We start from the raw sequence: 144,179 nt of genomic DNA, 5'->3' as shown, positions 1-144,179 counted from the left end.
ACCCAACATAGCCAAAGATAAATAAATAAATAAAATAATAAATCTCTAAAAAAAAAAGATATACACACATGAACACACACACACACACACACACATGCTGTTAGTTCTGTTTCTTTGGAAAACCTTGACTAATACGAAAGGAGGGGTTAGAAAGATGACAGAATACACTAAAGGAAGGCTTTCATGAACAAGCTAAAGAGTTTGGACTTTATCTGATTGGGACTACAGAAGTTTTCAGATAAAGCAGGTGAGTCTTCAGAGTACAGGTTTGCCTTTGGCACTCATCTTGAAACACAAACATCAGTATAGAATATGGATTAATCCCTTTTCTCTTTAAACTGACACCACAGGGAGAGGAGCCGCTATTCAGAAACACGTAATTTGTTAGAGCGGGATTAAGAAGTTTGCTACAGTCAATTTCCTTCCTTGTTATGTTACCGAATCACCAATACATCACAGGGATAATGTGGAAGAAGAAGTGAAACAGGGTAATGAAAAATGAGGCTTTGGGTTTCAAATCCTTGATGCAAATAACAAGCCCACGTTCTGCTGTCACTTGCTGAGATGTTCAATCTATACTCTTTTGATGTAGTCACCATGAAAACTATCCCAGAGTTTTAAGAACTAAAACAAATCAAGTTAGACTTCAAAGGATGAATAATGAAGAACACTAGGAATTTTACAACCTACCATTCTAACTTGGTTTTCAAAGACTTCTCACACACATCTGTGTCTCTAATGCCATTGGAAGGATGGGAAAAGATGCTGCATGTATTTGTTTAGAAAATGTTGAAATCATCTGTGCTTATCACACCATTGTTTGTAGTTAAATTTTCTTAGCTCTAGAACAGTCTGGATGTTCTTCTTAATTTGTCTAAAATCTGTCAGTTCTCTTGCCAGTATTTTATTAGTAATCTGTGCTGAGATATGCCACTTCATTCCTTCACAGACTCCTTCATTCCATTCAGCATTTATGAAATAAATATGTATTAAGTACCTACCCTAAGCTCCACACTGTGATAGGTATTGGGAATACAGTACAGTCTTCAACAAGACAAAAGGTATCATCTTGTTCTCATTATAATCTCTTGATAGGTTATAAAATTATGACTTAAAATGCAAGAAATAGGAGGAGTGTTATAGAAGATACTGACCCAGACACCTGGTGGGATCCCATTCGCTTAGCACATGTGTTCGGGGGGTTTCATTGCATGTGCCGGATGTCTAGAAAGTTCATGGAGCAGAACTTTTGTGGGTGGAGATTCCAGTAGGCATAAACTACTACTCCAGGAAACAGGCTCTTCTCCTCCCCTCCTCCCTCACTCCCCTCCCTTTCTTTTATTTAGCAAGTATGTTTGAATCCATACTATGGACAAAATTGAGTGAGGATACAATGAGTAGAAACAGTCTTTGCACACCTAGAGCTTACAGTGCAGTAGGGATTAAACAGAAAATGTTTCAAAAGTCACACAGATCAACGTAGCCTCTAGCAGCAAGAGCAGTGAGTGAAAGGCACACAGAGAAACGACAGGAGAGCTCAGTCTGAAGAATCAGAGTCAGCACCAAGCCTAAGTACCTGTGTTCTTATTTACAGAAAATTCTATCAGATTCTAGACAAGCAGTTGCTCAGGTCAACTGAGTCTCAATCGATGTTAGGAATAACCATGATTTCTTTCCTTGAAAGTGCTCCGTAAAATATCTGCTATTAAATGTCCTCCTAAGAGGTTACATTTTTATTTGTGTAGCCACACAACTCTCTTATCTGATTGTGAGGGAAAATATCTCCCTTTTGAGTAAGTAAATAGTGTCTGAGTTGAAAATGGATCCCCCATTGCGCAAACATTGAGACACTAAGACTCTCTGCTATAATAAATATCCCCTTCTGGGTGCAGAAGTCCAAGCTGTTGCTGTTTCCCCATTCTACATCTTTACCGTATGGGCTGTGGTAGTAATTTTCATTAGAATCACCTGAGGAGCTCAGAGACTGCTATCTGAATCCCATCCTCAGAGAGTCATATTGATCTGATATAATTGGGTTTTCTAAAGTCTCCAATTTAAAGGGAATCCTCCTACACTGTCGGTGGGAATGTAAATTGGTACAGCCACTATGGAGAACAGTATGGAGGTTCCTTAAAAAATAAAAATAGAGTCACCATATGATTCAGCAATCCCACTCCTGGACATATATCTGGAAAAGATTAAAAACTCTAATTTGGAAAGATACTTGCACCCCAATGTTCATAGCAGCACTATTTACAATATAGCCAAGACATGGACTCAACCTAAGTGTTCATCAACACTTCTCGTTGGATAAAGAAAATAAGTGGATGAAGAACAGATAAAGAAGATGTGGTATTTTTATACAGTGGAATAATAAACAGCAGCTACATGGATAGACCTAGAGATTAACATACTGAGTGAATAAAGTCAGACATGGAAAGACAAATGATATGACTTATATGTGGAATCTAAAATATGATACAAATGAACTTATTTACAAAACAGAAATGGACTCACAGACATTGCAGACAAACTTATGGTTCTCAAAAGGCAAATGGGTAGGGAGGGATAAATTAGGAGTTTGAAATTAACAGATAGAAACTACTATACATAAAATAGATAAACAACAAGAACCTATTGCATGACACAGGGAACTAATTGAATATCTTGTGATAACCTATAATGAAAAAGAATCTGGAAAAGAATATATTATATATTTATATATGTATATTTATAATTGAATCATTTTGCTGTACACCTGAAACTAATACAACATTGTAAATTGGCTATACTTCAATTAAAAAAAAGAACTCTCTAATTGATGCTAATGTGAAGCTATGATTAAGAACCACCAAGCAACTGCGATCTCTATTCACAGATCACTGTTATTCCCAAAATGACCTACATTCTCTGATCTCTGGAATGGTCTTGCCTGTGTTCTCAAATTTTTCCATTCTACAAGTATTTGACTCAAGTAAGAAAGGTTCTTCCAGCATTTTTAGAAGTCAATCAAGTCTTATTGATCATGGTTGCTTAATACACTTCAGAGACTAAAAACTTATTTTCTTAAAGGTCTTGAGGCAGAGACTATTTGGGGTACCTGTGAAATACTGTGTTTGGATTTGAAATTTATCTGGACACAAAGTCTAGTGGGGATGTATATTGAAGCTTATTTTGCTCAACAGACACTCAGAGCAAAACAAAAATTTGCAACTATGGTGACTATAATTTTAAACTTAAATGCTGAGACCTTAAATAAGCAATTCAAATTGTACAAGCCATGGAAATTGATCTGAGAAAGACATAAAGGCAATGATCGGGAAAGCTTCCTGGAGGTGGAGGTCAGGTAAGCCTTAACAGGTAAGCAAAATGTTTTCAAGTAGAGAGGAGAGGGAGCAGGAAGTGTGGGAAATATTACATGAAGAGGGAAGAGCATGGAGAAATGGTGCAGAGTTGGAAACAAGCAGCAGGTAATCAGGAAACGGTGAGGAAACTGTCCAACCTGCTGAAATGTGATGCTATGGAATCCTGGGAAAGAAGCCTGCTTAATACAATGGGACCAGACTGGGGAGTCCTTTCAATTACAGGTGCAAACATTTATGCTTTAATTTCTAACAAAGGGGACACCCTGAAGCGCCTCAGCAGGGCACTGATAAGATGGCATTTAATGAACTACTTGTCCATAGTTGCAGAATGGAAGGGAAGGATTAGAGAAAGAAAGCTAGGTGGGAGGTCTTAGCAATAACTCATCTGTAAAGTCTGGGTCATCCTGTTGACTGCGAAGAAAAACAATGAGATGTATGAAAGAGGCATTTTAAAATAAGACTCAACAAGAATTGGTCATTGTCTATACATAGGTGGTAAAGAAAAAGAAAAAAAAGAAGAGTCAAAATTATTCACAGATGTTAAGGCTGAGTGATTTTGAAAACCTGGAAACTTGGGAAACTTCATGGAGCTACTGGGATCTTTGGGCCGATGTTATAACATGAACAAATCGTCAATTGCAGCCATTGTCTGGGGAGGGACAAACACACAGTGTACTTCACCCATCTTACAGTGAGGTTTTTTACACTTTCTTAGAACTAAAACTGCAATTTTTTTTTCAGGCAAAATAACTCAAGAAAAGAGTAAAGTGATGTTCCCATCCTTAGTCAATTTCGGGTTCCATAAGAAAATATCACAGAGTGAGCAGCTTAAACAACAGAAATTTATTTTCTTGAAGTTCTGGAAGCTGGAAGTCCAAGTGATCTTGGGTGGCCTTGGCCAGCAGCAGCTTGAAGCAGAATCTCAGTTCCCCAACCAGAGACTGAAGCCAGGCCACGGCAGTGAGAACACTGAATCCCAGCCACTAGACCGCGAGGTCCAGTGGTCAGTAACAAGGCCCTGACTTGTCTGCTTTATAGAAATAAATTTCAACAGGGATGGAAAGTAGTGAAAGGAGGTAAAAAAGGAGTACATGTGAATAGACACACACAGGCAGTCCCACCTTCATGGTAGTTTATTCACTTATATGGGGCATTTCTTCTGGGTTTCCTCTGCCAATTATCTTGCTTTGCCTGGCTCTGAGTCCATATTTGGTATAACTCAGGGTCCTCTCCTGTGAGCACACGCATCTCTTAGTCAAGACGAATTCCAGCTCAGAAGCCTGTGGGAAGGTTGACACCACCTATTATGGGGTGGTACCCCCTCCCTTTAAGGCCCTTGAGGAGCCTTTCTGGGCATGTGTAATTGGGAAGGTCTCGACCTCAAGAATGAGAGATACATGGTCTGTTTGTTTATCCTTTATCTGGGCAGGACTCAGCTCCTCTCTCCCCCTGCCATTATCTTTATCTTGGTGTCTCTGTGCACAGGGGACAGACTTCAGCCACTCAGCCTGGGGCCCATCTATCTCTTGCCTCACAAGATCAAGGTGTCATCAGGGTTGGTTTCTCCTAAGAGCTCTCTCCTTGGCTTGCAGGTGGTGATGTTCTTGCTCTGTATTCATGTGGCCTCTTCTCTGTGTGTAAGCAGCCTTGGTGTCTCTCCCTCTTCTTATAAGGACATCAGTCCTATATGATCAAGACCCACCCATATGACCTCCTTTAACTTTAATTACCTCTTTAAAGGCCCTGTCTCCAAATACAGCCACATTCTGAGGTTACCGATGGTGGGGACTTCAACATATAAATGTTGGAGGCGGGGGGCAGGGGGAGGCTCATAATTCAATCTACAATAGTCAGCATGTTCTCTAAGTAATTATTCTTTTGGAGATACCCAATATTCAGGGATCAGAATGTTAAGCTGAAATATTTCTGAGAGGTGTGGTCAAAATTAAGGCAATGTCTCTCCTCTTCCAGAAAGGGGAGGAAATTAATCTATCATTTAAGTCCTAGGAATTATATAAAATTAAAATGCATTATGCAACAAAAGTATTCTTTTTTTTTTTTCCTGTGATTATTCTAAATATTTTGGATAAAAGAGGGGAGGAAAAAAAACATTTCCCATCTCAACAAATCATTTCTACGTCCATGACATTTTCTACTTGCCTATCTCCTTATGGTCTCAGCTAGTGTGTGGTGGCTGCCCCTCCAAAAGTTCATTTTATTCACTTATATATGTATTTATTCATTTATTCATGTAGCAAATATTTTTGAGTGTCTACTCTGGGCCTTTCCTGTGCCAGGTCCTAGGGTACAATAGGGAACAAGACAATCAAGGGTCCTGGGATCCAGCTTGTATAACGGTATGGAGCACAGATGGGCAGACAAGCACTACTGGTAGGATTCAAGAAAGGCTTCCCTGAAAAAAATGACATGTAAGCAGTACCCAAAGAATGAATGGGAATAGCAAGAACAAAAGAGAGCAGGAAGACAGATTCCGGGCAGAGAGAAGAAAAATTACAGATGCTCTGGTGTGAGGAAGAGAGCAGTGTCCCTTAAGGCAGTTGGAAGAAGTTCAGAGCATAAGACCAGGTCCTGCCAAGGTGGGGGGTATTGCAACACTGAACCAGAAAGGAAGCAAGGTCACAAGGAATAGTTCTAAGGAGATTAGGTGATGTCCTCGGGCAATTGGAAGCTGTTGAAGAGACAAACTGAGGAGTGATTTGATAAGATTAGGAGTTTAATAAATTCACTCAGGCTACCGTGTAGAGAGGAATTGGAGACTAGATGAAAGGATACATGCTAGAAAGTTGTGGAAAGAATTAAGAGTGGATTATGCTTGGAACCAGTGTAATAACAGTGAGGTAAAGAGAAGTGTGATTTGTGAAAATTTTAAGGAGAATTGTGCAAACCGAGCTCCAGCTAAGCACCACAGAGGACAGTGATTTTCCTTTTTGTCTGTTTGGTTCACTGCTGTTTCCCAAATGCCAAACTCTTACGGAGGACAGCAAAGAGGATGGTAAAGGGGTGTTGGATTTCCTACATACTACTGGCTGCATTATCTCACTGGATATTACAACAATGGAATCCATTTCTGAAGGCCTACTCTGTACAAAACTGTGTACTAGATGCCTTGCATATACAATCTTATGTCAACCCTCACAAAAAACATAAAGTAGAGAAACCAAGAATCAGAGATTGGAGTTTTCCCGTTACTTAATGGTAGAGTCAGGATTTGAACTCAAAGCCCAGGCTCTTCCCATGACCACATGCTGACATCACTGAAATCCAACCCTATGCCCATCTCTCAGTAATAAGATGGAACGTCATTTTTTCCAGGGGGCCACTTTCTCCTCGTTCAGGGACTGATAGAGTAATGAACTTTCCCTGCCTCCTTCCCCATCCACCATCTTCAGGCACTAAGCCCAGCCAACTCCCTGGGGCAGAGGGGAAGAACCAGTCTGGAACCACGATCTCAGATAAAGTGGTCCTGGCCCACAGCCTCAACTCTCCGCAGAGTTTGAGGTGAAGTGAGCTCAGGGCAAACACTTTTATATTTTTCTTTCTATGAATTTTCTTGGATGACAATTTCCACTCTCAAAATATTTTTAAAAAAAAGGAATGAGGAAAACTTATACTTCAGGCTCAATTCTGACTGAGGGAAAATTGTGGGCTAAAGAGGGAGTCACATGTTCCTTGGGAAATGACAGCCACATGGTCTTAATTTTTAAAATAGCCAGAGAATATAACTGTGCTTTAGTTAGGTTGTTTGCTATTCTGTGTCAGATATTGTTCTAGACCCTGGCTGCACAGGACAAGTCAAAGTTCCAACCCCTCAGAAAGCTGACATTCTAACGCGTGGGGAATGAGACAGCAAAAAAAAAAATTTGGACAATTATCCCAGAGTTTGGAAAACCTAATTTTAATAATTTGGGGAAGCAATTTTTAAAATGCATACTCCAATTGCCAAACAAATGGTTCCAGCTTTTCTTTTCCTTTTTGTTTTCTTAAGTTAACAATAAAATACTTGAAAATGGAAACCTGGTTTTAATGAAATTTTATTCACTGACTGATAAAACTTCCATGGGAATGATGGAAAGAATATAGTGGTGTAGGCTAGTCCTCTATCTTTTAAGGATTTTTTAAAGTCTTTACTATGTTTAGGGGATTTATCAAATTTCAGTTTTTATTTCTATAAATATTCTTTTTTTTTTTTTAAAGTGATGTGTTACTTCAAGGTGGAAACCAAGGACGAGTACATGACTTGACCCATTCCCTTCCCACTTCCACAGGAATCATGAATGCATGTATTGAAATGAAGCCTGAGTTTCTTTTTTTTTACTTTTTTAATAAATTTATTTATTTATTTTTTATTGGCTGCGTTGGGTCTTCGTTGCTGCACACGGGCTTTCTCTAGTTGTGGCAAGCGGGACCGCTCTCCATTGTGATGCATGGGCTCTTCATTTCAGTGGCTTCTCTTGCTGTGGAGCACGGGCTCTAGGTGCACGGACTTCAGTAGTTGTGGCACACAAGCTTAATGATTGTGGCTCACGGGCTCTAGAGCACAGGCTCAGTAGTTGTGGCGCACAGGCTTAGTTGCTCCATGGCATGTGGGAATCTTCCTGGAGCAGGGATCGAAACTGTGTCCCCTGCATTGGCAGGCGGATTCTCAACCACTGAGCCACCTAGGAAGTCCCTATAAATATTCTTTATTAGTATCAATTCAACTAAAGCAACATCCTATACTGTAGTTAAAATATACTTATTCTGGTAAATTCCAGCTTGGAATACATTTTAAAGTATATTCTTAATAGAAATTTTTAATAAGAAAGAGGACATGGGGGACTTCACTGGTGGTGCAGTGGTTAAGAACCTGCCTACCAATGCAGGGGACATGGGTTCGATCCCTGGTCTGGGAAGATCCCACATGCTGTGGAGCAATTGAGCACATGAGCCACAAGTATTGAGCCTGCATGCCACAGCTACTGAAGCCTGAGTGCTTAGAGCGCATGCTCCTCAACAATAGAAGCCGCCACACTGAGAAGCCCACATAGTGCAATGAAAAGTAGCCCCTGCTCTTCACAACTAGAGAAAGCCTGCACACAGCAATGAAGACCCAACACAGCTAATAAATAAATAAATAAATAAATTTATTAGAAAGAAAAAAAAGACATGGAACAAAATCAAAAGTATTCAGGACAATAATTTCACCCCTAGAGACACTAGAGGAGAAAGTGAGATTGAGTGACCAAAGATTTTAGGTGTTCTAATTAAAAAAGAAAAAAATAAGTAAATTTGGATTGTGGAAAATTGCTGAAATAAATTCTTGAATATAGTTTGTGAGCATGTAGGAAATGAAATAGTGATCTCTAGGAGATCATGGTATCTTAATAACTAATTGTAGTTTTTAATCAGCAGAACAAAACATGCTAAAATACAGTGTCTTGATATTTTAAGTCATTTCTCAAAATCTTTCTCAATATCTGTGTTAATGGGATTTTTTTAATTGGGTACATAATACTACAGTTAGCAAGTTTCATTCCTGCTTACACAATAGCATGGGTTAGTGGTTTGATGAAAGCTAGTAGGAACACTTCGTATCTACTCCTGTTCTGAATGAAGATATGGAAGGCATGTTATCACATGTACTGATGTGCAAAGTTTAGGGTCAAAGCTAATGTGTTTGAAAGGAAAGATTAGGTTAAAAACATCTTGATTGACTGGAACAATTGTAAAAAGGCAGACTTGTTGGGCTACTGTGATAGAAAACTCGTAACTGTTGCTACCTTTCCCTTGGATTTGCTAGGACCAGGATCCAGAACTAAGCTCCTATTTTTACACTATATGCAGCACTGAGGAAAAATGATAAGACAGTAATCATTATCCAGAAAAGACTAATTCTAAGGGTAAATGATAAATGGGATTTTGTTATCACTGTTGTTTTTCTTCAAATGAATAAAAGTATAAAATTTTAGGCTAGGAAAAAAATCCCATAGCAATAACATAATTTAACTTTCCTTTTCAAATACAAAAACTTCCTATAACATTCTACGTTGTGGCCATCAGCCTTTTCTTGAATTTCTTCCTGGCTGTATCTTGGTACTTAAAACGAGGTCTGGAACATAGTTACTCAAAAAATACTTGTTGATTGAATGATTTTAAGGAAGGAAACTCACTCCTTTCTTAGGCACTGCATTTCATTTCTAGAGGATACCAATTGCTGGAATGGTCTTCCTTACCCTGAGTCAAACTTATTTTTCTATAACTCCCTGTTTATTAGATATAATCATGTTTTCCTGATATGAAAAAAAAAATTTTGGTTTTCTTCGAAATATTTTAAGACAGCTAACTTTTCCCCTTGAAGTCCTTGTTATTTTTTTTTAGGAAGAGGACAACTATTTCCTGAACCTTCTTTAACATGGTTTCCTATCCCAGACCATTTTCATCACCTCTTCTGAACATGCCTCAAATTTTCAAAGATTTTCTTAAAATGTGGTGCCTCAAATTAAACATATGTCCAGATGGAAGTTGATCTGAACACCATACCACAGTATTGTGAGATTAGGTTATCTGTCTGAAAGAAAGTTATATAAGTAGCAATTATTTCAGTTCAGTCTGAAATCAGTTAAAACCTTTAACTGTTTTCTCAAACTACAAGGAGGTCCTAAGCAGACATCTGGGTTAAACATGCTAATTTAAAAAAAATAATAATAAGATTATATTTTCCACTTTGTTTTCTACAGCAAGTCTTTAATCAATCAAAGGATAAAATAAGACATTTGTTATAAGAAAAATCGTTGGGGAATTCCCTGGAAGTCCAGTGGTTAGGACTTGGCGCTATCACTGCTGTGGCACCGAGTTCAATCCCTGGTCAAGGAAAGTCCTGTAAGCTGTGTGATGTGGCCAATAGATAAATAAATAAATAAATAAATAAATAAATAAATAAATAAATAAATAAATACCTTCTTTCCATATGTATAACTGATTCACTTTGCTGTACACCTGAAACTACACACATTGTAAATCAACTATACACCAATAAAATTTTTTTAAAAAATAAAAACAAGTTTAAGACAATTGGAAAAAAACAAACAAACCAACCCTCTCCCCTAGTCTTAAAAAAAAAAATGAAAGGAAAATGATTGATTCTAAAATCATTTACATTTGGGTTTAAAATCTCATACAGAGCTAATCAGATCAACATTCCTTGTTTTCTGCTTGCAGCCCTGTAGGCTGAAAGCGATGCCCTGGTACCCAAGCATAGGATCTGTATGGGCAGGAGGCCTGTGGAAGAGTCAGATCAGCACGGGACACTCAGCCAGGGGCATCTGAGAAGCCAGGTGGGTGAGAGGCCACCGGAGCACACAGCACACGGTTGCCCAAGCTCCCCTCTGGGCCAAATGGGCATGGGCGTTGCATAAACACCACTATTGGCAAATCGAGAACTGGTTTCTGTGGCATGCCCCTGCTACTCTGGCCCGTGCTCTGAAAGGAGGGAGCATGCCAGAATCCTTCCCCAGAAAGAAAGAAGAGAGAGAAGAAACAGCCATAAGGACATGTGAGGACACATCCCTTCCAGCCCTCCTCACACAGTGGGAATGGAGGGAATACGTGTGAGGGGGAGGCTCTCCTGCAAATACCGAGAGGGTACCTGGAGACTAGATAAGAGTTCTGCCCATTCATCCTTCAGTGAATTGAGTTTTGAGCTGCTTGCTACTCAAGGACGGGTAACAGTGGAAGTTGGGAAGACTGGGTCCCCATTTCCCAGAGGTCCCCTCCTTCACTCTCTCTGCAGCACAGGGGGCCCGGGCCTGCTGCCCACACAGCCTTCCAGCCTGCACTATGCTCCCAACCAAGGCAACCATGGCCACGGCCGACCAAGACTTGGCCCGCTGCCCTCGGGGATCACATGGCCGACGTCCTCTTGGCCCTTATGTGGATAGAGGCTGAGTGAGTTCTTCCAGGGGAAGGCAGAGGAATAGGACCTTTGGTGACAAGGGGAGCCTCCCTTATGTCTTTACAATTTTGCTCTGGCTCCAAACTTGTGTGCTCTACTCGGCAATACACAGACTTGGCTGAAGCCGACGCTTTCTCCTTAGAAGGCAGGTTGGCAATCATGTATTGCTCCTGGAGCATTTTCCCTGGGAGTCTCACCTCCATCCACTCCCCCCACCCCCTCCCACCCCCCCAATTCCAAGCAGCTTATCAAAGTATTCCTCTCAACACTTAATTCTCTCCCTGGAAGGAATTCCATTGATGAAATTTTCTCCATCCTATAACATTCCCAGTGATGCTTTATGCCCCCTGTAGAGTGGTGTCTTGGGAATTCTACTGATTCAACTATGGGATCAGTCAAGAGCACACCTCATGTTCTCTTCTTTTCATTTATGAGTGTAGGACCCACTTCCTTTTCCTCGGCCAGGACGATAAGAGGTCTAGCTCAAATGTGATCAACAACCATGTGGTGAAAAGGCATCTTTCCTCACCTGTCTTGCCAGGTAGCTTCTCTCTCTTATCATCTGGCTTGCTTTCTACAACTATAATAAAGGTGCTATAAGGTATCCTTGACCTGAGACCACCCAAAAGATAAATCTTGCCTGGTAATATAGATTATACTCTTTGTAGAAAATTCAGCATCTGATGCTTTGTTCCTGAGAGCTGAAGAAAGGCTGGGTGAGTATTTCAACACTACTGCTACCTACCCTGGGGAGAGGTTCATGCCACTGGCTACTCTAAAGGGTTATAATTTGTCTGCAGCATGAGGTGATAAACCTCTACAGTCTGGTCCAGGAGGAAGCAATTTAATTTCTGAACTACTGAATCATAATTCATGAGCCGAAAGGACTCCTCTGTAGTTCAAACAATTCTTTGTAGGAATGGAACCTTCAAACATCACTATAAGGAGAGATGATACCCTCTGTTTATATATTTGCTCTTTCCTTCCCTCCACCCTTATTCATAGCCAAGTCACAATCTTTTATCCTTGAATCATTTTGAGAAAAAAAATCATAAAAATATTTTCCTAACAAAATATTTTCTCACGACACCCTCAGCTGTATTTATCTATAGCTGTAGTAGTTGTCTCCTGGTACAACAACACAAAGACTTACAATCAAGAATACCAACTGAAAGAAAGGAAGAAATAACTAATTTGGCATAATTATCCCACTGTCTTCTCCTGCTCTTTATCTCTCTCATACTTTACTTGTGCTGACATGACAGGATTTGGAGAGATCCATCATCCCTCCACACTTATGAGAAGATGCTGCAATAAAGTCCCACACAAACTGAAAAAAAAAAGGAAGTAAAGGCACACTACCTTTCAATCAGAGTCAAGGAATTCCTGGCTTTATTTTATTTGCCTAAGAAAAGTTGTTTTACAATACATCCTAGATACTAGGTGGGCCATCCTTCCATCAGCCAAATAAAGCACATCTGAGACTTATATTCAGATAAAGGGACACAACTTCACAAACCCAGACCATCAGCTATACCTACATGATGCTGCAGATTTCTTCCATCCCATCTTCCGTTTCCTCCGTGTTCTTCAAGGACTCTATGGCAGGACTTTTCTGGTGGCACAGTGGTTATGAATCTGCCTGCCAATGCAGGGGACTTGAGTTCAATCCTTGGTCTGGAAAGATCTCACATGCCACGGAGCAATTGAGCCCGTGCGCCACAGCTACTGAAGCCTGTGAGCCTAGAGCCCGTGCTCTGCAACAAGAGAACCCACCGCAATGAGAAGCCCATGCACTGCAACAAAGTGTAGCCCCCACTTGGCACAACTAGAGAAAGCCCGCGTGCAGCAACAAAGACCCAATGCAGCCAAAAAATAAATAAAATTGAAAAAAAAATGTTATTAAAAAAAAAAAAACTCTATAGCAGACCCTGGGTCAGGTTTTATTAAGGTCATTCTCTCTTAATCTTCTCAGCATTTTTCAGAAACACAGGCTTTGAGAGACTAGGTGACTTCCCTCAGAGCATACAAGCTAGCAGGTGGCAGAGCTAGGACAAGAGCCCGGTGATATGAGTCCATTCTCTTAATCTTATGCTGTGCCGCTTCCCCTCAACAAGTGAGAAAAGCTATGGTAACCCTCCTTGATGAACTGACCCTCGGCTGCTATGTCTTCAGGGGGTTACTGTGACCTGGAAAAGCCAAGTTGCTGCGGAGGCGGCAGGGGGCGGGGGGAGGGGGGGGGCCTGGCCACGCTTCCCAGCACACAAGTCCTCTCATCTCACTTCGTGAATGGATCATATGTCTTTTTAAAGAACCTTTCATTATCATTTCCTAGCCGCTTGAAGACGCAATGATGTTTGATAGAAATTTGGCAGAACTTTTTTTTCTTTTTAGTCTCAGTCTACCATAGCGGCTGTGAGATCTTAAGCAATTCATAATTGTTCTCAGTTTCAAATCTCTAAAATGGAGCAATCATCTCCCACGCTTCCTGAAAGAATCAAACGATGATAGTGTATCTGAAAGTACTTCACAAGTTGGAAAATATTATGTGTGACATACCAGTCCAAGCGTAAGTTCCAAAAGGTGGGTTGATGTGTTAGTTACCCACTGGCAAAAATAAATAAATAAAATGAAATTGCATTAACTCATTTTTTTCCTCTGCCAGTATTGTAGCTAAGATTCTAAAATGTCCTGGTATTTAAAATGCTGATTTAACAAAAGAGGCTTTTGGTCGAAACCAAGGTGGTGGTCAGACAGGTTTTAGCCCTTGTGTGGTTTGTTGTGTGGCTCTGGAAACAGGTTAAACATTATGATATCAAATGGAGATGCACAACATTAAGCCCTGGGGCCCCAAGAGCTGATATCTAGAATAAGAAACAGTTTGATTCTGCAGTGTTCTGAAGGAAGCAGGTGACAACAATTCTGCCATTGCTTCTTCTTTGGTTGGACTCAGCACTAAAAGGGAGCAAATTTCTGCCTTCCTTAATCTATGTCTCCATCAGAGTAAGGAGAATACAGGGATGTGCTAACTTCAAGACTGAGTCAGAAGTGCCAATCTATGGTAGCTCACTCAGAAGGCCCAACTTAACTCCAAGGAGTTTGAGAATGAAATATATTTCTTTAAGTCATGATTTAAAAAAAAAAAAAGACATCCCTAGTCATTGAAAAATTCCTTCTGGGTGATAACTAGCATTTTCTTAACTGTCACAAAATGCTTTCAAATATTCTCTTACATGAGGAAAGATGTTTCTTTTTTATAGATGAACAAAACTAAATTTCAGAGAGACTAAGTTACATAGGTAGTAACTGGCGGAGGCTAAACTTGAAACCTAAACCTTTTTTTTACAAATCATCATAAGTATTTTTGCACACTCCAGTCTTTTTAAAATTCATCAGCAAAATGCTGGGGGTCATTTAAAGCCACGGCTTTGCATTCAGTGGAACAACTAATAAACACGAGGCAACATGGTTAATTTTCAGAAGCCATTTATTCCAGGTTTTACGGGATGAAGCCAATTTGAAAGTTTACTTGCCAATGTCCACCAACAATTATTGAACCTTCATAACACACTTCCAAAAATCTCTTCACTGTTACTGCTTTGTAAAAAATTCCGTATGACTCTAACATTGCCTTTAAATGCCAAAACTTACCTGTGTATGTGCTGTCTCTTGACCCAGAACATAAGATTTTTAAGGACAGGGCCATTTTTGGTGGGGCTGGGTGGGGGTTAGGGTGGGGAGTGGGAGGGCTGGGAGGTGGAGGATATTGGGTTGAAGTCTGGTCTGGTTTGCTCAGGCGTCCAGGAGAGGGCACTGGAATCCATATAGGAAGTTCATAATCCCAGATGTACCTAAATTTTTTTGCTAATAATTCAAATTGTACCATGTTTTAAACTTGAATATGCTTAAGATGATATTTGTGGAATCTTAAAAAAAGGCACAAACGAACTTATTTACAAAACAGAAGTAGAGTCACAGATGTAGAAAACAAACTTATGGTTAACAGGGGGGAAAGGGGGAAAGGATAAATGGGGAGATAACGATTGACATATACACACTACTATATATAAAATAGGTAGCTAATGAGGACCTACTGTATAGCACAGGGAACTCTACTCAATACTCTGTAATGACTTATATGGGAAAAGAATTTTTTAAAAAGTGGATATATGTGTATCTATAACTGATTCACTTTACTGTACACCTGAAATTAACACAATATTGTAAATCAACTATACTCCATAAAAACTTTTTTAAAAGAAGATGATATTTGTAAAACATTAGGTGACTCTACATCTTAGAATTATCTACACTAGGTAACCTGTGTCTGAGAAGAGGCTATATTCCAAAATTCCCATGTCAAACAAATAGGAAAAAGAGCAGGGAATGTCTGACGAGAAATGATAGACAAACTGGCCAGTTGTGCCTTGACCCACAAATCTGCACATAACCCGAAAGAAGCTGAATCAACCGGAAACTGTTTGATATTAATGAGGAGACAAGAACTCTAACTTCCTGCCAAGTCAGGCAGGTGGGGCCCTTGCAATTACTGTCTCCTGATCACACACAAGTTGGGACCTGACCTTGCTCTTCCAGGGGCTCCCTGGGGGCAACTACAGTCCTGGTTATCTGACCTGATTCAAACCCAGGATCTACCTGAGAAAATCTTTCAACATCCTGTTGTTTTCTTTATCTAAGACACCTGAATAGTCCTAGGTATAAGACATTCAGCCCTCAGAGCAAGAGACGGCTGAAAACCAGTACAGCCACACTCTGCTTTCTAAATGAATAATCCCCACCGCACCCCCACCATAAATTAGTAGGTGTCTGCCTGTTGGCTAAGACTTGGGTGCTAGATTTGATTAGTGCCAAATGGGTTCACGTTAACTTTATTTTTAAATAATATCTTAATTTCACTCTCCAGAATGTACAGAGGGAGAGTAAAAGAGGCAAATGCCAACAACATCAAAAAACATAGTTTAAAAGAGTCAAGAAAATCACACATCCAGAATAAGAAAACAAGCAACTCAATTATAAAACAGACAAAAAACATAATTTCACCAAGAAGGATGAATAAGCACATGAAAAGACGTTCAGCCATTAGGGAAATGCAAACTAAAACACAGTGAGATACCACTGCACACCTGTTATAATGACTAAAATTTAAAAGACTGACCAAGGAATTCCTTGGTGGGCCAGTGGTTAGACCTCCGAGCTTTCACTGCCTGGGCCCGGATGCGACTTCTGGGTTGGAGAACTAAGATCCCGCGTGCCATGAGGTGTGGCCAAACTGAAAAAAAAAAAAAGACTGACCATTCTGAGTATAGGCAGGGATGTAAAATGATTGAACCTCTTAAGCATGCTGATAGGAATGTAAAATGGTACAGCCACTCCAGAAAACAGTTTGGCTGCTTCTTAAAGAAAAGCCAAATATATGCATATAAAAACCAAATACACACACACATACACATATATACAGTATACAGATATATATTATCTTCCATGTAATCCAGCCATTCCATTCCCAAACATTTTCAAGAGAAATGAAAGACATGTCCTTACAAAATCTTGTATATGAATATCTAGTATTTGTAAATTGAAAACAACCCTAATGGACATCAGTTCAGTGAATGAACAACTTGTGATACATCCATACAATGAACTACAACTCAGCAATAAAAGGAAAAGGAGTGAATTATTAATACACTTTATGACACAGATGAATCAGAGTGTAATTAAGCTTAGCGAGATAAGGCAGATGAAAGAGTATATATACCGTGGTTACATTGATATAAAATTCTAGGAAACAAAAACTAATATGTTATGACATGAAATAGATCAGAGGCTGCCTGGGTGGGACGGGAGGAAGAAAGGAGGGATGGAGGGAAACTTTGGGGAGTGATGTGAATGTTCGTTCTCTTGACTGTAGTGATGGGTCCATGAGGATATACATAAGTCAACTTCTCAAATTGCATACTTTAAATATTTGCACTTTTTTGAACGTCAATTAAACCTCAATAAGGCTGTTAAAATGCAATGAACACTGAAATGTTTGTTTTTTTCTTTATTAATTTTATATCATAAGCATACATACGTATGTATTAATTTTGTAAAACATAAATACATGTAGAAAAAAATAATACAGAGGGCCTTCTGGGGAAAAATAACAAATCTTTTCAGATAAATATCTCTTCAATCCCACTTCCTCATGTAAACTGTTTCTAATGTCTCTAATTTGTTTTACTGTTATGATTTTTTATTATGATTTTTAAGAATGTTCTGATGTATTCCTTATATGGGACACCTATACCTGGTAGTACGTATGTTCTTTTTTGTATTGAAGTACATTTGATTTACCATGTTATATTAGTTTCAAGTGTACACCTTAGTGATTCAATATTTTTATAGTGTGACCATCTCACATTTTCATTCCTTTAACCTCCATTCCTCCTGTATCCTCAAATGATGGCACAAAAGGTCAGCTTTCTGGCCATAGAGAGGATTCTCTTGGCACCTGCTGGCTTCATCCTTGTTGGAGTTGCCATAGACACACAATTGCTCAGGGCCAGCAACTGCTGTCTTAAAGTCACGGAAATATTCTTCTCTGGACAACACCAAGGGTTGTCTACAGCAGAACTATTGACATTGGGACTGGATAATTCTTTGTTTGGGGGGAGCTGTCCTGTGCAGCCTTGAGAAAGGAAATCCTGTCATTTGTGACAACACGGGCTGGTGCCCAGTGTGCATTATGCTAAGTGAGATAAATCAGAAAGAGAAAAAAACAAATATTGTATGATCCCACTTATACATGGAATCTCAAAAAGGCAAACTCCTAGAAACAGAGAGTAGAATTGTGGTTGCCAGGAGCTGGGGCATAGGGGAATGGGGGGGATGTTGGTCAAATGGTACAAGTTTCCGGTTATAAGTTCTGGAGATCTAATGTACTATAATGATTATAGTCAACAATACTGTATTATACACCTCAGAGTTGCTAAGGGACTAGATCTCAAATGTTCTCACCACAAAAAGAGAAATAATAATTACGCGATGTGATAGAGGCATTAGCTAACATTAAAATGGTAATCATTTTGCAATATACATGTGTATCAAAACAACACATAAAAAAATTTTAAAAATACAATGAAAAACAACACGTTGCACATCTTTAACACAATATGTCATGTCAAAATTTTTTAAGGAAAAAAAAGAAAAAATAAGAAATTTTTCCATACCTTAAATAAACAATGCTTTAAAAAGAAACATACCTGAACCTAGCTTTACTGACCCAAATTCCCAGTGGTGCTCAAGTCAGGTCTTAATTCTCAGAATTAATACATTTGTAAATTTTCAGGTACTAACTACAAATATGCTTAAGTTTTTAAAGAAACAATTCAAGAACCTGAATTTGGTACTACTGTATTAGTTCAATTTATTAATACTTGAAATTGAAACTAATACAATTATATATCCTTACATAATCTCTAGTTTACCTTTTTTAATGCATAGTAATTCCTGAGCATTAACTAATATGGCTGAATTTTGACTCTAAAACTTAAAATCTTTGCTCTGAAGATGTTATCAACAAAATGAGTCCATTAAATAAACCTGTTCATTTGATTCAAAAGGGCGGTGGTCTACTCAGGACTGCTTTGTTATTTTCTATACAGAGTAGACACACATGTAATATTGGCTAAAATGTGAGCTTATCACAACACAGATAAGAAGGACCAGAATCCAGTCTTCCTTGGTTGATTTTTAGGATACTTTTCATGGAAGAAGCACATGCTTCCCCAGTGAGAATCAAGATACTTGTCCCACTCTAGTCCCTTGGAGGTTTCCATTGCCCCAGAAAAAGCAAGGTTCTGTCAACTCCTTTCAGCCACACACTGGGCATGAGTCCAGCTGATAACCTACCTTGCCCATTTGGCTACTTGCAACAGGCCTTTCTGCCTACATTTCTGAGTTTGGCTTGAAAGAGAAGCCGAAGTGCGGCAAAGGCTTTAAGTCAGATACATAACAAAATAGTTTATAGAGATATCAAACCCTATCATTCTTTCTATTGTGCATGACTCAGGACAAAATGAGAAATTTTTTCTCTCTTCCTTAACTTTTTATCCAAGCATCTTCATCTTGGAAGCTTCTGCTGTTGGGAAGAAATAAGAGGTCTTTTTTTTTTAATGACTTATAGTTAACTTATAATATTGTATTAGTTGCAGGTGTACAGCATAGTGAAACCCAGCAAAGGAAACCATCAACAAAACAAAAAGGCAACCTACTGAATGGGAGAATATATTTGCAAGAAGACTTTGTCTTAACAGCCTGGCCTGGAATATGCCCTAGAGCAAACCTCTAAAACCAGGGCAAGAGGAGGTTGATGGGTGGAGACAGATTGAGAAGGGTTGGTTTTCAAGACTAGTAGAAGCCCAGGGTGTCCTGCTAAGTAGAAACACTGAGCTCTAATGGGGGTGCCCATAAGGCAAAGGCTGGGTAGCAGGCTCGGAGAAGAGTGGGCTCTGAAAGGCTCTTCCACCTCCACTCAGCCTTGAGGGGCTGCAGCTGCACACCTGCAGGACTTGGACAAGGAGGACTTCAACTATGGTCCAAAATGTCTATTCCCAGACTGCCCTGGTGGTGCAGTGGTTGAGAATTTGCCTGCCAATGAAGGGGACATGGGTTCAATCCCTGGTCCAGGAAAATCCCACATACTGAGGAGCAACTAAGCCCGTGCGCCACAACTACTAAGCCCACAGACTGCAATTACTGAAGCTGGCACTCTCCAGGACCGGTGCTCTGCAACAAGAGAAGCCACTGCACTGAGAAGCCTGAGCACCGCAACGAAGAGTAGCCCCTGCTCGCTGCAACCAGAGAAAGCCTACGCATAGCAACGAAGACCCAATGCAGCCAAAAATAAATAAAAAAGTTCTTTAAATGTCTATTCCCTACTGTCCTTAACTGTGGAAACACCCCCTTCTTAACCCTCAGGCAATGGAAGGAATTCCCCCAAACCTGACTGAGATTGGGGAGATAAAGCTCACAACCAGATTTGATTTGATTTTGAACAAATAAGCAAATGTGACATTTTTTAGACACAAGGGTTATGTAGCAAATCCATTGTCACTACACATGCCCTGCGTCACCTGCTCCAGCTGCTCAGAGATTTCAGCTCAGATGCCTCCAGAGGAGAACCTTAAAAAAATATATATCTTTTAGCAAAGGTTACTGCTTGAAATGGATGGTTGTGTGGGCTTTCGGATGAAACAGTATTATACATCTATTACTTGTTTATAGGATAAGTAGAATGGGACTCATGAGATTTCAACTTTGCAAATCCCTCTTGACATTAGATAGAAACTGGGTCCTGGGGACTTCCCTGGTGGCACAGTGGTTAAGAATCTGCCTGCCAATGCAGGCGACATGGGTTCAATCCCTGGTCCGGGAAGATCCCACATGCCACGGAGCAACTAAGCTCATGCACCACAACGACTAAGCCTGTGCTCTAGAGCCCTCAAGCCACAACTATTGAGCCCATGTGCCACAACTACTGAAGCTCGAGCACCTAGAGCCCGTGTTTCACAACAAGAGAAGCCGCCAAAATGAGAAGCCCACGCACCGCAACAAAGAGTAGCCCCCACTCACTGCAACTAGAGAAAGCCCACGTGCAGCAATGAAGACCCAACTCAGCCAATAAATAAATATATAAATAAAAAAGAAACTGGGTCCTAAGAGATTTGAAAGCTGTTTAGCTGTAAGAACCAAAGTGGAGGGCTGGTTTGGAACATGCCATACATCCCACAGGAAGACGGGATCTGGTGTAAGTCTCAAGGGGAGAATCAGCTCTGACATCATCAGTGGTACAGGGCAGGGCCGGTAAGCAAGCTCACTGACATGTCTGGAGACCCAAACGCAAACAACAGGTAAGAAGCCTGATTTAAGGTTGAGCCTGTAGACAGTAGGAGAGAGGAATTATTCAAGTGTGGTCTTTAAGGGGGCAGTTTTCCTTTTAGAACTGGTTTCTGCACTGTACCAGATTTCTGAATGATAATTTGAAACATCATAGGATTATGTGCCTAGATTTTCCAAATGCCTGAGATAATTCAATTCTACAAATATTTATTAGGTATCCACTATGTGTAATGCCCTGTGCTAGGCACCAGGGAGACATGTAAAAGTGAAGAGGATAGTCCCATGTCTTCTTCAGGTGCTCACAATTTAATGGGAGAGATGGACACAACCATAAATCACTCTAATACAAGAAACAATATATCGTATAATAAAAGAAAGTAATGCTACCGGCTTATGTTTATTGAGAGCTTACTATGAACCCAGCACTAATCTACTACAACATTTTAAGGCATGTACTATTATCATCCCCACTTTACAGGTGAAGAAATCAAAGTCCAGAGAGGTTAAGAAACTTGCCCAAGATCACATGACTAAGAGTAGGTCCAGAATCTGAATCCAGAGACACGGACCCTAGAACTCAAGCTCCTAAACTCTAGGATGAAATACAAATACCCTGTGACAGTAGAAGGGGGAGAAAGAGGTTAAGTTATTCATAAAAGGGAGAAGAGATCAGGAACCAATAAAGACATCTAGAGGCTTTCACTTAGGAGAATAGGGAAAGTAGACAAGCTATGTATAAATAGATTTTCAAAAACAAGCAAATTCCTTTTACTTATTTATACTCTATGTCAAAAGTTTAGCTTTTCAAAGAAGAGAGAAAAAACTGTTCTTTAATTATTATGGGAACCATAATTTTTTCCATGTATTTTTCTCTCATGTGTTTTCCTTACCTTTGCAGTAAAAATGTAATGCTTTTATTGTTTTTTTAGAATATGTAATACGATTCCATTAATCAATCTTTATGCTTACAACTCATAGGATGTCTATGTAGAATAATAATAATGTCTTGCATTCCTTTTACTCTTTTCTCTCAAATAATTCTAAGCCCTTCATACAGCAATGATCCTTTCCATTTTAAGACCTTCGTCATTTATTTATACTATAGGGGGAACTAAACAAAAAAGTGTTCCTGGCATTTCGGGGGTTAGAGATTACTGTCTAAAGTAGATTGGACTAGGCTTCCCTGGTGGCGCGGTGATTCATAATCCGCCTGCAAATGCAGGGGACACGGGTCCGATCCCTGGGCTCGGAGGACCCCACGTGCTGCGGAGTGGCTGGGACCGTTCACAACAACTACTGAGCCTGTGCTCTAGAGCCCGTGAGACACAACTATGGAGCCTGTGTGCCACAACTGTTGAAGGCCATGCACATAGAGCCTGTGCTCTGCAGCAGGAGAAGCTACTGCAATGAGAGGCCTGTGCACCACAGCGATGAGTAGCCCCTGTAGAACTTGTAACTTCACTTCCACCCAAGGCTCAAGCTCCCACACCACACTAAGTAGCAAAGTAAATGAGGTTGGGTTGGGCTAATGGAATACACTAGAAACTATGTAAACAAGCCAACAAAACATCGGTGTTCTGGCCCTAAATCCCCCCTCAGAAATATGTCATGAGAAGATTATTCATATCCCAAACTGCCACTTTGTAGTTTTTCTCATGATAAAATGTGTATCTCTTGATCTTCATCATGACCGCATATACATCATACTGTCATGCAGACAATGAGAGAGAGACTTGGCTAGAATGTGAGCAAACAAGGAAAGGGAGCGAAGGAATGAAGACCTTCAGCAGCAGAGTCTGGGAATTCGACATCAAAGTGTCTGCCTTAGTTGGATGGGCTCTCATTCTGGAGCTTCAGAAGCTGGGCATGTCCAGGCTCACCAGGGAAAGCTGGGTTAGTGCGGGCCCTGCCCTTTTCCTCCTCCAGGCCTGGCATGTTCATGATTGAACTCACTCCACAATTGCCTTCCATGAGGGCTGAGACTGCAGTCACGGTAATCATCCCAAGGCCAAGCTAAAGATTCTTAGCCATTGATTTTGCCGTCTTAAACAGTTCCGTAATCTTCCCGGGGCCTGGCAGGGGAGCGCTTGTGTTCCTGATTGAGGTCAGTGGACAAACTGCCTGATAGGCAGTCATCCCCATGTCTGAGATAAGGATGCTTGTTCACCAGGGGAGCACATCAGCTTCTGAGACAGAGCATCCTCAGGTCTGCAGACTTTCTGGCACCAGAGAACCTCAGCGGTCAAGGGTCCAGCACCCAGAGAAAGTACTCAGGCTCTTAAGGGACCCTTGGGGCTGGGCTCTGTGCTACTGTGTACTTTGGTGCTTGCATAACTGAGAATTAGAGAAGTTTGGTTGCTGATTTGAGAGTAAGCAGTGAGCTGTGACTTCAAGGTCACCGCACAAGGGATGGCACCAAAGGGCAGGGCACACAAAGGACAGGACTGAGGTGGCAGACTGAGACACACCGGTGGTTAGCGGTCTTCAACAATCATACGACAGCCGAGGGCCATTCTTCTCCACTTCTGAGAAGGGGGTCTAGGTCCTCAAGAAGACTTGGTCAGCTAGAACACTGACTGAAGAGCAAAAGATATGTATCTACACACACACTCACACATGCTCAGAAGTCATGGAAAAAAGGTCTCTGCCAACATGACTCAGAACCTTGAACTGGGGAGTCTATCCAGATTATCGGAGTGGGTGTGAAATGCCACCATAGGTGTGCTTGTAAGAGAAGAGGCAGAGGGAGAGTTCCACACACACGAAGGAGAGGTGATGTGAAGACAGAGGTGGAGATTAGAGGAATGTGGCACCAAGCCAAGGAATGCCAGCAGAAGCCACCGGAATTACATCAGAAGCTGGCAGACACAAGGAATGGGTTCTCCCCTGAGCCTCCAGAGGGAGCTTATACTTGCTAACATTTTAATTTTGGTCCAGTGACATGGATTTCAGACTTCTGGCCTCCAGAAGTGCGAAAAAACATATTCATAATGTTTTAAATTCCCAATGTTTTAAATTCCCCAATATGTGATAATTTGCTATAGCAGCCACAGGAAACTAATACAGATTATTATCTACTATAAATGCATTCTTACACACACACAAAGCCCCACACACATACTCAGGATTCAGAAAGAAACCGGACCAGTAAACCATACCTGGGAATATTATGACACTGGCCAGGTGGTTGGGTGCGCTCCCTAAGAGTGGCACCTGGAAACCCACACTCCTCCTTGTCTGGAGTAAAGATGAACATGGTAAAGGAGTGAGGGCAAGTGAGTTGTATCATGTGCATTCTAGTAGAGCCCTCCAAGTATGCATGAAGGCGTTTTTGCTTGCCATCAACATGTTAATCTTGTTTTCATCCCAAGAAAGTATTCTTGGTTGTTTGCTATTAATAGCTTTTAAACACTTAATCCTTCTCCCTAGTACAGCACTTTAGTTTGTATGTGCATTGTACATTTTTAATTATTTCTTCTCATCACGTGTACTGTATTTAAGATTACCATGAGTTTTAGCAGATGGAAGGAAACTAGAAAGTTTTGCAAGCTGAGGGTATCGGTTTTATGTCCTCCTTGTCGGACGCATGGACCGAGTTTCCCAGACCTGCCCCTGCCCCTGGCCTCTGACCTCTCCAGTTGCCCTCTGCCTCCAGGGGCAGTTTGAGGACCACATTAGAAGTCTGTAACCCCTACATTGGTATAGCACTGGTTGATTTTATTGTGCTTTGACTGTTTTCAGAAGGAGACCCTCTCTGCTTGCACAGACAGCCTGCTCCAATGCACATTATATCAAACTATGAATGCCCTTCCTGTATCACCCCTCATCTATCAACGTCATTTTGCTACCTAATTCTCAAACTTGTAAACTGTTTCTCTCTCTCCTGAGCCTTCCTGTGTGCTTTCTTTCTTCAGATCCCAAAGGAATCACTTTCAAATATAATTATAAAATCTAGGATTATAAAGCCTTAGCCCACCCACACCCCTATCCCCAGAATTTGCCTCTTTAACTTTACTACAAGCTGTCTCTCATCAAACCAGCTGTCCTGGGACTGGCTCACTTCCCACACCAGATTTCTGCAGGTGCTTCTCAGCTCTGTCTGCCTTCCTCTTTACACTCCCATCTGTTAGCCATGAGTCCATTGAACATATTTTGAGCTATTTTGATTTCCACCTTGGTCCACATCTTGGGATAATGAGTCCTACAACTTTTTTACTTACTATGTAGGGGAGTGAAAAGGCTCATAGAGGTCACCCTTGGTTTTGTCAGTGAGAAAACAAGGAGGTTTCATGATTGGTCCAGAGTATTACAGCAGGTAGCTAAACACAGTGGGCAGAAGATCTGGGTCCAAGTTAGGCCCTCTGACTTTTAGGTTAGAGGAGAGATAATTGAGAAAGCATATTTGTCATACTGGTAGATGGACTATAACTGTGAAGGAAGACTCACTCAGAGCTCCAAGCCTCTGTTACTGCCCGGAACCTAACAAAACACGACCGGCAGGGTAACAACACAAGGCACCACGATTGATGCATAAGAAGCCAGGCTTGCCCTCAACTCCCTACTGCACTGGAGTGAAGGCCATCTCCTTTCATTTTTTTTCCTATAACTTGTTAAAAATGTATGTGGCTGACTTTTTAATCTAAGAAAAAGTTGTTAAGGTTTGAACATGAGGTGATATTGATTTCTTCTAGTAACTGCCTCCAGATGTACTATGTTGGAGCATCCCTTTCTAGAGGGCGTCTCATGAAGGTATTACATCCTTTCATGATTATTTGCCATATTTTAAAACTTTCAATAATTTTTTATTATCACGGAGGTCTTGTTTCACTTTTAGAGACTCATTTTTGTTCATTTTTAAAAATTAAATCACTAACTTTTAAAAACTGTATAAAATTTTTAAAAAATTTTTGAGATACAAAAAAGATTAAATTGAATTACGAGTTTAATTCAACATTTTCCCTCATGACCCCAGCATTGGCAAGGTCCGACTATATAGATCTTATGTTTTCCTTTGGGGGAGGAGCATGGTTTGCTCTTTGTGAGACGTTCCCCTTTCCCTCTTCTAGTTGCTAGTTCTTCCAGTGTCTTGAGGAGAATAAATATCTCCTCAGTTAAGCGGGAGAGGTTGCTGGTGTCTCCCTGGTTGGTCATAGCTGCTAATTTGAATTATTGTCATTAGGGATGGACAATGGTTCCAACCTGCCCTGCTCAAACTGGGCTCAAGCCTTTGAAGATTTCCTGGGCATCATTGGTTCACTCTTAAGGTGGGTCGCCTCTGCTGCTATCCCGCAGCCAGCACATTCACATGGGCTTTCTCTGCCTGCGCCTCTTTGCTTCCCTGTTGTTTCCCTAGAAATTCTCTAGCTGCAAATTTTATCTTCCCTCTGCAGCAATCTCTATGCAAGGACCCAAGGGATCCATTGTCCTCGCCTTCCAGAAACCCCAAATAGCCCTGACTCCCCTCCTTACTTGGCAGCCCCTGGGATGCCAGGTCACTCCCTGCTTAAGGGGCATGGGACTGATCCACAAGTCCCTAAGAAGACATCTAATTAAGAGGAAAAGTGACCGTTCTCTTTTTTCATGCAGCACCAGGCCTTATGAGGATTCTCTTGACCCCTCCATCTTTTTGGGTTTTGGGAAGCAAAACATCCTACTTTCTCTGCAAACTGCACTTTCTAAGTCAGACTGCCTTCTCCCCTCTACACAGTCATCAAATCCCTTAATGAGAAAGCCAGCTCCAAATAATGTCTCTCTAGTAACCTTTCGGGAGGCAGCTGACTTTGAGGCAGGTGCCTCCTTGAATTTGGAATTGGAACCATAGAATGACTTTTGTTCGTAACTTTGAGTTACTGAAAATTTAAACAACGTGAAAACTTCCAGACAACATTCTATTTAGACATATATCATAAAATGCCAAAGGCATTTCTAAAAATTGTTCTTTTATATAAAATCGTGGGCTTCCTAGGTGGCACAGTGGTTAAGAATCCACCTGCCAATGCAGGGGACACGGGTTTGATCCCTGCTTCAGGAAGATCCCACATGCAACTAAACCCATGCGCCACAACTATTGAGCCTGCGCTTTAGAGCCCGTGAGCCACAACTATTGAGCCCATGTGCTGCAACTACTGAAGCCCACGCGCCTAGAGCCTGTGCTCCGCAACAAAAGAAGCCACGGCAATGAGGAGCCCATGCACCACAAGGAAGAGTAGCCCCCACTCAGCGCAACCAAAGAAGGCCCGTGCACAGTAAAAAAAGACCCAACACAGCCAATTAAATAAATAAATAAATAAACAAAAATAAACAACAAAAAAACAAACAACAAAAAACATTATATTTTTAAAAAAATCGTCTTCGTTTAATCAGCAGTGTGTCATACCTGAGAGTTCCAGGAACTCACACAGCAGTCACCTGAGGCAGGACCCTGGGACTTTCACCAGCATGTTGTACAGAGGCAGCTCTCCCCGCCGGGCCCCCCAGGGTCAGAGGATTACTGGGCTCTGTGAGAGGATTACTGCTCTATTTATGCTGCTTGTTTCACCATTTCAACATATGTTCAACACTGATTTCATTGTGACCATCTATGCTTTACAGACTCCATCCATGTGTATGAGAGAGAAAGACGTTTTCATGAAAAGTAAGATATTATGATTCATAAGCTATCTGAATCAAGCATGCAAGAAAATATGCAAAAAAAAAAAAAAGGAACATTGCAAACTTTGGTTTCTAAAACAATCAACTAATTAAATTTGCATAATGATTTTTGGAGCATCATAATTTGGGTGCCTAAAAATTTTAACGTGAGCAGATACACACCCCATTACTATAGATTTTATTCTTTTTTGCAGTTAGTGAAATAAAAATTATTTCCTTTCATTTTTTTTCTTCTGATTTTGATCATTTCTTTTGGCTACCACATGATTTGATCTGAGACCTTTTTTTATAACTATCTAGTTAAATCAAAACATACAGGCTGTAGCATCAGCTCTAATTGTTCCATTAACTTCTTTTAAAGGGCTTCAGATTCAGATGTGCTTGGCAAAGGCTGACTCGTGGGAAGTAATATACTCCCTCTAGTGGGTAAAGGAAAAAGAAAGTATTTGATTTCTTGATTTGAGGATTAGTTGGGATTTCAATTTCTGACCAGTAACTTTGCTTTCGGGCTTAGTTTCTCCCTAAGAAGCTACGCTTTGTTACGCTCAATTTACCAAGGCTCCATCAAGCAGTCTGTGCTCCTTGCTGGAGTTTAATTTTATCTCCACTGTTGTCATTTGTTTCTCATTACGATTCTCTTCATCATTAAAGTCATTCAGTCAACAAATATTTATTAAATGTCAACCATGGGGCTTCCCTGGTGGCACAGTGGTTAAGAATCTGCCTGCCGGACTTCCTAGGTGGCTCAGTGGGTAAGAATCTGCCTGCCAATGCAGGGGACACAGGTTTCATCCCTGCCCCAGGAAGATACCACATGCCGCAGAGCAACTAAGCCCGTGTGTCCCAACTATTGAGTCCCAACTATTGAGCCTGTGCTCTAGAGCCCATGAGCCACAACTAGTGAGCCCATGTGCTGCAACTACTGAAGCCCACGCGCCTAGAGCCCATGCTCTGCAACAAGAGAGGCCACGGCAATGAGAAGCCTGTGCACCACAAGGAAGAGTAGCCCCCACTCGCTGCAACTAAAGAAAGCCCACGCAGCAACGAAGACCCAACACAGCCAATAAATAAATAAATAAATAAATAAATAAATAAAAGTAAGTAAAATCTGCCATGTGTCAAGCACAGTTCTAGGGACTGGAGATACAGCAGTAAATGAACAAAATGATTCAAAATTCTCTCACTGAGGAGCTTACACTATTAGATAATGTTCATTGTGTGTGTGCTTCCTGTGTGCCAGGCTTACATACTTAGTGATTTGCAAATATTATTTAACGGACTGCTCCCCAAAACCCTAAGAGAAAACTGAGAAGCTGAGAAATTCGCCAGCATCACACAGAGAGTGAGAGGTACCCAGTGTCTCAGAGCTTCCCTGGCCAGACCACCTCGGATCTCTGAATCTAGCGGCTGTTTTAATTTTCATCGTGACATTCTTTTATAGTGCCCGTCTTCCCCAGCTAACAGGTACGCTCCCTGCGCAGGCGCTGTGCCTGCTTGCTCCTCCGCCTGACCCCCACCCACAGCCCGCCCCTGGCGGTCCTTCAGGACAACTTGGTTTAATGGCTTAATGATAATGAAATCAATGAACGAAAATTAAACTCAGGAAAAAAAAAAAAAAAAAACCTCAGGGGCTGATCGACTCCGAAACCCTTCTCACCAACCCCTTACTGGTCGGCTCAACTGATTTTTTTAGTTATACGTCCTTTCCATTTTCTTACAAGGTAGGTGAAGGAAACCAAATCTAAAATGAACAAGATCTGATTTTTAACAGAGCTAAAATCTTGAAACAGAGTCTCACTTGCCGCCTCTCCTGAATCTTACAACCAGAGGAGGGAGACAGGAAGAAGCCAAAGCAACATTCACTCTGGGCTAACTGGATTTCCTTAAAGAGCCATTCCTGTTTTGGGGATAGAGAGCAGAGGATGGACACAGGTGAGCCGCCCTGTCTCACATACTGCTGTGAGTGGGACCTGATGCCTATATAACAAGGTCGATTTCCACGGTGTTATTTTGTTATATATTTTATAGTAGTTACGTCCTCCATCACTGTATGCTATATACCAGTGTTTGCCACTCACCAAGTGACTTAAGAGCATCACAGCTATCATCCAAATCTATTAACCTTCGTGTGTGTGAAAGTCATCAGCGGCGTTCTGCACTTAGCTGCCCATGGCAGAATAGTAAATACTGAAAGCATACCCTTGCCATTTGAAGTGCTTCTGGCTTGAATAAATGTTCGCTCAGGTTGTAGCGCTGCCCAAGTAATTACTTGGTAATGAAGCAGGATCCAGGGCTGGGGCAAGTAGGAAAAATTGCTATGTGCAGAACAGCTTGTAGGGTGGATCTCTCCCAGATTTCCCTTTAGGTTTGTATTTTAAAGAGGAATCGCCAGTGTCTGCTCCTATTACACAAGTCATGGTAAAACAAACTGAAAGGAGAAGGCTGAAAAGAGGTGATTTCAGGCTGACCGTTATTCAAACAACAACAAAAACCAACCCAGGGGAATCCTGAATATCACAAATCAAGAGGCCTAGGCTCTCACCCAATCTTTATTAAAATCATGGGGTGGCTCTTTCCTCCTTGTGAAATCTTTTGCGTGTGTGGAGTTCTGTGTGTAACGACCGAGACCCTATGGCCCTTCCCAGGACAGACCCCTTCCCCATATCCTCTGCTTTAGCTCCTCTGAAGTACCCAGATAACAGTATCCGACGCTTATTTCCTGAGCTTTATAGATGCTAAAACCACCACCAAATAGAAGAAATTATCTGCTTGATGGTCACGAGCATGTAGGCCCCAGACCTTCTGGCACCTAAGGATTGGTCCCCATCAATCCATCAGACAATTGTGCAGGAGCTGATTGGGATGCCCCTCCCTCACCTTGCCTTTAAAAATGCTTTGCTGAAAACCCTAGGGAGGGACCTCCCTGGTGGTCCAGTGGCTAAGACTCCAAACTCCCAACGCAGGGGGCCTGGGTTCAATCCCTGCTCAGGGAACTAGATGCCATCTGCCACAACTAAGAGTTTCCATGCCACAACTAAAGATCCCACATGCCTCAGTGAAGATCCTGCACGCTACAATTAAGACCTGGTGCAGCCAAATAAAAAATAAATAAATAAATAAAACCCTCGGGGAGTTTGGGCAGTTTGTTTGGCCTCACTGTGCATGGGGCACAGGGACCTAAGTTCAGTAACATGTAAAGGCAACTTTGCCTGTTGATTCTATACAGCTCTTCTTTTATTGCACCCAGATTTTTTCTCCGTAGTCAGATTGTGTTTATTTTATTTTATTTTTTAAAATTAATTTATTTATTTATTTATTGGCTGCATTGGGTCTTCATTGCTGCACACAGGATTTCTCTAGTTGTGGCAAGTAGGGGCTACTCTTCCTTGCAGTGCACGGGCTTCTCAGAGCAGTGGCTTCTCTTGTTGCAGAGCACAGGCTCTAGGTGCGGCGGCTTTTCAGTAGTCGCAGCACACGGCCTCAATAGTTGTGGCTCACGGGCTTAGGTGCTCTGTGGCATATGGGATCTTTCTGGAGCAGGGATGGAACCCGTGTCCCCTGCATTGGCAGGCAGATTCTTAACCACTGAGCTACCTAGGAAGTCCCCAGACTGTGTTTATAGTTGATAACTGCTAACTTATTTTGGGAGGTCAAGATACCAGTTTCTGGGATTTCACTGGTGGCGCAGTGGTTAAGAATCCGCTTGCCAATTCAGGGGACATGGGTTCGATTCCTCATCTGGGAAGATCCCGAAGATCCCACATGCCGTGGAGCAACTAAGCCCGCAAGCCACAACTATTGAGCCCATGTGCTGCAACTGCTGAAGCCTGAGCTAGAGACCGTGCTCCGCAATGAAGAGTAGCCCCTGCTTGCTGCAGCTAGAGAAAGTCCATGTGCAACAAGACCCAACTCAGCCAATAAATTAATTAATTTTTAAAAAGATATTAGTTTCTAATGGGATTAAATTGCTTTTTGTCACTGTTTTCATTTTACACATATCTACTTTCCTGATAAATCTATCTCCAAATGAATGGACCCACACTCTTTGAAGATCCTCTGATGAGGATCTTTATCTCCCGTCTCTTCCTTATGCCTTTCTGCAATCACCTATTCTCCTATAGTGTTACCTATCACCTCTCTGTCAAAACCTCTCATGTTTTACTAATCCTCTCTTTCCCAACTCTGGGTAGCTATGCCAACTGCCCTCTAAGCATCTCTACCGGAAATTCCTACGTTTACTTGAAGCTCAGCATGTTCCAAACTGAACTTCTCCCTCAATCTGCTCCTAATCTTTCTAATCATTGCCAAAGTTCTGAAGATGGTATCTCTACAATGGGTTTTAGATCTGTTCCCCTCCTGTGAGTTCCTGATGCCCACGCCAAGTCACCCTCATTCTTTCTTGGACTTCTTTGACTCTTTTAACAGTCCTCAATGTTTTCTAAATATCAATTCTGTCTGCAATCTGCTATTCATTTTCTTACATGCAACTGTTGTCAATCTTTCTGCTACCCAACAGCCTTGAGAAGTCCGTTAGCAAATTCAAGAGAAATTCCTCACCCTGTCCAGGCGTCCAGGGCCCTCCACAATGTGGTCCTCCTGATGGCACCCTTGGACTTACCTGAGATGCTCATTAAACAGGACTTCTCACCCTTCTCTAAACTAACCAGGCCTTTCCTGTCTCCAGGTGTTTTCTCAGGCTGATTCTTTCTCATGGTATTCCAGTCTCAACTCCATCTTTCCCAATTCTATCCATTCTTTAAGGGCGTTAACTCAATTCAAAAGTCAATTTTCCAATTCTTCCTAACAGAGCTTTTTTTCCTCCAAATCTTTATAACACAATGTTGGTCTTTCTCGCATCATACTTTCTTTATTTTCTTCTTTTTGGTATTATAGTTAGTGATTTACATATCTTATGAGACACACACACACACATACAGACACACACACTTCACTCTCCATGCTGGAGGTGGCACCATAGTTGGGAAAAAACAGAAGCTTTGCACCCCAGCTCTAAAACCTATCTAAATAGGCTTGGGCAAGTTCCTTATTCGTTTGGAACCTAGTTACCTTATTTGTAAGAAGTGAGTAATGCTCAACTTTTTCAAAGTCAAATTATGTATATTAACTACCAGGTGCTCACTAAATGTTGGCTCTTGTTATCAACTCTACTGATCACTTTCCCATCTCCAGATCCCTGCAATGCCTAGCCCATACCTTTCACAAACTAGGTGCTCAGAATGCTTGTTGAGCTGAAGAATGACCTTGTCTTTAGGTGGATCCCTGTGCTTAATACTTACCTCAAAATTCAGTAGCAGTTTGACAAGTATTGTGTTGGCCTACAGAACCCCGAAAAATATTTCCCAATTAGATTTATCAGACTCTAGGTTTTCCAGCTGAACCAACATGACCCAATTACTGTAAAGCTGATCTTGGTATGGTAAAGCCTAGCTGTTACTTATGTTTCAGAACAGATGGAGCCGTGTGATAAGTAGATATGCAGAAAGTGAAAACCCAGCAAATGCAGTGAAGCCTGAGAGTCCCCAGCTTAGTTTCTAAGGCAGAGAGCTGATGTCAGGCCACACACCACAATGGCTCCCTAAGGTCATTTAACTGATATGTCTCAAACTGTGGTCTCCCCGGAGCTTCCTGCTGGGAATGACTAAGAAGAGTAAAACAAGAGAGGAACATCTGGTTCTTCCAGCTGCAGACACATGACCAGTCATCCAGATGAATAAAGCAGACAGTTACCCATGTGATATAATTGCGAGGCTTAATCCCATCTATAGTGATTCTTGAAGGCATGTAGGTTGTAGTAAAGATAGAAAGATGGAGAGTGCATTTTCCTTTAGTGAAACATGGCAAAACAATCTGTGGGTCCCCTCTACTCCCCTTTACTAATTCTAAGAATCACTTTCTGAAGCTCCTATAAATTAATGCCTTTGTGGGAATTACCTAGCAAGTAATGGAAGACAAGACAGGGCTTAAGGTGGAAGGGTTTGGGGCAAAGCAAGAAAGGGCACAACAGAGGGAAAGGGGCAGTCCCAGAAAAGCATCTATGTCACTGGTTCAGATGTGAGTTTTCTAGCTGGTACATGTTCCATGAGTTTAATGAAGAACAACAAGGAAATATAATTGCTTGTTGATAGAAAAAATGAAAAATCATTCACTGGTTTTTAAACAGATGCACAATAGTTCTCTAATGCACATGCGTGACCTCCTCTCCCATTTCTCTCAGCATGAGTGAGCACACATGAAAGAACATATACACACATGCAGCTTTCTCCAGGTCAGCCAAGGGCACTTAATCCGTGTACCAACTGCAATAATATTTTTTTTCTCAACAGAAGCTGAGTGTAATAATTATTTACATATTTGTGTGGCTATCTACATGTCTGTTCCTTATCATATTCCAAAAAGGATTTAAGATGGCATATGTGAATATGTAATATGACAAGAATTTAAATTAGAAGTGAGGTGAAAGAAGAAATTAAAAACAAACCAAAGATGAAAACACAGGGAGACAGGAAAATAATTAAAAAGCATAATATAATAATCTATACATCTGCTACAAGTGCATCATAAATGTGTCTTTCGGCTTGCCAGTGGCTAAATTTGAAGAGAAATCTAGTCAATTACATAAATCTCATCTCTAAGAGATATTCCCACACTTTGTGTGAGTACCTGGGTTACCTGAAGAGTTTAGAAAACTAAAATCACTCAGGCCCCAGCAACAGAATTTCAAATTCTGTTGATCTGAGGTGAGAGAGAGAGAGAGGGAGAGAGATCATACAGAATTTTCATCCAGGGAATGACAAGGAGAATCTTGAGAAATACAGGGATTTAAGATGAGTTTTAGAATCTCACAGGCTGTTGCTTATAATAACTTTCCAAAGAAACTTTTATATAGTTAAGTGAGAGTAATTACATTGAGATTTGGTAAAGAGGGGGCAAAAAAATAATAACATTCTGCAGGAACTTAACTTCTGCCAGTTTTCCTTAACCCAGGATAGAACTGAAAAGGATTTTATATCTACTCAATCCTATTATCTGTATATGAAGTAAAAAAATCAAGAATCCCTTAGTAAATATGTCAGCAAAGCATGCAAGCCTCAGGGCTATATCAGCATTGAGGTTTATCTACATTTTTCTTCTTTTTTCACAACGAAGGAAATTTATTAAAAAATCAGCTGTGTCAAATGCCTGTGCTAGGCCTTCCGCAGGCATTATGTCATTTAACTTCATAATAACCCTATTAACTAGGTATTATTATTATTCCACTTAAAATTTTTATTTATTTAAAAAATTGTTATTCCATTTTAAAATTATTTTTATACAATTTTTAAAGGTTACTTTCCATTTATAGTTATTACAAAATATTGGCTATATTCCCCATGTTGCACAATACAACCTTTAGCCTATCTCACACCCAACAATTTGTGCCCCCCACTCCCCTACCCATATATTGCCCCTCCCCCTCACCAGTAACCACTGGTTTGTTCTCTATGTCTGCTTCTTTTTTGCTTCTTCTTATCTTCACTAGTTTGTTGTATATTTAGATTCCACATATAAGTGATGTCATATATTATTTGTCTTTCTCTGTCTGACTTATTTCACTGAGCATAATACCCTCCAAGTTGCTGTAAATGGCAAAATTTTATTCTTTTTTCTGGCTGAATAGTATTCCATTGTATATATATACCACAGCTTCTCTATCCATTCAGTTGTTGGTGGACACTTATATTGCTTCCCAATCTTGGCATTTGTAAGTAATACTGCTATGAACACTGAGGTACATGTACCTTCTCAAATTAGTGTTTTGTTTTTTTTGTTTGTTTAGTTTTTTTTTTTGGATATATAGCTAGGAGTGGAATTGCCAGATCAAATGGTAGTTTTATTTTTAGCTTTTTGAAAAACCTCCATGCTGTTTTCCACAGTAGATGCATCAGTTTACATTCCTATCAAGAGTGTAGGAAGGTTCCCTTTTCTCCACATCCTTGTTAACATTTGTGTTCTTTTCGATAACAGCCATTCTGACAGGTGTGAAGTGATATCTCATTGTTTTGATATACATTTCCCTGATACTTAGTGATGTTGAGAATCTTTTCATGAAAGTGTTGGCCATCTACATTTCCTCTTTGGAAAAATGTCTATTCAGTTCTTCTACACATTTTTAAATTAGGTTGTTTGTTTTTTTGATGTTTAGTTGTATGAGCCATTTATATATGTTAAATATATATCCCTTATCAATCATATCATTTACAAATATCTTCTTCCATTCAGTAGGTTGTCTTTTCATTTTGTCCATGGTTTCTTTTGCTTTGCAAAAGCTTTTAAGTTTAATTAGGTCCCATTTGTTTATTTTTGCTTTTATTTTCTTTACTTTAGAAGACAGATCCAAAAAAAATATTCTTTTGATTTATTTCAAAGAGAATTCTGCTTATCTTTTCCTCTAGGAGTTTTGTAGTATCCGGTCTTACATTTAGGTCTTTAACCCACTTTGAGTTTATTTTTGTGTGTGGTATTAGAGAATGTTCTAATCTCATTCTTTTACATGTAGCTGTTTGGTTTTCCCAGCACCACCTATTGAAGAGATTGTCTTTTCTCCACTATATATTCTTGCCTCCTTCGTTTTGAAGGCATGTTACCTAGTTAATCTTATCTTCAGAATTTATTCTTGAGAAATTACATTATCCTTGGGGCTTGAATTGTGATCGAGGGAGGAGGCAGAGGGAGGGGGAATGGAAGGAAGCGAGTTCCTTCTTATTATGGAAATTGCTTTTTCTTGAAGATTAAGTCTGTTTTTCATGGAACCAAATCATTAAAAGTTCTCAACCTGTTGAAATTCCCAATACACATAAACTTTGAATGATCACATAAGCTTTTGTTCCTTCCAATTTTGTGGCAAAAGAAACATACATTTTATTATATTTTACACATCTTACATCTTGTCACCTTGAATCTGAAGTGAATCTGCAAGACTTTGGGGGTACTTCTAGATGTTTTGTTTTATCTTGTTTTTAAATAAATCAAGACCTAGATGGGATAATCTTTTGTTTTTCTAGGAAAGGGACAATTTGAGCTGGTTTTGGGCAATTTATTATTTGCAGGTGTACATAAAAGTTACTACTCTCAAACCTGGGTACAAAATGGCATAAGGGTATTATTAGGTATTGAGACCTCACTCACTTGTTCAGTAAATACGTGCAGATGACTTGGTATTTGTCAAGCACTGAGATAGCTGATGAGAATACAAGGGTAACCAAGACTGTCTCCATGGTGTTTGAGGTCTTTACAGACAACAAAAGAGGTAATTATAACATGGTGTGCTAAGTACATAGTCTGAATGAGAAAATGCAGAACTCTCAAGAGAGGAAACAAAGCCATACTTGAGTGGTCAGGGAAGGCTTCTTGGAGGAAGTTACATGTAAGCTACGACCTAATATGTAAGCAAAAGTTAAACACATGAAGGTGGGTTAACCATAGGTTGAGATGGGTTTCAAAATGGAAAGTGGGAGAGAATGCTATGAAACAAACAAACCCCAGGTTGTTGTGAACATTCATGATACAGAAGAAGATATGTTGCTGAAGATGAAAGAAATCTAGTCTGAGCTCTATATGTTATACCTGGGGCTGGGAGTAAAAAGGTTGAGAGAACAAGAGAGGTGGGCCAGATCTTGAATGGTTTTCTAATTCTCATTGAAGAATTTAAACTGTATTCCAAGAGAATCAGGGGACCATTAGGAAAAATGGGTATGGGATACGGTCTAAGCAACCCCAGCTTTGCAGGGCTGGCTTTCCACAAGCTTCCTAAGAAAGGTAAGCAGGACTTTAGTAAACAGTTTTATTAATGAGTCAATTTTTTGACAGGACATTGAAATCTATTGGTAGAAATGTGTTCTCGAATGTTTCATTTTATATATGTTTATGATTAATGAACCCCTTTTTAAAGCTAAAGCTGAGGAGACTTCCCTGGTGGTGCAGTGGTTAAGACTCTACGCTCCCAATACAGGAGGCCTGAGTTCAACCCTTGGTCAGGGAACTAGGTCCCACATGCATGCTGCAACTAAGAGTTTGCATGCCACAACTAAGAAGCCCATGTGCCACAACTAAGGAGCTCACCAGCTGCAACAAAGACCCAGCGCAACCAAATAAATAAACATTTTTAAAAAATAAGGCTAGGACCTAGAGTCTGTCATACAGAGTGAAGTAATCCAGAAAGAGAAAAACAATTACCCTATGCTAACTCATGTATATGGAATCTAAAAAATGGTATTGACGAACCCAGTGGCAGGGCAAGAATAAAGATGCAGATGCAGAGAATGGACATGGGTGGTGGGGAGGCGGGCACAGAAGAGGAAACTGGGACTAAGTGAGAGAGTAGCATTGACATACATACACTACCCAATGTAAAATAGATAGCTAGTGGGAAGCTTCTGCATAACAGAGGGAGAACAACTTGATGATCGGTGATGACTTAGAGAGGTGAGATAGGGAGGGTGGGAAGGAGTCACAGGAGGGAGGGGATATGGAGATATACATATAAATACAGTTGATTCACTTTGTTGTACAGCAGAAGCTGGCACAACAGTGTAAAGCAATTATACTCCAATAAAGAGCTAAATAAAAAAAATAAATAAGGCTAAAGCTGAAAAAATAACTAAAATTCAGGCCATAGTGTATATATAGGGTATCTATGGCTCTGCTTAAGGGAATATGAGTTGGTCCACAATACAGAGTAATCAATTTATGAAAAAAAACCCTGGTTTTAATACTATATTATTAAACTCACATACTGGCTAATAAGGTTATTTGAAGGAAAAAGCAAATGTTTCAGAGATGGAAATGCCTAGCATAAGATGATTCCCCATGGGTAGTTTGCCATCTAGTGTTAATTTGTGGAAATAAAAAAGGCTGGTACCATAATTTTCAAATCAGGCTCACTTGGTGACAAAAGGATAACTGAAAGCAACATTTCAATTTTAAAACATCAAATTATATCATGAAACCCTCTGAGGTTTGTGGAGCTGGGGCAGTGTGTGGGTGGGTGAGTTGGCTACTTTAAAGAAATTGATTACTTCTGGGAAGCAGTACAGTGTAGCAAATGGTTCCCAATTCTGGCTAGGCTGAGAATCACCTGGGAAATTTTTAAAAAATACAGATGACCATGCTGCTCTCCAGACCTAGTAAATCAAATTCACTCAGTGAGATTCACGTCCCAGGTGATTCTAACGTGCAGCCAGAGAGAGGACCACTCGGTGGTGGGTTAAGATTATGGACTCATCTGTATCTCTATGTGAGTTCCACCACTTAGTTGTATCACCTGAAGCTGGAAACGGGGCGAATTAAATAGCATCTATGTGCCTCAGTAAAATGAGGATAATAGTCTCTCCTGGGGTTATGTGAGAATTAAATATGATCGTGAATGAGGAGTGCTTACCATAATCTGTGGTACATTCTGCTCAACGAATGCTATTAACAACCATCTTTATTATCAAGGAAAATATTTTATGAGTTATTTAAGGGAATAAACAACCTAAGGGATATGAACATATAACAATGGAATATTAGAAATTAGAACATGTGACATATGGCCTACTTCATTCCAATTAAACTGGAAGACTTGTGGGATTTAATGCTGATACCCAGCTTGGCCAGAAGGCCAGCCCCTCCCTGAGACGCATGTGATTTCTTACTCAGTGTTGACCTCCTAACTTTATAAATTATTCCCAGTTGTTCCTAATGTCAGTCCTATTCCTATTCCTAATTGGGTTCAAATTGCCCCATTCCCTAGCAAATTTCACTTGTCCTGCTTGGGTCAAGTGTTGTCTCATGAACTAATCAAGGGGCAGAACCATATCATCTACAGATATGGTAGTGGTAGGGACAGCCCTGTGTTGGGGGCAGTTCTCAGTGAAAGAGGAATCACTGTGATTTAGAGGTGTCTTTACAATCATAAAAAATGATCAGTATTACTGTAATAATACTGGGCAGAAAGAATATTCTCTGAAAATTCTCGAAGTCCAGCGAAGAGCAAATGTTTGGCTGGAGTATTCGATGGGAATGTTGGGGGGGGGGGGGGGTACATATGAAAAACTTGGTTTTGACAAACTGGAATGGAAGAGTAGGGGAAAAGACACATCAAATATAACAGATTCTAATTTGAGAGGATGGAGTATAACAGATTCTAATTTGAGAGGATGGGATAGGGAGGGAATGTATACAGGACAGTAGCATAAACTTCTGAGCAGAAAATTAGTCTGGTTAGAGACATGTTGAGCTGATAAAAGTAGAGGGCATTCAGAAGGGGCCGTCCAGCCTGGAGATGGAGATGAATCACGGTGAGAACTCACAAGGGAAACGTGGGCACTAAGTTAAGATTTGGATCTGGGAGTCAGCAGAATGGATGTGATAGATGAAGCCAGGGACATGAATGAATTTCCTGAGTTACTTGATAGAAGCAGGGACCAGGGATGGCACTCTAGAGTTCAGTATCATCACCAGAGGAGGAAAAGCCAGCCAAGGAGCCTGGCAAGAAGCAGACAGGAAAATTTGACAAATGCGATCTTAAAAACACCGGGAACAGGTGAGGGGAAGAACTACAGAGGTCAAGTAAAATAACGGTGTAAAAGATTTAGCTTCTTTAAATTAGGACATCGCTGGCGACTTCAAAAAGGGCAGAACCTTTGGAGTTATAGAAGCGGCCAGGTGCTTCATATCTGTGGCCAGGTGCTTCATATCCGTATCAATCCTTCGTATCACCAGCGGTTTGTTGGAACTTGATATGTAGGAGTTATTCATATACTCTGGGTATACTTTATCAGGTGTATACATTACAAACTCTGTGGGTTGCTCTCTGACTCTCTGGTATATTCTGATGGTAGAAGCTCCTAATATTAATGTAGCCCAAATAATCAATTTCCTTTATGGATAAAGCTTTTTGTGTCCTATTTACCAGTTCTTTGTCTACCAAGGTCAGGAAGATAATCTCCTCTGCTATCTTCTAGAAGCAAAGGGAAGACCCAGAAGGACTGCTACGCAGCGTATATAGGCAGCAACCAATCAGACTGGAAGGAAAGGAAAAGGGCCCCAAAAGATATATCTTCAGGAGGAAAATAAAATTGTGCTAATAGAAGAGAATACCTGATTATGGTTGAACAAACAGTCGTGTAGAAAATTTGTCAATTTCAGAAAGAAAAGTTGCACAGGAAAGCAAATGTAATACTAACACACTACTAGTTAGTGGTGAATAAAAGCCTAAAGTTAAACACTGAATATAAATTTAACAACAAAAAATAGATGTCACTATACTAGAAGAATGGAAAGGAGGAGGTAAAAGTAACTCATGGAGTTAAGAGTACAAAATTCTCATCTTCCATGATAGCAAGTTAATAGATAAAATTTAATAAAGTTAATTAAGATGTAACAGAATTTTTTTTTTTTAAGATGGAGGTAAATAGCAAAAGAAACTACCTAAAGACTTTGAGGAGATCAACTCAGGGGTGGGGTGGAATGGGATAGGAAAATGTTGCTTTGCCTTCTGAGCTCTCTATATTATTTGAAATTTTGAACTACGTGTATGTATTAATTGGATAACAAAAGTATTTTTCTAAATGAGGCAGGGTAAAGTAAGGGGATTAAGAACTTGAAGCAAATGGAAACAATTGGAAATGATTATTTTTTTCTCTCTTTAAACATTAAATCTTAGGCTGTAGATTACATCTTGAAATGAAGGACAACAACGTCAAAATGATATATATTACCGGCAAACTACTGACCCAGACGTTGTAAACCATTTCTAGGAATAGCTAGTAATTCAAATTGAATCCAAAGAACACTTCACACATAAGTACATGATAGAATGAGCTCATTTTTTTATTTAAAAAAAAGGGCAGGGGGAGGTCAAGTGTGTATATTTTAGACGTGTGTGTGTGTGTGTGTGTGTGTGTGTACACATTTGAGAAGACTATAAACCCTGACTATGACATACATTGTACATGTTAAGTCCAGTAAGTCCTGATACTCAAGAAAAGATTTTCAAATTACTGTTGGATAATTTACTTATCAATCATCCTTTCTCAATGTCTAAAGAAATTTTGGTCACAAAATATCTAATTGCATTTAGAATAAAAAAGATGAAAAAGAGCTACCTATTGGAAAATTGTTTTCAGTCTTTAGAAAAGCTAGGAAAACTACAGGCAAGAACCAAGAGCATATATTCAATCACAATTGCAAGTGTCTAATAGTGATAACAACATAAAATCCCTAAAAGCAGCAGATCAGTTATACTTTTTATTTAAAATTTTATTAATGATAGTATTCTCAATTACAATAAATTTAACTGCAAAACAACCTGTCTTAGAATAATACAGTATGAGATGCATGTGACCAACAGTACAACTATAGTAATTATAATACTCAAATCTTAGGTTCATAGATATTTAATGTATTAGATGTGCATGACAACTAAAAAAAACAACAACCCTGTCTTGAAAACTTTACAGAAGCACTTCTCCTTTCATCAAATATAAGGCTCACATGAGCCTATAACAAAACAATAGCCTGTTCATGTGTCAAATGACAAGGCAAAGCAATAAATTATCCTTTTAAAAATATCTATGAACCAGAACAATTTTCTTTTTGAGTTTGAGAAGCCAAAGACTATTAAGGAATATTTAAAGGCTGAATAGAATCAACAAAGGTAAATAAGGAGTTTGGGAAGAAGAAAGAGTTCAATGTTAACAATACAGTATGTCTGCCAAGTTCCTGTGCTCAGCCAGGTCACTCTGAACATCCTGAAAACATGAATTCTGAGTTCAGTAAAGTGTCATACAGTAGATAGTTACATCGGATACCTGATGAAAGTGCTTTTTTGAAACCGTTTCTTCTCTTTTATATATGAACTTTAAAGAAATCCAAACAAATACTGCAATGCAGTGTTTTGAAAAACATATAAACTGCAAAAATGCCCACAATAATAAATGATATCAGGAGGTACAGTAACTGAAATGTATCCGGAGGTGCAGAATGTGAAATGGCCTGGTAATGCGAAATGTTAAAAGGAATGCTAGTGTGAAATATAAAAAAGATGACTAGATAATTTTTACTTCCAAACCTGAAGTAAAATTACAGAATGATGAGCTCATTACTTTATGTAGCAACTGGGAATTGCTACCTTCAAAATATTTATTCTTTCAATGCTTATTTGAATTGCCTACTATTTGACAGGCACCATGTTTGGTGCTACACTAATGAATAAAACATGGTTCTCTGCAAAGAAAGAAACCTTGGTCTAGCAAGTACTCATTACATACTTCCTACAAATTTAATTAACTATGGCTTTTGGAACTAAAGAAAAAAAATTTTCCCAAAAGTTAACTTTCTGATTAAGAATGTATATGCACATAAAAAGCTGAGTCAAAATTTCAGTGGCTCATAAATACTTAGAAACTCAATTGCTAATTGACTATTTCAGTTGATGTGATACCTATCAACTGCCCGAGTATTTTTCCCAAAGTACATTCTCAACACACAAAAAGTTTTAAAACAATGAAAGAACATTTCAACCATTCTTGCATACCTACTCTTGGTAAAATACAGAACAAGTTGTAATTTTTTAATCTGGACATCAAAGACAAGTTAAACCAATCATACTATTCAAGTGAAACAGATGTCCTGAATTTTGTAACACCATCAGCGCATCAGCAAATCTGGAGAGATGCAAATGTGATTGACTGTGGGAAGCTGTTAGAGTTCATCTTCATCATCTCTTTGAAGAGGTATGATCTGAATTTCTTTGGCTATCCTTTCTCCTAATGTTTTACTGCTTGAAGCAATTATTCTTCGTGACATCAAATCAAATGGTCCACCTAAAATTAAATATGGAACATGGTTATACCCTGTACAAAAAATAATCCCTACAAAACTAGCACAGCAATATGTACTATAGTCAATCATAACATTTTAATACTTTCGATTATCTTTAAAAAGATCTATGCTGTCACATAACCATAATGTTTAAGCTTTGATAATACGAGTTTCTAAGGATCTTCTTTCAGTAAATACCAGTTGTGGAGGGAAGGTGATCTCAATCACACTAGTCTGGAAAATGTCATTTATTTCACCTTTTGTGTGTTCTATTTCTTCTTTTTATTACTCTTATTACCTCTTTAATGTCTGGGAATCTATGAATAGAAAATCTGACTCCAATGCATTTTCACACCACTCTCCTGCCGATTTCCTTAATTCTTTGCTGCCTTTCTCCCAGACCACTGATGAATTACTTTAACCCAGGTTCACGCCTTACTTTTAAAAATCTCACCACCAGTGCAGAGGAAGTATGCAATCTCTCTAGGCCCAAGGCAGAAAGCGATGGTGGAGGAAGCCCACATTCAACCATCACCATGGTCACCATTCAAAGAGCTCCTGGTACAATCCTCAGATTCAGTGACCTTCTGGACTTTCTCGATAGCCTATCAAAAGTTCCTGATACTCACATTTGAAGAGGCTTAGCCATTTATCATTATTAATCCCACACTACTATTAGCTTCTTATCCTTGCCTCTATCTCCCAACGTTTATTATTTCAATTATGCTGAAAGTTACATGGCTTTTTTTGCCTTAAGAGGTGAAGTATAACATGTTCCAAACATTAAAAGAAAAAAGCCATACATGGAGGAAGGGCCAACAGATATGGAAAGAAAAATGCTTTACTGTCCCATAATATTACCTGTTATGTCCAGGAGTTCTCCACCAGCTTCAGTCACAATAATGCCAGCACCGGCTACATCCCAGCAGTGAATTCCCATTTCATAATATGCATCTGCAACTCCAGCTGCCACAAGGCACATATTAAGAGCTGCTGTTCCAACACCTCGGATCCTAACAAATGACATTTTACAAATAAGATAGACGGGATTTCCTAGGTAGCGCAGTGGTTAAGAATCTGCCTGCCAAAGCAGGGGACATGGGTTCGATCCCTGCTCCAGAAAGATCCCACATGCCACGGAGCACCTAAGCCTGTGAGCCACAACTATTGAGCCTGCGCTTTAAAGCCCGTGAGCCACAACTATTGAGCCCATGTGCTGCAACTACTGAAGCCCACGTGCCTAGAGCCCATGCTCTGCAACAAGAGAGGCCACGGCAATCAGGAGCCCGCGCACCACAACAAAGAGTAGCCCCCACTCGCTGCAACTAGACAAAGCCCGTGTGCAGCAACAAAGACCCAACGCAGCCAATAAATAAATTAATTAAAAAAAATTAAAATAAGATAGAAAAAAATAATTATTTCAAATAAGGCATTCCTCCTTAACTTCAGATTCTTTTAAGTGTTGACCGAGATCATCTGAACTAATCTAGAAGATCCTCACAAAGCAATCATTTATAAGATAAACATTAAAACAATGATATTTGGGGAAAAAAACTGAAGAAAATGCTATAATTCTACTATCATGGCATACGTGCATATTCCTTGTGATCTAAACTCAGGGACAATAGTCCCACAATACAAGTAGTTTCTGGGAGGATGAAAATGTGCTCCTGTTCATTCCCAATTGCACGGGCATCAGTACATGTGACCAAAGGGATAACAGCACTGATGGGCTCTGCTTAGATCCAGGCCTGCCTTGGAAGGCCTTCTCATAGTAACCTTTTCCTTGGAAATATACCAGGTTAAGTACAGACACTATTTTATTAGCCATTATAATAATAACTGATTCAGGAAAGAATCAGCAATAAATGCCAAAATGAGTGGATGAATGATATTTACATATCAAAGTATCTCCCTATAAGAGACACAATAATTACAATGGGAAAGAGAGCAAGGTCATCACCAAGTGAGCAAAGTTTGTAGCCAACAGTGGGACAAAAAGGTATCATGTGCCTCCTGATATGATGCACTGAGAAGGAAATAACAGTACTTCTGTCACATGCCTGCCAAAAACGCGTAACCCAAATCTAATCATGAGGAAATCCAACGAATTCAAATCAAAAGGCATACTATAAAATAACTGCTCTACATTTTTCATAAATGTCAAGGTCATAAAAGATAAAGACTAAGCAACTGCTCCAGATTAAAAGAAATTGATGAGAAATGACACCTAAATGCAGTGTGTGATCCTGGACTGGATCTTGAATTAGAATTCTTTCGAAATATGAATTGTCACTATATTAGATAATGTATGAAACAATTTCCTGATTTTTATAATTGTATTATGGTTATATTAGAGAATATCTCTTTTATCAAAAATATACACATTGAAGTGTTTAAGAAAAAGAGGTCATCGTGTCTGTAAGTTACTACTTTCAAATGGTTTTTACTCAAGCTTCTTTTTTAGTTGTTTAAACCTCTGAAAATAAAAGTCAGGATTGTTCACTGAGATCCTTCACTATTTATTTTTAAAGAAACAAGAGGATTCCACATGTGAGTGATATCATATGATATGTGGAATTTAATTTAAAAAAAACGAAAGGAACTTATTTACAAAACAGAAACAGACTTACAGATATCAAAAATGAGCTTATGGTCACCAAAGGGGAAACACAGCAGGGAGGGATAAATCAGGAGCTTTGGATGAATATACACACACTACTATATATTTAAGATAGAGAACCGATAAGGACCTACGGTATAGCACTGGGAACTCTACTCAATATTCTGGGATAACTTATATGAGAAAAGAATTTAAAAAAGAATGAACACATGTATATGTATAACTGAATCTCTTTGCTGTATACCTGAAACTAACACAACACTGTAAATCAACTATACTCCAATAAAATTGAAATCAAAAAAAGAAATAATGGGAAATTGATAACTAATGTGGTATTTGTTTTGTATCTAAAAAATAAATATTTAAAAAGTACTGCACCTGAGTACATCCTTCATGCCAAAGCAATTTTTAATAAAAAGATCAGAATTACATGATGCCCTTGATATCAAATACATTTTATTGCCTATATTCTTACTATGTATCAAAATTTAAGAAAGAACTAGAAACTCCAATAAACTTCCATAGCTATTTGACTGCTTTCAAAATATATAGACCCAAATTAACTTTAGTGGCTTTTTTTAGTTTATAAAGAATGGTGTACTTTCCCCCTTTTCTCATGGGGTATGTGATAGTTCACATCTCATGTCATGGAAAGAAAATACCAAGACCTTGCACAAATAATCTCTCAGTATTCTATTCAGACATAGAACTCTAGGCTGGAAGAACAATGCTATAGGCTATGCTTCCGTCTACTTTTGAGATATATCAGGCAAGGGGTCTTTTGATCAGAAAGCATATTCTTTTATGGACTACTAAAGAGAGTATTTAATTACCAAATAATTGAGGCTGTGGTCTAGATTTTGCATATGTGTTCTGGATCCTATGTTAGTCTGATCCTCCTATACAGCTAGGATGGTATAGAGTAAAAAAGACTATCTTCAGAGCCACAAAGATTTCCATGTGGTCCCCTGCTCAGCTGCTTAAAAACTGTAATTTTGAAAAAGTTTTTTCTTTACGTTTTAGCTTTCTTGTCACCAAAATGGGGATACCAACCTACCTTGCCTATGGCTGGAATGATTAGAAACAACAGATGTAAAGCACCTAGCAGAGGACTTAGCATATAAAAGAGCCTCAAAAGAGTAGCTATGTTTATGATGAAATTATTCCCTAAAGCATGATACCAGAAAACATCATTTAAGTAAACAAATGCAGTGCATTTCATTAAGTGAATCCCCAAAATTTAAACAAAGGAAATTGACCCATAATGATTTACTCTGCCACATAAATGTCATTTATAATTAGTACATAATAATATTCAATTGAAATAAAAAGAGGTGGTATCTCTTGGGACAAAGTGAAGCAAAAGTAAGAGCTAACAGTGAAAAATTAAAGATCCTGAGAAATGAAAGAGAAAGAAGATATGCCAATCCCCACCTCCCACCACCACTTAACAAAGATTCATAACAGAAACCACACAGAAGAGCAGAACTGACAGGATAGGGAGCTCTGAAACCAGGAACCCGGACCACAAAGTGAACGGAAATAGAAAAAAGCAGACACATCCACAGAAAACTACTGTGAAACACATCAGACATTGCTAATAAAAGTGTCTGGGGTTTTTATGGCTGATAACTTCTCCCTGCAAAAAATTAAGGGCAGAAACCAACAAAACAAAGTAAAACAAGGAAAAAATAAAACGAGATGACTGAACTCAGAAAAGAAGTGGGAGAAAAAAGACAAAATTCTATCAGGAATGAAGACTAAATAACAAGGTACCCTAAAAAGAAAAGATGCAAATGAAAACTTAATATTAAGGGCAGTGAGGAAAAACAATAAAAGAAGAAAAAGGATCAGAGAGAAAGTGGCTGAAAGGGAAGACACAAAGGAGGTTGAATGTTCCTGCTGGTGTCTCTGAAGAAGAAAATGAAAACAGCAGAATTGAACTAATATTTAAAACTACAACTCAAGAAAACTTTCCAGAAAAAAAAAAAAAAAAGACACATGAATCTATCTGTTATAGGGAGAAAACCATCCCAGAATGAGCAATTCCAAGATATACCCTTATAAAAGTGTCTGGCATGAAAGATTAAATGAAAAAAATTTTTCTCAGAGCATCCAAGTAAAACATGAAATAATTTAAAAGCCAAGAAAATTAGACTGGCATCAGATTTTTCAAAAGCGACATATAAAGGAAAGGCAACAGTCAAATAGCATTTTTAAGAAATGTACTTCATACTTTCTTTCACTAAGGATGTTCTATTCAGCCAAGCTGTCCTTCAAGTTTCAAGACGATAGGAAAACAGTTTGGAATGTGCCAGATCTCATGGAATATCATGCACATGTACCCTTCCCAAGGAATCCACTGAAGATGAGCTTCATCTAATCTAAAGGTGATTGGGGTTAAAGTCAAAAACAAACAGATACCAGCCTTGAAAATTCCCTGAGCAGACAAAACCAATTTAGCCATGCAAACAAAGCTTAATTTAGCATATTCTGCAAAACTAACTCAACATGGGTCATTTCTTGCTTATGCTTCTGGAAATTACAAGCAAAACTTAAATTGTTTCCCAAGGTTGATATGAGGTAGCCACTAATCAATTCCCTGCCATTTAAGAAAATTCTATTATAGCCAATCACTGTGAAGAATAAATAGTCACTGCTTTCTCACTCTATAAGCTGCTTTATAGCAATGTATGCCCGAGCCTCATTCCATGTTTTAGTCTGGGTGTTTCTGGTTTGCAAACTGTCTTTTTGGTGTGTGCACAATAAACTTTTACTGATTATACTTCAGTGATTCACTGGTTTTAAGTCTGTTATTTCTGAACTTTTGACACCAGGAAAACTTCACAGAAGGACTGTTGAGTGTTTTATAGTCAAAAACTAAGACCACAGGATGGGTCCGTGGGTGAAAGAATATGTAACAATAATGTGTGACAAAGTAGAAAGAATGCAACTTAAAAAACTGGATGAAAAAGGAGAGAAAAAGAAGAAAGTACAGTAAAATCCCTGAATGTTATATAGGAAAAACAAGTGGAAGCCAAAAAGTTCTGGAGCCTTTACAGAGAGAGTAAATGGTCAAGTAAGAAAAGAGAATATTAAGGGCATTATAAAGAGTTTTAATATGAAAGAAACCCATTAGAATAAAATCTAACCTTCCATAAATGTCTATTTCTATTCCTAAAATGAAAAAAAGCAGAGAGGATATACCAGGTAAGTACAATAACTATAACAATATACAAAGTAATTACAATGTAAGATAATACAACAGAATTGAGACCAAACTGTCATATCAATAAATGAATAAGCCTAACTTTTTTATTAAAAGAAAAAAGATTTTCAAATTGATTATAAAGCAAAACTCCACTCTATGCTGTAATCAAGAGATGCACTTAAAATGCAGTGATCAAAAGAACTAAAAGTAAAAGTAGACAAAGATTTACCAGGCAAATGGAAACAATGAGAAAGCGAGGCTTGTAATTCTGATGTCAAAGTAGATTTCAAGTCCAAACATCAAAGTACAACACAGAATGTACTTTTTTTTCAGTGCATATGGAAGTTCCACAAAAACTGATCATGTACTGGGCAAAAAGAAAACATAAAGTTCCATAAAACATATTTATTACAATGTAACAAAACTATAAATTAAAAATGAAATTAAAAAAGCAAAAAAAGTCCCTTCCTTGTGGAAATTTAAGAACACAACTCTTGGGTGAAAAGGGAAGTAACAAATTTTGTGATAAATAACTACAATGATAACACATCAGAATCTATGGGATACACTTAAAGCAGCAATCAGATAAAAATTCACAGCCTAAATACTTACATCAATAAAAATCAAAGCATAAAAATAACTTCTCTGCTTAAAAAGGAAAGAAAAAGGAAACAACAAAATGAACAAAAGGAAAGCACAATGATGAAAATAGTAAAGCAGAGAGGAGAAAAAAGTAGACCAGATTAATATTTAAAATCCTAGTTCTTTGAAAAAAAAATAGACAAACCACCAAGTAATTTAATCAAGATTTTTTTAATTTAATTTTTTTATTGGACTATAATTGCTTTACACTCTTGTACCAGTTTTTGAGGTACACCAAAGTCAATCAGCTGTATTTATACACATATCCCCATATTCCCTCCTTCCCTCGACTCCCCGCCACCCTCCCTGTCCCAGCTCTCTAAGGCATCATCCATCATCGAGTTGATCTCCCTTTGTTATACAGCAACTTCCCACTGGCTATCTATTTTACAGTAGGTAGTATATATATGTTGAAGCCAAGTAATTTAATCAAGATATATGTATACATATATATATGTGTGTGTATATATATCTTGTATATATACATATATACTATATATATATCAAGATATATATATATGTCTAAGCCAAGTAATTTAATCAAGATTTTTGAAAAAGAAGAAAGCACAAATATACAAAATAATAAATGATAAGGGGGAAATAACTATTGACACCGAGAGGCCAGAAATAAACTATAAGAGTCTACCTTATATACTTCTATGCAAATAACTTAAAAACTCAGAGGAAGTGGGTAATTGCTTAGGCTGTGGAAATTTCCCAGACCAAAGGTGCCAAAAGAGAATGGCAACTAAACATAATACTGACTCTAGACTGAATCTTGCAAAGGAGGAAGAAAAATGTTATAAAAGACATTATTAGATCAACTGACAAAACTAAGTATGTATGGATGGTAGGCCAGATAAAGAGCAAATTTATGAAGTCAATAATTCATACTGTGGTTATGGAAGAGAATATCCGTATTCTTAGGAAATAACAAACTGAAGTATTTAGGGGTAAGAGCCATGATCTAAATAATTTACCATGAAACAGTTCAGGGAAAAAAAAGTATACTTACACAAACACACACACGTACATACAGAGAGAGAGGGACAGAGACAGAGACAAGAAGGAATGATAAATGATAAAGTAAATGGGGTACAATGTTAATAATAGGTGAATCTGAATAAATTGTACACTACTGTTTCTTGTAGTTTTTTACTTCTGCAAATTTTGTTAAATCTGAAATTATTTTCAAATAAAAGTTTTAAAAATTACATTATAAAATTAGAATTATGGTATTGATCCCATGTCTATCAATTAAAAATCTGATTTCTAAAGAAAAATTCATTCCTTAGAATGGCAAGTTATCTATAATGTTAACATTATAGAACGTTCAACTTCAGGGAGAAAGTGAAAAGAGCTTACCCATGGATGGGAAGGCAAAGAAGCCTTTCCATATTAGAAAGAATAATTCTCACAGTCTCTGGTGCTCTGGAAGAGCCCAGCTCTGTCACCAAGAGTGATTTGGTAACATCTAAAAGAAAAGGTTTTAAATAATTATTAGAGTTTATTAATAAGAATTCTGGTAAAAAATTCGACACTTGTAACTCAGAACAAATTAGACATTTTTAACCATCTTCCTAGTTGTATTTCTTTCCAAAGCTTTAATATTAAAATACTTATCAATTTATTATTTTAGTTATTTGATCATCATTTTTATAATCATCAAAAATAGTCTAGCTCCTTAGGCCACCCCCACAAAAGTACAGAATATAACCAATTTGCCTGCATGCATGATACATTTTAGTGGGAAACCAGCAAAAGCCTTACATATTTTTTTAAAAGTGTAATTTAGAAATTAAATAATTTATATACAGATTTGAAACAAAACAAAAATGAAAATTAAATTGTAACATTGTTGGTAGGAATGTAAATTGGTGCAGCCACTATGGAAAACAGTATGGAGATTCCTCAAAAAACTAAAAATGGAGTTGTCATATGGTCCAGCAATTCCACTCTTGGACATATATCCAGACAAAACTATGATTTGAAAAGATACATGCACCCCTATGTTCACAGCAGCACTATTTACAATAGCCAAGACACGGAAACAACCTAAATGTCCATCAACAGATGAATCAATAAAGAAGATGTGGTACATATATACAATGGAATATTAGCCATAAAAAAGAATGAAATCATGCCATTTGCAGCAACATGGATGAACTTGGAGAGTATCATACTAAGTGAAGTAAGTCAGAAAGAGAAAGACAAATACCACATGATATCACTTACATGTGGAACCTAAAATTGACACAAATGAACATATCTATGAAACAGAAAATGACTCCGATATAGAGAACAGACTTGTGGTTGTGAAGGGGAAGGGGAGGTTGGTGAAAGAAGGACAGGAGTTTTGGATCAGCAGATGCAAACTATTATATATAGAATGGATAAACAACAAAGTCCTAGTGTATAGCACAGGCAACTATATTCAATACACTGTGGTAAACCATAATGGAAAAGAATATGAAAAAGAATGTATATACATATAACTGAATCACTTTGCTGTGTAGCAGAAATTAACACAACATTGTATATCAACTATTGTAAATCAATTTCAATAAAATTAAAATAACAATCCAATAAAATTAAATGGTAGTTTTCATATCACCTCCATTTACTAACTTGACAGATTATCCTATACTTTGCATTCTCTCTTTGAAATATCGTGACCAAAGCTCATGACACACTCAACACTCTTGGCTAATAGGCTACTCTTAGTATATCTCACACTTCATCTCCTCTCACAGCTAAGGTGTATGCCCACCAGCTTGTTCTAAATCTTGTTTATAACTGTGTACTCTTCTAATGATCACATAACCTGTTTAAGTGAAAAAATAATAGAAAAAGGGAAAGAATTATTTCTATGAAAGCTACCACATTCCTTCAATTCTAAGATGCACATTTTTTCACTTTAACATCTGGAAAATTAGGATGCACCTTCCAATCTCTAGGGTCTTAGAGTTCAATAAAAAGGAAATGAACTCAAAATCTGCTCTCAAGTTAAGTGTTTGAGGTGAAAAATTATAAAAGCATAGAAGGATTCTGAACTTAGATTGTTTTGCAAGTATCTAAGTTTTTGCTGCACTTAATCTGCAAGTGCAAACTATGGAAAATGTTGAACACGGTTTAGGGAAGAAAAGTGCTGCAAAACCACAGTGAGCTGTCCCAGAGAAAGAAAACTTAAAAGGCCAATCAACAAGCTCATTCAAAAATGCATATGCCTCATTTAAAAAAGATTTTCATCAAAGTATAGTTGATTTATAATGTTGTGTTAGTTTCTGCTCTACGGCAGTGATTCAGTTATACATGTATGTGTATACTTTTTCATATTCTTTTCCATTACGGTTTATCACAGGATACTGAATATAGTTCCCTATGCTATACAGTAGAAACTTGTTGTTTATCCATCCTATATATAATAGTTTTATGCCTCATTTTTAATGATTCCCAACTTGAACGGCCTTTTCCCCCCCAATTTACTAATAACTGGTCCCAGTGGCATCAGAGCAGAGGAATTCTACTAAGAATCTGAGATGTGGTGACTAAAGCAATAAAGCCTGAGCAGTGTGAAGGCAGAGAGCCATTCTTGTCCATCTTCCTCCCCAGCCCCTGACAAAACACGAGCCTCCGATGTCCTCTGCTCCACTGCATTTGCTTCCCCTACCACATCCAAAACCACAGTCACAATTAAAAAGTACAGAGAAAACAGACTCAATTTATGAATCAGTTAACACATAGAGAAGCTTAACATTCTATAGGTTAACATTCAAAAGCAATAATATACGAACACATAATATCAATCGCACCAAAAATCAGAGCGTAAACCTACCTTCTTGGCGTGAAACCTGTAGTTTTTGACCATTACAAAAGGCACCTTTTCCTTTCCGGCCAGTGTACATCTTATCCTCCATGCAACTGTACACAATTCCAAATTCCATCTGCAGAAGGAAAAAAAGTTTCCTTTACCAAACCTGAGTACTCTTTTTCACTTAATACTTTTTCTAAGAAAGTTAACAAGAAAATCTGGTATACTAATAATGTTTTCAAATGGCTAAACTGTGGGATATTTAAAATGCTAATTTCCAGCTTAGTCAGAGGAAAGAGTTCATCATACCTACACACTTGATTCCTGCCCCATTCATTTCTAAATGTATGGGCACCCACCTTGACCTCTCTCTTTCCTGCCTCAGATGAAGACATCTTTCCTGCTTTTTAGGATCAATCCTTCCTCTTGTGTTATGCTTCTCTGAAAAACTGCTCCATCAACTGATGATCCCTCCTCTCTTGGACTCTGATTCTGTTACTTTCTCACCAAATTTCTTCCTCCCTCACAAAACCTTCAGAACGTTGTCTTCTCCTTTTGTCTTCACTGCCAAAAAGCGGTCTAGACTTTTGCATCTCCCATTCTCTTACTACATTACAATTTGGCTTCTGCCCTGACTGTGCATCTCCTGAAACTCCCTGCAAAGAGATCACCAATTGCACTCTTTTTTTTAAAATAAATGTATTATTTATTTTATTTATTTATTTTTATTGGTTGTGTTGGATCTTCACTGCTACACACTGGCTTTCTCCAGTTGTGGGCAAGCAGGGGCTACTCTTTGTTGCGGTGCGTGGGCTTCTCACTGTGGTGGCTTCTCTTGTTGCAGAGCACGGGCTCCAGGAACCACATGTGCCACAACTACTGAAGATATGGAGACTGACCATCATTGTCATCTTGAAAACACTTCCTGATTTTTGGCATTTCCTCAGCTATTCTCACCACCTCCAGCTGAGTTCAGAATCACCCACCCCTCTGGTGTGACCTCTACATTGCTGCAATTATCTGTCACTCTGCACTTAAAAACCTCTATTGGTTTCCTACCACCTAAAAACAAAATCTAAATGTTCTGGCATGGACAGGCCATGGTACCTCAGGGCAAGACCACAACTAACTCACCTCGTGGGTTCTTCACCAGCCATTTCCAGAGTTTCACTCACAATGAACACCTCACCATTCCCCTCACACAACATGCTCTTCCCCAAACTGTTCTTTCTGATCAAAATACTTTACTCTTCTTCTTTATCTGGCAAACCCCTAATTTGCTACAACCCAACTCACACGACCAAATTCTAAGACCCCTTACCATTTAGTACGAAGATTTCCCCAAACCACTCTTGGCAGAATTGATTACACCCTCTTCATGTTCTCATAGTATTTTTTTTTTTTTTATCATAGTTCCACCACATATTACCTTTATCTGTTCACACATCTAACTTTTGCACTGAACTGGGAGTTCAACAGCCCAGGGCTGATAAGTGAGAAATGCTCCCTTATCTTCTTGGGAATGTTCTCACTGATTAACACCATCCTGTGCCTAAGATTTCATTTGCACTAGTTTGTATTTTTATTTTCAGAGATTTCTTAAGTCTCTTGTGTACATGCTGATCAAATATGTCACAAGCTCCTTGAAGACATTTATGTAAGATGTTAACAAACATCACTCATTTTTTTGATCAAACACCCAAACAGCATGGAATTACAACAGGTATAGACTGTACTCCACTGGGTTTTAGATATAGCAAGTGTTCAGGTTCTTGAACATACTCTGTATTTTCTAACCATGCGTGGCCCCTGCCACTTCCCGGTCTTTCCCTTCACTGATTCCTTCTAAAGCATTCCTAGTTCAAAGCCCACCTCTTCCATTAACTATTTTAAATCCCACATCAACTCCTGTCACATCTGACTCTATCACACATATAATGGTGATTAAATACTCAATCGTATTTCAGCTACTTGTGTGTATTTTTTCCTTATAAGATCTTCTCAGAAAACATTACATTTTCTTCACTGGAAAAAGTATCATGACAAGTTTAACAGTTCTGTAGCTTATTTCAAAACAATGCAACTATATAAATTGAATAGAGACAAACCTAAATTGATTATGGAGACACATTTACTCCTCAGAAAATGAGAGCAAGGCATTTTTACCAACCATAAATTGAAACAACATACCTTTTTATTTACAACAAAGCCAATTGAAACAGCTACAAAAGGAAACCTTCAAAAAAACACACACACAAATAAACCAAGATAGAACTTATTTTCAGCAAACATGTTTTTTCATAATATAACTGCTTACAAATTTTTTCATATGAACAGTCTCATCCTTCCTCCCCCAGAATTGTGTGTACAGCATGCAACCCTCTGTGTAAATGCTGGGGGTGGAGAGGGTAGAACATACAGATACACACGTACAGGATGCTTCTACAGGCATGAGACATCTCTGGGAGGAGTCACAAGACACTGATAACAATGGTCACCCCGAGAAATGGGTCCTGAGAAGCTGGGGTCAGAAGTGGGAAGGCCACTTGGTGCTGCATGCCATTTCATGCCTTTTGAATGTCGGATTCCATCAATACAGTTTTAATTTTAACAAAAATGGGATCATACTATGCACTGTATTATAACCTTCGCTATGTTACATTATGTTATGAGCACCTTTCCACATTAACATTCGATCACATATAGACTCTACATCTTAGCTTTATGACTTTAACAATTCTATTAGTAAAGATATATACAGCTACGTGGCAACTTCAAATATAACAACTATGTGTCATCCCACCAAGCTAGGCTACTCATTTGAACACTCACTGGCAATTTCATCAGGCTTTCTTCTATATATCCTGAGTTATATACTTACTTTGTATATATGTTCTACATATACTTCTCCGTATATACTAAATTACACAGTTACTTTGTGCCAGGCACTATACTAACTTCTTATATAAATGTACAATTCATTGAGTCCCATCAACAAGCAGTGAGGCCGGTACCATTAATGTGCCCATTTTACAGAATGAAAAAAACCACAAAACTGAGGCTTAGAAAGATTAAGTAACTTGTCCAAGGTCACAAGGTCACACATCCTAAAACCCACACTCTTTTTAACAGTTTTTTTTTTTCCTGGATTGAACCTATTCTATATACACAACACTCCAGTATTGAGTTGGTTCCTTAACTGATCTCAAAACAGCAGTGTTGTTTGCATACATTTTTATGTTTCAACAGTGAGAAAACAAATGGTGAACAGGGCATTTTCCTGCACAAGGCAAGTCTACAACATTAATAGTTCATCACCTCTTCCATAGATGATGAAAATTATGCATGATACATTTACAAAGTACTCTACAAACTATGCAATTCTCTAAAGTATATATATTTGTGAACAACACATCCAACAGTCCATTTAATTAATACACAAACAGTAATTACAATACTAAAATTTTAAAAACATACCCATGTACAAAGTTAGTTGTTCCATCAATAGGGTCAATGATCCATGTAGGGTTGTCGGTTAGGATACTTTTTTCCCCAGCTGCCACAGATTCCTCACCAATGAAACTGAAAACAAAAATGACAAACTCTGAATTTTTACACTGCTTTCAGTAATTTTCAAATCTTAAGCTACCCAGAGTCTACTATAAAACATAATGAGTCTACACAACACACTTTTCTACTGTTTTTCCTTCAGACTGATGAAAGGGAGAAAGTTTTATTTTCCCCAGAACAAAGTCATGTGAAAAATAACAAAATTCGAAATTCTCAAATGTGATACCAGGCTAAGTAAAGGCACACGTGCTGGAAAGGACACCTGTTGCAGACGAGAACGTACTAAGGGAATGTGGAGGTTTTAAAAATAAGTTCACAGAATCTCTCATATTCCTCTCTTCAAGAGGTAGAGCCTAATACCCCTTGCCTTGAGGTGAATTTGGACTTAGCGACTCGTTTCTAACCAACAGAACAAAGTGCAAGTGACAACGTACAGCTTGGAACACTCGTTCACAAAACGGCACTGAGGTTTCCATCTTATTCACTCTATTTCTCCTTCCCTCCCCTTCCCTCTGTCACTCTGGGGGAAGCCAGCCACCATGTTATAACCTGCTCTGTGGCGGGGCCCCCATGGTGAGGAACTGAAGGAAGCTGCCAGCAGACAACCACGAGGAACTGAAGTCACCAACAATCGTAAATGAATGGATCCTTCAGCCCCAACTGAGCCTCGAGGTGACCAACAGGTTGACTATAACTTTATGAGGTCCTGACCAGAACCATGCAGCCCAGCTACTCCCATATCTCTGACCCGAGAAAACTCTAAGATAATAAATGTTTGTTGTCTAGAGCTGCTAAGTTTTTTGGGTAACTTGCTATGCAGCAATAGATAATATAGAGAACATTAAATAAGTCAATGAGAAAGCAAATCACCCACCCAAATTACTGTGTCTACATGCTTTCCTAAAACATGCTACACAGGAAATCTCAGGTGAATTCTGTCAATGGTGTCTGAGTTCACTGGAGTCTTCTTTCTGTTGCTACCTTCTTTTTTATTTCTGTCTTTTATTCAATACTGAATAGTCCTAATAATCATTATCATGATTTTCTTGCATCTCTTTTTCTCTTGGCTGTAGACCCTTTCACTGAGAAGAAATATATTTAGCTTTAAATATTTTTTTTCTCCTCAGTGGCTAAAAACCGGGAATGGCCAATGGCAAGATCAAGAAGTAGAGAATGGCAGTGTTAAAACTTTAAAATGATGACAATATTTCAGTTATATTTCTGTGCCTGTAAGAAAGCCCTGATTTTAGATTTTCTCTCAGACTCCTTAAAGCTACCATGACTTCAGCACCTATAACAGTTTGCAATATAGAGAATAAAACTGAACTTCTAAATCTTGCCTATGACAGACACGTGTCACGTTAACTTTCCAGCATCCAAACACTATAAAGAAATCCAAATACCCCCTGTTTACTGCCCCCTGGAAGTTTGAGCTTAGGCAAACAAGCTGAGTCCAGCAAGCAAATGTTCTCGCTCAGGATTTATAATCTTGAACTAATGGGGTAAAGATATCCAAATTGAGCAGAGTCAGGAGTGAGGCTACCAGTAGCACCTGAAGCAATGGCTCCCAACCCTAACCCTATCCCTAACCCTAACCCTAACCAGCTCTGCCTGCCTCTCTGGTTCCCACCTGAGCCCTGCTCTTGGGGATCCTGGGCTGCCCAACACCCTCCAAATAAATTCCTGTTCAGCATAAATTAAGTATAGTCAATTACTGAGTCTAAAATCAAATTTTTTGTCTGGTATTATTGACTCCAACCTAGATTCCATTTTTATCACAAGAAACTGAAATAAGAAATACCTGTGAGAGGGATACTTTCCCTTTATAGAAGAGATAAGCATTTTTTCAACTTTTTGGTCAGTAGCAGTTACCAAATCAGCTGGAGAACTTTTAATCATAATATCCATTTCATTTTTTAAAGCTTCACGAACCACCTAAAAAGATTTTTTGGTAAGCAATTAGGAAAAGCATAAGTCATTTTAAATAAAACTAAAAGATGAAATATAGAAATAGTTTGAAACATTCAATCTGTCCTAAATGATATTCTTAAATATTTCTTACCACAATGTAAATAACATAAACTCTTAGGCATTATAACCTTCTAGGTAGAAAATCATAGACTCTCACATCCTATTTTAGATTCACAACTGTCATCACAAAAAGTTTAATGACATAAAATTGAGGTATCACTCCATTAAAGTTTAATAAAATGAAAACAAATACAGATCAATCAAAGACCATGTTTTGTTTAACAAGGCAACCACGCGCTGTCCACATCCAACACATCATGGCTAAAAAGATTTCAGTTCGTACCTCTCCAGCTTGTCTTGCTAGCGTTACTGCGTAATCCATGCATTCCTGCCAAGGATCGGCCATCTTCCCAATAGATTTAACACATATAAAGAGAAAGCAGTTACAAATCTCTCAAAGTCTTAACTACAGAATAGTTGGTTCACAAAAACATCTCAATTTGCAAAATGCTCTCATTCAGGATTCACCCTCTACCTGATCCTAGAGTTCAGTTTTTCTCAATACTCACTCTCAGGTCCATTAAGAAACATTTTTTACCTAAATTACTTCACTTTTATTGTAGAAACATTTTCATAACAAAAAGTACACTATAAAAGTGTCTCCCCAAGTGCCCACACCATATCACATTTTAAAAAACAACACTGGCTTAGGGAATGGAGAAGAAAGGACACAAGAAATATCTTAAAAGGTAGGTGCATGTTTGGGTTAAGAATAAAGTGAAAATTAGAGAAAGAACACAGGGAACACAGTCAGCTTTCATTATCTGCAGTTTTGGCATCCATGCATTCAACTAACCACAGACAGAAATTAAAGAAGCTTTGAAGGGAAGGAGCAGAAGGCACGTGTACTAATTGAATGTCAGGTAGTTTGGCACTTTAAACATGTGGATTTATTTTTAATGAGGTTGTAAAGAGAAAGAACTTAAAGCTCAGTGATTATAAATAATCTGCCCAAGGTTTTATAGACAGATGACACCAGTCGGAATTTGAACTCAATTCTGAATTTAAGGTCCACTGGTCTATCATAGCATTCTCAGGAAAGAAAATTAAAAAAATAACAATAAAGTAAAAAAGGAATTTCCCTGTGTTTCAGAGAGGGAAAAAAAAGAACACATTTTTGTCTTCTGAACAGTCCAGCTTTCCACTGACTTCTGAAGAGAAGATTAAAATAACTCACCACTGGCTTGACCACACTTTAAAAAAAACTGTACCCAGGACAGTGAAGCTTTTTAAGCTGTCAGACTCAGAAAAATGTGGATCACTTATAAAGCAACCCTAATTTTGTCATCTTTATATTTCAGAATAACTGACACAGAGTTTCACCTTGAACACTGGTTGGAAATCTCAGTCATGGTGGTCACAGTACAGGAATGGGGACAGGAGGGAGAAGAAGGGAAGGGAGGACAAAGGACAGATACTTTGAGCTGTTTCTGCTGGCTGCTTCTTCTTGATATAAGCATTTAAACAATTTTAAAAGGAAGCCACTTTTTGAGTTATAGCAGTAACTGCTTAGAGCACTTCAAGAATTGTTTCCAAACTCTTTTTTTTTTTTTTTTTTTCATTCTTACGGTATTAACTGACTCAACTGCAGCACTCCTGGTATGTTAAGAGTAACCGAAAGACCTAAGTGTGACAGCTCAGAGATCAAGAGAAACGGGAGGGTTGAGGCTCGGGGGACAGTAGGGATCATCCCAGGTGAGGCCTTAGAGGTAAGATTTTGATTTGAGAGCCATGAGGAATCACTCCATCAGGGCTGCTGAACAGAATGGATTGGAGGGTGGAGGGAAGAGCAGACAGTGGGGATATTTGCTTTGGGAGGTAAAGCTGAGGGCACTTACTATTATAATAGATTGGATATAGAGTATGAGGGCGAGACGGAGGAGTTTAATGATGCCCGATTTCCCACTTTGGCGACTGAATGGATAAAAGTGGCATTTACTGAAACGGAGCCACAGAAAAAGAGTCAAATTTGGAATCTGGGTAGGAGGTGGGGAGATCAAAAGTTTAATTAGTAGAGGATGAGGAGCGTTTGTGAAACCAATCGATGAGATGTGGATTACAGGCAGCTGACTCTAGGAATCCTGGCCTCAGAGGAGAGGTACGGCCTGCAAATAGCAACACGTAAATCATCTGAGTCGGCAAAAACTGAGTCCTGAGTCTGAATGACATTCCTTAGCAGCGAACATGCTATGAGAAGCTCGGAGGGCACCCAAGCCTAGAAGATCCCATAAAACTTTGTACATCACTCTTTGGGCACTCAGGAATGTTTTCCTTACATTTTGGTACTCCAACCAGTTTTGAGTATACGTCTTGATGGAAGGGAGCACATTCTGTTCACCTTCACTTTCTCAAAGACAAACACCTGAAACACTGTCAACTGTTTCTGTCCTGGTCACCACCTTCCCTGCTGTGGGAGCCACGCCACCTTCCTGCCACCCGTCCCCAGCAGTGCGACTGCGGACAGCACGGGATGGGCGGCCTACACTAGGACCACACGCCCCTGGAAACACGCCAGGTCTCTCCGAGCGTCTTGGGAATCGGTAACATGAAAAAAGAGGGAATTATTCCACACAAGCTTCTGCAAAGGTTCAGGGAGATGCCGGGGGCGAAACCGCTACACACGCAGGGGCGGTTCCTGGTGTCACTCGGCGGCGGCTCAGGACAAAACCACAGGGGTGAAGGCGCCCCCACCGCGGCCTGACCCCCGCGCCGATGACCGAGCCCCCCCACTCCCGAGGGCCGCCCGCGCCCGCAGCGCCCGCCGAGCCCGCCCAAGGGCTGGTGCGGGATCGCGAGGAGCTAGGTCTCACCTCGGGGTGGAGGGCGTGGAGCTCGCTAGGGTCCCAGCCGGCTCCAACGCTGGGCTCTTCCGGAGGGAGAGGAGGGACAGGAGGGCAATGCCCGGACAGGAAGTCCCACCCCTGCATCCCCGCCCACGGGGCGTGGTTTCTCCTGGCCCCGCCCCCACGACGCAGCGCAACCCTCCGCCCCTCCAACTCCCTGCCCCGCCCCCACTCCCAAGCTGCGCAGGTGGTAGGTTCCTGAGCCGCCCCACCCCCCTGCCCCACCTCGCCCCACCCCCCACCCCTCCTAGTCCTTCCAGATCTGACTTTTTCTGTTTCATGTGCGGTTCTTCTTTTTTTCTCCTGCCTGTACATTCTTCTGCAATTTTTTAAAAATTCCTTTCCTCTGTGTTGCCCATCCCTTCCGTCTTCCATTCCTCCCAGTTTTCCTATTCCCCTTTCTTTCTCCCTGTCTTTTATTCCACACTACTCTTTTGACAAAACACGAACTGGAGGTAAAACTCTAGCTCTGCAACTTCTGTCTGCTAAACCTTCGCTGGGTAAACCTGCATTATATAGATGCATTGTAGGGGTTTCTGAGGGAGGCTCCCCCAGATGTTGCATTTTTTGCATAAGGATTATTTTGTGCTAAAGGCAACTGAAATCTGGTGAGTACAAGAGAAACTACTGTCCCTCCCTTAACTGCCTACAAGAATTTAAATTGGGAATTTCTCTCAGAAAAAAAGTTATTACTGGAGCTATACTTTACCTAAGGGTCCCTTCTGTATGGTAGGGCAAATATCTACTTACCAGATATATTTTTCTTCTTATCACCCTCCTGTCCTTGGACGCCCTCGGCCCCCATCCCATTCCTTAGCTCAGGATGGCATATAGTCCTCATGTTACTTTCGTGCCTCTGACCCTCTCATGCGTGTGGGGTCTCTGGCCCTCCTATGTGTGGGGGATTCTCACATGTATAAAATTAAATTTGATTTTCTCCCATGAAATCTCTCATGTCAATTTAATTCTTAGACCTGCCAGAAGAACATAGGAGGTTTCCTAGAGGAAAGTTTTCTTCCTCCCCAACAATATACACTACAGTAAGTTCCCTACATACGAACCTTCAAGTTTCGAACTTTCAAAGATGTGAACGTGTGTGCCAGCCCCTGTATGCCTGCTGTACTTTTCAAGGTACTGTACTGTACTGTAAGATTAAAAATGTTTATTTTTTATTCTCATTTTTTATGTAGGTACTAGTTGTGTAAAAAGCATTATAAACCTATTACAATACTGTACTATAGAGCCAATTGTGTTAGTTGGGTACTTAGGCTGACTTTGTTGGACTTACAAACATGCTCTTGGAACAGAACTTGTTCATATGTAGGGAACTTACCGTATAGTAAACCTATGATTGATAGATAGATAGATAGATAGATAGATAGATAGATAGATAGATAGAGGCCAGAAACAACTGCCCCTATTTTCAATGATTCATTGATTACCCCTTGTTGAGGACTTACCATGCGTCAGGCACTTGTGTTTTCATATGCATTATTTTACTTGAACGTTGCAACAGTTCCAGGAGACAGTATGATAAGCTTCACCGTATGGATGAGGAAACTGAGATCAGAGAAGTTATTTATCAAGTCACACAACAAGAGCAGAGAGTAGAACACACTTACTCTGAAGTCCACACTCAAGGAATACATGGCACAATGAGGTTGCATCACATGCAACACAAGTTCCTTAAAATGTTTCCTCTTGTTGAAATAACAGGTCTGGCACCATAGAGTCTTACCATTATAATGCAAAAGGCAGTGCACAGTCCTAGCCACAACAGCCTCAGGGAAGCAGATTGTCTGGCTCCTTGGATTTGCAGTGATTGCTTCTCTTAGCTTGATCAGAAGAGAGGGTATTGTCACCCATGTGTTGCAAGTGAGTGTTCTCAAAGATGAATGACATCAAGTATGGGACCAATTCTCAACCTTCACAAAGAGCCAGAACTTTGTCTCTTCTAAAGAAATGATGCTGTATCTGATTTGAACACCTAGATTTGTCTAGCAAATGATGCTTTTGTTTTATTGAGTAAAAAAAAAAACAAAAAAACCCAAAACTTCGGAAATTAGCTTGTTGGTTCTTCTTTGTCAGTCATCTGAAAAATCTTGCGAACTCTGTGGTGACAAGCGTTGGTTTTTAACCAAATAAAATTTTCCAGGCATTTGCAGAAATGTCATTTGAGTCTTCTTTAAACCTCCTTTAAATAAACATGGCCCCACTGCTTTGGCAAAGCTGCTAAACTCAGAGTAATCGAACTGAAGTAAGATAGATAGAATATCTCATTCCTTCAAATTAAAACCATTTCAAGCTTCCTACCTCTAGTGAACAAGAATTACAATCTCTTTCTAGGAGCCTCAGCTACTACTTTACAATTGTCCTCAAGTAACTCAGAGATTTTTCAGTCCAAGGAGGTTGTTCAGCTTTCAAATGCCTGACTGAAAGTGAAATGAAGAATCCTCTAGTGCACAGGGAGGTCTAGTGCTCAGATCTGGTTCTGGCAGTGTTGTAAACTGATCTCATACAACCCAAAAGATTTTTGTCCAGTGCTGTGAGTGATTCAGATGCCTGCAGAGACCTCGGTACCTGGTGCATTGCTCTTGGCTCACCAGAGGGGCAATTTTTAAAGCTATAGTCACATCTGAAGCCGTTGTTACCAACCACAAAGATTGTCTACTGTGCCAAGGTGGTTGGGGGTTATGGTGGGGTCAGGTTCCAGCCTCAGCCACCCACTATATCAGGACAAAAATCTGCTCTCTGGCATGGTGACCAGATCACTGTTCCAGACTTGCCTAATGGGGAGTTCTCTCTTGGGGGCCTTTGATATCCTTTCCTACCAGCAGACTTGCATCCATGACAGCCTTAAGGACAAATATTTCATTTCTTGAATCAGGGTCAGTCATAATTCTTGAGCAAACTTGTGGCTGTTGCCTGCATTAGCTCCTGACTCTTTCTCTCCCCTGCAATACTCTTTCAGATTTACCCGAATCTGTCTCCTGAATTGCAATTCTTAAGACTTCACATAAAGCTCTTTGTTCTTTGCAGCCTCGATACTGATTATTGTTGGACAAATGGTTGATATGAACTCAGGGACTTAGGTAGCCTGCTTTATGCCTCTCACTCTTAAAGAATAAATAAATAGCTTGAATAACTTCACCCCCATCCAAAGTAGACAAATTTTCCTATGTAAAAATCTCAATCTTCCATGAAACATCTATAAGATAAATAAAATATATTCCAAGTTCTGTTCGTACACATTCATCTGCCTTTAAGGTGCAAGATCAAATATGCAAAGAGTAACCATAATAATTTTACAGTATTATGTGTTAGGCATTATTCTGAGGACCTACTAATACTAACTCATTTAATCTTCACGACAATACCATTAGGTAGGTACTATCATTATCCTCATTTTCCACATGAATTTAGGCATAGACAGATTAAGTAACTTGACCAATGTCACCCAGCTGGTGACAGCTGGAACTGCAGACCCAGGCATAATCTGGCCCCAGAGTATATGATATTGACTTTTGAAGACATTGGTGATTAATTAATTCAATATTTTATGAGCACCAGCTCAATTAAAAGTATTGGTTAAAAACTGTAGGGAATTCAAAGAATAATATGTGACCCCTGCCCTCAAGAAACTCATATTTTGGTTGTTGCAGCAGCTGTGAGTGGTTATTCTTGTCAGCCTGAACCCATCACCCACCTGTGGTATTAATGTCCCAGAGTTTTATGCCAGAATTACAGACTTAGGAGTTGAGCAAGAACTTAAACCTCCGTTGAATCTCTTCATTTTACAGATTTGAAAACTGAACTGCAGAGAAATCTCTTGTTTGAGGCCACAAGGTTAAGGATAAAGTACAACTAGATAGGCAGTTTCTTGTCTCCCAATCTGTAAAATATGTTCATGAAAATGTACGTAAGTCAGATTCATGCAGGCTTGATTATATTTTAAACCCCTAAGTGGAGATTTCTGTTTAAAGCAGTCAGTAGCAGAGCATTTCATGTAAGCACTTATCATTTTTTAAAGTGAATAATAACCAACCGTCACCATGCCAAGCCAGGGCTTTGGTAAAGCTTGGTATTCACATACCGGATTTGTCGAAATAAGAAAAAAAGAACTTTGGTTGTCTTATCAGCTGGCAAACTGAACAAAAATTCCCTAAAACTATGAGGAAGGTGGTGAATAACACTGACAGGAAAATGTTCAGAGTTTTAAGCTCCATACAGGGTTATCAGATTGGTATTTCAAACCAATAATAGATATATCAGGGTCAAAAGTTTGAAGTCTGGTAAAATAATTTTAGCAGCTGACACTTGCTGAGCCTGTGCCCTGTTCTCAGTACATTGTCAATACGATCTCATTTAATTCCCACAACAATCTGATGAAGTTTACACTATTATCTCCATTTTTTAGATGAAGAAATTGTACTACAGGGTGATTAAGTGATTTGCCTACAACTATGGGCCTGGGAAATGTGGGAAGCAGAATTACTTAGAGTGATATCTCTCTTTCTTGATTCCCACATTCTCTTTAGAGAAAAGTGCAAAACTGGAACTAGATACTAAAAATTGCCTTTGAAAACTGAACAGTGGTAAAAAAATGAGCACGCTATTCATTTGGGCCCTAGTCTGTGCTTCAGCACTTTATTTAAATAAGCACATAGGGAATATGCTAGACATTATGGAGAGTATCAAAATGAATATTGTTTGCATTATCATATTCTATTGTTTATATTATTATATTATACTGTTTATACAATTATATTGTACTGTTAATATTATTACAGTATATGGTTTACATATTATAGCTTGCATGTTCAAGGATTTATAGCAAAATAGGGAGGATCTGATAGGAACACAAATAGCTGAAATGCAAGCCAGGTTGGCTAAATACTATGAGCATAAAAAATTGTGATGAGAATTTAGAGGAAATTTCAGTGCCCGGTAGCTAAGGGGGATTAGTCAGAGCTTCATGGCAAGAGTGGTATTTGAGCCAGGTCTGTGAGAGTGGTCAAAATCTAGATAGAGATGACGTGGGCCCCTCAGGTTGCAGGAACAGCATGAACAAAGGCACAGTCATGAGTTACCAAGTTATCCTGTTGATTGGAGCAAAGACTGCATGTAAAGAAGTGGAAGAGGAGATAAAACAGGAAAGCTCGTGAAGTCAGAGAGCAGAGCGTAAGAAATGCCTCACTAAGGAATACAGACTTTATTCAAGAGACAAAAAGGCTTTGTAGCAGGGAAAGCACATGATCAAAGGTAGATTTTAGGAAGATTAATCTGCCAGTGATTGGAGAGGGGACAGAGAGGCCAAAAGTCAGGTAGGAAAGGTTTGGGGAAGCAGCAATCCAGGGCAGAACGAAAGTGGTAATACGGGGATTGGAGAGGAGACTGATAAACAGATATTATAGGAAATTGTCTGTAGGAAATAGTTTGAGTATAATGAAAGAAGAAGGAAGAAAGGATAGAGGGGAAAGGGATGATCCCGTGCTCCAGGGTAAATGATAGTGTCTTTAGCGGGAGATGCAGAAGACAGGGGGAAGTACACTTATGAGAGCAGAGACACTCCATTGATGGAAGGGCAGCCCTTCCATACATTCCTGGGATATATCATAATCACTACAGGAGGACTATTTTTTCTAATGCTCTTTCCTGTTCAAGAGACCATAATAAAATATTATATTCAAATCCAATTCTATAGAACATTTCCAAGCCAACACAGTTGAAAAGTAGTCTCCTTCCTCTGAATTTCTATACATTTAACAGTCCGTAATACTCATTGGGTGTTCAGTGCATATGATTATATTTCTCCCCTAATGTCAAGTTTCAATCAGATCATAAGTGAGTTGAGAGCAGGCATCATTTCACATATTCTTTGACTCTCCCACAGTACCTCATTCAGAATAGGAAAATTCAGTAAAACTTTAACTGTTAGACCGGGGGATTTTTCTTTCTTTTCTCTTCTATGATAAGGATACATCTTTTCTTAGCCTTGTAGAACAAAAGGATCAGTAACATTTCACATCCAGAACACATGGCCACTGTAAAAGGAGCCACAGAAGCTAAGTCTGCATTGGACTGTGAAAAAGAAAGCTGAATGATGGCAAGGGCTAAGAAGCTATTCAGTAACCCACCTTCAATAGCAACAGTTTTACAAACAGGAAGAGGAAGCATAGAAATTTTGGCAAAAAAGTACCCAAACGACAAACCCAAAGCAGGAACTAAGACACTCAATAGAAGCACCTCTAGGTTCACTGTTTTTAGAAACGTTAATCCCATTCGGTAAGTCAAATAAATCCCTGCAAACATTAAAATAAAACTCAGAGGTCTAATGATCCTCTCCAGGATGTTTGCTTTTTCAGGTAGTCTACGCTTGATGATTATTCCCACTGATGTAGGTATAAGTATGAAAAGGAGTGTTGACATAATTTTAGAAACAGGAATGTGCAGTGTACCTGATAACCCTAACATCCTACTGTATATGTACGAATTGATAGGCATTGTTATCAGGGCCAGTAACGTTGATGTGCAAGTCATCAAAATGGCCAAAGTGACATCTCCTTCTAGAAGCAGAGCAAAGAGATAGCCCCCACCCCCTCCTGGGCACGTGCAGGTCATTACAAATCCAAAAGCCTGTGCTTCAGGCAATGCCAAAATCTGCGTCAAAAGGAATCCACAAAATGGCATAAGAAAAAACTGTAGAACTGCCCCCAGAATTATTGGCAAAGGTCTCTTCCATACTGTTTCAAACACCTGTAATTTAATCTTGCAACCAAACGCACATTTATTTAACAGTATCATTGATAGAAAAACCATTAGGATATTTCTATCAGTAGGGTTTGATGCCTGGGAAACATTGCCTTGTCTTTGTTTGAGGACTCTGACTTTGACATCCTTTATTTCTTCAATGAGTCTTTCTTGCTTACCTTCAGAATCCCACAGTTGAATGGTCAGATTTGTCTCTCCGTCTTCATCTGTCACCAGGTTTATGGTAAAGTTTGTAACATCCGATAAGGTCTTAGTGACATTCACCACTTGGAGCATTTTAGGATCTTCTAGTTGCACAAAGAGGTAGCTCGAGTTTGGTTGTTTATCTCTGTAACTTGACCTTACAACGATGGTTTCTTCAGTCTTCGTGAAAAATAGTGTTTCAGTCTTTCCTATGTTCAGAAAACTGAGAAACGATTTCCTTGCTTCTCCAAGAGTCACAGACGACAAAAGCAGGACAATAAAAAGTTTTCTAATCATTTTGAAGGCTTAAATAAATTACACATGCAAAATCATTTAAATAAAGAACATTCTTTGTACAAGTGTTCCAGTGATGGTCTGAGGTTGTTAGGTAACAGCTATTTCTGCTGGATCAAAGTCCCCGTAGGAGGGACTCTTGTACTTTTCAAACAAATACAGAGCTATCTACTAAGTCTCAAACCGGTTTAACCTACAGTTATGAAATGTAAAAGCATTTAACAGGTTCAATCTATCACAGCAGAAACCTAATCTCTTTCCTCCTGACTTCCTCATTTCTGCTACTGGAAAAACAGCCTTCTATTTACCTAAATTTAAAACAGAACTCATTTTTGAGTTCTGTTCCTTCCCAAGGAAAATCTACGCTAAAAGCAAATAGCATCCAAAAGTTTTAAATAGATGTTGAGGAGGTCTAGAGGTGGGTGTTACTCTTTTATTCATTCAGGTCAAAATCAAATAAAAATTTACGAAACGTGTATGCTAGGGCCCTGAGCTCGGAGCTGAGTATATACCACAGTAATCAGGCTAGATGACTCTTCTCTCCTGCACCTTCGTCTTGGTGGCTCCTTATCATGACCTAGGAAACTGCAGAGCCCATAAATTGGCCCTGCAGTATCCTTAGGCTATTAAGAGTTTTCCCACAACTCTAAACAGTGATGGTATCAGTTAGGAAAAAACTCCAACTGTTTGTGTTGTTCTTAGGTAGGAAAACAATTTCCTGGATGGTTACCAGATAGCTTGGCAACCTAGGGACACACAGCTGGATCTATGGCCAAAGGCACAGCCTGGTTAGGGGACCACTGCTGTGGGGCACTTGGACCCTGACACAGTGGGGCAAGGGAAGACCACTGGCACTAACTCTAATCTCTTATTCCTTCCCTGTGACACTATTCCTTATCCACAGCCAGGGGCAAGGATACTCAGTTGACTCAATTTAGGTCATATATCTGTGTCTTGGCTGCAGGAATAAGGAAAAGACTCAGGCTTTTTGGACTTCAACCCACAGACTCACAAACACTTTCCATTTCCCAAACAAGAGGAGGGGCTTCTGATGCTAAGCAGAAAAAAAAAAAAAAAAAAAAGACAAAACAAAAAAACCCCCCACTACAGTTACTAGTACTGAGCCTACAGATCTAGTAGTCTCTGATCATATAATCATTTCAGCAGATCCTTTATGTAATCATGACGCAATTTATGTCAAATGCAATAGTGAGTTACGTATTAAATATTTTAGATCATAAAATGTTCCTCAAAAATTGTCAATTTTTACTGGACTTTTTTTTTTTTAAGATTTATTTATTATTTATTTTTGGCTGCGTTGGGTCTTCGTTGCTGCATGTGGGCTTTCTCTAGTTGTGGCGAGCAGGGGCTACTCTTCGTTGCCGTGCACAGGCTTCTCAGTGCGGTGGCTTCTCTTGTTGCAGAGCATGGGCTCTAGGCACATGGGCTCAGTAGTTGTGGCACGTGGGCTTAGTTGCTTTGTGGCATGTGGGATCTTCCTGGACCAGGGCTTGAACCCATGTCCCCTGCACTGGCAGGCGGATTCTTAACCACTGCACCACCAGGGAAGTCCCTTTACTGGACATTTTTACAAGTTTTTAAAAGTTTGATTTGATATGTGGGTTAATCTTTCAAATGCAAGACTTCATAGTTCGTAAATTTTATTTCCATGTACCACATTAAGAAAAACAAGATACACTGTGCCAATGGCGAAAATAGGGACTGGAACTAATGTTCCTGTGTTATCTCAGTTAAATTTCCAGGGAATTTCCCTGGTTTAAAAAGATAAAAACAAAACAAACATAAAACAAGAACTTTATAAAACCAAAGCTATCTTTACACTTATGTGACCAAATATCTTAATTCACAATTTTTATCACCCAGGTCAGAGGTAAGGAATGTAAATTTTATACTTTCCTCAGATTTTCCATCTGTAGCCTTTTCTCTTCTTCAGGTTCTCCAAGGCTTCTTATCTGAAAACTGCCCAGAAGAAAACCTGACAAATCTGGGAAAAATCTAGTAATGTAATTACGTATATTTACTGGCTGATTACATGAAGCTTAAGCTCATTTGTATCATAGTATAGTTAAATATTTATCTGAATGTATAACTTTTTTCTATTTGTGGGTCTTCTACTTATAATTCTAGTTGCCTGTGAGCAGGTAGAAAGGTTCTATGGTGGCGTGGGGACAGCCAACCCTAAAATTATATTAAGCAGACTCTACCAAAAGCTCTAAAAGAAAGCCTGAGAAAGTTGTCTATTTCAGCATAATCTGGAAATGAGACACTGGAGGGACTTCCTCTCTTGCCCACAATCTTGTTCTTGTTACGTCACTGCTCATGCTGGAGACCCCCATCCATGGAGCCTCCAAGAATGCTGGCACCTATCTCTTCCAGACTAGTTTTCTCTGCTCTCTGGGAGCAGATGACATAAGTCCTCCCCTCCATGCTGCTCTCTCTCTTCTCAACCTCCACTGATATCTTTTCCAGTATATTTAGTTTCAGTTCAATTCATGAGACGTGTTAGTCATCTCTTGTGTGCAAGTAATTAAGACAGATGCTAAGGTATAAGTTTGAATTAATATTTTCTAGTATCTGGGAATATATTTAAGAATTATCTCCACTTCTGGTCTTATGGTTTCTGATAATAGCTATACTTGCTATACATTCATTTGGCACTTGCCACACTGCTTTGTATTATAGTTGCAAGTATGTAAACATCTCTTCATTGTATCCACCATGGTAGTTAAGATCAAATCCTTCCATTTAGTAGGTACTTGAATAAATGAATGTATAAGCAGCTGATAAAAATCAGAAGTTTCCATTCACTGCATGAAAATAATATGAGGAAAAAATTAGAGATGAAGTAAACATTCTGAGTTTATTCCTTTTATTTACCCTAAAGGCACTATCCCTGTCTATCGCAAAGCAGGAAAGGGACAAATAACAAATAGAAATAATTTCTATTCCTTCTCTATAGTAGTAGTTTGTTGAGTACAGATGGAATACATCAGTCAGGAGCATTAATTTTAAGGTGTTGGTAACATGTAGTTACTTTTGGCATGTGTTTTGCTTTGGTATGTATAAAGGACCTGTAATGTAGTTGAACTATCCTATTTTTCTTCTTATCTGTAATTTATCCATACAGACAAAATGATGAATTCCGCTGGAGGGTTTTTTTTTTTTTTTATATCAGAGATATACCCCAAAGCACTTAGGTGATAACAAGAAAATAATTTCCCCTTCCTAGGCCTAGATTCCTCATCCACAAACTCTGAAAGAGTGAGTGAGATAACCTTTAAGTTTCTATGATTCATGTATACACATCAATTTGTACATCATGATGCAGGTAGATACTAAGGCTGTACTTCCTGGCCCCGTGAGGCTAGGCTTGGTCATGTGTCTGGCTTAAAACAAAAGTGATACATGTTATCTTCTAAGAACCATCTCTTTCTTCTGCCATAAGAATGGCAATGTCCCCAAAAGGGGTTATTCCTTCATCTTAGATTCTGGAGTAAAGATAACATGGAGCAGAGTCACAGCCGATCACAGCTGACATTAACCAAATGAGATATACACCTTTGTTGTTGTTACTACAGCATAGCCTAATAAAAGTTAATTAGATACAAGAATTTGCTAATAATTGATGTCAGTTCACAGTTATGACATAATATAAATAAAAAGAAACACAAACTCAAATTCAATGTAATAGAAGACAGATAATATAAATTATGACATAATGTAAATAAAAAGCAACTTTTAAAAATGAATAATACATAGTCTTTGTAGTAAAAGAACTTGATTAATGTTGAATTTTCCTCGTGATTTCTGGCTTGAATCCCTGAATGCCTATTCCAAGTAAGCGTCAACAGTTTTTAAAAACGGTTCTTCATCATTCAGATATTCCAAGATAATATTTCCACCATTATATAAAGGACAATCCTCCTTAGCAATCCAGGTTTCCAAGATATGATCCAAGGGTAAGGCTTCTCCTGAGGAACTGTGACATAACCTCAATTTCTGTTGAGAGAGGAATACATCATACTGTAATAAATAAACATGCTTTATAGAGTATTCTAAACCTTCTAGGGAGAAGCTATAAACTGCGGTTACCTTAGCTGTTAATTTGTTATTGTCATTTTTAAGACTGGCTAAAGAAGCTGCAAAGTCTATGACTTTTCCAATGCTCCATCGTTGGCAAAAGAACATTGGTTTGCTCTTCTCTTTGCTTCCCTTAGGTAAGAAAACCTGAAAATAAATTCTTTCCATCTGTAAAAATAAAAAGTTAAAATACACATTATACACATGAAATGGACATCTGTTTTTGTCTGGTGACATCTCTTCCTCTCCTCTCCTGGTCAGAGAAAGATAACCCTATACTGATACAACTGTTAGTGGGGATACAATCATAGTACCCCAGCATCCACCTAAATGCATGGGCAGAGGACCTAAGGCCCTAGTCAGGATGATCTGTGCAAAAACAGGCATGTGACCTAAGTTAGGCCAATCAAGGTCCTCTCCTGGGATTTTACATTCAAAACCTGGAGGCTGGGAAAAGCAATATTTTTTCAGAGTTTTTTTTCAGTCTTGCTCAACTGAACCTGAAGTTGCCTGCAGCTATCCGCCATGCCTCTCTGCCATTCCTAAACCAATGTGGAAAAGTTTCCTCAAATGAAAAACAGTGCGTCTAACACACGGAGAGAGAAGTCAAGGAAACAGATGGCCTCTTTCAACAGCATTTGAGTCCTGGAATTCAGTCATCCCTTGAGACCAGATCAATGCATTACTCTCTATTATATGCGGGAAAAAAATTGTTTTGTGTAAGCTCGTTGGTTTCTGTCAAGTTTCTGTCACTTGTGATTAAAAGATTCCTAAGACATATAACATTTCTTTTCACCTGAAAGACCTCACTGCATATTTAGATATAGCAGGGCTTTTGAAAACAAAGAAACTTAAAAATAAATTAGACAAGTACCATATCAACAGAAAAGAAAGATTCAGAAATTTGGAGATGGTTCCTCTAGTATTCTATACCCTCCATGCTTCATTTATATTGTATTTTCTTACAAAATTAACAATGGTAAGAAACAAGAATACAAGTGAAGGTATTTGGCTTCTGACCTTCCCTTCTTCCTAAAATCGCTTTAAAAAAGTGCTGGCTTTAGAGGCCAGTTCCCGCTACAATAAATATTTTGGCATAACTGAAGCATCTCTAAGTTGTAGGGGAAGATCACATTTCAACAAATAATAGATTCAACATAATTTCCATCTCAGCACCAAGGAATTTAGATTTGTTAAAGATCAGTGGAGTGCATTATTACAGATAACAAGTATTAAAAGAAAAATAAGAAATCACTGGAAATTCAAGCCTTAGGCCAACTCTATAACCTCATAGTCCTTGCTCCAAAAACACAGCAACAAGGACATTAATATGAAAAGAGCAATTTAAAAAGCTATATCGCACCTAAAAGTAAAAAACTGTGAGGATGGGAATGTAAGTTGGTACAGCCACTATGGAAAACAGCTTGGAGGTTCCTTAAAAAACTACAAATAGAACTACCATATGATCCAGTAATCCCACTACTGGGCATATACCCAAAGAAAACCATAATCCGAAAAGAAACATGTACCATAATGTTTATTGCAGCACTATTTACAATAGCCAGGACATGGAAGCAACCTAAATGTCCATCAACAAATGAATGGATAAAGAAGATGTGGCATATATATACAATGGAATGTTACTCAGCTATAAAAAGGAATGAGATGGAGCTGTATGTAATGAGGTGGATAGACCTAGAGTCTGTCATACAGAGTGAAGTAAGAAAGAGAAAGACAAGTATTGTAGGCTAACTCAACTATACGGAATCTAAAAATGGTACTGATGAACTCAGTGATAAGACAAGAACAAGGATGCATATGCAGAGAATGGACTGGAAAACTCGAGGTTTGGGGGGGCAGGGGGTGAGGGGGAAGCTGAGACGAAGTGAGAGAGTAGTACAGACCTATATATACTACCAACTGTAAAACAGATGGCCAGTGGGAAGTTGTATAACAAAAGGAGTTCAACTCGAGGATGGATGATGCCTTAGAGGACTATGACAGGGAGGGTGGGGGGGAGTCGAAGGAGGGAGGGAATACGGGGATATGTGTATAAAAACAGATGACTGAACTTGGTGTACCCCCCAAAAAATAATAAATAAAAAAAACCCAAAAAAACAAAAAACTATGAGGAGCCAAAAATGAAACAGAAATGCAAGTAACAGTAGATGGGCTGAGCCTCAGGCTTTCCGGGCTCCAGAAGAGGAAGAGGCAGCAAGAGTTCAGCTTGTGGGCTAACAGGAAGTAACAGTGCCACATGGTGATGGGGCACCTGCATCCAGCTCATTGCTTGAAAGCAGGGGCTAGTGTGGGACATGCACTCCAGGAAAGGAGGCTTAGGAAGTTACTGCTGAATGTTGACGTAGGCTATTGCTTACAGAAGCCAATATTTACAGAGGCAGAAAAGCACAGCTATGACCTCCCGACAGTGAAGAAAGCCAAAACCTTTGAGCTCAGTAAATGCATCTGTAATGACGTGAAAATCTCTGTAGTGCAGAAGCACAAAGTGTCAATCTCAAACATGGGTTTGGAATAGAGGTCGTGGGTAGGTGGGCCTGTAGAAGAAAATGTGAGACTGCGAGCAGGGAGAGGTGAGTGAAAACAGTAAGAGAGACACAGAAAGAACCTCCTACTCAACATGAGCTTTCAGAAGCTGTGTGGTGAAGTTTCAAAACAAATCACAGGTTAACTTATTATGGGCAAGTGAAACTAAATAAACTTGAAAAAGACATTTAAAAAAGTTTTTTAGGATGTACAATGAGATAAATTAATAATATTCATACAAATGAAACAAAAAGTTATAAAACCGAAACAGGCAGAAATGAAACAAGAAAAGCTATGAAGACATATAAAAATTTAAAAATATAGTTTCTGGAATAAGAAATCCAAACAACAAATTTCTATTATCTTCAATAAAAAGGTTTAATTTATTGGAAGATGAATTTGAGGCAGTCATCTAGAAGGTAGCACAAATAAACATAAAGATAAAAAAGCAAATCCCTAAAATACATCTAGTAAGAGTTTCAGGAGAGAAGAAAAGGAAGTAATATTCAGAAAGAAAATAATAATAATTTTCCAAGAGTAAGAGATAAGTCAGATTTTAAAATGTACCTCAAGGGTCAAGCTGTATAATTAAAAGAAATCCATGCCTAGAGACATTGCACTGAAACTGGAAAATATCATAGATAAAATCTTAAAAGCTACACACACACACACACACACAAAAGAAATACCACCTATAAAACAACAAGAATAAGATCTACAGCACAAGTTTCCTGAACAACAGAAAAGGAGGGCAATGAATAGTATATTAAAAGAATTGAGAGAGTTTAATAGACAATCCAGCTCAAGTTAGGGAAAGGGAGGGCAGTTTCAGACAAAAAAAAGACTGAAAGAGTTTACCAACAAAGACTCTTAATGAGTGAACTATTAATGTACTTTAGCCAAAACAAAAGTGAGTCTTAAGGAAAAAAAGAATCTCAAAAAATATATTGGTAAATTTAAATAGCAACTGACTTAAAAATAATTATATGTGAAAAAAAGATGATGGGATGGATGATATTCGATGATAGAAAGCATGTCAAACTGTCTTATTCAAGAGGATACAATACCAAGTAACTTTAGATTTTGAGAGAATTGTTACTTAATTATCAATATATATGTTAAAAATTTTAAATCTAAGCACATGCTTCTTATCACCATTACAAAACATTATATCGAAGATTATAGATAATGTACAAGAAAATGAAATAACTAGTATAATTACTGAAAAATAAAAACTAAACTATTTGTCAATGGGATGTGATTGTACACCTAGGAAATCAAAGGTAAAAAACAAACTTCTAAAATAAAAGAATCTGGTGATTCTGACTCAATAAGATGAATATACAGAAACCAAGACCTTTTTCTTCTATATTAACAGTAAGTACTGGAAATAGAGGTAAAGGGAAATATTCTGTTCACAAAAGAAAGAAAACCCATAAGATAATTAGAGATGAAAATAAGGAATAAGACTTCAATGAAGAAAAATATAAAATGTTACAGAAGGCAATAAAACACAATGTAAATAAAAGAGAAGACATGAAGTTCTTAGATAGGAAGATGATGTCATAAAAATGTAATTTATCTCAAAATTAATATATATCATATAACGGGAATCAGAGAATCCTTCAGGAGTGATCCTCAGTCAGGACTTGTTAATAGATGCTGCTGGGAAATTCAATTTTACTTCTCCCAACTTTACAGAAATCACTTGATAATGTATCGGAGTTTTGCATAAGTTACTTGCATCTGATGGGTAGGGGGGGAGCTGGAATCTCCAGTACAAAGAGGAAGAGGTCAACAGGGTATAAAATCCTCCTGAGAATGGCAAATCAGGCTTCTCATAAATGGCAGAATTCTCACTTCCTGTAGGCACTATTATTCACAGCCTACATCCTTGTGGGAAACTTCCAAAGATATGAGAAGCCACATTTCTGTCTAATACCATGCTGTGTTCTCTCTTGCTTTTTATAATGATTTCTCTCAGTTTCTCCATTTTGACCTTTAAAGAGCCTACATTCTTTAACAGTATCTGCTGGAGTCTGTCACTTACAACCTTGTCCCATTATGATAACCGTGAAAATCCCAAGAGATTTTTAAAAAATTATATATATAACAATCACAAGGTTCATATAGATGGATAAAGAAAAAAAAAAAAACTGCTACCAAAAAATATGGAAAAATATGGATGGGACTTACATGATCACATATTAGAACATTCTATAAAGTTATTACATCAAGTCAACTTGGTATTAACATGTGAGTAAAAAATAAATGAGTGGAATAGGAAATCCAAAAACAGATCCAGTAAAAATAAAGTTTAAACTTATCATGAAGGTGATATTTGGTATTTCAATTCAATAGGACAAAGATGACTTATTTAATTGGTGGGCAAAACTAGCTAAACAACTGGAAGAAAATAAAATTGGGTCCTTAGCTCATATCATATGTTAAAATCAAATTCCAGATCGATTAAAGGCAGATTAAAAAAAAAAATTAAAGCCCTAAGAAAACCAAAACAGAAATGAAAGAAAAGACAGACCTTAGAAAAATTTAGAACCCTGATACATCAGTGAGATACCTAAGTAAAATCAAGATGACTGATAGATTTTGAAAAAAGTTTCCAAAGTGGATTGATAATAAATAAAGGATTAATATCTACTCTACTCCAAGAGTTTCCAGAGTTGACCAAGCAAAATAAAAATAACAACCTAAAAGAAAAATGATCAAAGGATATGCATGGGCAATTCAGGGAAGAGCAATCACACATGGCCAATGAGCAGAACAAAAGATGCTCAATAAAATGCAAAGTAAAGCAATTAGGAGACATGTTGGGGAAATGTACTCTCATGTATGGCCACAAGAGGCAGTATATTAAACAGGATAGAATGGCAGGCTCTGACAGCGTGAGTGATCTTAACACTTCAAGATTACTCATCTGTGAAATGAGGATAATAATATATCACAAAACAATCATGAGTATTAAGAGAGACAAAAAATCTAGAGTCACAAAACAATGCTTGGCATAGTGCAATCAGTCAATAAAAGCTGACTATTAAAATTACTGATGGTAGAAATGTAAATTGTTTCAACTTCTTTGTAAAGCAGCTTGGCAATATCTATTAAGATTTAAAATACGCATACCCTTTGACCCAGCAAAAATATTCCAGGGGATTTATCTCACAGAAATAGGAAACCTGAAATAGGAAACTACTTAGCACAGTCACCAGAACTGGAAACAAAGTGAATGTTCATCAACAGGACAATGGCAATATAAGTCACAGTAGAGCCACATCATGGAAAATTATCCAGCTTTTAAAGAAAATGATTTAGAACCATACCAGTTCCCTTGGGGGAATTTCTGTTAGGCATTCATGAGACGAATACATAGAGATAAAAGGATATATTATCTACCTGAAACCCGCTTTATTTTTATTCATAGGCTTAATCACTATCTGAAATAGTATATATTTAATAGCTGTCTCATCCTATTGGAATGTAAACTCCATATGGGCAGGGACTTTTGTTGTATTTAAGACCTGATATAGAGCAGGTATTCACAAAAAGTGTTGATTAAATGAATATGATGCCATTTTTATGAAATAATGACCCTAAAACACTCTTTATGTCTGTGCATACCTGTACCTGTAGACATTTTCATTTATGTAAAATTATACACACGTATACGCACACTTACACATGGGCACGTACACATATAAATAACATATGTCAGTACATATGTGTATAAACACACACAAATATTAATAATACAGGGGAAAACGTTCTATCTATAGACCTTCATGCTCCATGATAAAGTGTTACATATGCTGAACACATGGTTTCTTAGGCAGCCTGCCTGGTTTCAATTCACAGCTCTCCACTAACTAGCTGTGTTACTACCAAGTTACTTAAACTTTTTGCCCCTCAGTTTTCTCATCTATTAGGCAGAGATAATAGTACATATTTCACACGCCTGTTGTAAGGATTAAATGTGTTAGAAGAGGACCTGGAACAAAGTAAGTGCTATTATGTTTTAAGTAATGAAAGAATTACAAAGTAATGTGAATAATATTATTGGATACTTTGGATGTCACTATGGACATTTTAGACCAGAAAATTCTTTCTTATGGGTGCTGTCCTGTGCATTGTGGGACATTCAGCAGCATCCCTGGGCTCTACCACTGGTACCTCCACGCCCAGTTGTGACAACCAAAAATGTCTCCAGACATTGTCAGTTGCTCCCAAGGGGGCGAAACCACCCTCAGTTGAGATGGGCATGGGCGCAGGAGGGTGTGTTTGGTTTTTTCCCCTTATGCAGCTTTTAAATTTTACCCTTGTTTAAAAGTATGTACTATCTTTATAATTTTAAAAACAAATGAAGATTTCAGAAAATATTAATAATCAAAGAAGGCTGTAATCAATGATTTCTAAACCAGCAGAATGAAAGGGAATACAGAAAATTCAATCAATGCAAAAAATGACCAGAGAGAAATAAATAATAAAAGGAAAAGGAGAAAGAGTAAAAAACATAAGATGGAAGAAATACATTCAAGTGTGCGCGACCGTGATAAATATCAACGGTTCAGCTCACCTAGAAAAGAGAGGTGCTATCAAATTGGATTAAAAAAACAAAGTCCAGCTACATGCTGCTTACAAGAAACACCCTAAAAATAAAACACAGAAAAGCTGAATATAAAGGGATAAAGACATAATAGTTAACTATTCACCAAAAGAAAGATAGTGAAACAATATTATTATAATTCGAAACAGGATTCAAGACAAAATTTACAAAGAAGACATAACGATGAAGAAATGCAATGTACCCAATAATATATAACTCAGAAAACCTATTAGAATTACAGAAAAAAAAAAACAACAAAAAAAAACCCTGACAAAACCACAGCTACAATAGATTTTAATAACATCTGTTTCAGAAATTGATAGATCAAGCCCACCAAAAATTGCTAAGCAGGCACACACACATATACACATGGACAGAGAGAGACTGCAAATGAAATAACAAACAGGACAAAATGTAAATAACTGGTGCATTTAGGTAACCAATATGAAAACATTCTTTGTACTATTCTTGCAACTTCCTGTGTTTAAAACTGTATCAAAGTGAAGTTACCAAGAAAAAAAAAAAAACACCTAAACAAGTAGGTTGAAAAAAAATAAAGTTCACCATTCAATGCGAGAAGTTAGAAAAAGAACATCAGAGAAAATCTAAACAAAGCAGAAAAAAGGAAATAATTATTAAGAGCAAAATTAGTGAAGCAGAAAGTAAAGAAACAACAGAGGTCAATAAAACCAAACCATGATTCTTTGAAAAAACTAAAATATAAATTAAAAAAGTAAACACAAACCTGTAGCAAGACTGTTCAAGAGGAAATCAAAGACCAGAATATTAGGGAAAAAAAGTACAAATTAGAAAAGTACAAATGAAAACTATTAAGAATGACTAATGAAAAACATAATAGAGATTTGGGAATGTAAGAGAATAAGCTGAACAACTTTATAACAATAAACTGAAAAATCTACATCAAACAGAAATTTTTAAGAAAAATGTTATTTACCAAAATATATTTCAGAAGACATTAGATTATCCAAATAAACCAAGAACTATTTAATACCTTAAAACAGTATTCAAAATTCTCCCCTCAAAAAAGACAACAAATCAGAAGGTTATAACAACCATTACCAAACCTTCAAGAACAAATAATACCTAACTATTTCAAAGAATAGACGAAAGCTACTCAACTAATTTTATTTTTTTGCTACTAATGTCAAGACAAAACACTAAATAATATATTAGTAAGTCAGTTTAGCAGCACATTTTAAAAGAATTATATACCAGAGTCAAGTGGTTTATCCCAGAATATGTGGATGATTCACAACAAAAAAACCTGATCAATGTAATTTATCACATTGATAAGGAAAAAAAAAAAACTCAACGTAATCATCTTACTAGATGGAGGAAAAATATTATAGCAAAATTTAATACCTATTCTTCATATAAATTCCTAGAAAAGTAGAAAAAGAAAAATATTAACCTAAAGAAGGCTACTATAAAAAATCTACAGCAAATATAATATTTAATGATGAAACTTTAGAATAATTTGCATTAAAAAGTCAGAAATATGATGAAGATGCCTGCTATCACTTGTGTTATTCAACATTGTTGTGGAGATTTCAGCCAATGCACTAACATAAACAATAATAATAAGAAGGTGGAAGAGTAAGAGAAAAGAAGATTTGAAAACAAAAACAAAAACAAAAAGAACTCACGAAACTGTCATTTGCAGAAGATGTGAGTGCACAGAAAATAAGCCAGGAAATCTGTAAACTATGGGAACATTAGAGTTTATTTGCTGGATGGAAGGACATTATACAACAACCAGGAATAACAAATTAGAAAAATGTTAATTTACAAAAATTACCATTTACAATGGCAGCAAAAATTATGAAGAGCCCAAGGTTAAACCTAAGAAAAGACATATAAATATGTATGGTAAGCATTATAGAACATTACTTAAAGACATAAAAGAAGACCTAAATAAATTTGAATAGACCATGGAGAGGAAAGAGAAGAGTGAAATTTTAAAGATGTCAACTGTCTCTAACTTAAAATTCAGCACAATTTCTATCAAAATCACCATTTCACAGAACAGGACAAAGCGATCCTAAAATTTTTACAAAGGAATAAATGGCCAAGAATAGACACAGTTGAACGCAAAGAATGAGGTGGAAAGGCTTGTCCTGCTTATTATAAAGCTATTATAATTAAGACAGTTTGACATTGATGCAAAGAGACAAACAGACCAAAGGAACTGAACTGAGATCCCCAGACTAGTCCCACATATAGAGAACAGTCTGGTGTATGACACAAGTGTCGTTACAAGGATGAACTCTTCAATATCTTATGTTACAAAGATAGATAACCCATTGGGTATGACAGGGAGGAAGTAATCTCTACCTTTACCTACTTACAATTAAATTCCAGATGGAATAAAGAGCTAAACAAGAAAATAAAATAAAACTTTTAAAGGAAAATGTAAGAAAATAACTTTAAAATTGATCCAGCTTTTCTATTTCTAGGTATGTTCCCTAGAGTACCATTTTTCAATTTGATGGTCTCAATCCTTCAGGGGCTATAAAATCAACACTCTTTAAAATAGAATGAAAAATATGAGAGTATATACACATACTTGTAAGGCTAGATATTACTTACTGAAACTGGATTAAGGTATGTATGCAGGTACGTATGTACTGTCGTTACAGAAAATGTAATTGACAATATGGAGTTTTAAAGAAGTTGCCCTAAAGAAATGTTCCCACATGTACACAAGGATGTTCACTATTGCACAGTTTATAATAGCAAACAACTTGGAAAAGAATTGTGTTCTTTTCCAAAGAAATCTGAATTGTGTTCACTAAGAGAATGGATAAACTGTGGTATTTTCATACAATAACAGAAAAATGTGAGCTATCAAAATGAATGAACGAGACTAGACATACTAGCATGGATAAATGTTTAAAAAGTGATACCACGGGTAAAAGAAAAAAAGCTGAAGAAGAATATATATGGTTTACTGCCATTTCTATGAAGTGAAAAAAATTCATAAAACTATGTATTTTTATGCAGACTTATACCATGTTATATTAGATTATATTAGAGATGACACATAGCAGGTTCAGGTTAGCTGTTACTTAATGGGAAGGAAGAATAAAAAGGGAGCTCCAGATAGTTTTGGAACTTTTTTGTTTTCTAAAGTGTCTAAGACCAACCTGTGGCAATGATTTATCTCCATCAGCATGCATCTTTAACTTCATCAATGCTACCTTTGCAGCTGTTTCACTATTTTTTGCACCTTTCCGTCGTTTATTTGCTGTCTCTCCTGTCTTAGAATCTAAGAAATAAGTATAAGCATATAAGCAAATAAGAACTTTTATATTTTCCAGAGTATTATTATTTATTAACTACGGCCCTGAAATGTACATAAATTACATATAATAGAGAATATATAGAGACCACATTCATTTGGTAGGTATGATCAATGGAAAAATACCATTGAGTTGACCTAAGTGATTTCCACATCAAAAAACTCAGTTTTTAAAATTTTTTTAATCAAAGCAATGACTAACACTTCTACAGAGAACTTTAAGATTTGGTTATAGAAGATTTTAACTTAATTAATTAAATTTAATTTAAAGTATTATCCTTAATATAAAATGAAACTTCAGCTGAACTAACATGTTGGCAGACACACTGGTCTAAATCACAGATATATTCTCTCCTCATATGTCAGAATATCAGCAGCATTCTTTGGACAGCTGACTGGGCTTAAACTTTAGTCTTTAAAGAATGTAAACTACTACTTCAGGCTCATGAATACAATTTCTAGTCAAAATGGTTAACCAGCTGATATAAGCGGTCTAGCAAAGGAGAACGTTGGTTAGGGTACTTCCATAGAATTTCCAAATTTTCATTAGAAAGCCTTGAGAAATACTGTCACAAGAATGTCATCAAAATCTATAGCACATTATAACCATCAGGGCTGCTAACAACACCTCCAATAACTGGCAAGCTGACACAAGAAGCAGGGCTCTGGAACTCATAGAGTATACAGCTGTAAGGAAACAACAAAACAAAGTTTTCTAGATACTTGCCAATAATGTCTTTAACAAGTTTCTGAGTGGCAGCCATATGAGGCTTAGGGGTTTCCAGTTTTTCACATTCATGATCTGACTGATGACGGTGTCTATAAGCAACAGAAGAGTGACACTAGTGCATGTATTTGCACATGACTTAAACAGATACACAGAGTTTGAATGGTCTCAGTGATCACCTCAGGCAAAAATTCTTCTCACAATAGGGACACACAACTGGCATAAACTCTCTTTCAGCACAGTCCTTGAATGAGCATGGGTAAGATGTATGTGTATCTGACTTCAGTCTCTCATTGACTACAGTCACCTGAAAATGTAAAAAGGGGGACATGGCATTACATTTCATGTTTAAAGCAAACCAACACATCTATTCTGGATATCCATATCATTTTTCCTTAAACTTATAAGAGCAACCCACACACTCTCACACAGATTATAAAAATTGTTTGTGTGAGAAATGATTACTGTGCTGACTGCTCTACATTTTCAAAGTTTTCCTACTGTGGTGTATTGTCTTCTAAGTCAAGTTAAAATGACTACTCAGTTATTCTCCGTAATTTTAGTCTTCTGCTTTGTAATGTACTACACAAAGATGCCCCCATAATAATATGCTTAATCAGCTCATCACTCCTCAAATCGCAAGTCATATCTACTTTCTACACTGACTTTAGAGTCTTAAATATATGTAAAAGAACCCTTAAAATTATGTTTTTCCATCATACAGAGGGTTAAAGACAGTTTTCATGATATACTATTCTTTATTCTGTATTTAATACTATAGTACTAGCAAATATTACATCAGAGGAAAAAGAGACTCTATGAGACCAAAAGAAAAAAAATCCAGATCACTCAGGCTATTTTGAGTACTAAGCAACTAGGTTTCTAGAGCTGAATGAATTCAGCTGACTCTTAAATAACTCAGGGGCTGACATACAAACCCTCCAGGCAGTCGAAAATCCAAGCATAACTTTACAGTCAGCTCTCCATATCTGCAGTTCTGCATCTGCAGATTCAATGCATTGTATAATACATATCTAGTGAAAAAAATCCACGTATAAGGGGACCCACACAGTTCAAACCTGTGTTGTTCAAGGATCAACTGTAATTGCTTGAAATCTATAACCAAAGCACATTCCTCTACATAAATGATAGTTACATTTTGTTGGAATTAACTTCTTAACTGTTTTTCCCAATCTGTTCCAATGGTCTAAAGGTAGGAGATTTTTATTTCACCTTTTAATTAATAAGATCTAACTGAGAGACATTCTATGAGATATTCATAGAAATCAAATTATATCATAAGAAAAAGGAAAACAGGGAAGATTTACAAGCTGTATAATATGTTTACTATGTGACTCTATATAGAGTATTTCCTTCCAGTTAATCCTGAATACCAATATGTTAATTTTTATTTCCTTCAAATAAATCACCCAAACTTCAAAGGGCCAGATTTTGACTGTATCATTTAACCATAATATTCTATAACTGAGGGAACAGATATAAAAATCCTTGGTAAACTGTTTGGTAGATGGTGGGCAGGAATAAATACCAACTGCAAAACTGGAGGCAAATGCTTCTTTCCAAATGGAGTGAATTCAGTTTAACTTTCTGCCAATCTCTGACCCAAGGGAGGTGGAACAACTTTTCTGATTACAAATTTGAGAAAATTACATTAGGCTCAGCTTTCTCTTTCACCAGGCCTAACCTGGAGCAGCACTGCTATGACTGGTGGGCAAATCCACCTAATTCTGGATTTCCCTTGCAGACCCTTTTGGCTCCACACTAAGCTTCATCATTCAACTTACTCTTTATTGGTAATACAGATGATATTTTGGCCTCTATTTAACAGTCCTTTTATATCTCTCGATTTGGTCAGAATTAGGGTAGGGATTTTGCTGGACTACAGGTTTGCTCCTGGTGATCAAAAGCTGATGGAGTCAGAACAACTTATTACCACAGAATCCTAACACCAGGCACCAGTGAGAATGAACAAAACAGTGAAGCAGACTGGAGGGAGTATATGATGAGGATGTTAATTCTGTTATAGATTTATAAATATAGAGCCTAAAGCTGTAAGTGGGCTACCTGAACAGGACTGAAGTATAAAGGAATAAGAATTATAAGAATAAAAATTTATAAGTACCAAGTAGACTAGTTTATCTTCAACACAAACTGAGAAAAATAATATAAATAAAGAGCCTCTTACGTAATCAACTTAGTACACCAAATCTTAATCTGTGGTACACTGATATCAAAATGAATCAAATTCGGAATGAAAATACATAAATACAAACATGTTTACTAACATACCTCAGGACAGCTATGTGACTCCCTGCTCCTGTGTTCAAGGCTTAAATAACAACAAAAAAGTGTTTATTTAAATGTAATCAAATAATGTACTTAAAGATAACTGCAGTAATTTGAGATATTTTAATGGTTAGCATCCTTAAGATTAATTACACTCACACTACATTAACAACCCTACATATAGGAATAAACTGAAATAACAGATAAATAAAAGAGCATCTATAGTCTCAAAAGTTTTAAAACCCAACTACTGTTCAACTTCAACATGAGTACAAACAATTCATCACTCTCAGTTACCTTTACTTTGGGTGCTTTAAGGCGTGTGAAAACACAGAGACTTGATCTTTTTTATTTCTCAAAAATAATCAGTAATAAAATGTCAAAGGAATGCTCTAGTTCTGAATGACATTTACTTCTAATAAAATCTTTCTGGACTATCTACTGAAAAGAATTTATTCGTTCAGTGCTGTATTCAATAAATGCCTGATACTTGAAAGTTTAATTAAAAACACATTTTCCAAAATTCTTGTTTGTTCCCAGGTTTTACTTTGCATGTGATGTGTGTGCAAAGGACATATAGTACGCAATTTAAGAAACATATAGGTTGGGCTTTTTTCAATTTATTAATTAATTTAAAGACTAGTAATCATAATTGATTTTTTTACCATATTCTTCGTATTGTGAATATGTTCTTTCCTTGTGATTAAAAGACATAAATATAACTTTTACATAAAAATCACACACATAACAGAAAGTTTAAAGACTAGCCACATATATGCACAAGTAATCAGAGCCTATGACTAGTCTATTTTTTTTTCCCCCAGATTACTATAATGACTATCAGATATCAATGGCTAAAGTAAAAAATATTTTAAATCATTCTGCTTTTTAGAAATAAATCTATTATAAACACTAAAATTACTCCCAAATCCTCCATAAAAACTTACCAAAATATTCCTGAACAACCATCACATACAAATGGAAGAAAATCTAAAATTGAGGGAAAATATTATGTGTTCTGGTCAGTAAAAGATTTTGATTTAGTTTTCTTAAGTAAAAAGAATCTTAGAGTACTGAACTATGGGTATAGGAGAACTTTCTCTTTTGAACAATATCCTATAGCAAGCTGTGGTTAAACAAAAGCCATCACAACCTCAAGCACTCTGAAAGTAACTAGGTTATCAGAAGATAAATGTTACTTGCTGTAGCATGCTAAATCAGGAAAAAAAAAAAAAAGTCCTGTGAGTTTTTTGTTTGTTTCCTAGATTTACTAAGTGTTGTTTCTGAGGACTGTATGTTGCAAAAATCCTGCATTTGAAGTGACAATCCTGGGTTTCAATTTTGATTCCACTGCTTACTAATCTAGCAATGCTAGGCAAGTTACTTAACAGTAGAGCTTCGGATTATATATATACATATTGAATATATATATTTGATATAATATATAGGATACAGTGTATGTAGGTATATGTATACAAAACCAAAGCTGCTCTATTATTAGATAATATAGATAAAAATAGGCATAGATATAAATATATTGTGTTTGTGTGCATATGTATACGTGTGTGTGTGTATATCTATGCTTTATGCCACACCTACTTCATATGGTAATTGTAAAAACCAAATGGGTGATGCCTTAGAGAGCCAGGACAGAGAGGGTGGGAGGGAGTCGTGGGAAGGAGGGGATATGGGGATATATGTATAAATACAGCTGATTCACCTTTGTGTACCTCAAAAGCTGGTACAAGAGAGTAAAGCAATTATATTCCAATAAAGAGCTTAAAAAAAAAACCCAAATAAGATATATGTAAAAGAATAGTAAGATAATAATTGTAATTAACATGAATAATTACAGCAATTAACTTGTTTTGAATATATTCAACTCTGAGAAAAATCCTGTGGTGACTAGGTAGAGATGTGTTCAAGAAATTGCAGAAATAGATGGATTGATTGAAACTACAAAATTGTTTCCTTGCTGTTGAGGAACAACTAAGTTAGAACTAAGAAACAACTAAGAAATGAATTTTTGGAAAGCACATGAAAGTATCCATTCATAGATGTAGCAATTGACCATAAATCTCTGAATATAATCATTCATTCTCTAAATTGTTTTCAGTGTACCTCATATTAAATTACACTATACAGCCAAGGGAGGCTGGATATATCTAATCACACTACTTTTACAAAATGAAAACAAAAAGCACTGCACTTTAGAGAAAGTTACTATTGCTCCCAAAAGATCTCATCCTACAGGGTATCTTAACCCAAAAGAAAAAGAAGAGGTCCTATTATAAACCCAAAGGGACCTTTGGATGTTTCTGCTTGTGGGACAAGAGGGCCCAAATATAGTTCTTCCTTCCCCGGAGAAGTGAGCTTCATGCATTGTCACTGTTGTCCAGAAAGCCTGATACTGTGAGCATCTACTTCATACCAAGAAAGTAGGTACACATTTGTCAAAAAGAGAAGGAAACTGAAGTATATAATACTCTGCAAAACTTTTATGTCTCTTTCAAATCAGAAAAATGTACATGCTTGCTATTTTGAGACTTCAGTGACTAACTAAATATTAGATGCAAATCAAGAGGACCCAGAGGTAAGAGTTAAGATCAAGATAATTTCCTAACACTTGACACCATCCTTCTATTCATCCAGAAGCTAAATGAAATTTAGGATACTCACTTAACATACACTAAATCTTAACTGCTCTCCATTAGTCCAAAAGAGGTAGACCCTGGCCTCATTTCGAGTATTTATACCTTAAGAGACACCTAAAGTTGGAAAGGAAGATGAACTATGTCACAAATAGTAGATATCATGCACTTGCTAGAGATAACCAAGTATACCAGAATTCATAACTTACAGGCAAAACCCAATTGGCTAAGCTTCCCTATAAAAGATCTGCAAGGAAATATTGGTTCTTGCCTGCTGAATGGCTGAAGAGGACAGCCACTAGTGAAATATACAAATCAGAGTGTTGTATGGTAACAAGAACCTAACAGGGATTGAGTCCTTTTGCCCACCACTCACAACAGGTATCATTTATCAACTGTAGCGCTCCCACTAATTCCGGGCTAAACCCCAGGGTCCTTCTCAACAGTGACAGGGTGGGTACCTGCTACCAATGACTGAAGCTGCAACGGGACATACCTATTTTGCCACCCGATGTCGTATGAGCCAGATGTGATAACACCCATTTGGAGTGAAAGCCAGGTACCAAAGACCAAGCATTCTGTGCGGCTCTAGTGCTGCAGGTGTTCCTAAGGCCTGTGCCACACTCCCACTGGCTATTCGAATGGGCTATGTGTATCACAAGGTCTCTCAGCTCAGCGGAGTACATCACCTTATTAATGCTCTAAAATGCAGCTATCCTGAAAGCTTTTCTGCGGAAAGGGCTAGATTTTATACCCTTATATGGTCCCAGCACCAAAAGAGGTGCTCAATAAATGTTTACTGAATCAGTGATAATCAGAATCGAAGAATGACAGAGCTGAGACAGCGTAATCATCACCTGGAGGAAAAGCTAAGGGCCTTCTCCCTAGAAGCTCGTCTGCTGAGCAGCTCGCGAAAATGAAGTTAAATGGCGATCTCACCCAACTCCTTCCTCTGACAGATAAGTAATAGATAAGCAAACAAAAAGGATGCGAGAGAAGCGGCCTGCCCAAGGTCGCAGGGGCAGGATCAGAGGGGAACTAACTCTCCCGATTCCCAGACCCAAGCGTCCTCCCTCCCCGTGCTCATCAGAAAGGAGTGCGAACGAAGCGACTTCTCGGCACCGCACACTCGGAAACCTGCATTAACACTGCAAGGTAGTTTTCAGGAATCAGACGGTTCCCTTCCAAGCGTACCACAGCCTCGTCCCAAAGTTCAAGGGCAACAAAAAAAGTATCAACACATCTCACTGCAGACGCCTCCTCCCCCGGGGACACGCCCGCCCTGCTCCTCACACTCCGCCTCGCCCCCACGGCCTTCCCTCCCCCGCCGCCACTGTGTAGTCAGAGCGGGGTCCGGGACTCCCGCGGCCGGGGCTAGGGGCTCCTGGATCACCTCGCCGCCGGCAGCGCTCCACCTGGCAGTGCTGCCCAATGTCCAACTCCGCCATCTCCCTGCGCCGTGAGGGGTCGGCGCGGCCGGGGGGGCGGGGCGAGGTCGAGCGCGCGCGCGGCGCCTGCTGGGAGTGGGGCCGACGCCGGGACGGGGCCTGCGGGGGGACGGGGCCTGCGGGGGGCGGGCCTGCGGGAGGGGGCGGGGCGCACTCGGGAAGCGGTCCGGCAGCTGCAGGTGTGCTGAGGTCTGAGTATTTGCTCCGCCGGCGCCTAGAGAGGCGTTCGCAGGAAAAGATTGTTTCTCGGCTGGGTTTTTCTTTGGGCGGAAGTCCCGTCGTCCGGTCTTTAGGAAAATACGCCACTGCCTTTATGGAAGATTACGTGCTTACGTTCCCTCCGTGCCCCAATCGGAGTCCCGGAGGGCCTCAAAAGGATTTTTTTTTTTTTTGAATTAACATAACTCCATAACTCTAGGAAGCACAGTTTGGCACAAGTATTTGCAAGAATCAAGAATCAAGTGAAGTAAATAAGAAAAAAATATCAAATTGTACACTTTAAGTACATGCGGTTTATTATATGTCAATTGTATCTCAATAAAAGTTATTTTTAAAAAAAGAAAAGAATCAAGTGAAGTAGACCCACAGTGGTTCAATTCCTGTCTCGTCCTACACCAGCGTTATTTGATTGTGTAAATGCTCCTTGCAAGGGAGTCAGGGTTTTTAAAAAGTAGACGTTTTTCTTCCCCTCCCCCCCCCCCCCGCCCCGCTCCCCTTCCCCCCCTTTTTACATTCTGGCAGGGAACAAACTCTCTAGCTCTTGAAGTCCTGAGTGTGCACTGAGTCTCATGGGGCCAGTCTGTTGAGAGCGCAGACGCATTTAACACACGACTTGGAGAAAGCTTGTTGTAACTCCACTGGGATGCAGGCAGCCTCACGTGCTTGCTGAGCCACCTCAAAGGTAATGAGAAAGGAGAGGCTCCTCTAGGTGGGGTGCACGTGGATGCCATTCCACGGACGTGACATCAGACACGACTCAGAGCGGATGAGTGACAATCAGCTGTACTAATGGCAGGAATTGTGAAAATATCCAATGCTTCCTATATAACTTTATTTTCCAACCAGTGTTCATTGAGGAAGGCGGGAAGGGTGGGGTTGGAAAACAGGAATCATGACTTCAAGATTTGCTCTTGAATAAATCTATTTAAAATTTTCATCTCAGACTTGCTCGGGTCTCTGGAGAAACTTTAGATTTTAGAGCCGGAAGTAACAGAAGATATCTAGCTATCCCAGCCTTAACGTGTTTATTTTTTCAGTTCACTAGTCTGGGAGTATAGGAAGCATCAGATGATTCGGATAGCCAAGATCTCAGTTGCTAACTCTTCCATCTCTGTTTAGTCTCCTTTGCTGATTTCTCCTCTAGGTGCTACTTAAACATGCCTGTGTCCCTGTGATTTTGTGCATGGTCTGTTTATCCATTTACATCCTCATACAAGGGAAATTCCCATGGTTCCAATGACTTCCATAACCATATTCTCTGCCCTGAGAACTTGCTCCCAAACTGAAGGTTTCTAGTTCCGTATTTCTAAGTCCAAAATGGAAGGCTTTCCTACCATACGGTCCCCTCCCTAACAAGGGCAGTCTGCCCCATTGGAAACCTTGGATTCATTCTCCACCTCTCCTTTTCTTTTCTCTCTTCTCGCATGGAAGTAGTCATTAAACGTTCTCAATTATGTCTCAAAAATGTCTCTCAAACCTGTCCTCTTCAATTTCTTGAGTAATTTCCTCCCAGAATACCTCACTTCCTTGCCCTAAGATCTTCCATTGGGTCTTGGTTATTCACAAGATTTTTTACCTTAGTAAGGACAATCTTTACTGGCAAAACTTTTCACAGTTTCCAGGCTCAGGACTAACCACTTCCCCTCAGTCTCCCTGCTCCCCAGTCATTTCCATACTATAGCTTCTGGCTCTTTAAGACATTCATACTTTTGCACACGCCTTTCCTTTTTTCCCTCGAAAGTCCTCTATTCCAGGGTTTTCCAAACCTTCTTGAGACTAAGAATCAGGTAAACTGCTTGTTAATAAATGTAGCTACTCACACCTTTCCCTGGTTCTGATTTAGAGGGTCTGGGATGGGTCCCAGGAAGCTATGCTTTTAACAAGTGCCCTCACATTTATTCTTTTTTTTTTTTTATAAATTTATTTTATTTTTATTTAATTTATTTTTATTGTCTGTGTTGGGTCTTCGTTGCTGCACGCGGGCTTTCTCTAGCTGCGGCGAGTGGGGGCTACTCTTTGTTGTGGTGCACGGAGTCCTCATTGCCGGGGCTACTCTTTGTTGTGGTGCACGGGGTCCGCATTGCCGTGGCTTCTCTTGTTGTGGAGCATGGGCTCTAGGCGCATGGGCTCAATAGTTGTGGCTCACGGGCTCTAATTGTGGCACATGGGCTTAGTTGCTCCGCGGCATGTGGGATCTTCCTGGAGCAAGGATCGAACCCGTGTCCCCTGCAGGCAGATTCTTAACCACTGTGCCACCTAGGAAGCCCTCTCACATTTATTCTTATCATTGGATCAGTTTAGCAACATGTTTCACTCTTACTCCACCTTCAGAGTGTAATTCTGTTAACCTTTTACCTGGGAAAACCTTCTGAATGCACAGGCAAAATTCAGTCCTCCAGGACATCAGCCACCTGCCTTAGTAGCACTTGCTATATACTTTTCTTACTAGCACTAACCGGGCAAGATTATAATTTACCTGACCAAAAAAATTTTCAGTGGCTTCTGTTAGCTGCAAAATAGATTCTGCACCCAGGTTAATTTAGCAAGTCTTTTGAGAATTTATTGTATATCAGATATTATTCTAGGTTTGATACAGGACTGAATAAGACCCAACCTCAAGGAGCTCGCATGATCTAGGAAGGAACGACTCTGCTTGGCATTTAAAGTCTTTCAAATCTTGGCCCAACCCAACTTTCTCTCACTCTTTTTTTAAAATTAATTTTTATTGGAGTATAGTTGCTTTACAATGTTGTATTAGTGTCTACTGCACAGCAAAATGGGTCAGCCATATGTATACATATATCCCTTCCATTTAGGACATGACAGTGCATTAAGTAGAGTTCCCTGTGCTATACAGTATGTTCCTATCAGTTGTCTATTTTATACATAGTATCAATAGTGTATATGTGTCAATCCCAATCTCCCAATTCCTCTTACCCCACCCCTTTCTCCCTTGGTATCCATACATTTGTTCTCTACATCTGTGTCTCTATATCTGCTTGGCAATTAAGGTCATCCATACCAGTTTTCTAGGTTCCACATACATGTGTTAATATACAATATTTGTTTTTCTCTTTCTGATTTACTTCACCCTGTATGACACTCTCTAGGTCCATCCACATCTCTACAAATGACCCAATTTCATTCCTTTTTATGGCTGAGTAATATTCCATTGTATACATATACCACACTGTCTTTATCCATTCCTCTTTCAATGGATATTAAGTTGCTTCCATGTCCTGGCTTTTGTAAATCATGCTGCTGTGAACATTGGGGTGAATGTGACTTTTTGAATTATGGTTTTCTCTCTTATGCATCATCTCTCAAAGGCCTCTTCACACTGGGTGCTCCTCGGAGCCTCAGTCCCTTCACACTTGCTGTTCTTCGATTTGGAACACTCTTCCCTCTTCCATTCCATCTGGTTAATTTCTGCTTTTCCTTTAGCTGTCACCTCAAGTATCTTTTCCTTAGGAAATTCTTTGTTCTTCCTGACTAGGACAAATCCTACTAATATGACATTCACTTTGTATGTCCTTCAAGGCATTTGTCCCAGACTTGATTTTCTATTTGTTTGTATGATTATTTGATTAATGTTTGTCTCTCCCTCTAAACTGTAAGCTCTGTGAGGACAGGGGCCTGGGTTGTGGTTATATAGATATTCACTGCATAACTCTTTGTTAATCTGTCTCTATTTCTTTACGTACCTTTCTTTAGATTTGTTATATCCCTAAATATCAGTTTATCATATTTGAAATCAAATTTTGAGTATTCTAAATTCAAATTTAACAGTAACAGCTAAAATTTCTTGATTATTTTATTATGTACCAGGCACTTAAATGAATCATTTAATCTTCACAACAATTTAAGATATATGCTATTATTATCCCTATTTCATAGAGTGGCTTATAAAAATTATTCACTTCCTTCCTTCCTGTCTCCAGCATCTAAAACCACTCTCCTTCTCCCCACTGACTTCTTAAATAATTGTACTAACCAGCTATCCTCCTCCTCAACCTCATGGGGTAGTCTCTTAGTCTGGGATGCTTTCTCTATTCCCCAAACTTACTTGGTTTTGTCCTCCTCATCTTTTGGCTCTCAAAAGAGGTTCTCGGACCTGCCTCAGATTAGGTCAGCTCCTTTGTTATATGTACTGGTTTCCTATTTGTTGCTGTAACAAATTACCACAAATTTAGTGGCTTAAAACAACATAGATTTATTATCTTACAGTACTGCAGGTTAGAAGTCCTAAAACCAACGTGTTGGCATGGCTGTATTCCTTCTGCAGGCTCTTGGGAAGAATCCAATTTTCCAATGATCATTACCAGTTTCAAAAGGCTGCCTGCATTCCTTAGCTTATGGTCCCTTCCTCCTTCTCCAAGGCTGGCAATATGTCATCCTCAAATCTCTCTTTTCCTATCCTTCTCCACCCCTTCCTTCTCTTACTCTAACCCTCATGCCCTTCCTTTTTTAAGAACCCTCATGCCCTTCCTTTTTTAAGAACCCTTGTGATTACATTGAACCCTCCTGGATATTTCAGGATACTCTCCCCATCTCAAGATCCTTAATGATAATACCTGCAAAGTTCCTTTAGCCATATAAGGTAACATAATTAAAGGTTTCAGGGTTTAGGATGTGGACAACTTTGAGAGAAGGAATTATTTTACCTACCCCAATATATATTCTTATATTTCCCGTAATTGTTCAGTGCTTGACACATGGTAAGGCCTTAAAAAATATCTGTCCACTGAATCAACAAGTGAACAAGTCTACTTGTTGACTTTCAGCTGCACCAGAAGCTTTATATTCTTAATTAGTATTAATAAAAACAGAATCTTCAGAACAAGAAACATGAAGATGGTAGCTTGTTTCACTCTGCTTGACTGGTCAAGAACATCTGGGATACTGTGCTTAGTTCTGAGTACCGCACTTCAAGTGTGAAAGAGGCAATCTAGGGCACATTTAAAGGGAGGCAGCAGGATTGTGAAGAATGAAAAACAGTGTTATGTGAAACTCAGAGCCTTTATAATGTTTAGGGATTAATCAAGTAGAGTTGAGGAAGGGGGTGAACAAAGAAAAACCCATCATCAAAACTACCATCACCACTATTATCATAACAGCCAATGTGCTCATGCGTGTGTGTGTGTGTGTGTGTGTTTGTGCATTACATGTCTGTGTTTTGGAAAGCATCATCTTTTTTTAGCAACAGTTTGCCCCAGAAGGAATTTTCACAGGTAATTATTCTTTACAGAAGTAATTTTAGTTGTCCTGATAAACATACATAAAACTGTTTTGAAATAATAGCTTCGGTTGTGTTTTGGTACATGTTGGATATTCACATATAATCAATTAACTATAGAATTTTTTTGGATGTGCAATAACAGCTACTGTTAGCTCGACTCTTTGAAATTCTCACCAGTGTAAAGGAATCAAATATTTTCAAATATGAATTCATTTCTAGAGAGTACATTTTAATGCAAGAAAGTGATTACCTCCTTCTCAAGTGCTAGATGCAACATCTGTCCAAAGTTTTTGCCTTTCCCCAATTAAGACGGCCAGAGATTTTGTGAGGACATTTGTATTCTGGTCTCAGATTTAAAGCTTAGAAGTACAGGTGTCTCTTCTGTATCAGAATGATGACAAAGATGACTGGATCTAGGAAATACATTTCCCAATATTTTCATATTTTATACCATCATTTTATCATTATACCAATATTTTGTCACTGTGTTTCTTCATTCATTCATTCATTTATTCAACAAATATTGATAGAGTGCCTATGATGTGTCAGGGTCTGCTCTAGGAATTGCGAATATAATAGTGAGTAAAACAACTAAAAATTCCGGTTCTCATGGGGAGAATTCTCATAGGAAGGGGCATGAGAAATAGAATAACAAGACCAAGACAGCACATGATAGATGGTGGTAAATGCTATGAAGAAAAATAAAGCTGGGAAAGAGAATAGGAGTTCTGTAGGAGCAGGAGGGTGAGGAGAGAGGGTTGCAATTTTAAATAGGGTGGGGTGAGAAGGTGATACTTAAATAAAGGCCTAAAGAAGGTGAAGGAGTGAACAAAATGGATGTCTGGTTTCTGGGCAGAAGAGCAACCAGTGCAAAGACTCTGCAGTGAAAGTGTGCCTGGTGCATTCTAGCCAGAGTGGGAAGGCCAGCGTGGTTGGAGCAGACTGGATCGGGGGAATGGTAGGATGGGTGGACAGGGAGGTACTGGCAAAGTGAGGGTGGGGTTGGCAGCACTTCATGTTGGGGCTTGAAGACCTTTGTGAAAACCTTGGCTTTTTATTGGAGTGAGGTGGGAAGTCCATGGAAGGTTCTGACCATGCTCACTTTGACTGCTGTGCAGGGAGACAGCAGCACCATCAAGGTGATCATAGGGAGGTCAGTGAGAAGTCTACTGAGATATTTAGCTGAGAGATGAGAGGGGCTCAGAACAGGGTGTCAGCAGGGTTGGTGGTGGCGAGTGGCCAGGTTTTTGCAGTAGTGAGAGTGCATGGGGCTTGCTGATGGATTGGATATGGGGTGAGAGAAAGAGAGGTATCATCAGTGATGACTCCAAGGGTTTGGGGCTGAGTGAAAGGAAGGCTACAGCTATCATTATCTGAGAGGGGAAGGAGCTGGATTGGAGACAATTTATATGTTCCTCCATTAGGTACAAAATCTCATGTGAGTGCACTCAGGCATAAGGAAGTTCTGGAGGTAAATGAAGATATTAAGAATCAACATTGGGAAGGTTATGCAATAAGGATGACATCGAGTTAGGTGGCTTACATTTCTGTTTATATCCATTAAGTGGCTGGTGTAGAAAACACTTAAGAGCCAAATCTGATAACCCTTAGATTCTTTAATTTCTTTCTAATCAGGGATGGACAGAGATATGAGAAAACATGGATAAAGAGCTATGCTGGCAAAATTCAGTCACAGGCACCATAGATCTTCATTATGAATTAGGGCAATAAAACTTTTATTTTTGCAAAATTATTGTTTTTCATAATGGCTACTTTTGTATTCATTATTGTGATTGATTGTTACATACAATGAATATTTGGTTCCAAGAAACAAACAAAAAAACAGCTAATAGGAAGAATGTGCACATGGTTGTTGAGCCATTTAATAAATAACTGTTTGATGATAATTCTGCAGTATATTTAAAGGGTAATTCTTCTTCTGTTGCTTTGGAGAGTTCATTTGGCATTCTAAAAATGGATGTAATTTTAAGAGGTGACCAAAATGTATCAATTAGCCTGACATCTAGGTGTTTTTAACAGATCTATAAATTTCCAATTTTCTTTGCCATCTTAACCATGGTAAATCATCCTGAACAAGATTATTCTTTTGAACAACAGCTTCCTTATTAACTGAGATCAATTGAGATTAGAAAATGAAAAATACACTAGATACTGAGAACTCTTTATGAAACCACATTTGTAAGATGAGTATTGAATGAAGATTAATGTATTATTTTCAGCTTCTACATCACTGATTTAAACATTTATTTTCTATATCCCACTGCTGGATTAAACACTAATATATATTTGGATGGTTTGCTTGCTTGCAAGTATTATCTTTTCTCCATATTGAGATTATATATTAATGGAAGGGAATGCTTTTTAATTCAAATGTGGCTTGCTTTGCTTTAATGTGTGAAAGTGCTACACATTAATTTGAGTAAAATAGATTTTCCATTGAATTGTAAATTCATGATTAAATCCTTTGTTTTAATTTCTTACTGATTTTTGTCTGCTCTTTGGATAAAATGCAAAATGCTTAGCACATCGTGTGGCCCCATGTGATCTGGACTCAACCCACTTTTAAAGACAATCACACAGCACTCTGCTCTTGTCTCCAGATACCCTGGCCTTCTTTCAAACCCTAATACTTCAGACTTAAGGATTTTGCACATACTGTCTAAAATGTTAATTCTCTAACACTACCTGCTCTATTTTTTCCATATAATTCATTTCTGTCTTAATTATTTGTCTGTCATTCTCTAACTAGAAAGTAGGCTCCCAAGGTGCATGGATTTTAGGTTCTGTTTCCTCACTGCTGAATCTCCAGCATCTAGAACTGTGCTGGGTGTGTCGTATGCACTCAGAAAAAAGTGACAATGAACGAATGAATGAATGAATGAATGATTCCTTATCCTGGAAGTCCAATTTCCCTTCTCTAAACCTAGGTACCCTCTATTCATCATTCAAATTCCAGCTTAAATGTCACCTTTTCCAAGCCACCTTTTTTTGACCCCTAAGACAAGATCAACTTTCTCTACAATTTGTTCCTACAGGTCTCTGTACTTCTAAATTCTCCATAGCACTTATTAGAATTTAATGTATAAAGTCCATTATTTGTGAGATAATTTGCTTAGCTCCTGTCTTCTTTCTTAAACTGCACAATGTCTTTATCTTGTTCTTAATCTTCTCCCCAACATCTAGGAAAATGCCTGGAACAGAGAGATGCTCCATAAATAGCTGTTGGATAAAGACATGGATAGATGGATGGTCAAGCGACTCCTCGTTATAACTTTCAGTCCCTCTGTTCCACGTGTTCAGTGTTCTGTCAACAACAACAACAAAATAGTGGTTAGTGAACCAGAAAGGAATGTTTTTTTCTATACTGGAGAGGTTCTTATTTAAACATACCCCTCCATGAATTCAGTAATGCTTGTAGGATCCATTAAAGTTGATGCCTCATACCAGCCTCTTCACCCCCATGTATTATTTAATGAAATAAATACTGTATGAGTTTCTCCTCTGGACCGAACTACACAGGAAGGAAAGGTCATGTAAATAGTAAAAAGATCAAAAGCTTTAAAACAGAAAGATCTTGTACGTTGCCTGTGTGAGCTTGGCCAGGTTACCAGTTGAGCCGTGGATTCTTCTCTGTCAAAGAGAAATAGCAATACCTATTTTGTGTGGTTGATGTAAGATGATTAATAATGCATGCAATGTGCTTGCCATATAAGAGGTGTTCAAATACGGCACCTGTTACTACTATCACTACAAGGTAAGCTCCAGAGGGCAGATTATACCTGCATTCCCAGTACCTTATGGATAGAATACTCTCGGTAAAGGGTTGATTACATCGGCCAGCAGAATGTATGCTACTTCTCCACTTTCAAGGGGTTTAAAATCTAAGAAAGAAAATAAGTTCCAAAACAGATTCATGAAATATTTAGATAACAAAATATAGTGCTTATTATAGTGTAACATATACAAGATTAGAGCAAAATACGTTACAGGCCATAGGGGCTTTGGATGGCCAGGCAGGAAATGGTAAGAGGTGGCTGGCTGTAGTTATTGGGAAATGAGAAGTTCAAAACATGTTTGTGTGTGTAAGATATAGACCAGTAAGCCTCCTATAAAAATATTCAATTTCCTTGTCAAAATTCGATGCCGCCTCTACCAATGTCGGATAAAATGGATCAACCTGGTGCTTCTGGGTCAGTATGATGGCAGACAAAATTGTGTTATTGATCTTGAGTAGCAAGGTGTATCTGTCATAGTAATGGATGCTTTTTCCCCTTTTAACAATCAGTGGTTAGTTAATGATCACAAATAGGTTCTGATGATGCTGGGTAATGTTGCTCAAATAGGGCTGTGTTACGTGGAGGACATCCTAGCCCCAGAACACAGACTCAGTCCCATGTTCCACTTCTCTGGAGCATGCTCTGCACAGGTTTTCAGTTGAATTGCATTCTCCATAATCATTACTTACTGTTGTCCTTTCATCTCACCAAACTCTGCTTGCAGTTTTAATAGACGGGGACCGAGATCGTAAGGATGAACAAAAGAATGCTTCTTTTCTCTAAGACCTTGCCTCCTTTTTGTTACTTAGGTGTCTCTGTAAAGGTATTTGATGTAGATCCAGACACAAGGGCACCCCATTAAAGGCTTTGGTACACTAACAATCATACCGAAAGCTTCAGATTCCTAATTACGGAATTGATGCAGCCGTCAAACACACTGAGAAGTCCTCACCTTAGGGAAAGAATGACCACCGTCCTTCACCACGTCAAGCCATGTAAGGATGATGTAGCATTCACCCATGCCAACTGGCAGCCAGGCACACATCAACTTGCCCAGATTCCACACCTGCGGCGACAAGCCCAGGCAGACCAGCTGCCCTGAGAATAAGCCACATGCCCCCACACCTGCATCACAGTGGCAGACAAATGTCCTGCAGGTGGATGCCCCCCACACACCTAGACGAACATGTCTGAATATTTTTATTCACAAGGACAGAGACCTGACACTGTGCTCCCACACGATCACAAACAAACACACACACACACACACAAAACATGCGTGGACTAAAGCATCTTGGTCATCCAGGTCTGTAAAGCGCACTTATTATATACACAGGCTTTCAGGCCCCGCGCAAGACCCCTGGAACGGTGGTTTGGTTTTCTCTGAGCCAGGCACCAACTAGTCCTTCACCCCCGAGTGCGTGCCCAGCTTGGGTAAAGCAGCAACTCGGCTGCAGTCCGGTCGGACTTCTCAACTCTTTTCTCCGCCTGCGCTCCCGCAGGGCCGGGTGGCGCCGGCCGGCCACGTCCGACTCCGGTGCCCTCCCCGCCCCCGCCGCGGCGCGGGGCGGGGCCCATCCGGCCGCCAGGAAATGCCCAGGAGAGGGTGTCACCTGCGCCCGACGACTTGTTGATTCCCAGGAGCGCCGCCTTCCCGGGTCCGGGCCCCTAAGACCAGAGCCCGATCTCGCTCACCTGTTCCCCAGGCGCGGCCCGGGGAGCCCTGAGACCCTCCCGGGACCGCTCACCCTTCAACTCCACAGCCATGAGCAAGTTGGGCAAGTTCTTTAAAGGGGGAGGTTCTTCCAAGAGCCGAGCTGCTCCCAGCCCCCAGGAAGCCCTGGCCCGACTTCGGGAGACAGAAGAGATGCTGGGCAAGAAACAAGAGTACCTGGAAAATCGAATCCAGAGAGAGCTCAGCCTGGCCAAGAAGCACGGCACACAGAATAAACGAGGTAGGATCCGGGTCTGGCCCCAGGCGTGAACTCTCACCCTCCCACCTCCAGCCCTTTCCTTGGGGACAGTCCGGTCCAGCCCACAGCACCTGTCCCCTAGGCCGCCAGGTGTGCTCCCACGGCCTCTCTCGGTAATGAATCCCTAGGGCCAAGAGTTGGAGAGAGCTGAGCAAAGCACAGCCCTAGATGGCAAAATGCAAAGAGGCACCCAAAATCTCAGTAATCAAGATGAACGCTATTTGTATGTAATAGTTTAAAAACTCGAAGTTGATACGAAAGCATCCATAATGAACAAAATATCACTATTTAAAATAAAGACAGGATTGGTATTATTGATTCTTTTCTTTTGCAGCTGGCTTTTATGTGTTCTCCAAAGCCCTTATTTCAAATTTGTTTTGAAATGTGATGTTTTGTTCATCGTGGATATTTTGCCTTAATTTTGAATTTCAAAAATATTGCATTGAAATATTTATCTTGATTATTGCTTTTTTTCGGTGCCCCCTTAAATTTTGCCCCTGGCTTGCCTCACCCTGATGCAACCGCGCTGACTCCAGCACCACATATCACCTTTTCTGCTGTGTGTTTGTATTTTGAATCATACATTTCAACTTGCTTGTAAATCTCCAGCAAAGTATATTTTGGTATATTTTCCTCAGCTGTTTAAGACTTTAGCTGGCTGTTAGACAGTTGAGATATTATACCAGAACGGTAATGTCAGGTAATTAAATATTAATTCTATCACTGGGCTTTTGCCAGACGGAAAGGACTTTGAGTCAGTAATGATTCTTGGTGCTCCTCTTGCACCTTGAACCCTTTGTTCTTTGCCAGAATTAATTGGTTTCTTCAGTGTGTGGCTCTCTCTATAGAGAATAGATCTAAACAGCACCCGTGGCACATAAAAAAACCCAGCAAGAAGTTGAAGCGATTTGCTCTTGTAACACAAGGTCAATGGCAGACCCAGAAATAGAAGTGGCAATTCAGGGCTCTGCTCACCACTAAACCCTGAACTTGCATCCTCAAGTTGGGCTTCTTTCGTCAGAATGAAGCCTTGGGAAAATTTAGTTTGCCTTAAATGACCCTGCCATTGTTTAACGCAGGAAAGAAATCATGTCTCCTGGAGAGAAAATCCTGTCCTTCCCATAAAAATGTGCCTCATACATTTGTGCCCATGTATTACCAATGGCAAAAAGGCCAAGTTTCAGTTTCCTCTGATTCTGCATATAACTCTTATACACATTTTAGCCTGTTTCAGAGTTAAGTGCCGGTTTCTATTTTTACTTCATATCTGAAACTATTTTGGGATGTTATTAAAAAATGGCAATTTCTACAGAGAGACTATGCCATTATGACTTGCTAAAAAGCCATTGGTTGTTCTGTTCCTGGGCCCTTCCTCTTCAGTTTGATGGGTACTCTGACATTTGCTTAGTGTCTGTCAAGGGTTGTTTTTTGTTTGTTTGTTTGTTTATCATCTATTTTGATCTGTATGTAGCTTTATCTACAATGGTTGCTCAGTAAATATTGGCTTAAGAAACTGAAAAATGAAGCATTTGCTTCCATGAAGTGGTAGAAATATAGATTTGCTTTTAGAAGACAAGAATGTAAATTAATATATTAGCAATATAATAGATATATAAATAGAAATAGAAATGTTCTTGAGTTGGCAATGCACTAAAGTACTATAGGTAGATTTTTTAAAGACACCAAAAAAAAAAAACCCAAAGACAACACTAACCAAGAACATCAGTTTAACGTCCTAAAATCAGAATAGGCACCGATGTATGTATCAAGTGCAAATAATCAATTGGTGTCAGAAAAGAAATTTATTTTTCATCACTTATCCTTGGGAACTTCCTTGGCTACAGTGGCCCTGGGAGTAGGAGGAGTCTGGTTAGCATGAGGCCATCTGTAATCTAAACTATGGAAAGAATCCAGTCACCTACCATGCACCGGAAATACTGTCAATATCAGCATCTTCCAAATAAACCAAGTAACTTCATATACATATGGTTATTGTTTTCCATTAGCCACCAAGAAATATTTTCACACACATAAAAAAGCCAAATATACTTAGTACTAAATGGGCCTTGTGCTACACAACGTCAGTATCAGAATGGCTGTAATTTACCTGATAATCAGAGTGACATATGTATGTGCAGATAAGTTTTACTTCTAGAGATGCTGTCAAGAATACTAGTTGAGTGGGCAGCTAGTCTATTAGAAAGGGCCACACTCCTGGCCCGTAAAAATTCTTCCACGATCTAGTTCTCTACAACAGAAATGTTGACAGCATTCTCAAGGTCAAAAATGGGTTTTATTGGTTAAACGAGTTACTCTTAAATTAGCATAATAAATGTTAGAAATGGGATCTCACTGGTGAAATTGTGGGTATTCTAAACAAGTGGATTGGCTAAGGTAGTTTTGAGATACTTCTTTGCTCCCCATGTAAGAACAGGCATTTTAAGAATGTACTAGGTGCGTAACTGACAACATTAGGATGCTACCTGGGGCTTGATTAAGTCAGTGTAGTGTCCAGTCCTTGGTTCAGGTGGGTGTCTGACGTGCCACGGAGCACAGCACCCAGCCAGGGAACGTTGTTGTCTGTGTTCAGTGAGCCTTTCATATAAGGTGTTTTGGACTAAAAGGACATAGAGCTGGGACTTCAGCTGAGCTCATGAAATAGGTTGACAAACTGTTTTTTGCCTGCTTGGCCAACTTATGTTTGTTTGATAACTGTATCTGCAGATCTGAGTCTGCAACTTGCTTTTCATTGTAACTTGTAGCAAGGCTGTGCAGTAGTAGCTAATTCTTACTTCAAATTTCTTTGGCAGTTACCATAATCTACCAAAAAAAGCCTGAGTGGACACCACCACATTGGTTTTGCAACAGCCATGATCTCAAGGCCCTGCTGATCTAAAAGAGTAACAACTGGAGTAAGATCTATAATTTGGTTAAAAACTTGAGAAGATCAGAAGTTCTTTAGTGCACTGCAGACAGATTACTATGATATAACTCCTGCTTTATAGAAGCTAGTACTTTGCTTTGTGGAAAGGCAGATTTTTTTATACATCACTTAATTTTTCTTCTACTTTTGCTGAGCACTGTCATCTAGAGCAGTTTTCAATCCTGGCTGTATAGGAACATCACTTCGAGGCCTGCGGCTTCCTGCCCCCATAAATTCTAATACAATTGGCCGGGATGGGGTTTAGGCGTGCATATTTTTGAAAGGTGCCCCCAGGTGATTTTGCCCTGTGGCCGGGGTTAAAGACCAGGAAACTAAATCCATGGTAATGTTCGTTTGGTAGAAATACAAGGTCTCTTTGTCTTGCGGTGCTTCCTCACTGTTTTCATATCATCACACCCATGGGCACCAATATTATTTGTATGTGTCACTGGGATAACCAAGGAACCACAGCTCGAGGACTCTTGACACCCCAGGCTGGAGGCCTCAGGAGCTGAAGCTATCAACATTTTAGTACAGTGCAAATCCCTCCTGCTGCACAAGTTGGTGGAACACCTTAGAGGTCACTGTTCTAAGCTCCCTTATGAGGTTTTTTCTTTTTTTTTTAATGATATCATTAAGAGATGATCACAGGGATTTGCTTAAGTGTAACATCCCTGTTCAGTTTCTTGTCAAATGTGTAAACATTTGATAGGAAATAACTCAGTGTTGTAGTTAAGAGCCTGAGCTTCAAAGCAGATAGCTCTGGGTTTTATTCCCCACCCTGTCCTACCTTGTAGAAACAGTGTGACTTTAGGCCATTTACTTGGCCTGAGTCTCAGTCTCTTCATCTGCATAATGGTGATGGTCTGAGTTGTGATGATTAACGACTTTCCTGTGTAAAGCCCTTAATTCAGTCTTCTATAAATACTGCCTTTTATGATAACATAGCATTTTTTTTTTTAAGCTGAAATCAGCTTTCTGGTAAGTTCCACATACTGGCGCACATTTTGTCTTCTGAAATGACATGAAATAAATCTGCTTCCTCTGTCATGTGAAGACCTTTTACATATTTGAGGACAGCAGTCACTGCCCTGAGTCTCCTGTTCTGCAGCCCCACCTCTGTCACTTCCTCCGTTACCCCTTACTGTGCTGAGGTGTGCTCACCAGGGCGGGTCAGTCAGGGTGTGGTGAGTGAGACCCTGAGAGTCAGTGCCCCCCGACATTGGCGCCCTCCGTACCGCTCTACTCTCTCCCTCAGCCTTGTGGTGGCCCTGTTGCTTGCCTTTTCCCAGGCAGAACAAGAAATCCAAATATGTAACAATGTGAAAAGGGGTGGATCCAGGCTGAAGTTATCACTAGGCTTCAGGCTGCTGGGATGGGGACTTATAGAAGGTTGAAACAGAGAGGAAGTGAATGTCACCAAAAATCCCTCCGTAGTATCACGACATAGGATTCCAGTGATAACTGGGAGCTGAGGCTGATCAACCTCTTCACCAGGTGTTTGTCTGGTGAAATGAGACCCCAAGGCAGAGAGTCTTGTGTACATAAGCTGGGAGCAAGGATGAATTTGCTTTCAGAGTCATGATGCAGTTTGGGGCTTCCTTGGAGTCAGGATGTGTGCACAGTCCTACTAGTTTAGCTCAATGTTGAAATCTCTTTGGGCTTTTTTATGATAGTTGTCTGAACTCTGCAATCTCAGACACCAGGGACCAAAAGAACCACACTGGTGTCAGCTGGTTGAGTGCCAAACTAGTGAGGGCAAAGCATGGCTCAGGTAATAGGAGACAAGCACAGACTGCAGGACCCGGATGGAAGTTCCCCTGGGAGGTATCACTTACCTGGTGACCTCCTTTCTTAACAGAGTGTCTCAAAATGTGGGCCTCAACTCAGCTGCCTCAGAATCCCTGGAGGATTCTGGTTAAAATGTACACTCACAGGATGCCCCTAAAAATTCTAATCTAGTAAGTTGAGTGTAGAGTTCAGAAACCTGAATTTTGAACAAACAACTCAATGATTCTGATGCAGTATGAGAACATGTGTGTATTATTTAATGGGCCGTTAAACTGGGAGACCCTGTCTCTGCTCTGCTTTCTTCCTCACGTGTTCTCTTGTTTCTCCCCTCCTCCGGCATCACTCAGATACCTGGATGAGAAATAAACCTCCTGCTTGTATTTATTGCGAAGAAACATTTCCCGAGCTTCTGACAAGTCATCTTAGGCACCGGAATTAGTTTTCTTTAGAAAAGCGTATAGGGTACTATGACTCCACAGTCGTTGTGCAGGGTTCCAGAGTCCCTCAGTATTCAAATTACAACCAGGCATCATAGTAGTGTTCTGTTTGCCTCCGATTATCCGATTATTTTATACCATGCTCTGTGTATTCTGGGGCAGGGAAAAGAATTTTATTCCTGAGGCATTAACAGCAGACACCTGGATCTTATTCTCAGGTCAACTGCCCCTTTCCCTTCTGGAAAAGACAGATCAATAGAAATGTGACCGTCTCTCAACCTCCACCCTCAGTTTCCTTCCTCACCTCAGGAGCTCCCCTCAGGCTTTACCCCATGGTGGGGGGACCTAAAATGTCTGGATCAGCCCTGGGAGCCCTATTCACTTAAGCTGTAAATTTAAAGTTTCTCAGTTTCTTAATACGTCCCTCTCCCCTCTGAGCCCTGGCAAGAATCATACACAGACTCACACTCTCACTCACACAATTAGGAACTGAACAGCGCAGAGTGTCTTGGGTTTCTTGTCTCTTTTGTTCTGCAGACACAGCCTCAGCTTGTATCTGCCTTTTCAGATGCCTTATCAGTTGCTTTTTCTACAACTGGACTTGGAAAGAGTTAAAAATCCCAGCCAGATTTACCCTTCCCCCTTTATTTAAATCAATATCTTATGCTTGCATTCCGCGTTTTATTTTCAGTTGTATTAAAATTAAAATTTTTAAATCCCAATTTCATTGTCTTATATATGAGCCCTTTCTTTTAGTTGAATCAGCCATAAATTTGTTCAGCTGCCTTTTTTGTTGTTGTCAAAGTATTTGTTCAAATGTACTGAGTAAGCCAGAACCAAGGACAGAGGCTCATGGCACTCCACTAGAAACTTCATTGCAGGATCACCTCTGCAGGATAGCAACGGTGTTTCATGTAAGATTCAGCTAAGGCATGATTACCAGTTTGACAGCTCAGCACTCAGTGAGTTCAGTTATTCATCTAGCTATGAATACACCTGACCTCTATCTCTAGCCCATATCACCTTAGTTCTCTAATTTTTTTCCCCTCTTTTCCCTAACAATGTCTCGGTATACCTTGTGAATTATATTCCTAAAACCTAACTATTCACACACCTCTGGTTCACAAATGGTGGTTTATGAACTGATCATGTGTTAACTTCATCAGATTCACCTGGAAAGCTTATTAAGATGATGCCACAGCAGGAGATTCTGTTTCAAGAGATCTGGGGTAAGGTTTAGCATTGTGTTACTCATAGCTTTCTGGGTGATTTCGATATGTATAAGGTTAGAAGGCCAATGGATGGTCCATATTTTTTCTTTTGGTCAGCATCCAGTAACCCGAAGAAGCCTATGGATTAGTTTTTGAACTAATTTTTCATCTTTGTGAACTCGTATTGGCTTCTAGTTACCATTGGCTTCTTTTCTACTTCCTCAGAAACTAGAGTATAGAGTGTATTTGTTCTAGAAGCATTCTTTCAAGTACCTGTGGCACAAATTTTGACAGTTTGTTGACCATATATTATATTGGGTTAGCCAAAAAGTTCTTTGTTCTGGTTTTTCCATAAGGTCTTACCTTCTATGAGGGTAATTGGTACTGTTTCTTGTGTTATATAACTTTACATCTAGTTTATTTTTTTCCTTCATGAATTGGAGCAATATTATAAATATTGGAATGTTCATGTGTTATTATTATTCATTTAAATTCCACAAAGCTGGAATAGAGCACCACATTTTGGGAAATATTTACATTCAGCAAAATTATAATTTTCCTTGATTTATGCTGTTTTGTAGTTTATTGAATCAGCCACAATAAAATAGAATAAGGTAGAAAAGTTACTGCTAGCACTATAGTTATGCCAAAATCATATGATCTGTGCAGCTTCAAGAAACTACAGCAGGAGGTTACTGTGAGCTTGTGCTCAGATGTACTTAGTATTACCAGTATGCTTCTCAGTATTTAGGACTGCTTATTTCAGATCAGATTTTATTTTCAAGATAACAGAATAAAAAAGAACTCAAAACACATAATACTCTAGCCTAAGAGATATAAGACAAGGGATATAATTGTGAGTTTTAAAGTTTACGATGCTCTGCTTTGGGGGTCAGGTTTGGAAAGGGCATGAATAACCTATTTTGGTGTTCCGTTTTCGTAATATGCTTAAGTATATGTGAATCTATTTGTGCTTTTAAGAGACAAAATTATCACAGTCACTTAAAATATATAAATAATACTGAGGATTTAGTTTTTAAAACCACACTCTCAGTCCTCTGCTTTAGCAAACTGTAACCAGAACTTTTAGGATATACTAGTAATTTTAGTTTCTCCTACTTTTTCTGACTATAATTTGGTAGAAGTTCTAACACATACACAATTGGCTCAAAAATTTGCAGAAGGTGAAGGAAAAAAAAAACAAGAGTCTGGAGTAAATATAAAGCAAATAGTAAATCATTTCCTGAGTAACCGACTTTCTAGTACCAGAGATTTTAATTACTTGCCTCAAACAAGTGGTGTTAAAAGGGAATTGCTTATTGGAAATATTTAGGACTTAGTACGAAGTTTATATGGTCATACTTTAAAGCAGTAAGAGCTCTTAAATGTGGACCAGTGACTCTCTCAGCCCACTGCTAAGCCCTTTTTGCAAATATTTCTATCTTGTGGGAATTTTCAGTGAGAGGATGGGGAATCGCTAAAGCCCTGCCCATCATCTGCTCTGTGCAGCCTCCATCAACTCTTCTCAGTCTAGCAATCTAGTGACTTAAATACCAGCAGTGTAATTGCTACCTTCAAATAAAACAAACCCAAAAAAGCAAGCAAGGAAGAGTGGTGACCTTAAAAGTATAGGAAAGGAAAAGTTGATTACTCTGTGTGAAAAGTTGGGAGTCCTTGTATTAGAAGTTCTTTATTTGAAAGTTAAAATTGAATGGCAACCATCGAGCTTAAGTTGATAAAGTTCACACTTTTATATTTGGCTTATATGTGAAGTTAGAGAAATAAAATTGTGCGACCAAACATTTGACGAGCATGTTGGACATTTCATTCTGTATTTGAACATGAATTTCTAGTGAGTCTGTTTGGTTCTTTCACATAGTGCTATATGCTGCACAGTCTTAATGGGTATGTCTTCTTTGCTGTAGCAGGAACACTGTTCAACAGGCTTTTCTCAGTGAGCAGTGCTATTTATATTACCATTCTGTTTATATATTTCATTCATGTAAAGTGAAAGTCAGTATAACCTTGCAGTTTGAACAAAGATATTATCCCAGCTCAGGATTTCTACTGTGTTAACTGCAGCAAGAAAAAAAAGTTAAGATTGTATTAAGCCAGTTTACACATATTTCAAAAATCATATACACAAAAACCAATGTTGTATCATTTTTTGAGAAGTCTGACAACTTTTATTTATATAAACTGTATTTGTTGAGTGTTTTTCTCTTGCTTATATTTGAAAAACTAAAGAATAGTACATAGAGTTCATCACCAATGTCAAGGTAAAAGTAGTAGTCACCTTGCTTTGAGGATAGGAGCTGTGTATTCCTCCAGATTTGTTGATCATAGGGTCTCTGAGGAATAATCGTAGACTCATAAGCAGTGGGAGCTGAAGGGAGCTCTAGGGATACAGTTTGTTGGTTCTCAGGAGTACCTACAAGCCATGGGCACAGTAGTTGGAAATATTAGTGCATCATATGAAGAAGGGATACTTATTTACAACTAGAAGATAGAACCACATTACACACACATAACACATATATACATACATATATACATATACACACATGCACATATAAACACATGCTTACACACATATTCATGTATACAGACATATGCAAACGTACATACATACCATACAAAATTACATCCATAGGTACCTATGTCTACCCTGTAGAATGAATGATAATCAGCTGTTTCTGAGTTTTTCTGTTTAATATTTGCTGGTTTCGTGTTCATACTTTTTCCCCTATATTCTAGGCAATAGCAGGCCCACAAAGGTAACAGTTTGTGGGGTTACTAACAATACTAGTAGCAAGTAGAAAACTCATTCATTCAGTTGGTTTTATATTCTGCCTGTTCACTTAATTGGATTTTTACAAAGAATATCAAGTAGATTTTAATACAGTTGTACAGTGTTCCAATAACAAGTTAATTTTGCTTGCCTGGAAATTGACCTTGGAAGCAATTAATTATATAAAAAATAGGAATTTCAGTGGATATTAAAATGAGTCTTTTATACAGAGTGAAGTAAGTCAGAAAGAGAAAAACAAATATTGTGTATTAATGTATATATGTGGAATCTAGAAAAATGGTATAGATGATCTTATTTGCAAAGCAGAAATAGGGACACAGACGTAGAGAACAAATGTATGGATACCAAGGGAGAAGGAGGGGTGGGGTGAAATGGGATGTTGGGATTGGCATATTTACACTACTATGTGTAAAATAGCTAACTAATGAGAACCTACTGTACAGCACAGGGAACTCTACTTGGTGCTCTGCGGTGACCTAAGTGGGAAGAAAATCCAAAAAAGAGGGGACATGTGTACATGTGTGGTTGATTCACTTTGCTGTACAGCAGAAACTGGCACAGCAGTGTAAAGTACCTATATCCCAATAAATTTTTTTTGAATTTAAGAAAAAAGGAAAAAAATAGAGTCTTTTATGCGAACATTTCTTCCTTTTTTGGCAGCTCAAGCCTGATAGCACTTTTAGGTCGTGACCTTCCCCTCTCATGTTAATCTCCTCTGTTAATCTCTTGGGTGACATCCTGGCCATAAGAACTGCCTTATCTCCAGAAGTAAGTGTGAGCTTTTTAGGATGAGGGGAGGAACGTCATTTCTGTTGGAAAATAACTTCCGTTTCTCTTGTCTCTTTCTGTCTTTCTGCAGATGGGTGAGACCACCTCTTTGTAATCTTTTACATTTTATAATATTAATCAATCACACTTTTTTTTTTTTTACAACGTTTCCAGCTTGCTTACAGCAATATTCCTCTTCCAAATGCCCTTTCCTCAGAATAGCTCTTGTTTACTTTCTCCAATCTCATTCCTTTTTACTGTTTTCTCAGGCATCTGCTTTGCCAAGTATATAATCCCCTACACCATTGCTGTGGTCTAGTCTTCTTTTAGCTTGCTATTTACCCTTTTTTATGACACTTAATATTGGTGAGACCTCTGAAAATGTGATCTTATAAGTTCCAGCTAGTGTGGCAAGCTGTTGTGATTTGCTCTGGTTTCTAATATAGCTCAGCCAGAAACTACATCATTTAGTAGGAGATTTGCAGTAGGGAAGAGGGTCAGGGGATAGAAGGAATCCTTTGCGTAATACCTTTCATCATTCATGTTTCTTAATGGGCAGTGTGTTTGAGCATCTGTGTAGACAGTCACCCTGGCTTCATCTACATCACCTCCTTTGTCTTCCCTTACTCTCCAGAGAGAGTCTGTACATTGCTCCGTGTATCTACTGTGCCTTGTACATGCCTCATATTATCTTCCTCTATGTCTCCTATGTTACTTGAAGTGAAGGATGTACCTTATACAAGTTAGTATCCATGGAGACAGTTCTTGTAAGACAGTAGATGTTTAATACATACTTGTTGAATGATGGATAAGTGATTGAATGCCCATTTTATATTTTGCCTCCTCTGAGATTGTAGTCGTATTTCTTTGCCCCTGCAGTGCTTAACACAGTTCCAGGCATGTGGTGGATCTTCAGTACATACTTGTGGAGTGACTGAAATGAATGGATGAAAAATATTTTTTAAAAATGAAGAAGACTGGGGAAAATTCATAGTGGGTTGGCCCTGGACAAATAAATGAATGTTAGAATTTTCTAATATTTCCCCGGCTGTTTCCAGTCTAACCTGTGACTCTGAACAGAAACATTTTGCTTTTATTCCATTTATGAAATGCTTATGGTGATGCTTACTCAGACTGTGTTTTTTGAGAACTGTGATGAGGTACCATAAATAGAAGGTATTGTTTAATGAATGAAATAAGTTGTATGTGAGTAAGAACAGGGCTTACGTTAAAGTTTCTCAAATAAAACAACATGATATGAGACTTCCCAGTTAAAAGCAAAAGAGGACATAACCATTTATGAGTGGCGTGTCACTTAAGCACTCTCTGGGATTAAACCTTCCAAGCTTCATCTTTTTAGGCCTCCTCTAGAAATCATCCATTCCTGGGAGAGAGAAGAGCTGTTGTAATTTAGTTTCATATTTCACAGGCAGGATTATATATAGTCACTGGATAGATGGCTCCTAAAAGGTTCCTCCTTTTTTGCCAACCAGTGGATGAACAATGCACCCATTTGTACACCTTGAAAGAGCAAAGAACAACGGATTGACCTTTTCAATCAAGATGCCCTATACGTTATCTAAGCAATGAAACTGCAAGTCTTTTCTGCTGTTTGAAGTTATTTTTCATAGATGACTGAAAGCCTTCCTCCTCTGGCAACATGGTAAAGTTGCATAGGGCTAGTTGAATTTTGGTTCAAGTGGGTAATTGTTCTACAACTCCATCCCTGAAAGAACATCACTGGTATACAAAGAGACAAAACCCGTGGAAGTTTCTCCCCCACAAAGGAATACAGTAGATTCCTTTGTTTTAGAAAGAATGTTTTCCAGGTTTCATCATCTGCCTAAAAGCACAGGTAGGAGCTTGGAAGATTGAATTGCACATTCAACATAGGTTAAATTACACGGCTCTAAAGGTGTCCTTCTTTGCCAAATCAGGAGTGTTGCTTGATTTGCAACATGTGTTAAATGTTTTTGAAAAGAATACAGCTGTTTCTTTCCTAAATTGGTTATTAGAAAACAAAGTCCATGGGCCCCTGGCATCATCATTTCACACGAGAAACAGCTCACAGGGATACTCCTCACATACACCTCTTGGGTCTTTGGAACAGAAGCCTCCTGTCTTAGTGTTTGGGAGAAATTTACTGTGCCAGATGGAAGCCACCAGAAGTATCACGTGTCCTGGGGCCAGATCCAGCCATGCAGAAATCATCAGGTTTGTTCACACAAGTTTTTTTTTCAAAAATGTAGCTCAGCTTTTAACTTTGAAGGATTTGGGATGCAAATCCAGATCTCTTGCTTTTGAACTTGTGGAAGGCTGGGTGTGCAGTCTGCAAGGCAGCCAACAGACTGGAGTCCAAGGGTGTTGCTTCCATAGATCAGGCTTACTGTCACCTGGTCACCAGAGTTCCCACTTCTTCCGGTTGGTCCACTGCCACTTATCGTCACTCTTGCACTACTTTTTATTGTTATAATAGAGAAACCTTCTAACTCTTTCTCACAGGTGAGAAAACAAAGAAGACCTTTGCCCATAATCCCTCTCTCTCTCCTTCACTTACTTTCATCACCTGCTCCCTCCTTCAGAGTTTAGGACTCTGATTCAGGCCAATGGGTAGCTTGTGGTATGGAGATTATAGTGTAAGTTGAGAGCTCACATCTTGGTGATTTTTCAAATTTCTCCCAACTATTTTGAAGAGTATGTTAAAATAGGCATTCAAAATTGTGTCCAAACCAGAACTTATTATTATTATTATTTCAGCTGCGCCATGTGGCTTGTAGGATCTTGATTCCCCCACCAGGGATTGAACCCGAGCCCCTGGCAGTGAGATCATGGAGTCCTAACCACTGGACAACCAGGGAATTCCCAGAACTTATTATTTTTTAAATAAATTTATTTATTTTCTTATTTATTTATTGGCTGTGTTGGGTCTTCATTGCTGCACACAGACTTTCTCTGGTTGTGGTGAGTGGGGGCTACTCTTCATTGTGGTGCACAGGCTGCTCATTGTGGTGGCTTCTCTTGTTGCAGAGCATGGGCTCTAGGCACTCAGGCTTCAGTAGTTGTGGCACGTGGGCTCAGTAGTTGTGGTGCACAGGCTTAGTAGCTCCACGGCATGTGGGATCCTCCCAGATCAGGGATCGAACCCGTGATCCCTGCATTGGCAGGTTGATTCTCAACCACTGTGCCACCAGGGAAGCCTCAGAACTTGTTATTATTAATAAAAAATATTGGCAAGGTTGGGCATTATACCGTGTGGTTCCTACCATATGGTTCTGAAATCTTGTGAAGGAGACAATGATTATGATGAAGGTTTCTAATATTTAGTATCATTCACCATGTGCCAGGCTAAGTACTTCACATATGTTATTTCATTTAATCTTCAACAACTGCCTGAATTATATTTCCATTTTCCAATAAGCAACTGTGTAAAGCCATGTAGCAGTGGATAGATGGAGCCTGGATTTGAAAGGAGGAGACCTAACTCCAGAGTACAGTGTTCTACTGTCATCTTCTAGGTGTTATTTTTGTTGTTATTATTATTATTCAAGTGAGGGAGCATCATTTACGGAGAGTTAAGGTCATGTTCCAAGGTTATTATACACAGTTTTTAATTGGTAGATGTAGGATTAAAATGCAGAGCTAGTGACTCCAAAGCCCCATCTTTTATACCAAATTGTATTTCTTGATTTACAGAAAGTAATCTAAACTTAATTCTTACTAGGAAATGACATATTTTTTAATAAAAAAACTTTAAAAAATTCTCCAAAAAAAAAAGGAAAAAAAAAAAAGAAAATATTTTTGGGTCAATGGGTATAGTTAGATTCCAAATAAGTATGGATACTGAACCAGCCTGACGAGGTAGGGAGGAGTCGGCCTTTGAACATTCCACTTCTGGATATGTTGGGTGGAGATGTGTATTTGGAGTTTAGTTTCTTGGGATACTCTGCTGTATGGTATTATGTGCTGTACAATTGAAATGAAGAGCTGTTTTGTAATATTATGTTCCTGTTATGGTGAGTTATGGTGAAAGAACAGGTAACTTGTTGCTCAAGAGTCTCAAAAATAAGGTATGCAATCTCATTAGTTAAAGACTGTTATATAAATCACTATTATTAATAGTAATAGTACCTAGTTGTTCAGTCTCTACTGTGTACAGGTACTCTATAAGGTGATTTCCAGAAATTATCACTAATTCTTGGAACAATCATCCTGCTTCTTGGGGGTTATGTCCTCATTTCCAGAACAGCAAACTGAAGTTCAGAGAAGGAAAGTGACTTATCCAAGAATATACATCTGTTAAGAATTGGAAGAAAAATTCACACTCTGACCTTGAAGGCCATACTGTTTCCATTATACCATGCTGTCAAGGTGTACAAAATGATCAGATTTATTCATTTAATATTCATCCATCTTATCTTCTCTAAAATGGACCGATAATAGTATTTACTCTTTTAGTTTTTGTGAGAGTTAATGATATAAATCACATAATGCACATAAAACACTTAACACCAGTTTGGCGTATAGCAAATGCTCAATAAACACTGGTTTTCGTTATGGACAGTATTTTGTTGGCCATGTGCCAGGAACTGGGCCAGGTGCTGGGGAAACATATGAATAAGATATTGTATGTTTCCACAGAGGACTTATAATTAGTGTGGGGGGATGGAGTAGAATAGATTTTATAAAAATTATAATCCAGTGTGATAAATGCATCAGTAGACGTGGCTCCCCTGGTAGAGTGATAGCACAGAGGGTCAGCTGGCCATCCTCCCTGTGCTCAGGAGAAACCCTCACACAGCTCTGGTCATTCATGTGAAGAGCCTCTCCGCAGTGTGATATTGTATGAAATTGTAGAAAGGCCTTTGTGCGAAATGCCATTTTTGTTGTTGTTGTTGTTCTTTCCTAAAGGACTGATTAAAGAAATAAAAACTGTTCTTTAGATTAAGTGTAAATGCTGTTCAGCCAGGACTGAAATTGCCGTGTTGCACTTGGAGAGGGAAGTAGAACAGAACTGAGATGACCCTGGACCTTCACAGTGGGCAGAAAGGGGTGGGGAAGGAAAGTTACCACTCATGAGGGAATTACAGAAAAATGACCCACACCTACAAAGCCTTTCTTTGGCAACTGTAGGAATGCCCAACCCGTCTGCTTCCTCCCTACTGTGGAGGGAAGCCTGCCTGTTGGCGTGCCCCACCCAGTTCTGTAGAGCTCTGGGCAGCCTTCTCTTTCAAGAGAGAGACCTCATGGAGAAACACTTATGTAACTACAATTTCAACAGTTATTTACACCAAACTACGGTGTTCGCTGGCTTATTTTCTATTGCTTCTTGTATCCTATACTGTCCTTTCTTGGATTTAAAAAACAAATTTACTGGAGTAAAAGTTTTTTTGGGAAACAGTGCATAGATATAAATTCTCTAAATGCCTATAGGTCTAAAAATGATTTCATTTTGTTTCAAACAAATAACAGTTTGGATTTTTACAGAATTTTAGCTTTGAAACATTTCAAAAATTTTAAGACACTATTCCATTGCTGTTGGATGGCTAGCACTTCAAATATTTGATAATAATATCAATTTCATCCCTTTATAGATAGTCTCTGCTTGTTTCCTCTCTGGAAGCATTTAAGATTTTCTTGTTTTCTTTTTTTTTTTTTTAAGATTTTCTTTTTTTACCTTGGAGTTATAAAATTTCACTAGTATAGGTCTAGGCCTGTGCCTTTTATTTTTTGCTTTTCCCATCTAAGTGTTCAGTGAGTATTTTTATTCTGAAGAATAGCCTTCCTTCACCTTGGGGAAACTGTATTCTTTAATGTTTTTTTAACCACTTCATCACCAGTAGTTGTCTTTATTTTATTTCTTTATTTATTTGGCCACACGGCTTGCAGGATTTTAGTTCCTGGACCAGGGACCAGGGATTGAATGCGTGCCCCCAGCAGTGGAAGTGCAGAGTCCTAAGCACTGGACCACCAGGGACTTCCCAACGTATTCTTTAATTTCTTTATTACTTCTTTCCCTTCCATTATTTCTGTCTATTTTCTTCTGAAATTGCTATTTATTTTTATATTATTATCCATACTCCTCCTGAAACATTCTCTCTCTCTTTTTTCTCTTTTGAAATCCTGTAAGATGGATGTTGAATTCCTTGGCTCTGTCCTCCAGTTTATTAATTTATCTCTTTGTTCTCTGTTCTGGAAGAATTCCTTAACTTTATATTCCAGGTCACTAATTTAGTCATCAGCTATGCTTATGTTATTCTTTAACGTTTTTATTTATTTATTTTTAGTTATATTTTTAATTTCTAAGAACTTTTTCTAATTTTCTAGTTGCTCATTTTTACAGAAGCCCATTTTTGTCTTATAACACAATAGCCTCTTGATCTCCCTGAAGATACTAATACAAGTTTTGTTTTTAACATGTTTTTATTTAACATATTTTATTTCCTACATTATCTCTCTTCTCTTGGGTTCATGACAATATAGGATACAAGAAGGAATAGTAAGGAAACAAGCTAGCAAACATTGTTAGCTTAGTGTAAATAACTGTTGAAATTGTGTCTTTGAAGCTTAGTGCAGTTGGTAAGAAGTGTTTCCTTAAAAAATTGAAAGACTATTTTAAAGAACTGGTAATCATTTGGAACTAATAAAAGTAAGATTATTTCGATCAAACACTGGGGGGTTTGGGGTGATAAGACAATCTTGTTTAGGGACAGTTAGTTTTATAGAACTGATTAATTTTCAACATGGATAGAAAACTTAAGTGTAATTATATGTGTGTATTTTAAATACAAGGGTATCCATTAGAAGAATAAATTTAGTGTATGTAACTATTCCACAATTAAAGGGGAATAAAATGAACAAAGGAAAATTGATCAATCTATATAAAGACAAGAAAGCAAAAAGAAAATAAAAAGCATAACAAACAGAAAACACAAAAAATGATGGTAAAAAGACCATATTGGATAACATATCAGTTATTACAATAAATAAAAATAGCTTAAGAACTTACATTAAAAGTTGGAGACTATCTGAATGGTTAAAAATAATCACACACATTAAACATTCAAGTATAAGCTACCTGTAATAAGCGTAAAAAGCAATTTTGAAATTGAGGTCCATGTAAAATTATTACAGGCAAATTGTAACAAAAGGAAAGCTGAAATATTAATTTTGTATTAATATTAATTTTAATACAGAAATATTAACTTTATTTTAAATATTAATTTAATATAAAATAAAATGGATTTTAAGGCAAAGAGGATTAAATGGACAGCAAGTAATATTTATTTATTGATCACTGATAAAATCCATCAGGAAAGTATAATGGCTAGGAGTCTTTGTGCACCAAACAAAAAGCATTGGAATAAACATACGGAATCTATTGGAAATACAAGCAGAATTGACCAAAGCAGAAAAGAGCCTTCTCTCAAAAATCTCTGTCATAATAACATCTGTTTCATTCTGAAACCATAAAACTATTTGAGTTCTTTTGTCAGTTCCATTTAATTATCTTCATATTAGCATTCTTCTGCTGCTCTTTTCCTGCACTCTGACTAAATGCCTCATCAAAAGTCACATTTTAGGGCCTATTTTTGAGAGTGCCTTCCAAGGTGCCACAGTCAAAAGGACTCTCTTAGTTTTGTGATTTCTGTAAGAAGCACGTAAGATTTTGCTAAGTGCTAATGGGAGAGTGTTTGGGTATTGTTTCTCTGAAGGAAACAGTCTTTTCCCTCCCCTGTATGCCATCTAATCCTTGAGTATGACTCTACAGTGTTGATTTCATGGACACTTATGATTAGATGTAACCTTCCTGATCATCTCATAGTCACTTCAGACCAAGACATGCTTGGCATCCTAGGTTTTGGACTGTCACTCACTAACTACCTTAAAGCAAGTCATATAACTTCTCTGGGTCTCAATTAACTTGTCTTTGAAATAAGAAAATAGGGCTAGATTAGGTAGTCCTTAAGGTTCTTCTTTTCTCTGAAGTTTTATTTTTCTATTACATGGTATTTACTTCTATTTTATCTATTCTTTTTCCAAAATTCAGTATTAACAGAAACATTTCTGTGGTATAGTTTATAGAATATGAAATTTTGACTTTTCGTCCTCTGACACTGGGCAGGTCTTTGGAAGAATAACAAAATGTTTACGGGAGTGGTAGTTGGTGCAAGCAATTGAAAGGATAGATGCTACCCTTAAGTTTCTCAGCTTTATTTGGTATCCTCTCTGTTTGTAGATTTCAACAATGCTGAGTCCATGCTTGATGCTGAGTAAATGTCTCTTAGTTAAGTGACTGGGCTCTCTGCTTATAAATGTGGCCTCTCCCTTATTTAGCTGCATTACAGGCACTGAAGAGAAAGAAGAGGTTTGAGAAACAGCTCACTCAGATTGATGGCACTCTTTCCACCATTGAGTTCCAGAGAGAAGCCTTGGAAAACTCACACACCAACACGGAGGTGTTAAGGAATATGGGCATTGCAGCAAAAGCCATGAAAGCAGTTCATGAAAACATGTGAGTGACTTTGGTCTCCCTCTGAGTCATAAATTCCCTCAGTGCTTTGGAACTATATGATGATCTGGGCAGGCATGGGCTTCCTTATTTGAGACTCTTTGACATGTTGGAATGAAATGCTCCCGCAGAGAAAGAGCAGACGCTATATTGGCAAAAGGAAAAAAAAAGACCATGAAAAAATAAAAGACATTCATTTTGCCCTTAATATTTCCCAGTAGCCTCACTATTGTCTGACACTCCACCTGAAAATATTTTCATTCTATAATTTTAAAAAGGCTTAAATGCTAATACCTGTGAAGGTGTTAGAACTATACAATAGTGTTTGTCAGACTTTGAGGGGGACTCAGAAATCACTACTGAAGAGAACACAGATGCCCAAGCCCCTTCAAGATAGATAGGAATTGGGCCTTTTTGTTTTTAACCAAGTTCCCCAGCTGATTCTGATACTAACCAATGTTTGAGAGCCATTGACATACAATAATAGATACAAGCGTGGATTTGGGGTCAGATTTTCTGGGTTATACTCCCAGATCCTGCTGACTGTCCTTGGGCAAATTACTTTGCCTCTCCCTGATTCAGTTTTTTTATCTGTAAATTGGAGATAATAATAATACTTACTTCATGCAGTTATTGTGAAATAGGAGATACACTACACTTAGGAGTTCCTGGCACAAAGTAAGCGCTCAGTAACAATATTCACAGCAGTAGCGGGGCTAGTGACAGTTTGCTTTATAGTCACACTGAGAATCAATGCCTGGGACCTAATCCTTTCCTGAAGTTAAATGTGATAGTGAAGTTTGGACCAAAGGTGCATAAGAGCAATGAGTGCCTGAGGGATGTAGAGAAGGTTCCCTGGGTAGGAAAAGGTGCAAGAGAGAGAGGCTGGGATCAGTGAAGACATCTTTGCTAACATGATCTTGCCTTGATAATCAGTTGACCATCAGCCATCATTGTGGCAGCTTCTGAGAGATCTTTTCCTTCATCATCAGAGTCACAATCCTCTATTGTTTCTGTAAGCTGGGTGCTAAAACGTATTGCAAAATCATAGCCTTTCTCTCCAGGTAGTTTAGCAGCAGCAGCCCTGGGTGTTCCTTTTGAGAATTCACTCCCAGGCCTAAACGTTAGCTGTACCTTTCTCATGTAATTTTTAAATAAATGATCCTTGTATATTTGTAATAAATACAAGACTTGGGAATAAGGGGTGTTAGGAGGATGGCAAAGTATTCTTTTTGATTTCTACATGAAATTATGTCAGAATACTCAGCTTTTCCCATATATAGAGTCTGGAAAACTTGCAAAAGATGTATTCCCCTGGGAATCAAAATTTCCATGTTAGTTGCTTAATAATGAGAAAAAGTGTCACTTCCCTGGTATCTAGTCAGTTTGTCCTAGCTTCAGAGTTGGAGGAATGATTCAGAGACAAGGTACTGGAGAAGCAGCTCAGATGCTGGCATCTAGACACTGGCAGCTTCCGTGGGTGGTTGGAGGCCAGGGGAACTTGGGGGCTAGAAACTGTCTTGAAAGGAGCTGTCCATGCTGGACCTCTGATTCTTTTGCTGAAGTTGTTGATTCTTCTGAGGGCTTCATAGGCCTGATCCTGCTCTCATTGGTGATCTCACAGACCATCAGCAGCTATGGGAAAGTTCCCAGGGAGTCAGGATCTCAGAGCTACTAGGCATTCTAGAAAATAGATCTCTAGTTCCAGAGTTCACCTTCTACAAAAAAGCTGCTCTGATAGCAGCCGCTGAGAGCTGCCTGAACTTATCTTAGTCACGGTGGTCCTTGGTAGCCCATGGTACCACTCCCTGCAGAATTAATACAGAGCAGCATATTGATGGCAGAGTTTCACATATTCCCTACCAGACAAAATTTCAAAACGGGTCTACAAATATTGTTAGTTATCAAATAATTTGCCCTCTAGCGATTCCCAAATGTAATGGCTATCAATTTAATCTAATTTACATAATTTAAAATCTATTTGCATATACAGAATTATTAATTTTTCAAAATGCAGATTCTTCTTAAAGTTGATAAATCATGTCACCAGGAATGTTTGTTATCCTACTGAAATAACTAAGAGTTTATATTAAATTGACTCATTTTTCTTATGGGATTTTGTCTACATTCATAATTTTAAAGTAAAATTCTAAATTATTTCAACAAAATATTATTTCCCAGGGATCTGAACAAAATTGATGATTTGATGCAAGAGATCACAGAGCAACAGGATATTGCCCAAGAAATATCAGAAGCGTTTTCTCAACGAGTTGGATTTGGCGATAACTTTGATGAGGTAGGTGGCACCATGTAAAGAATGGAATATTGTGGCCACTAAAAAGGATAGCTTCCCATCACATGGAGCAAGCAGGTTTTCTGACACATTTTCTTAAATATCATTAAAGAATAAATGATTTTTGTTAGAAATATACCTATCTTAAGAGGGAAATGAAGTGTTGGTAATTCCGATTTAAAGGAAAGATTAATATAGTTTGGCAAATGGCCCCCAATTAAGTTTTCAGCTATTAAGGAAAAGCAACATGTGATTATGTAAAGTTAGTGACTTAATAGTTGAGGCCTAAATGGCCCCATTACGAAAAATTGAGTGCTCATACATCTGGGCAAAACAAAGCAGACTGTGTCACTTGGCAAGGAACAGACGGATGATGCTTGTATTAAATTAGAGGTTAGGCTGCCTCTGTTTATTACTCAGGCTATGAAACAAAATAAATGTGGAGTGACATTATTAACACACATTCCGTTGAGATTAATCAGTCCAATAATACAGACTATAATTATAATGGTGGTGTCTGCATTGTGAATTTCAATTGTTCTACTCAAAGCACACACAAGTAGGACTGGTACATGTTTTGAAGCATTTCTAGTTCTCAGATTAGCATGGCAAAGAATCTGACTTCCTACATTCACGTGGTGTTGAAAATGATACATCTAATAAATAAGATGTAGTTCCACAGAATTCTTCAAAGTGAGAATTGGGTGTCAACAGCTTTTTTTTTCTAGTTTTATTTTATTTTTCTCCATTCTACTTTTTGTTTTTTTAATTGAAGTATAGTTGATTTACAATGTTGTGTTAGTTTCAGGTGTCCAGCGATGTTCAGTTATACATACAAATATATCTATTTTTTCAGATTCTTTTCCCTTATAGGTTATTATAAAATATTGATTATAGTTCCCTATGCTATATAGTAGGTCCTTGTTGGCTATCTCTTTCATATATAGTAGTGTGTATATGTTAATTCCAAACTCCTAATTTATCCCTCCCCACCCTTTTCCCTTTGGTAACCATAAATTTGTTTTCTATGTTTGTCAGTGTGTTTCTTCAACAGTTTTTTTAAATGGTGTAGACCAGAGGTTGGAAAAATGTGGCTTTCAGGCTAAATCCTCCCCAGGTTCTGTTTTTGTATGATCTGTTGAACGACATAGTTTTTATATGTTTAAAGGATTGCAGAAAACAACAGCGTCAATGACAGTAGCAACAAAAAGGGCTACACGTGGAGAGACTGTATATGGTCTGCAAAGCCTAAAATATTGCTGTCTGGCCCTTTCCAGAAAAAGTCTGCCTACCCCTGGTTAGGCTAACAAGCATCTAATGAGTACATTACGACATGGTGGAAAGGGCTCTGGGCTCGTCAGGACATCTGGGTTCTGCTATTTATTACTAAACTCTGTGTAAGTCCCTTCACTTTTCTGACCCTTCGTTTTCTCATTTATACGATGAAGATGACCAGGTCACCAGATTATCTCTAAAGTTTCTTAAATTCTAAAATTCTTTTATCAATGAATAAATAAGTGTTTGGTACCTGAAGTCTGAAAATGATGGAGATAATTATTCTGTCATCACATATTTGCTAAAGAAAATGTCAGTATCTTTTCAGTGCTGTTGATAACTGTCAAGCATTATTGGCAGTTCTGGGCATACATTCAGTGTAAGATAGTGTGTTCTGTGATTACTACATTTGCTGTATTTTTTCCTAATTATTTTGTGAGCAGAAATAGGATATCAGAATATTCATTCTGAAGGTACTTTATGCATTCAGCCTGTGGAGAATCATAAAGCCCACAACTACACTGACCACACTGTTTCACACAGCCTCATGCTACACATTTTCATGTTGATTTCCGCTTTATGAAGTAGATACAACAGTGGTCAGCTTGCTGTATGTCTGATACACAGTGACTTGATCGAATGTTGTGGTTGGCTTAAAGATTTCCACCCTTGGCCCATAGTATTGTTACTCTCATTTTAATACAGAATAATTATTTGTTTATGCGCCTTTCTCCCACATTCAATACGCTCCTTAAATGTTGATTGGACTTTGTCTCCCCAGCCCTGAGTTCAGTGCCTGGCCAGGAGTGAGCTCTCAATAAATGTGTTCATTGATGAATGAATGAATAAATGAAGAGTCTCCTTGGTCAATATTAGAGTGTCTTAGGTCATTCCTAATGATGACAACCTCGGAATTCTAATGATAACAATTAGTTTTGACTCCTGACCTCTCTCGGGGGGTTAGACTCAACCTGAGGACTCTTGGAGCCAGTTATACCTGAACTAGCCATCTCAAGTCATCTCATATCTATCACAAGGTGATTTTACCGCAAACTAGACTTGCCTCTCTAAGGATCTTGGGACAGGGAATAGTTTAGGATTAAACCAGACTCTTTGGGGCTAAAAGAAAGAACTACAACGTACCTATCTTGAGTTGAAGCTTTCTTAACTCAAACACATGGCATGATTTTTATTGGCTTTGGTAATTTAACAAAGGAACCATAGTATCTTTGATTCTTTTCACTTTCAGTATGTTATGGTTTTGCTATACCTGTTGTTTTATTTTCAATAGCATTAACCCAAATGAAAATATTTATTTCTTCTGATTAAAGTTTCACAGATTCTTAATTCTTAACAGACAAAAATAAAAGATACATTGGAAAATGATGGGCAAGGTGTAAATTTCCTGGAAACTGTGCAGATTACATATTCAGCTAGCACAAATTACTTGAAAAACTGTTGACTGAAGTATTATAAGATTAACTACAACAAATTTACACAACCCCAAATATTCATATTTTAATTATTGCTCAGCGTTGCAAAAAAGACTTAGTCTTAAAACAAATATTCTATCTCACTGGGTTCTCACATATCAGTTGGGTAGCAGATGTTCTTGTTATTGTGTTTGAGGAAACCCACTTCTTGAAACATTAATTCCATAATGATTTCTTTTTCTTGTGTTCAGGATGAGTTGATGGCAGAACTTGAAGTATTGGAGCAGGAAGAATTAAATGAGAAGATGACAAATATCCGACTTCCAAATGTGCCTTCCTCCTCCCTCCCAGCACAGCCAGACAGAGTACCAGGTCGAATGTTGAGCACGTCCTCCTCTGCACATCGTTCCCGAGCAGGTCTGGTCCCTACCTCAACCACCTGTAGTCAAATAATTACCTGAAATAATGCCAGGCCTATCCCTTTTAGCACTTATTTTTCATTTCACAAGTATATACCTTTTAATATGCAATTCATACCTGTTTTCTGTGCTGAAAGTGTGAATGTCATCAATTACTAACTTGTATCCATTGTTTTTTTGTTCCAGCATCTTCCAGGAGGGCAGAAGAAGAGGATGATGATATCAAACAATTGACAGCCTGGGCTACTTAAAACAGAATTTTTGGACACCTAAGTTAATGAGCTGTACATAAGACACAAAAAAATGTTTTTGCCAAATACAGAAGTTAACAAAGATTCTGTTTTATATTTATACTGGATGAGTAATTGTCTCTTAAGCCTCATAGGTAAAAGTTAAAAAAAATGAGTCATGTGTAGATTTAAGATCCAGGATGGAATGGGACTTCCTGGTAGCATTTTGGAGGATCTCTCCATACCGAAGGAAAGGGGCATTCTACCTTGTTCACTACTGTATTTCTAGTCCTAGCACATAGTTGTTGAAAGAAAACTGAATTCTATTAACATATAGCAGTTTACAAGCCACTTCAGAGTGATGCGTTTAGGAAAGATGGCGAAAATAACTTTCTTTCCTATGAGAATGCAAGTTTGCTGTGTGTATCCATGTTAGAAGATATAGAGCCCAAAGTAAATATGTAAGAAGCGTATCTCTTATAGGAGAGACTTCTTGTAGAGAAGTCTTGTGTGAGTCTCTACATAAATAGTTTCACTTGAGTTTTGCAGTTTAAAATCTTACAGGAGTTTTAATTGACATTTATTATGCCAATTAAGCTTGAAATGGGGCAATGGATGCATTTCCCAAAATGTCTGAAAGCACTAACAGCTCACACTGCTGAGCGAGAATCTCCTGGGTGTAATTTAGCCACTTAGGGAGCTGCATTAACATTCCCCGTTCATTATGAGGCTGTTATGGCTTCAGTGTGCTAAATGTGTGAATGTTCATTCTTTGCTGTTTTGTGCTCTCTTGTACATTTATTTACACTTTACATCATATTCCTTGTAAATACATAAAAATATAGGCAATTAAAAGTATATCTTCAATAAAATTTTGGCCATAATGATTTTTAAACGAAAGTACAATATCACGTATTACCCGTTATGGTTGATGGACCATAAAATGACGTGTTGTTATAGAAAGTGATCTAGTAATTCCCAATATTTGCTTAGGGAATACAGGGTCTAGTGGGATAGAAAGAACACTAAACCTGGAGGAAGGAGTTCTGGATTCCATCTCCTGCTCTGCCACTAACACAGTACAACTAGACAAGACTCTGAGCCTTTGTGTCTTCACTGGGAAATCTAAGGGTTGGACTTGATGGTGTCTAATGGTTCCATCCTGCCACAGGCCTTTTGCGTATGCTGTTCTTCTTAGCGGTCTTCCCACCCTCCACAGTGCAGATACCATATCTTACTTATTCTTTAAATCTTAGTTAAAATGTCCTTTGTTTTGGGAAATTTCTCCTAATTGTACAGATTAAATCAAGTCTCCTGTTATGGGTTTTCATAGCACTCTGCTTTTTCCCCTATCACCTATCATGGTTTATGTTGCATATTTACTTGAATGATCACTTTATTATTCTTCTTGCCTGCTGGGCTGTGGTAATCTTAAGGGCATGGATCGTATCTTTTCCAGTTCAATTCCACTGTATATCTCTACACAGTTCCTCACATACAGTTCGCATTTAATAAAGGTTTATTAAATGAATGGCTATTAAGTTTTTACATCTTTTGGGTCATGATAGAATAATAGGAACTGGATTTACCTTCTGCCTTCAAATACTAGGAAATTGGACAAAATATATAGGAAACAACAGTTTCCAAACATTGGACAGCAGGCAGCACTAAGCTGTGATTCCTGGGAGAGATACAAATGAAGTGAGTACTTCCAGTGCCAGCTCACTGCCTTCACAGAGCTTGGTGGTCTTACCAATTGGGGGAAATTTATAGGGGAGATTCCTTGGAAGAAGATTGCTACAGAAAGAAAGAGAGAGACAGTGAGCTTGCTGGAGATCTGCAGAGGGGACCCTTCAAGTCTTTGGCTCAGAAGTGCTCTGTACACATGTATGAGGAAATTACTGAGGATAGGGAGAAGCACTGGAAAGAACTAGGCAGATCAATCCCCAGAGCTCGCACAGGGCTAGGAGTAGTTTATGGTCCCACAAGCCATAGGGGAAAGACCTCCTACTACAGAGGAATCAGATTCAGTCCTTAGAAGGGTACTGCCTCATCAGTGAGGTCAAATTATGCCTAGATTAAAGACAGTTCTGGGCCCACCCTAAAAAAGCTTAAAAGCAAGTTTCAAAAGGATGAAATGATTCCAAGTAACCTAACTGCATCCCAAAACAAAACTCCAAAATGTTTAAAGGAATATAAAAGCTAATAAGTAACAACAACAAAACAACCAGAATAAAACTGGCACCCAACGGCATAAAATTCACAAAGTCTAGCATCCAATCAAAAATGTTCAGGCATGTAAAGGAGCAGGAAAAAACATCCCATAACCAAGAGAAAAATTAAACAGTAAGAACAGACTCAGATATCACACAGATGATGAAACTTGAAGGCAAGGGATATTAAAACAGCTATTATAAATATATTCCGCATGTTCATTAAAATTTCTATAGTGAATACACTCCATATGTTTCAGAAAGAAGAGTAAAGCATGATCATGATGAAGAAAAAATGGCAGATATAAAGAAAACACCCAAATTGAAATTCTAGAGGTGAAAAATACGTTATCTGAAATGAAAATACAGAACATATTGGAAGGGAGTAACATCAGATTAGACATTGCAGAAGAAAAGGTTAGTAAACTTAAAGACATAGCAAATAAATAAAATAAATAAAATACTAAAGAAAAGAAAAAACATTGACAAAAGATAGAGCAAGAGTAAGCTGTGAGACCATATTAAATTGTCTAACATGCAGGTAATTGGAGTCCTGGAATTGTGGTGGTGGGCTGGATAGATTTTGTTTTTGGCGGGGGGTGGGGGGTTGTTTGAGGAGGAAATAGGATAGGAAAAAAACCTTTGTAGAAATAATGGCTGGGAAATTTCCAAGTTTGGTGAAAACTATAAACCCACAGCTCAGTGAAGCTGAACATACCTCAAATATCAAAGCCTCATAAATGAGACCTGAGACATGTTTGAACATCTCTCCCCATTTACTTAAACACACATTCCTAGTTAATTCTGCCGAACATGTGAGGTCTAAACAGTATCCATTAGCCACATGAAATATGCACTTGAAATGTGGCCAGTGCAGTTGAGAAACTGAATTTTTAATTTCATTTAGTTTAAATTTAAAAACTAGTGCTCAATTCGGTTATTAGAAAATGTTAACTATGCTTGGAAAAACTTGGGTATGTAGTTTTTCAACTGTAAAATTTATGAAATATATATACAGAAAAAGCATTTCTAATTAAAATTTGCATCTGAATTGAGATGTGCTCTAAGTGTAAAATATATATTGGATTTCAAAGTATAAAAAGAATGTAGAATATCTCATTAATACTTTTATATTGATTTTCTGTTGAAATATTGTTTTAGATGTATTGGGCTAAGTAAAATATATTATTAAAATTTATTTCACCTGTTTCTTTTTACCATTTTTGAATGTGGCTACTTGGAAATTAAAAGTTATATATGTGGCTCCCATCATATTTCTAATTGGTTAGCTTTGGACAAAAAGATCAGTTCCTCATTAACAATGAGTGCACAAGTAATCTATGATTTGAAGGACTAAAATGCTAAAGCATTAAAATAAATTTTGCAAAAGATGACCTCCTACTCTGAAAAGAAATAAAATACTTTGAAATAAAATCATAATGTTGGCCCTCTGTTGACAGTAAGAAAGGAATGAAAGAAATGAGAGAAAAGGTGTAAATCATCCTTAGGTTGAGGAGGTATTGAAAGAATGAAGGTATCAATCAGACATCTAAAGGTTTTCCAACAAGGCATTTTAGAATGGAAAAAACTATTGTTTGAAAGTTGTAAATTCTGGGATGTTTGCTAAAAATTGGAGAAAAGCCTAAGTGATATAGTGGAAAACATTTTATTTAAAAATACAAAATAGCACTGCCCAAATGGAGATCCATGCCTGATGTACATTGATTGTGAAAATATATTCAACATAACTTAAGAGACAAACTTGGATTCTTTGGAAGTGATTTGGATAGTTCCTATAATCAAATAAAATGCTTGAAATGCAAATCAGAAGAAGATTAGAAACCAGAGAGTCTCTGAAGCTCACAGTCTCAAGATCTAAGGGATTCCTTCTGAGTAGGCAATTGTAAGGAAAAGTAAGCTGCTAGGATTTTGAGCAAGCTGTTATTCTGCTCGAGTCAAATTTCAGAACCAAAATATTTGATTGGCCAAGCTTGACTCATGTAATTAACTCTGGTGTCGCCACCTGGACCCTCATAAACTGAGAAGCAGGAAGGGAGGTTTGCTAAAGCAGAATCAAGGTGCTTGTACCTGAAGAAGGGAAAATGGATATTAGCCACCTAAATCTAAAATATCACCTCAAACAACAAATGTCCACTCAACCACTGAGAATAATTAAATCTGAACTGCAGCATTTCCTCATTCTTGGCAAACATAGAGTCTGAGCACTGATTTATTTGGTAGGAAATTGGAGTAGCAAATAGTATATACACCTCAATGGTATATGTCTTACTGAAATACATTGAATAATGTGTCAAAGTTAGCAATCCAAGCAAGAAGAAAGAAAAAAAGAAAAAAAAAAAGGAAAAATCCAGAGAAGCTTGGATCAATAAGGATATCTTGGTAGTATTATAATACAGCCCAATGGAACACATTGATGAACTGTTAATCAATGTCTGTTTCATCTCTCTACTTCCTTTCACCTCTTTAATTTAATACAGATATTAATGTTTCTGCTAAAGAAAGAGTTTCTTAAAATACTTAAAGTACTCCTCCAACTTCAATTTACTTTGCATCATTTGTTTCTTGGCTGACCAGAAGTCTTATTGAATTTTACACAAGACATTGGAGCTATTTTTCAGGAAAAAAAAACAAAAAACAGTATACATTGAGTGAGTACAGTCAGGGCAAAACATTAAAACTGTTATTCAGAAGAGAGATGTTTGAACATTGAGCAAATAAGCAATGTCTCTGATTATGAAACATTCTCTGAACACTTCTGGTATTCACAGGCTACTGAAGGTTATATAACCATATATACACTATTATTTATGATATCAGAAGGGTTAAGTGTTCCCTTCTAGAATTCAGAAAAAGACTGCAATTCAGACTTCTCTGTGAAGCACTGAAAGGGTGACATGTATGTGGCATGTGACATGATTATATGTAATATATCTATAAATATATGAAATGTGTGTATGTAGATTATAGATGCTTATATACAAGTTATACATACTGTCTATATTAATACAATATGTGTGTGCCCTGTATTCTTGAAAGCCTGTTAGTCCTTGCTCTCCACAACTTTCCTGTATTTCCTCAGTCCCCAACTCTTGCATTTCTTTCTCCTTGGAGGACTCAATCTTTTTCCTGATTCATAAATGTGAATCTTTCCCAGATTTTCCATAATTTAGTTATTTGATCTCTTTTTCTTCTATACTATTAGATGTCATTTTAAATTATAGTTTCATAGATAAAATTTTTTAAAATAAATTTATTTATCTATTTATTTATTTTGGCTGTGTTGGGTCTTTGTTGCTGTGCACGAGTTTTCTCTAGTTGCAGAGAGTGAGATCTACTCTTTGTTATGGTGCGTGGACTTCCAGTTGTGGTAGCTTCTCTTGTTGCAGAACATGGGCTCTAGGCACTCAGACTTCAGTAGTTGCAGCATGAGGGCTCAATAGTTGTGGCTCACAGGCTCTAGAGTTCAGGCTCAGTAGTTGTGGTGCACAGGCTTAGTTGCTCTGTGGCATGTGGGATCTTCCTGGACCAGGGATGGAATCCATGTCCTCTGAATTGGCAGGTGGATTCTTAACCACTGTGCCACCAGGGAAGTCCCCGTAGATATCATTTTAAATTATAGCTTCAGGTATCCCTTCTATGAGAATGACAGAGCTCACATATAAATTTATTCATTCAGTCAACCAATATTTGCTAAATATTATACTCTGAGCTCTGAGCTAGTATGGGGATTAAAGTTTAATATAACAGTCCTGTCATCATGTATATTTCTAACTGTGACCTCTATCCCAAGATCTAGTCAATTAGAAGTTAGAAGTTTACTTTAGTTTTCCTGACATCTCTTTCATATCAACATCTTTGTCTTAAAGTCTATTTTGTCTGGTGTTTGTATTGCCACTCCAGCTCTCTTTTGGTTACAGTTAGCATGGAATATCTTTTCCTTCTTTTTACTCTCAATCTGTATCTGTGCTTGAATCTAATGTGAGTCTTTTGTAGACAGCGTGTAATTAGATACTCCTTTTTTATTCCTTCACCAATTTTTGCCTTTCAATTGGAGAGTTTAATCATTTACATTTAATGTAGTTACTGTATTTGCCATTTTGCTGCTTATTTTCTATGTCTCCTATCTGCCTTTTCCCCTTAATTTCTCCATTACTCCCTTCTTCTAAAAAGTTCATTGTAACTGGTTAATAAATGCATTCTAGTGTACTATTTTAATTCTCTTCCAGCTTCTTTCACTAAGTAATTTAGAGTTATTTTCTTCATGATTTCCTTGGGGATTACAAATAATGCCTTAATTTATAACAAGCTAGTTCAAATTAATACAAGCTTAACTTCAATAGTATACAAAAACTTTGCTTCTATTGATATATATCTCCATCCTCCTTTATGTTGCATAAATTACATCTTTAGGTATATGTGCCCACCAACATAGAGTTATAGTTATTGCATCACGTACTTGTCTTTTAAATAAAATGGGAAAAAGGTGTTACAAACAAAAAATGTACTAATACTGTCTAATATTTACCCATGTAGTTACCTTTACTGATATTCTTAATTATTTTATGTTGATTCAAATTACTGTCTAGGGTCTTTTCATTTCTGCTTGAAAGACTTCTTTTAGCATATCTTATAAGGCAGGTCTACTAACAATGAGTTCTTTCAGTTTTTCTTCATCAGGGAATGTCTTAATTTCTCCTTCATTTTTTGAAGGATAGTTTTGTTGGTTATAAAGTTTGGGGTAACAGTTTTTTTTTTTTTTATTTCAGCACTTTGAATATGCTTCTTCCTTCTGATCTCCATGGTTTTTGATGAGAAATCAGCTGTTAATCTTACTGAGGATCCTTTGTGCATGATGAGTCTCTTCTGTCTTGCCCCTTTAAAGATTCGTTGTCTTTTGACAGCTTGATTATAATGTGTGTAGGTGTGGATCTTTTTGAGTTTTTCCAACTTGGGGTTCATTGAGCTTCTTGGCTATGTTGATTCATATCTTTCATCAAAGTTGGGAAGCATTTGTCATTATTTCTTCAAATATTCTTTTGGCCCCCCTTTTCTCTCTATCTTCATTTGGGTGTCCAATTACATATCTTAGTTTAGGTGGTGGTATCATACAGGTCTTTTAGACTCTGTTCATTTTTTTCCACTTTTTTTTTGTTTTTGCTTTTCAGACTAGATAATCTTAATTGATCTACCTTCAAGTCCACGGATTCTTTCTCTGCCTACTTAAGTTTGCTGCTGATTTTTGCTAGTTAATTTTCATTTCAGTTATTATTTTTTTAACTTCAGAATTTCTATTTAGGTCTTTTTTAGAAATTCTTTCTCCCTATTAATATTTCCTATTGGTGAGAAATTGTTCTCATGCTTTCTTTTAGTACTTTAGAAATTGTTTGTTTTAGCTGTTCAAACACATTTAAAATAGCCAATTTAAAGTCTTTGTCTGATAGGTCCAACATCTGGGCTTTTTTAGGGATAGTTTCTATTGATTGCTTTTTTTCCCATGTGTTCAGACTGTACTGTCTTGTTTCTTTCTGTATCTCATAATATTTTTTTTTTGAAAACAGGACATTTTGAATACCATATATTCGAATATTATAATCCATCCCTTAGTGTTTGTTGCTGTTTCTTGAACTGGCTTGCCTTTTAGTTACTTTACTGAACTAATTTTGTAAAGTCTCTAGTCTTTGCTATGTGTGTCCATTGAAGTTTCTGTTTCATTAGTGGTCAGCTAATAATGACACAGATTTCCTTAAGTACCTGGAACTAAAATATGTTGTATAAAACAAAATATTCTGCATAAAGTGGAGTGCAGCACTCTCTGCACCTTTTATGAATGCATAAGAACAGTCTACATGATTTGTTAACATTTCAGTACAGTCATAGGACGTGACATATGCATGGTCTGCACTACATGGGAAATAAAGCTTATATTTAGTTTATGCATTCCCAAATTCTTCATTTGTTCATATATTCTTTTGCCAAAGACTATTTGATGATAGATATTGTGAATTTAAGCAAGACACAGATCCTGCTCTTAGGTAGGTCACAGTCTAGCTCTGTGAACTTGGGAAAGTTTCTTAATTTCTCTGAGGCTGAAATTCGTCTATGATATAATAGGAACACTATCCTTGATATCACTGGATTATCATGAGAACTAAATGGGAATATGTATGTAAAACTAGTACAGTACCTGGTACAAAATTATGCTTATTACGTACTTTCTTCCTCCTTTTGTCAATTCTCAAAGCAACAGAGGCACTTTAGATAACAATTATCACCATCTGTCATGTGCTGTCTCTGTGCCAACTGAGTGCAAAAGGTCTTATTCAATATTTCATTAGTTGGTAAAACATGGCTATGAATTAGGTATTAATTGCTTGGTATAAGTAGTCATTAATAAGTTTGAAAGTGGCTCAAAGAGATGAAGCAACTTCCTGAGGTCACACAATTGCTAAATTAAGATTAAGAATTTGAATTCAAGTCTCCTTTAGTTCAGTTCCTATATCCTTAACCTCTTCCCTGTATTTCTGCTGATACCAGTGCTTCCCTCACAAGATGACACAGGCACAAAAATCCTTAAGAAAATAGTTCCAGACCAGTAGAACCTAAGAAAGAACGACTCCTTGTCTTTCCTTGGCTGTAGAGGACAGTAGAGATCCAGACTGTGAAAGGGGTGAGTGTATCATACTGGTATTTCCTCCAGAAGGTTATTTTACTTTGGACAATGCAAAATTACAGAAGCCTAAAACTGTGTAATAAGCTCCTGGGAAACTGGGCCAGATTGGTTGCACTTCTAATTAATTAATTGTTTATTTTTCTGAGTTTTTATTTTTTATTTTAAAGAACATTCATACTTTTTTCAACTGAAAAGATTGAGCCACTAACAGTTCAAACACTGGTTCCCTTCAGTCCCTGTTGGAAAAGTTAGCCCCTTTGTACTTCTTAGTCAAGATTGAGAAGTTCAAGATCATGTTTTAAAACTAAGCTTCAAATTGTGAGATTGGAACTGACATATACACACTACTATATACAAAATAGACAACCAATAGGAACCTACTGCATAGCACAGAGAACTCTCCTCAGTGCTCTGTGGTGACCTAAATGGGAAGGAAGTCCAAAAAAGAGTGGATATATGTATATGTAGAGCTGATTCACTTTGCTGTACAGCAGAAACAAACACAACACTGTAAATCAACTATACTCCAATAATTTTTTTAAAGGAAAAAAACCCCTAAGTTTCAAAGGAACTTGAGCTGTTTTTACTCTGATTTCTTTCTTAAAGATGTTTGTTGACAGGATCTAGAGCACTCTGCCGTAACCAAAGGCATCAGATGACTGCAGTGCTTGAAGTCACTCAGTGCAGATTGTAATGTGCAGGAGAGATAAACATGTGACATGAATACTCCCTATAGACCTAGGGTCATGACGTGTTTGAGAGTTCTCTTTCTCTTAAAATGTTTCACTTTTTAATGGTTCTAAAGGTATTTAGTAGGGCTACATCAATAAGACGTGGATTAGGCTTGTAACTAGGAGGTTGAAATATAATTACTAAATGTTTAAGCTTCTAAAAGCCTTGATAAATAAAACAACGTCTAAAATTAGTGGTTTTATACTGCTTGAAGCAATTAAATGGATCATTTATTGACCTGATCCTAAAATCATTAACTTTAGACTATAACTTGCCTGCCCCTTTGTAGCAATAGACTAGATTGTGAGGTTCCTGAGGGCAAGAACTATACACAAATGACCCTAACCAACCAAGCCAAAACACAGATAAAAAGGTGATTTGACAAATATTTGTGGAGTACCTATGCTTAGTACCAGGGATACAAAGCTAAGCAAGGCTTATTTATCTCAGGAGGTAGTGTAGCCTAATGGATCACAAGCACAGCTGCTGATATAGGCTGCTGATCTGGTCCAGGTATTGGCTCCATCACTTACTAGCTGCATGACTATTACCGGCCAGGTTCCTGGAGAAGCTGAGTCTGAGATGGAAAAGAGTACAGGGAGTTTAATAAGGAGTACTATTGGCATCAATACCCAAGGAAAGCATCAGATAGAAGGAGAAGTTGAGCTGCAATGCAATCTAACCCTGTGAGACACTAAAAAGTGGTATCTGAGTGTAGACAATCCCCCGCGGTGATCAGTCATTGAATGTGACCACCTTTCAAAAGGCATAGTCTTGGGGTGAGGAGTGCCACAGACAACACGTCAAGGAGATGAGAAAGTAAGTCCTTCCTTTAAGGGGATTTGGACGGTACATTATAGCTTCCACCACAGTGACCTTAGATAATTTAACTTTGCTGATGCTTGTTTTCTTCATGTGTAAAATAAGGATTTAAAAGTATCTTTATAAGGTCAAAATTAGGATTAAATATAACCATACAGGTAACATCCATGTTGTGTCTGGCACATGAGAAGTTACAAAGAGTCTCCATTGTCATCTTGTTCACAACTTCTCCGATAAATACAACAACTACTCTCTAGGGCATTAGGTTTTCAAAAATGTGTGACCAGAGTTCCTGCCCTCAAGAAGTCTGGTTGAGGGAGGGCTAGCGCATCAAAAGACAGTGCAATGCAATGTGATGTGATGTGTGTTCCAGTGTCGCTCGGATGCCTTCCGGACAAACTGTTGCTTGAGTTGAAGGGTCTAGTCTGAGGAACTAATGGGCAGTGGCTAAGGCAGGGCATTGTGAAAGAGTATGCTGTGGTCTAGGCTGGCCGGCACATTGGGTGTAAGACAGTGAGTGGGGAGAGATGAGTTTGGTAGGAGCCAGGTGATGATGGTCTCAAATATCCTAGTGTAAGGGTTTGGATTTATACTGAAGGTGTTGCGGAGTCAAGGAAGGATTTTTTAAGAGCTGATCAACTTGCATTTTGCAAAGTCCAGTCTATCACAAAAATAGAGACTAGATTGGAGAGGGGGTGAAGTGAACACAGGAAGACCCACTGAGAGGGGTTGTGAACTGAGAGCATGGCAATGGGGTTTGGATAAGGGGACATAGATACCCTCAGTTTCAGGTTTGAGAGGCTCAGCAGATGGTTATGCCATTTTCTATGAAATACAGATGCCAGGAGGCAGATCAGACCTGGGTGAGAGAAAGAGGATCATTTGGTTTGGGACATCAATGTTGAGATGTTTAGTGCCCATTGATAATTTCAGGGCTGGACTACAGAGGGTAATCTGTAGAAGAGTCTGAGTTTGGAGTCAGCAAATTGCAGCTGTAGAGAGAAGAGGGTGGAATGGAAGAGGACAGTTAGTGGAGACTGCAACTGAGGAAAGAACGGGATACATGGAAAATCCAGGAGGTTTTTTTAGCTTCTACGACAATTTTGACAGAATGAAAAAATTCTTATTTCCAAGAAGCAGCTTTCCATCTTTTAATTATTTGAGCAAAGTCACTTCTCCCTGAATATCAGCCACTCCCTCAAATGGAAGATATGGAGTAAAGAGGAAGAATTTTATTTTTTCAAAATAAGGTGACAAAAAGTTTTCAAACATACCACTTTTAGAAAACCAGCTGAAAAAGGAACTAAAGCACAAGAAAACTTTTGATAAAGGAATACATATATTGTAAAAAAATGAAAAGGGTGATATAGGGAGTAGAATTATTAAAAATGCTTAGAAACAGGCACCTTTCAACATTGTGTAGCTGGCATCCTAAATGAAAAATAGATAAACTAATAGAAATGGATACATTGCAAAGTTTATTACAATTAAAAATAGTTGATAATGACTTTTAGCATTTCAAATATAAAAATGGGTAAGGCAAGGGTCAATTTTATGTTCCTATTTTATGAAGATAAAGATAAAAAATTCACCAAAAGTTCCACAGTAAATGAAATACATTCCTCTGTAGACTGAGATCTAGCTGGAATGAGTTCACTTATTCGGGTAGTACATTTTCTTAGATGAGATAGTCACTCAAGATAAATCTCCTTGGGATATATCTCCTTTAGGTCTGACAAACCCGTAAAACAGCAGTCAGATACCGAGACCTTGGGATCTTCAATTTGTAGGCTCCCTGACAGCTCCCCTGGTAGCTTTTTTCTCCACAGAATGCGATGCTATCAAGTGCTACTACGCGTCATTCCCACTAGGGGGCACCCCTAGCTCATCGTCAAGGCGAGGATTAGCCGCCGGCTAAAATCTGCCACAGGCAGCTCCGTTTGTGGAAAATCGTCAACAGGTTGGATTTTATTAATTGAAACCTTAGAATTCATAAAAGCTTCTTTATAAACTTGGCAACAAGGCAGGCCATATGGTTTAACTGAGCCTGAAAGTAAATCGTCTTTGGAATCCCTGTTCCTGCTTCATCTCACACTCTGGGGCATCTTGCGAACCATTAAGGCGAGGCTGCCAGTGACGGTATCGTTTGCAGTGATGCCTGGGGTGGCCCTCTCTTCCCCGAGTACAGGTGGCCTGGGACTGTGCTAACTAGGGGATGCCTTGGTAGACTGCTTCTCAAGCAATTGATGAAACCCAACGACCTTGCTCAGCCGTGCGCGCAGTAGACGTAAGTTCTCTAGCAAACAGCTCAGAGGGGCAGGGTTTTCACAGCTTACTGGAAGAGAGGAGTCATGACTGCATGATTGCAGCAGCGACTGAGGGGCTCAACTTTCCAATTAATTCGGAGAAACAGCTCTCCTTATCTATGAGCTTCCAGGCATTGGAAAGGGCACCAATTTTCAAAGACTTCAGGGAGGAGGATAGAATGCATGCAACCAGGCTCAGGCTGGAAGTTGTTGACCCCTACTTATTGGTATTAAAATGGGACACAGAAAACCCTTCTTCACCAACCTCTTTGGTCAACATAAGCCTAAAAGGTAGAACTGGAACCTGAAATCAGGGACAAAATTGAGAACTCTTCCTCCAGTGGCTGTGGGAAAGTTAGTACACAGATAATGGCTATAATCCACCATTCGTGTCGTCTTCATGGATATAACCAAACATAGGAGAGATCTGTATGAAATAAAGCAGCACTGGACTGGAAGCCAGAGAGACTTGTTTTCTATGATGCTCTACCACTCGGTCACGGCTTTCAGGTAATCTTTCTGGTTTGACGTCTCACCTGTTAGGTTTGAAGCTGAAGACTTGACAGTCTCCTTCAGGCGTAAACATTCTAGGATTGGAATCTAGCGGAGCAGAGTCTGTCTGCAAACTTCCACCCCACGACCTCTACAGGAGAGCTGTTCAAATCACAGCTGTTTCTGGGGGAATGGCAGATTTGTTACCTATGGGCTTTGTGCCTGAGAAACAGTTTAAACCAGCTAATTTCTAAAGTATGTCTAGTTATAATAGACTCTCTGAGTCCATATTACTTGTGAGTTGTTTATAAAGTGTCAGTTGACTGAAGGCGAAGAGCTCCAAATACCTTATTTGTAAATTATGTTTAATTTCCAAGATTGGTCACAATCCATTCATATGCAGCAGATATCCACAGAGCCTCTGGCTTGCATCTGCTTAGTGTCTGCGTGGCGGATGAGCTTAAATAAGTACAACCCAAAGCAGTAAGTTCTCTACTAGAGGAGTGTTCAAGATGCTAGGGGTCCACCTTCCTGGGCATCCCAGTGGCATATGCCATGCAGGGCTGGAGGATGGCATGTCCGGAGTTGAGGGCTCACAGAGGGGCCTGGAGGAGTAGGTGGGTCAGGAAGGGCCTTGTTTATGGCAGCACACATCAAGCACAGGCTCTACCACACAGGTGGCCAATACTGTTTACTAATTAAATGCCTGAATGCAAACAGATGACAAAGTGTTGGGTAACTGACAGCAATGTCAAAAAAAGTTTCTGCAATATTTCTCTAGGCAGAATCTAAGGGCCTCATAGATTGTGTCTTTGCTGCTGTCAGTTTTTCCAGAAACTCCATGGACATGAGCAGGAATCTGGTTAAATTTAAGGAAATTCTTATTTCTATATCTCAAAATATAAATTCCTTAGACTATGTCTCTTCTCATCTCAGCAGAAGCTTGTGAAAAAAGAATGGAATGAATTTACCCAAACAATATTTACTTTCAAACATTTTTAAGTTGAAAACTCCCTATGTAATAGAATGAGGAACTGACCAAGGAACAAGGCATACTGTCTGTTTAGTCACAATGACCATTCCATACCTTGGAAATAAATTCAGCAAGTGACTTCTATATCAGCTTTTCATGCCTTGACAGCACACTAAGTCAATATTATTCCTCTGACATATTTGGAAGGTGAGACTAAACCAAAATAAAAATGCTTCCAAGAATAAGTTTGAGGGAATTTGATATCTGACAACAAATAGATCAACTTCCTTCATTTCCCTGTTTCTTTGTGTCCTTAAATAATATGCCCTGTTTGCTTTATGCATTTGCACTGGACATTTCATTTTAACTTTCAGTGTTTATAGAATAATTTGTAAGCATCGTTCATGAAACAAGACTTATTGGAAAGACTGCAGAAGCAGGAAGTTGAGATTTCCTAAGTTTTGGCTTTGTCCTTCTGTTGACAGAAAATGTAGAGATAATGTTGTGTGTGAAGGTAAGAGGGTAGGAAAGTAGAACATTCAAGTAGCTGAAAAAGGCTAGTATGACTAAGAGATGAGAAGCAGAGTGATAGATGACTTAAGAGGTGAGCTTCCATTGATTGTCAACTTGGGTGCATTAAACATGTATTTCCATGAAAATATTCAAACAGAGATCCCACCATTACCCAGTAAAACTATAAAAGTTAGGAATGTGGATAGTCCCGCATTTCAGGTAGCTTCCTCTTCTCCTCCTCAGTCTCCAGACTGTGACTGAATTGTGACCTTTTGATAACACAGCTTGGTGGGCACTGGGTGAGGCAGAAATGACTGACTGACACACAGCTTTACCTGTGCGCAGAAAAGCACACTGAGCACCTGTGCAACACCCATGCAGCCCTGGGGCTATGGTGCTATTTCTAGGCCACAGGAGATGTCAGGTGCACAGCTGTGCCCTTGACACACCCTTTCACATGTACTCCTTTCAACAAACCAAACTGCTGAACACTATCATCTCCATTTTAAATGAGCACTGAGCCTCAGAGAGGCAAAGCAATTTGCTCCACTTGTTAAGAAGCAGAGCCAAAACTCAAACCTTAGGTCTGTTTAATTTTAAAGTATATTCTTTTGTTTTCTTTAAATTTTATTATTTATTTATTTATTTATTTATTTATTTATTTATTTATTTATTTACTGCATTGCTGAATGCTGGCTTTCTGTAGTTGTGGCGAGCAGGGGCTACTCTTCCTTGAGGTGTGCAGGCTTCTTATTGCGGTGGCTTCTCTTGCTGCGGAGCACTGGGTCTAGGTGTGCTGGCTTTGATAGTTGCGGTGTGTGGGCTCAGTAGTTGTGGCACACGAGCTTAGTTGCTCCACGGCAAGGGACCTTCCCAGACCAGGGATCGAACTCCTGTCTCCTGCATTGGCAGGTGGATTCTTAACAACTGCGCCACCAGGGAAGCCCTTAAAGTATATTCTTAACTAGCACCAGATTAAGAGGTACGTGAATTGAAAGGTTCTGGGGCTCCAAGAACTGGAGAAAATTAGGAAACATCTTGTAGATATTAAATGTTCATAAAAGTAAACCCAAGAGGTTTTTACAAAATATTTTGAGGAAGACATTGTGAACATATCCACCTTTATCGAGGAGTTAACGTATTACCTAGCTAAAACGTGAAAGACATTTCTGAATGTGTTTATGTCTTTCAGCACATGCAATAAAAGTCTTAAAGTCTTTTATTTATGTTCATATACTATAAAGTCTTTTATAGTATATGAACATAAAGTTGTTCATATACTATAAAACCAGTTTCTTCAAGACCCTACTAAATAAATCATTGAGTATCTGAAGGATTGACGTCTGACACAGTGAATTATCGGCCTCCTAGAGAAAGTGCCCTTCCCTCTGCTTTTGTCTGTCCCAGTTTTATCCACTGTTTTCCTGTTTGTCTGGTTTTCTTTCCTTCATTTCTGGAAGGTGAGCCCAAATGCTGTTGTAACTTCTTTTATCGTGCATATTTTAATTATTTCAACTATAGGCCATCTCTCACTTCTTCCTTTGCCTTGCAATTCCTGTCCATTTATCATGGGGAAATCATTAATCTATTAATCCATTTTAAGCAAAAACACAGCCCTTATTTTGATTAATGAGCGTAAAATTAGAGCCAGTGATTGATAGTCTTTTGCCAAACGTGAGTGCATGAAGATACTAAAAATAGAATTAATTGTCAGATAATTGTGGGGCTGCAAGGGATTCCCTTGTATGGCAGTAGGTGGGCTTTTAGGGCTGACATGGCTCCGTCGTAGCTAATGCACAGAAGGCAGGGAGGGGGCCAGTGGTTTCTTTGCTTCTGTGACCTTGTGCAATTATTGCCCCATGTGTGCTGTGTGAGTCACCAAATTGGAGGTTGGCCTCCATGAGGAACCAGGGAGGATTTGGAGAGCTGTCTTGTATCCTTATGGCAAATCTTTTGCACTGTCTGTTGGCCTATTTAGTTGAGGTGGTCAGAGTTGTCATTTTTGAGCAGACTATAAATCTGTGTCTTCTCTTTGTGTTTGGCTGGCTCACTTTGAAATTTCCCATTAGATTCTTTACAAAAGTCTCCACTTACTTTTCATCTTTAATCAAACTGCTTCCCTCAAGCCCTGTATATCCACATAAATATTTGTTGTTAAATTATTCTTGTTCAATCACCAGTTCAAAACCATTTTGTCCCATTGCAAACATTATACAGATTTCCATTATCTTACAGATTAAAAAAGGCATCCCCCGGTCCCATCTTTCTCTTAAATCTGTGTCTGTGTTTTCTTTAAGCTTGTGGCACCTGTCACTCACCTCGAGTCGCAGAGCTGGTCTCGGCACCTTCATAATTCCATCAAGTAAATAGCCATGGCTGTGATTTTACTGTATTTATTCTTTCTGTATACCAGTGCATACATGTGTACCTTTTTTACTTATAAAAGTGAGATCATACTATCTTAAAATACACTTCTTTCAATTACTGGTATATCATGAACATCTTTAAATCGTCTGCAACATCACTTTATTGGGTACAAAAGAGTCCCTTTTTTTATCTACTATAAAATATTTAATAAATCCCCTTAGCACTGGAAAGTTTGGTTGAAGTGTTTGAGATAAATGCGGTGCATATCCTTTAAGCAAGATCTTTAAACATCACATGTATTTCCTTGGTT

The 144,179-nt window shown here is 38.5% G+C and overlaps 4 protein-coding genes and 1 long non-coding RNA gene across 10 annotated transcripts; 2 read left to right on the top strand and 3 right to left on the bottom strand.

The window, feature by feature from the left end:
• Positions 1-41,725: 41,725 nt before the first annotated feature.
• IMPA1 (inositol monophosphatase 1) lies at positions 41,726-62,533 on the bottom strand. Of its 2 annotated transcripts, XM_057735980.1 has the most exons (9): positions 62,433-62,533; positions 59,906-59,968; positions 59,393-59,526; positions 57,499-57,603; positions 56,212-56,257; positions 54,046-54,154; positions 51,576-51,684; positions 44,596-44,747; positions 41,726-43,736 (listed from the first exon to the last, which is right to left on the bottom strand). In XM_057735980.1, the coding sequence occupies exons 2-9, from the start codon at positions 59,966-59,968 to the stop codon at positions 43,615-43,617; spliced, it is 840 nt and encodes a 279-aa protein (XP_057591963.1). In that variant the 5' UTR covers positions 62,433-62,533; the 3' UTR covers positions 41,726-43,614. The 2 variants fall into 2 exon arrangements, 1 of the variants encoding a protein (XP_057591963.1); XR_009053861.1 differs by lacking the exon at positions 51,576-51,684 and having other exon boundaries at positions 43,599-43,736.
• A 206-nt stretch (positions 62,534-62,739) lies between these two features.
• Positions 62,740-64,237, top strand: LOC130853714 (uncharacterized). The gene is made up of 3 exons (XR_009053862.1): positions 62,740-63,073; positions 63,438-63,596; positions 64,182-64,237. It is a non-coding gene; the product is annotated as an uncharacterized LOC130853714 (long non-coding RNA).
• Positions 64,238-68,399: 4,162 nt separating this feature from the next.
• On the bottom strand, positions 68,400-69,716 carry SLC10A5 (solute carrier family 10 member 5). Its single transcript, XM_057734138.1, has one exon. It carries the CDS (start codon positions 69,714-69,716, stop codon positions 68,400-68,402), a length of 1,317 nt encoding a protein of 438 aa, XP_057590121.1.
• A 1,659-nt stretch (positions 69,717-71,375) lies between these two features.
• ZFAND1 (zinc finger AN1-type containing 1) lies at positions 71,376-91,522 on the bottom strand. 5 transcript variants are annotated; one of them, XM_057736501.1, is made up of 9 exons: positions 91,377-91,522; positions 90,841-90,935; positions 88,280-88,322; positions 87,336-87,375; positions 85,205-85,332; positions 85,026-85,117; positions 84,144-84,265; positions 73,827-73,982; positions 71,376-73,733 (listed from the first exon to the last, which is right to left on the bottom strand). In XM_057736501.1, exons 5-9 carry the CDS (start codon positions 85,246-85,248, stop codon positions 73,563-73,565), a joined length of 585 nt encoding a protein of 194 aa, XP_057592484.1. In that variant the 5' UTR covers positions 85,249-85,332; positions 87,336-87,375; positions 88,280-88,322; positions 90,841-90,935; positions 91,377-91,522; the 3' UTR covers positions 71,376-73,562. The 5 variants fall into 5 exon arrangements, with proteins under 5 accessions (XP_057592484.1, XP_057592481.1, XP_057592482.1 ...); XM_057736498.1 differs by lacking the exon at positions 90,841-90,935 and having other exon boundaries at positions 91,377-91,492; XM_057736499.1 differs by lacking the exons at positions 88,280-88,322; positions 90,841-90,935 and adding an exon at positions 87,998-88,028 and having other exon boundaries at positions 91,377-91,436.
• A 10,756-nt stretch (positions 91,523-102,278) lies between these two features.
• CHMP4C (charged multivesicular body protein 4C) lies at positions 102,279-130,417 on the top strand. Its single transcript, XM_057736584.1, has 5 exons — positions 102,279-102,641; positions 120,936-121,113; positions 123,292-123,406; positions 126,363-126,528; positions 126,717-130,417. The coding sequence occupies exons 1-5, from the start codon at positions 102,452-102,454 to the stop codon at positions 126,779-126,781; spliced, it is 714 nt and encodes a 237-aa protein (XP_057592567.1). The 5' UTR covers positions 102,279-102,451; the 3' UTR covers positions 126,782-130,417.
• The last annotated feature ends 13,762 nt before the right edge of the window (positions 130,418-144,179 follow it).

The sequence above is a fragment of the Hippopotamus amphibius genome, chromosome 5 (assembly GCF_030028045.1).
Source record: "Hippopotamus amphibius kiboko isolate mHipAmp2 chromosome 5, mHipAmp2.hap2, whole genome shotgun sequence".
NCBI classification, from domain to species: domain Eukaryota; kingdom Metazoa; phylum Chordata; class Mammalia; order Artiodactyla; family Hippopotamidae; genus Hippopotamus; species Hippopotamus amphibius.
Note: the sequence above shows the minus strand (reverse complement) of the source record. Positions and strands in the feature narration are given on the sequence as shown.

Excerpts from the sequence above, each read along its gene's own strand:
- ZFAND1 (XM_057736498.1), bottom strand. The coding sequence starts at position 91,431 with ATGGCGGAGTTGGACATTGGGCAGCACTGCCAGGTGGAGCGCTGCCGG. Across the intron at positions 85,333-87,335 it reads AGTCACATAGCTGTCCTGAG|GTGACTGTAGTCAATGAGAG; the intron begins GTATGTTAGTAA and ends TTACATTTTCAG. Across the intron at positions 84,266-85,025 it reads ACTTGTTAAAGACATTATTG|ATTCTAAGACAGGAGAGACA; the intron begins GCAAGTATCTAG and ends CTTATTTCTTAG.
- IMPA1 (XM_057735980.1), bottom strand. The coding sequence starts at position 59,968 with ATGGCCGATCCTTGGCAGGAATGCATGGATTACGCAGTAACGCTAGCA. Across the intron at positions 59,527-59,905 it reads TAGCAAGACAAGCTGGAGAG|GTGGTTCGTGAAGCTTTAAA; the intron begins GTACGAACTGAA and ends AAATCTTTTTAG. Across the intron at positions 51,685-54,045 it reads ACAGGTTTCACGCCAAGAAG|ATGTTACCAAATCACTCTTG; the intron begins GTAGGTTTACGC and ends CTTTTCTTTTAG.
- CHMP4C (XM_057736584.1), top strand. The coding sequence starts at position 102,452 with ATGAGCAAGTTGGGCAAGTTCTTTAAAGGGGGAGGTTCTTCCAAGAGC. Across the intron at positions 102,642-120,935 it reads CGGCACACAGAATAAACGAG|CTGCATTACAGGCACTGAAG; the intron begins GTAGGATCCGGG and ends TCCCTTATTTAG. Across the intron at positions 123,407-126,362 it reads TTGGCGATAACTTTGATGAG|GATGAGTTGATGGCAGAACT; the intron begins GTAGGTGGCACC and ends TCTTGTGTTCAG.
- SLC10A5 (XM_057734138.1), bottom strand. The coding sequence starts at position 69,716 with ATGATTAGAAAACTTTTTATTGTCCTGCTTTTGTCGTCTGTGACTCTT.